Here is a 144,179-nt window from a genome sequence, read left to right on the forward strand (position 1 = left end):
CGTCACCATTTTACGGCGACTGTCTCCCTCTCTATGGCTCTGGCGACCAGAGAGGTCAGAGGACAACTTAGAAAGCTGCGCTGATGTGCCACGGGGAAGGCTTCCTTTGCGCCCTCGGATTGGTCCCACGAACCCACCCTGGGGCCTCCCATTGGTGGCTCGCGCTGTCAGTTGCCCCAAGCTCCGCCCAGGGTTTGTCGAAGGGGAGTTGAAGGGGGCGATGTTTTCTTGGTTCCCGAGTACTCGGAAGCGGCGATTGGCGTTTTATCCTTGGCTCTACTGTGAACCTGCGAGTTCCCCTCTGGGCGTCCCAGCTTATTTTAATTCAGGAGTCCTTGAGGCCATGCGTGCGGGTTACCGGAGCTTCTGGAAGCGGCTCGCTGGGTCCTGGCATTTTCCGGGCCAGGCTGGTTTTCAGAACCCATCAGGGAGACTGTTGGACCAAGGTCTGGCTTTGCCTTCATGTGGCACTCGCCGGGAAGCTCGAATCCCGGTTCCCTGGGGCTTGAGAAGCTGTTGTTTGGTCCGTCGGGGCTAGAGGTGCCGATGACTAAGGAGTTGTATGTCAACCAGAGTTCTACAGTTTTGTGTAAGAGAAAGAGGGCAAATTTGTCTCGCTGTGGGTTTTTTTTTTTTTTTTTTAAATCAGAGAGGGCCCCTGACTAGTCACAATGGTATAGTGGAAGATGTCAAAGAAGGATAAGTCCTCTGTGGGCTCACAGAGTAGTGGTAAGATGAACACGTAGGACATCCTTTACTTCACAGTTTCTCTGTCTTCGTTCTTAGAAGGAGTCTCCTGATTTGGCTGTATGGGGAATTTGGCATCTAGAACCTGTACCTCCACAATTCCAGAAGTGGTAACACTCTGGCTCCTTATGCTCCATTTGTTCCTGTTATCTTAAGACCGACTAGGATGCCTGATTATCTCACTGCTTGCTTTGTTCATGACTTTCCCTACTTGATTTGGACCCAATGGACAACTGTTTCAATGATGTCTTCATTATCCATTTCATGCTATAGGCACAGTGCCTGGAGCCTAAGCTTTAAAAAATATGGAATCTGAAACAAACGAACAGAAATTTGACTTTGAAATATGAAAAGAAAACTATAAGATGAAAGTCGAAATGTTCAGCCATTTCCAAAATATGTCAATGAGTCATATGCTACATTTATATGTGAATTACATAGAATTTCCAAAAGTAAGCACATCTAGGAAGGTCTTAAAATAGTCCTTGCCTGGTTTTCTTCAGCTTCTTGTCCTTCTCCATACCTACGGATTCAGATTCTGCTTTCTTCACTCCAGTATGCTGGAGTAAGTCACAGAAACTGTGCAGACTTGGGTTTGCCATTTATTCTTATTCTGAACTTCACCTCAACTCTCCCTGATGTCTGGAGATGCTTTATTTCATCTCTTATTCATGCTCTGTCATGTCTCCCATGGTAGATGTTCCAAGCTTCTCTTGTTTAAGAAGTGCTTTTGAATGTACCTGTATATTATCTCCTTTAACCTCAACTATATGAGGAAAGTCTCAAATTTGGTGGCAAGCCCAAGGTAGGACAAATGAGACTTGAACGCTTGTCTTATGATGCCATGTTTAAGAGTGTAGCCCCATCACCTGTAGCCTTTTCTTCCCCAGCTTCTTAAGCATTGAATCTCATATAAACTCAGCAGGTATCTGCCTTTAATTGAGTAAGAAAAGCAAGTCACTCACGCTTTGCTAAAAAAAAATCTGTGATTCGTCACAACGCCTCTCAGACTTCTGACTTCTCTTTTTCTGTTCCAAGGTTAACCCCATAAGACTTTTGCTCTTTATTCCAATCTTCTTGCCTTCTCAAAACATTGCTGTCCCACATTTTCAATCAGTCCTTAACTAACACATTCTTCTACGAAATTCTCCCTTGACTAGGCTGCCTTTCAGCTTACTTACCTTTGTGACCCTCACCATTACATTTCTCAAAAGACTAGTCCCGCTTTATGCTTTCACCCATTTTTTCCCTCTCCCTGTTGAGACTTTGCTCTTGTGGATCACAAATGACCAGTCACTGCCTTTTTCTCACTCAAGTCTCTTTAGTATTCACCATTGTTATGTACTTTTTCATCCTTAAAACTTGCTTCCCTTTTGCCTTTTGAAATATTCTACTCTCCTGGCCTTCTGATTTCTTGGACAGCTTCTCACGTTCTCTTTTGTCACAGGTTCTGCTTGCTCCACTTTATTCCTTACCTTTACTTCTTATGCAGATGATCCTCAGATTCACACTTTCAGTACTAACCTCTCTCTTGCGCTTTGGTCATAGCCATTTATTATAAACCTGTGCCCAAATGTGCCCCATCACCTTAGGCCCCACATATCTTAAACTTCAGTGAACTTTGTTCACTAAACTGTGTTCTCTAAATTTTTCTGTTTTATTCTCTCAAGGATATCATTCTCTTGCCTCCAGCATGAAACTTTATAGTGCTCTTGGCTTCCTTTTTCTTTTTCCATATCCAAGCAGGTACCAATTTCTTTCCATCCCTACAGCCTACACCTTACTGTGGAGAACTTTCAGATGATAAGGACTTACTTCGAGGATTAGAATAGTTTCTGAATTATTCCTGGCTTCTGTTTTTTTTCTCTACACAGTTTTTCCAAATTAATTGTAAAAATGTGGCACAAATCAGCATTTCTAAAAGCTTCAGTAGCTCCCAGGCTCCCTCTATAGGATGAAATCTGGATTCCTTAATAGATTCATGAAACTGGCTTTTTAGTTGGACTTAAATATTGCCAAGCACATTTCTTAGTCTTATCCAATTTTCTCTTCAGAATTCTTCCACCTTTATTATTTAAACATACTCTTCACACTACTTTCTTGAAACTTTTCCCTTTGTTTCAGCACTCCAGATTTGAGCTCCAATGGCTATTTTAATGGAGAAGGAAATGGCAACCCACTCCAGTATTCTTGCCTGGAGAATCCCATGGACAGAGGAGCCTGTGGGCTACAGTCCATGGAGTCGCAAAGAGTCGGACATGACTGAGTAACTAAAGAGAGAGAGAGATTTTAAAACAAATTTATTAAAGTATAGTTGATTTACATTATTGCATACAACATAGTGATTCAGTTATATAGACATTGTTTTTCATGTTCTTTTTTCATTCTGACTTATCACAGGATATTGAATATAGTTCCCTGTGCTATACAGTAGAGTCTTGTGATTTGTATGTTCTATATATAATTGCTTGTGTCTGCTAATGCTAAACTTCCAAGCCATCTCTTCCCTCACTCACCCTCCTCCTTGGTAACCACAAATCTATTCTCCATGTCTGTGAGCCTGTTTCTATCTCATAGGTAAATTCATTTGTGTCCTGTTTTAGATTCCATATATAAGTGATATCACGTGGTATTTGTCTTTGCATTTCTGATTTACTTCACTTAGTATGCTAACCTCTAGTTCTATCTATGTTGCCAGAAATGGCATCATTTCATTCTTTTTTATGGCCGAGTAGTATTCCATTGTAGTATGTGCCAGATCTTTTTCATTGTTCATCTGTCAGTGGACATTTAGGTTGTTTCCATGTCTTGGCTGTTGTGAATAGTGCTGCAAATATAAAGGTGCATTTATCTTTTTGAATTACAGTGTTGTCTGGATATATATCCAGAGGTGGGATTACTGAGTCAGATGGCAACTTGCTTATACTTTTTAATTTTTCAGTTGTGCTACATTCTGGTATTAAGTGTTTTTAATTTATTATGTATATATATGTATATATGTGTGTATACACACACACACACACATACATGTATTTTTTGTCTCTTTGTTAAGATGAAAAACCCTTGGCAACCAAATCCGTGCCTACATAGTAGACGTCTAATAAAGACTTGTTATTGATGAGGCAAGTGAATGATCCCAAAGTAGAATGGGAATACTTGCAACCAAGAGTTTTGTGGATCATACAGACCACAAGTGATATAGGATAAGATTATGGGAGAGAATTATTTAAGGAGTCTCCTTTCTTAGGATTAGTTAGTATTTTAGTCCATGGTCGCATACTACTTCATCTTTTTGGGGATCCCGGGAAGCAAATAGTTACAGGGAAGTACAAAAGTCTTGGGATCAGAGGAATAGGACTGAGGAAAGGGCCAGGTCTGTTAAAGTGTCTAAGGAGTTTCACTGCACTCCTGAGGCTTACCAGGTAAAGAATACGCCTGCAATGCAGGAGACAGAAGGGACAAGGATTCAGTCCCTGAGTCAGGAAGGTCTCCTGGAGGAGGAAATGGGAACTCAGTCCAGTATCCTTGCCTGGAAAATCCCATGGACAGAGGAGCCTGGCAGGCTACAGTCCACAGGGTCACAAGAGGCAGACACGACTGAGCGATTAAGCCACTAAACCTGTAGCCCAAGATAGGGAAAGTACCAAAGGCAAGAAGGCGAGGAACAGAGGATGACCCATCGGGAAATCAGGCACATCTGGATTGGACAGTTTGCCTTATTAGCGGCACCAGACATGGGGTGAATGTACAGAAGTGAACCAGAGAGCAATGTCAGGCTTCCCTTTCACCATTATCCCTGTTTCTGTCATTCACCATCCTTCCTCCTTTGAAAAGCAAGGAGAATCCTTTCTTCTAAGATCTGTGCTCTAAAGCCCAGTCTCATCTACTTCCTCCTCTGTCTTTATCCTTTCTTTTCTGATGGGTTTTTCTTCCAACTCATACTGATGTTTAAGTCTCTTCTACCTTACAACCTGTCTTTAGCTCTTGATTTCACTTTCCCTCTTAAAAAGAATAGTCTACATTTGCTTCTGTAATCCTCCTCACATTTTACTCCTGAACATAGTATCATCTGGCTTTTGTTCTCGCCATCCCCTGAAATTGCTTTTGCCACAGTCCCTGAAAACTTCCCCCTTGCTCTGTCCAGTGGATGCGTTTCAGTTATCATCTAACAGAATTTGTTATAGCTTTTGACATTGACAGTTTCCTCTTGAAACTTTCTTCTCCTTGGTTTCTCTAACACTGTGCTTGATTTTTCTTCCTCTTTCAGCCCTTCTAACCACTACTTTTCTTCTCCTTGCAGTGCACTATTTTTTGCACCTGGCTTTTAAACACTACTATTTCCTAGGGTCTTTTAGCAAAACTTTTTTATTTTTTTTAAAAGAGAGCTCCCTTGGTTGTTGTGGGGCTTGGAGGTGATATAGATAAAGCACCAGCCCATTTTATACAGGGGTTCTTTTTGCTGATACCATTCTTGTCTGTATCATAGCTCTGAATCCACTCCTTCCCTGCTTTTCCTGCTTTAGTTCAAATTCCTATCATATTTTTTTTGGATCACTGAGTAGTGTCTCTATTTCCAGTTCATTCACCATAATCCTGTTAGAGATCTTTTTTTTTTTCCCTTGCAGTTTGATCATAATCTTCAGTGACTATTGAATACCTTCATTTATTCATCAAATATGACTTAAGCACCTGGAATATGTTTTCCCCAAATATCTTCATGGCTTGCTCCCCACTAGAATAATAATTTCCATGAAGAGAGGGATTCCTGACTGTGCCAGGATATAGCTTATTGTGTGGAATAAGCTAAAATTCTGTTCTCATGCAAATTATCTTCTAATAGAAAAAGGAGTACATTAAGGCTGTATATTGTCGCCCTGCTTATTTAACTTATATGCAGAGTACATCATGAGAAACGCTGGGCTGGAAGAAACACAAGCTGGAATCAAGATTGCCGAGAGAAATATCAATAACCTCAGATATGCAGATGATACCACCCTTATGGCAGAAAGTGAAGAGGAACTAAAAAGCCTCTTGATGAAAGTGAAAGAGGAGAGTGAAAAAGTTGGCTTAAAGCTCAACATTCAGAAAACGAAGATCATGGCATCTGGTCCCATCACTTCATGGGAAATAGATGGGGAAACAGTGGAAACAGTGTCAGACTTTATTTTTTTGGGTTCCAAAATCACTGCAGATGGTGATTGCAGTCATGAAATTAAAAGACACTTACTCCTTGGAAGGAAAGTTATGACCAACCTAGATAGCATATTGAAAAGCAGAGACATTACTTTGCCAACAAAGGTTCGTCTAGTCAAAGCTATGGTTTTCCCAGTGGTCATGTATGGATGTGAGAGTTGGACTGTAAAGAAAGCTGAGCCCCGAAGTATTGATGCTTTTGAACTGTGGTGTTGGAGAAGACTCCTGAGAGTCCCTTGGACTGCAAGGAGATCCAGCCAGTCCATCCTAAAGGAGATCAGCCCTGGGATTTCTTTGGAAGGAATGATGCTGAAGCTGAAACTCCAGTACTTTGGCCACCTCATGTGAAGAGTTGACTTATTAGAAAAGACTTGGATGCTGGGAGGGATTGGGGGCAGGAGGAGAAGGGGATGGCAGAGGATGAGATGGCTGAATGGCATCACCGACTCGATGGACGTGAGTTTGGGTAAATTCTGGGAGTTGGTGATGGACAGGAGGCCTGGAGTGCTGCGATTCATGGGGTTGCGAAGAGTCGGACACGACTGAGTGACTGAACTGAACTGAACTGAACTGAAGGCTTGACTTCCTCTGCCAGTCTAGCTAACCTCATTTCTTGCACTGCTTCATCCTCATCCTAGCATGCACCCTGAGCTTCAGCCTCTTGTATAGTTGTACAGACTTCTTGCTCTGCATAGGACACCCTGCCCATTCTCTTGTCTAGTTAATTCCTATCCATTCTTCAAAGCTCAGTTTTCAGATATCAGCTTCTCTAGAAATCCTTTCAGCAAGCCTTTATTAGGTGTTCCTCTTTGTGCTTCCCATGGTACTGTGATGACCTTTTTAACATTCTCATTTCAATTTTATACTTGTTTCTTTCTCACTACACCCCACTCCTCCCACACTAAGAACAAGATATAATGTTTTATTTCTGCATTCCTAACACTGGGCAAGTCTCAAACATAGTATGCTTTAATAAATGTACTATGCATGAATTTAATGGCCAAGATTCATGTTTAATTTCTAAGGCACTGATCATAATGGTAGGACAGATGACTGGAGAAATTTCTTGTTTATTGTAGTAGATCACTTCTGCTGTTCAGATTTATTTTCCTCCCAGAGTCTGAGTCTTTAGTGCCATCTAGTGGAAGTAGCTACAATAAAAAGCTACCAGTTCAGTTCAGTCGCTCTGTCGAGTCCCACTCTTTGCGACCCCATGGACTGCAACACGCCAGGCTTCCATGGCCATCACCAACTCCTGGAGCTTGCTCAAACTCATGTCCATCGAGTCAGTGATGCCATCCAACCATCTCATTCTCTGTCGTCCCCTTCTCCTCCCATCTTCAATCATTCCCAGCATCAGGGTCTTTTCTACTGAGTCAATTCTTCACATCAGGTGGCCAAAGTATGGGAGTTTCAGCATCAGCATCAGTCCTTCTAATGAATATTCAGGTCTGATTTCTTTTAGGATGGACTGGTTGGATCTCTGTGCAGTCCAAGGGACTCTCAACAGTCTTCTCCAACACCACAGTTCAAAAGCATCAATTCTTTGGCGCTCAGCTTTCCTTATAGTCCAACTCTCACATCCATACATGACTACTGGAAAAACTATAGCTTTGACTAGATGGACCTTAGTTGTCAAAATAATGTCTTTGCTTTTTAATATGCTGTCTAGGTTGGTCATAACTTTTCTTCCAAGGAGTAAGCGTCTTTTAATTTCGGGGCTGCAGTCACCATCTGCAGTGATTTTGGAGCCCAAAAAAATAAAGTCTTTTACTGTTTCTATTGTTTCCCAATCTATTTGCCATGAATTGATGAGACCAGCGGAGAAGGCAATGGCACCCCACTCCGGTACTCTTGCCTGGAAAATCCCATGGATGGAAGAGCCTGGTAGGCTGCAGTCCATGGGGTCTCGAAGAGTCAGACACGACTGAGCAACTTCACTTTCCCTTTTCACTTTCATGCATTGGAGAAGTAAATGGCAACCCACTCCAGTGTTCTTTCCTGGAGAATCCCAGGGACGGGGGAGCCTGGTGGGCTGCCGTCTCTGGGGTCGCACTGAGTCGGACACGACTGAAGCGACTTAACAGCAGCAGCAGCAGCAAAGTAACACTTAGTGAATATCTGTATTAGACCAGACCTTGTGATTGGCATTTTCAAATGTGTTTTCTCATTTATGTGTTAACCTAAGAAGACGGCTCAGACAGTAAAGCATCTGCCTGCAATGCAGGAGACCCAGGTTCGATCCCTGGGTTGGGAAGATCCTCTGGAGACGGAAATGGCAACCCACTCCAGTACTCTTGCCTGGAAGATCCCATGGATGGAGGAGCCTGGTGGGCTACAATTCATGGGATCGCAGAGAGTCGGACATGACTGAGCGACTTCACTTTAAGAAGACTCAAGTGACTTGCTTAAGGACCCACAGCTGATAAGATGCCAAGCTAAATGCATTCTCGGGAGGTGTATCCTCAGCAAGTGTTAAGTATTCTACACTTACCAAAACATACACACGTATAAAGGTACACATATATAATGCAATTGTATATATAACTATATGTGTCTTATATATTGTATATGTTATATAAAAATGTATAATAAATATATATATCCATGTGTATGTATATATCTGTGGGGTAGATGTTTGTGTTACATATGTACATGTATATATAGATCTTTGTACTGATAAAATAATGTTTTATTAAAAACACATGAACAATTTAAAAGAGTGTGAGTAAATAGTAAATCTCCAATGCCAGGCCTTGAGTCAGAGACAACCAAACATTCTGTAGTTGTTGTAGTCAATTTTTTGTTGTTGTTAAAGATACTCATATATTTTAAAACTTTCCACCAGTGATTTTGAACTTTTTTTTAATCTGGATGACTTTAAATATAAGTTGTGTACAAGTAGAGAGAAAAGTATAGCACATCCCCAAGTATCTGTTACTCAGTTTCACTAGTTTACAGCGTTCTGTCACTCTTGTGTATTCTTAAGGTACTTATCTGGAAAAGCAAAAAGTGAGGGATTTCAAAGAAACATCTGCTTCATTGACTTTGCTAAAGCCTTTGTGTGGATCACAACAAACTATGGAAAACTCTTAAAGAAATGGGAATACCAGACCACCTTATCTGTTTCCTGAGAAACCTGTATGCAGGTCATGAACCAACAGTTAGAACTGGACATGGAACAACAGACTGGTTCAAAATTAGGAAACGAGTACATTAGGGCTGTATATTGTCACCCTGCTTATTTAACTTGTATGCAGAGTACATCATGTGAAATGCCAGGCTGGATGAATCAATCACAAGCTGGAATCAAGATTGCTGGGAGAAATATCAACAATCTCAGATATGCAGATGATACCACTCTAATGGCAGAAAGTGAAGAAGAATTAAAGAGCTTCTTGATGAGGTTGAGAAGAGGAGAGTGAAAAAACTGACTTAGAACTCAACATTCAAAAAACTAACACCATGGCACCTGGTTCCATCACTGTGACAGATTTATTTTTCTTTTCAGGGCTCCAAAATCACTGCAGACAGTGACAGCAGCCATGAAATAAAAAACGCTTGCTCCTTGTAAGAAAAGGTATGACAAAGCTAGACAGCATATTAAAAAGCAGAGATATCACTTTGTCAACAAAGGTCCATATAGTCAAAAGTATGATTTTTCCAGTAGTCATGTATGGATGTCTGAGTTGGACCGTAAAGAAAGCTGAGTGCTGAAGGATTGATGTTTTTGAACTGTGGTGTTGGAGAAGACTCTTGAGAGTAAGGAGATCAAACCAGTTGATCCTAAAGGAAATCAACCCTGAATATTCATTGGAAGGACTGATGCTAAAGCTGAAGCTCCAGTACTTCGGCCACCTGATGCGAAGAGCCCACTCATTGGAAAAGACCCTGATGCTGAATGAGGTGGTCGGATGGCATCACTGACTCAATGGACATGAGTTTGAGCAAGCTCTGGGAGATAGTGAAGAACAGAAAAGCCTGGTGTGTTGCATTTCATGGGACATGATTTAGTGACTGAACAACAACAACTTATTTGAAAAGGTTTAGAAGTAAAGGTGGAAAATTTTGACTTTTTGTGTAAATTTTTTTATTTTAAAAAGGCCATACATAGTTACATACCAATTTTATATATTTATTTTTACATTTCTTCCTTTATTTCAAAGAGGACTCAGATGAGAGTTAGACATTTAGTAATGTTTTTATAACAGTAAATACAATTTACTTGATATGTATGCATTCTGCTTCATGTCATACTCTTTTCTTTGCTGGATTCTGTGAGACTGCAATTTTACTTTGTTATAATTGGTCTACTTTCTGCTTTTTTTAAATCTCCCTTCATTTCGAAGAGCTGTTGAAAATGATAAGCAAATAAATGCCTTTTTTTTTTTTATCATTTCTATGAGTGATAGAACTTGAAAGTGATGAATATGTAAAGGCAGACTCTGATTTAACATAGCGGCTTTTCTAGTTCAAATGACAGCTAACTTTTCTGAGCTAAAGTGTACCCACATCTTGGTAACAGCATTTAGAGCATGAGTAGATTATAACATTTCATGGCATGCAGAGACATCTATACATTATTTCCAGGAATGTTGCTAGGAAATATAAATAAATAATGTTTCTAGTTGCAAGGAAATATAAACAGTCCCCACCGACTGAGGCAAAGCCTAGTTATTTATTTCTATAATGACAGCAAACTATTTTTTTCTTAAGTACTTATTTTCTAGGTAGCATTTAAATCTGCTCTGCATTTTAATTCATTCTTCATTTTTTTGTACAATGTACAGGACCTGAAAGCTTTTTCTCCTGTTATTAATGAGGAGTACACCTAATATTAATGAGGTGTTTTCAGGAACCTCTGGCGTGATAAATACCTTCTGTCTTCAGTGTTCCCATGCCTCTCTTTTAGACAGAATTCCATCAAGAAAAAATCTTCAGAGTGATACCATCTGGAGGGCTGGACTGGGGAGGGGCCTTGCAGGGAAGATGCTCCTGAATATCTGTTTGAGAGGAGCTGAGAGCCAGCAGGCTGGGTAGAAAGAAGATTCAAAGGCTTTTTTGGAAGCTGCATTTACAGAGCAGAACACTTTTTCCTCATTTATGTATCCAGTGTGGCTTGGTGCTGCTGCTACTCCAGACTTACATTGTCCAGTGTGGGAACCACTAGCCGTTAAGTGGCCTTTGAGCACTTGAAATGTGGTTAATAGAAATTAGAAATGGTGTAAATGGAACATGCATGCAGGTTTTCAAAATATTTATTATGGAAAAATGCAAACTGTCTCAGTAATAGTTTATCTTGATTGCATGTTAAAATGATACACGTTTTAAATATAGACTTTTTAAGAGTAACTTTAGATTTACAGCAACATTGAGCAAAAAATACAGAGTTTTTATATATGCATTTCCTGCCCCTGCCCCAGCCAAGTACACACAGCCTCCCTCACCATCAATATCCTGCACTAGGGAATTACCTTTGTTATTACTTGTAAACTATCACTGATACAAATTATCACTCAAAGTCTGTATTTTACATTAGGGTTCACTCTTGGTTTTGTTCATTCTATAGATTTGGACAAATTTATAATGACATATGTCCACCGTTATAGTATCATACAGGAGAGTTTCACTGTGCTGCATTTATTTATCTCTTCTCCCCACACCCGTGGCAGCCTCTCATCTTTTTACTGTCTACGGTCTTGCCCTTTTCCGTACAGTATGTAGTCTTTTCAGATTGTGTCCTTTCACTTAATAATAAGCACTTAAGAATTTTCCATGTCTTCATGGCTTGATAGTTCATTTCTTTTTAGCACTGAAAAGCATTCCAATGTATGAATATACTGCAGTTTGCATGTCTAAAAGTGACAATATTTTAATTAAAATCTATTAAATAAAACCCTTTGTTAAAATTATTTTCAGTTGTTTCTTTTTTACTTTTTAAATGTGGCTTCTAAAAAAATTACATAGACTGTTTAAATTTCTGCTGGATAGAACTACTTTATATCTTGGTAAAACAGTGTTACTGGTAGAGTTAATCTTTAATACAATCTTCTTATTCAAACACCTGTGAAAGTTTTGCTGCCTCTGACAAAGAAGATTCTTCTCTAGTACTTGCCTGGGTTCAGTCCCTCTTGCCCTCAAACTACTTGGGATTGCCATGCTCCTCCCCCAGCCCCTCCCAACAGAGACTTATGTTATTTAATTAATTTCGTCAAAGACCAGATGATAAATGACTAGGTCTTTTACTACCATACTAGGTTTTCTGGGGCATATGAGTATGGGGTCTGTGGCCAAGTGGCTTAAAATAAAAAGCATTTTCTTAGAAGAACTGAAATAAAACATTATGAGTTGGTCAGTACCATCTTTCTAGACTCCACATATATTCGCAGGGCAGCAGTGGAGATGCAGATATGAACAGACTTGGGGCGCGGTGGGAGAGGAGAGGGTGGGGTGACAAGCAGCACTGAAGCACACACACTGCCTTATGCAGAACAGAATTTGCTGTATGACGTGGCAAGTTCAAACCTGGTGTGCTGTGACTGCCTAGAGAGGTGAGAAGCGGGGGGAGGAGGGAGGGGACATATGCATACCTGTGGCTGGTTCATGTTGATGTATGGCAGAAATCAACACAATGTTATAAATTAAATTTAAAACATTAGAAGTTAACTTTTTTGTTTGAACTCTTAGAATTTATATGTGATTCATATAATGTTTCTAAAAACTAATTGAAATAGTTCATAATCTAATTCATTCCTCTTTTGTGTTCTCAGTGATAGTGGCCTGTAAGTGGGCCAAAATTGGTTCTTGGAGTATGACAAAAATCTTACTCTTTAGTGTATAATGCGTATGCTGAGTTGTTTTAGTTGTGTCTTTGTAACCCAGTGGACTGTAGTCTGCCAGGCTCCTCTGTCCATGGAATTCTCCAGGCAAGAATACTGGAGTGGGTTGCCATGCCCTCCTGCAGGGGACCTTCCCAACTCAAGGATCTACTCCAGGTCTCCCACATTGCAGGTGTATTCTTTACTGCTGAGCCACCAGGGAAGCCCCACATGGGGCCCCTACTGAACCATAATTTCTTGTAACATTTTTCTCTTCGGTCTTTCTCATATGTTGCTTCTTCTGCCTGGACATACCATCTGCAGCCCCTCCCCTTCCTTCATACACAGCTTTTGCCTGGATAACTCCCATAAGTCTTTTAAGGTTTAACTTCCTCCAGGAAGTCCTCCCTGACCACCCAGTCCCACTCAAGTCTAGATTGTAATCACAATCCTTTATTGTGATTGTCCTTACTATTGCCCTTGCCGTATATTATTATACCTGTACATTAAACTTACCTGTCTTCATTGCACTGGGAGTTCTTTAGGGCAAAGAATTATGACTTATTTTATTCATCTTTTTGTCCTCTTTGGTTATTATGGGGCCTCACACAGTATTTATTAAATAAAGCAACAAATTTTCTATGAGATATTTGTTTTATATAATTCCATTTAAAAGGAAAAAGAAACAAAAAATAAAGCCTTGATGTTTTATTTAGCTTGCAGCTTTACTGCTGATAACAGTATAATTTCAGATTGACATTTATAAATATTAAGTATAGCTCCCAGGTGCCTGTTATTACCCTTGTAAAACTCTTGGTGAAATGTACCTGACAATCCCAGGAGAAACAGATTGGCTGTTCCTCTTAGCAAGGGGTTGAGGGTGGGTTGGGGAGATACCAATATAGGAAGCAAGGGTATTGTTTTTCAGAAGTTTGGAGGTTGGGGAGAGGTACAGATTCATGAATGATAGTAATCATTTTTCCTTACATTTGTATCATTTTTTTATAGTTTACACTTATTCTTCATCAAAGTCCTGTGAAGTAGATATTATCAACTCCATTTTAAGGATGCTGCTAATAAAAGCCAGAATATGTTATGAAGGTAAGAGAGTCTTTTTTTTTTTTTCCTACACTTTAGGTATTTCCTCCAAATCTGAGGTCCACCAGTTTTAAATCTGTAGCACCTTACCAAATTCTGCACTTTTCTTTTGTATAATAATGTGTAGGTACAACTCAGGATGCAACTTCACTCTTCAGCAGCAGGACCTACTCTCTAATGAATGATGTACTCCACACTGACAATTTCTCAAGTGAAGTGCATGAGTTTAAGTCAGGTCAGTTGCTTTTCTAATATGTCAAATCTTGTTATATGTAATCCTATATATTTACCCAAGACGAAGGCTATGATTGTAGCTGTGTGGACAAAGACTGGAAGGGCATGCACAAACATGGTAATCATTAGGGTGGTGGATTTAGAAGTAATTTTTTCTCTATATAAGTTAAAAATCGTATATAATTTTTAGAGTAAGTACATACCCAAGTTTTTTTCAAATTAATTAAGGAAAGCTAATAGTCATCCACTTTGAATCTTATTAGATACTTAGCTAATTTAACTCAGTCTTTGTCTTTCCACCTCCCATCAAGAAATTTCCCACCCTCTCCTCTCAGTAGCATGATAGTACTCTGTCAGATTCAGAGTCATTGGCTCAAACCACAGCATCGTGCCACATTGATCTATAAAGATTTGTTTCTCTATTTTATGACCTTGTCATTCCTCTTGAGAATCAGGCCTAATGAATTCTTGCTTTTCCCCTCCTGAAGCAAATTACTTTCTTCCAAAGAGGTCAATCTTGAATTTCTGCTATGCCTCAAAGGGGCATGGATCAAAAATTAAAATGAAACTGGGAGCAGGAAAATTAGTTTAGAGGCTGGGTAATTGTTCACTTGAGAGAAGATGCTGAATTAGGAACCATAAGAATGAAGAGGAAGTAGATGGATTATAGAAGCATTTTGACAGACCGATTAATTAGGATGTGTTAGGGATCAAAGAAGACTCTCAGACCTCTAGCTTGGATGACTTATGTAGATACTACAACTCACAAAAATGAGTTTGTTTTGGATATGTTTAAAATGAGATAACTTTGGATGGAGGTGCTCAGTCAGTATTTGGAAACATGTCTGTGTCAGGAGAAGGGGATAAAAACTGGAGATAAAAATTTGAGAATTATCAGATTTCTTTTTTTTTTGTAACTACCAAAAATGCATGTGGTCTTTCAGTTAAAGTGACCCTCTTCCTTTGGTTCAAATTACCATCTGCTCCATAATATATATTTGAGACATTTTTACTATTTTCATACTGTTAATGAAAGAATTCTGGACCATCATTTGCCCAGGGAGCAAATTGAGTACCTGAAACAGAGAGGAAGGTCAAAGGGAAAGAATTGATCATTTAGTGAACTCAGAAACTGTCTGTGCTCTGCATATAACAGACTGTGAGTGGTCTTCAAATGACAAAAGAGAATTTTCATGGCCCTTTCTGGCAGTGTAACTTCAGAGGATTATTTCGGTTTTGTTTTTGTTTTGAATCACAGCTTGGGTCCTAATGTGAATCTGAGCAGAGACCTATAGGCCTCTTCTTTCCACCTGGTAGAGAGCTGGCTCAGTTGGCACACCTATGTGAAAGCTCTTAAACAAAATTGGTCGTGCTTTGTGCTGCCATTTCAACTGACCAATGGTTCAATGGCATGTATATGTACCGTATATGTATATGTGTAAATAAGGCTGAGTGCCAAAGAATTGATGCTTTTGAACTGGAGAAGACTCTTGAGAGTCCCTCTGACAGCACGGAGATCCAACCAATCTTAAAGGAAATCAATCAACCCTGAATATTCATTGGAAGGACTGATGCTGAAGCTGAAGCTCCAGTACTTTGGCCACATTATGCAAAGAGACAGCTCATTGGAAAAGACCCTGATGCTGGGAAAGATTGAGGGCAAGAGGAGAAGGGGACGACAGAGGATGAGATGGTTGGATGGCATCAGCAACTCAATGGACATGAGTTTGAGCAAACTCCGGGAGATAGTGAAGGATGGGGAAGCCTGGTGTGCCACAGTCCACTGGGTCACAAAGAGTTGGGCATGACTTAGTGACTGAACAGCAACAGCATATGTACTGGAGGGTTGCCTGACCTGCTTTACAGTAGCTGGTAGATAGGTTTCCTTAACTGAGCAGGACACATCTCTGGAGGGCCCTGGAAGCCCTTGACAGGAGAATAACCTAGTACAAGTTTCTGAGCTCTGGGGGGCACCCTTTCTAACAAGGCCATTTCCTCAGTTGGGATCTTCCATAGCATCATAGTTCCCTGCTCTTTCTTTTCCTGCAAACATGTAGAGCATTACTGTATAGAAGAGTCACTCTCTACTGTAACGAGAATGGGTGGCTACTCTCTACTTGAACGCATGGCCTGATGAGTCTGGTGCAGCTATACCCAGCCTAAGCATTCCATCCAAACGAGCTCAGAGGATTGCTCTGCTCTTTCATATTTGCTTGGAAGTTTTTTTCCCCAAATAAGCTTTCTTTTTTTAATTTGAAAATTAAAACACATTTTAAAGATTACTTTCAATTTACAGTTATTACAAAATATTGGCTGTATTCCTCATGTTGCACAGTGTATCCTGTGCCTATCTTACACCCAGTTGTTTGTGCCTCCCACTTCCCCACACAGATATTGCCCCTCCCCACCTCCCCTCTGCACTAGTGCCCACCAGTACCCACTGCTTTGTTCATTGTATCTCTACTGCTTTTTTGTTATATCCACTATTTTGTTATTTTTTTAGATTCTGTATATAAGTGATATATAATTATACAGCCTTTCCATCTTTCTTTAAGTTGTCTTTCTCCAGCTTATTTCTCTTCGCATAATGTCCTCTAAGTCCATCCATGCTGTTACAAATGGCAAACTTTCATCCTTTTTTATGACTGAGTAGCATTTTGTTGTGTGCACACACACACACATAAACACACGTATCACATCCTCTTTATCCATTCACCTGTTGATGAACACTTAGATTGCATCTATATCTTGGTTATTACAAATAATGCTGCTATGAACGTTGTGGTGCATGTGTCTGTTCAAATTAGTGTTTTTGTTTTTGGGGTACATGCCTAAGAGCGGAATTGCTAGATCATATGGTATTTCTATTTGTCATTTTTTTGTGAAACTTCTTACTGTTTTCCACAGTGGCTACACCAGTTTACCTTCCCACCAACAGTGTACTAAGGGTTCTCTTTTCTCCACATCCTCATCAACATTTGTTATTTGTGTTCTTTTTGCTGATAGCCATTCTGACAGGTGTGAGGTAATATCTCACTGTAGTTTTAACTTGCAGTTCCCTCATGATTAGTGATGTTGAGCATCTTCTCCTGTGCTTGTGGGTCATCTGCATTTCCCCTTTAGAAAAATGTCTGTTCTTCTAAAATTGAAATGTAGTTGATTTACAATGTTGTGTTGGTTTTTGCTATACAGAAAAGTGATTCAGTTATACATATATACATATTCTTTTTTGTATTTTCCATTATGATTTATTACAGGATATTGAATGTAGTACCTTGTTGTCTGTTGTACAGATAGTAGTTCGTATCTGCTAATCCCAAGCTCCTAATTTGTCCCTCTCCCTTCTCTCCCGTCTCCCCTTTGGCCGCCTTGACTTTGCTTGCTATGCCTGGGAGTCTGCTTTTGTTCCAGTAACCGAGTCCACTTGTGTCACATTCTAGATTCCAGGTGTAAGTGATCTCATACGGCGTTCGTCTTCCCCTTTCTGATTTCACTTAATATGATAATCTCTAGTCTGTCCCCCTTGTGGCAAATTCTTCTGCCCGTTTTTTAACTGGGTTGTTTGTTTTTCTTGACGTTGAGTTGTTGGATATCCATCCCATATTGGTCACATCACTTGTAAATATTTGCTCCCATTCAGTGGGTTGTCTTCATTTTTGTCGATGGTTTCCTTTGATGTGCAAAAGGGTTTTAGTTTAATTACGTACCATTTATTTATTTTTGCTTTTGTTTCCTTTAGCAAAGTGAAAAGTGAAGTCGCTCAGTCCTGTCAGACTCTTTGTAACCCCATGAACTGTAGCCTATCAGGCTCCTCCGTCCATGGAATTTTCCAGGCAAGAGTACTGGAGTGGGGTGCCATTTCCTTCTCCAGGGGATCTTCTGGACCCAGGGAGCTTCCCAACCCAAAAAGATCTTGCTGTGATTTATGTCAAAAAGTGTTCTGCCTCTGTTTTCCTCTAGGCATTTTATAACATCCGGTCTTACACTCAGGTCTTTAATTTGAGTTTATTTTTGTATATGGTGTCAGATATATCCTCTTTTATATTTACATTATGTAGCACTAGGGTTAGTGTCCCTTTTGCATGATTTTGACCAACACACAGATGTTTTACTCTACAAGGACTGCAAAAAGGATTTTAGTGAGAAGGACAGAAAAAAGAAAAAAAGCTGTTTTCTATTTTGAGAGCCCCAGGACAAAAAAGATTGTAATCTACCGCTAGCCCAAAGACAGCCTTAGTACTTGGCAATTTAGTTTAGTCACATGGAGCCAAAACTGCTCCTGTCACTCAGTTCTACTTGTTTGAAGATTGGATCCACACTGGTTTTATTTTTCATCTTTTCATGCTCTCTGGTCTTTTGTGACATTTAAAATAGTAACCTGTGGTTTGAGAAGGCCATTAGTCAATTCAGTTCCTATAACAGCATCCACCTGCTGAGCCATTGTGCTCTAGTCTTCAAGTGTCCTCTGACCTGGTTTGAAGCAGTAGCTATTTGGACAAGGCTTTCTCTTGTGTCCCAACTGTTCAAATATTAAATATCTATTCTTGGTCAAATAAGGGGAAAACAGCTAAGTTGGTCATATCTTTTCCTGTTATGGTTGCTTTGACATTCATTTGCCCTTTCCAACACATATTTAATACTTAATAATAACTAATTTTATTAATTATTTCTTATATGTTAGTGTTATGGACTGAATTGTGTTCTCCTGAATTCCTCTGTTGAGGTCCTAGCCCGCAGTACCTCAGAATGTGACTGTATTTGGAGATAGGGCCTTTAAAGACGTGATTAAGGTTAAGTGGGATAATATGGGTGGACCCTAATCCAATTTGCAGGTGTCCTTATAAGAAGAGGAGCAGACATCAGAGATGTGTGTCCACAGACAAGAGGCCATGTAAGGATGCACTGAAGAGGTGGCCATCTGCAAGCCAAGGAGAGGAGCCTTAAGATGACCCAAACCCACTGACTCTTGGATCTTGGATTTCTAGCACCCACAGCTAAAAGAAAGTAAATTTACTTTCTTGAGCCACTCACAGCCATCTCCAGGGAATAGCTGGGTAAATGTATTTACAAATAACTATTCTTTTTTCCTTTCCTTTATATACTGGTTGACATTGTAGGCCTCAAACGTTATCAAAAATTCAGAAATAGATATAAATATACATATAAGAACATGCAATAGAGTAAAATATTATAAAAATTCAGTGGGGGTAAGGATGAATTAATGAGTAGTTTTGGAGAATCACTTGAAAAAACAATAGTTAACTCCCTTACCTCACAGATTATACTAAAAATTAGCTTCAGATGAAATAAAGATTTAAATGTTAAACATGGAATATTAAAATATAAGGATGATCATTTTTATATCATCTAGGGGTGCTGAAGGCATGTAAGCATAAGTACTAAAAGAAGAAACAAAAATGGAAAACCTGATAGATTTGATTATATATAAGCAGTATGTTTGGTCCTGGCAGAGTGGACAGGACCATCTGTGTTTCCATGCTCAACATTTGTGAACTCAAGGAAATATTTATAACAATTAAACCTATTCTTCAGGTATTTTTGAGGCCCAACAACACAGGACACATAAACCGGTCTCAAGAGACGTTTTGGATCATCTGGTAAAGACTGCACCTCAGCAGGTTACAGCCATCTTCTGAAGTCTTAGAGATCGTCCCCAAGGGACTTTTGGGAGCACATCAAGGTGAAGTTAGAGTGAGTTAGGAGGAGGCTTGAAATTTCACTGCCAGCCCCTTTGTGAATTAGGGAAGGGCTGTGGTGGAAAATGCCCAAGTGTAATTGAGGAAGCACTGAATCTCTTCCAGGGAGAGGGTCCATCTTCCTTACAGATGGCTGCAGATCTTCATGAGCAGTGAAGCTGAAAGCTCCAATGAGTCCTCATAGTTTAATACATATAATAACATGATAGCCAATATTTATATAACATATACAGGCAGATTCTTTACCAGCTGAGCCACAAGGGAAGCCCAAGAATACTGGAGTGGGTAGCCTACTGCTTCCCCAGCAGATCTTCCTGACTCAGGAATTGAACTGGGGTCTCCTGCATTGCAGGCGGATTCTTTACCAACTGAGCTATCAGGGAAGCCCCTCACACACACAATATTAGACTTTTTATAGCACTTTTACAAATGCCCATGCTTTTTCAGAAATAGTATGGTTGTGATGAGAGATTTGAGTTTGAATGCTTTTTCAATCTGTTGTCTGTATAATCTTTGGTAAGTTACTTAACCTCTCAGGACCTGTTTTCTCCTCTGAAAAATGGTGACGGCGCTTGGGTCAAGGTGATACCAATCTTATAAGGACTGAAGAGACAAATACCTAGTATGATGTTTGAGACATAAGAGGCACTCCATTTCTTTCCTTCTCTAAAGATTGTAATTTGTGTCAGGGGATCTCATATTTCTACAATAGTAACGATTATAAAGGTAACATTCTCTTCAAATATAGCTCATGTTACACAGTGATTCTTAATTCCAACAATGAGGGTGGAGGTGGTGACTTATGTATGAGGTGGTGACTTATGTGTTATTAAAAAGCACCCCCATATCCTCAGTGAGAATCCTTGGTCTACTTTGATACCCCGAGGATCTCTTACTACTTTGATATTTTTTGTTTGGTATTTTTACTCAGCATTATTTCAGTGAAGTGAGGATTTGCCTTCATAGGAAGATAATACCTTAAGCAAATGAAAAAGTAGTTGAGAAATTCCTTTTCATGTGTAGCTAGATGCCAGGGAGCATTTTTTTCTTGGCGTGGGGGTGCATGGGGAGTTTTGATGAAAAGAATGGTAAAAAGACAGAGTACTCAGAGCCTAGAGGAGAGGTGATTGGGCTGTATGGGAGAAAATGGATTAAAGGGAAGATTAGTGGAACTGAAGACAATTGCTATTTTTCTCATGGATCCACATTTAGCAGGCTGTGACTTGGCTTCTTCTGGGGCCACCTGCTGGCTGTTAATAGAAACTGCTATCTTTATGCTGTAAACTTGTCACGTTTCCAGTCTCATCTACCCTTGTTATGAGACCTGGCCCCACCACTTGAGTCATATAGGGCTATCTGAGCCAACTCATCAAAGTCATATTAAGTACCATAAGGTCCTGGAATTTTATCTGTGAAAACCTAATAGTTCTTCTCTGCTAAGTCGTTTCAGTCGTGTCCAACTCTGTGCGACCCTGTAGACGGCAGCCCACCAGGTTCCTGCGTTCATGGGATTCTCTAGGCAAGAGTACTGGAGTGGGTTGCCATTGCCTTCTCCAATGCATTAAAGTGATAAGTGAAAGTGAAGTTGCTCCATCATGCTCGACTCTTAGCGACCCCACGGACTGCAGCCCACCAGGCTCCTCCGCCCATGGGATTCTCCAGGCAAGAGTACTGGAGTGGGTTGCCATTGCCTTCTCCATCTTATGATACATAAATAGTTACAAATAAATTTTGGCAGCTGCAAATATGGAAGGCAAAGAGACGGGAAATGGTTACAGTTTGCTGTGACCCACTCACAGGATAGATGAACCGAGTATTACTTTTGTTTAAAGAGTGTGATACGGACCAAGATATCCATAAAGTTCTTATTTGAAGTAGTGTTTAGAATTTTGGGTTCAGTTCAGTTCAGTCGCTCAGTTGTGTCCAACTCTTTGCAGCCCCTGAACTGCACCACCCTGTCCTTGTCCGTCACCAACTCCCGGAGCTTACTCAAACTCATGTCCATTGAGTCGGTGATGCCATCCAACCATCTCATCCTCTGTTGTTCCTTCTCCTCCTACCTGCAATCTTTCCTGTCATCAGGGTCTTTTCAAATGAGGCAGTTCTTCACATCAGGTGGCCAAAGTATTGGAGTTTCAGCTTCAGCATCAGTCCTTCCAATGAATATTCAGGACTTATTTCCTTTAGGATTGACTGGTTTGATCTCCGTGCAGTCCAAGGGACTCTCAAGCATCTTCTCCAACACTGCAGTTCAAAAGCATCAATTCTTTGGCATTCAGCTTTCTTTATAGTCCAACTCTCACATCCATAAATGACTACTGGAAAAACCAAAGCTTTGACTAGATGGACCTTTGTTGGCAAAGTAATGTCTCTGCTTTTTAATATGCTATCTAGAAAATCCCATGGACGGAGGAGCCTGGTAGGCTGCAGTCCATGGGATCGCTAAGAGTCGGACACGACTGAGTGACTTCACTTTCACTTTTCACTTTCATACATTGGAGAAGGAAATGGCAACCCACTCAGTGTTCCTGCCTGGAGAATCCCAGGGATTGGGGAGCCTGGTGGGCTGCCGTCTATGGAGTTGCACAGAGTTGGACATGACTGAAGCAACTTAGCAGCAGCAGCAGGTTGGTCATAACTTTTCTTCCAAGGAGCAAACGTCTTTTAATTTCATGGCTGCAGTCACCATCTTCAGTGATTTTGGAGCCCCCCCAAAATAAAGTCTTTCACTGTTTCCATTGTTTCCCCATCTAATTGCCATGAAATGATGGGGCCAGAGCCATGATCTTAGTTTTTTTTCACGCTCCTCTTTCAGTTTCATCAAGAGGCTCTTTAGTTCTTCTTCACTTTCTGCCATAAGGGTGGTGTCATCTGCATATCTGAGGTTATTGATATTTTTCCCAGCAATCTTGATTCCAGCTTGTGCTTCATCCACCGCAGCATTTCTCAATTTCTCATGATGTACTCTGCATATAAGTTGAAAAAGCAGGGTGACAATATACAGCCTTGATGTACTCCTTTCACTACTTGGAACCAGTCTGTGGTTTCATGTCCAGTTCTAACTGTTGCTTCTTGACCTGCATACAGATTTCTCAGGAGGCAGGTCAGGTGGTCTGGTATTCCCATCTCTTTCAGAATTTTCCACAGTTTGTTATGGTCCACACAGTCAAAGGCTTTGGCATAGTCAATAAAGTAGAAGTAGATGTTTTTCTGGAACTCTCTCGCTTTTTCGATGATCCAGAGGATGTTGGCAATTTGATCTCTGGTTCCTCTGCCTTTTCTAAAACCAGATTGAACATCTGGAAGCTCATGGTTCATGTACTGTTGAAGCCTGGCTTGGAGGATTTTGAGCATTCCTTTGCTAGCGTATGAGATGAGTGCAATTGTGCAGTAGTTTGAGCATTCTTTGGCATTGCCTTTCTTTGGGATTGAAATGAAAACTGACCCTTTCCAGTCCTGTGGCCACTGTTGAGTTTTCCAAATTTGCTGACATATTGAGTGCAGCACTTTCACAACATCATCTTTTAGGATTTGAAATAGCTCAATTGGAACTCGTCACTTCCACTAGCTTTGTTCATAAGGGATCTTAAAATTGAAAATGCTAAGGATACTTCTTAGGCCAGACAGTTAGATTTGAACTGAAGAGATAAGATAATGCTGCAGGTCAAATTATGATTTTGAGAAGAGATAGGCATATCATTATCTGGGGAACCATGCCCTTCATAGACACAGAGGCTCCTCGAGCGACAACTCCAGACCCCCACCCCTTCTAAGTGCTGACTTAACCTCTTTGGCCTCTTTGGCAGGTGCTATCAGTAAATAAGGCTTCCTAGGAGTGTCTCGGAGAAGGCAATGGCACCCCACTCCAGTACTCTTGCCTGGAGAATCCCATGGACAGAGGAGCCTGGAAGGCTGCAGTCCATGGGGTCGCTGAGGGTCAGACACGACTGAGCGACTTCACTTTCACTTTTCACTTTCCTGCATTGGAGAAAGAAATGGCAACCCTCTCCAGTGTTCTTGCCTGGGGAATCCCAGGGACGGGGGAGCCTGGTAGGCTGCTGTCTATGGGGTCATACAGAGTTGGACATGACTGAAGTGACTTAGCAGCAGCAGCAGCAGGAGTGTCTGCTTGATCCATTCCTAAGAGCAAACTTCCAAGGACTACCTAGGCCCCATCCTTATTTTGTCATCATCTTCATAGTGTCCAAGTACTCAGCAATGAAAAACAATAAACAAAACAATGTGTGATTTTGTGTTAAGCTGCATTTGTAGACAGAAGAGAAGAGTGAAATCATAGTGCAGAGGACCACTCAGAGATAGCCTAAATAAAAGTTTTGCTTGAGGGAGGTAGAATTTAAGGAAAGATAAAACAGAGCATTTCTCAGGTTCTGTTTTTGTGACTGTTAGTTTTTACTCATGGCTTGCATACTGAAACTCCTGGATGATTGATGTCAAAAAAGAAATAAGACAAGGTTAGAAGGAGAAAGGCGCTCGGGCATATATTGGGACAGTATGAATTAGAGCAGCCAATTGGCTGTTAGGAGACTTATCAGCTGAAGGGAGATTAGGAATTACAAATTTCATTAATAGAAGCCTTGTTATGCAGTAATGACCCCCTGCATATCCCATCCCCCAATTAACAATGAAGAGATTGTAGTCAGTATACACTTACAACAAATCTGGGTATAGCTGGTAGCCAGTACTTCTCCTCAAAGTTTGACTTGTTCCCTCAAATTGTTATACTTCAGAAATATTCTAGCTTTGGCATCCAGAGTTGAGCTTCCTTAGATGCGGTGTACATCGTGTTCTCGCCTTTGTGCTTCATGTAATATGATGCATCTGTTGTCTAATGCATCTGCACACAACACTGTGTACTCAGAGACAAGGCCAAAGAAACAACATGGGTTGGGAGTGGTTGTGCTTTCACAGTTTTCTCTCTGAGTTTCAAAGTGAAAGTCGCTCAGTCATGTCCGACTCTTTGCGACCCCATGGACTATATAGTCTATAGAATTCTCCAGGCCAGAATACTGGAGTGGGTAGCCTTTCCCTTCTCCAGGGGATCTTCCCAATCCAGGGATCAAACCCAGGTCTCCCGCATTGCAGGCAGATTCTTTACCAGAAGACCTTTGAGAACAAGCTGGGAATGCAGCAGAGGTATTTCAAAGTCCCCTGGGAATTTGCCCTTTGGAAATTAAAATTTTTTTTACTATTTTACTCCTCCACCAACTACTAGTATGATTTTGGGCAAATTATACAGCCTGAGGATAGCTAATTACCCACACTTTACCCTGGGCCTCTGGATCTTCATCTGAAAAGTGGAAGGACTAGGAAAGAGGATTCTGAAGTCCTTCCACCTCCTAAGATTTGAGAATTTAATAATTCCTGAGTAGTAAAAATCAGATTTTTTTTGATCCTAGGGTAATGGGTTTGTGCACTGATATGTATTGTCCCTCAAATGGGAGATTTGCCTCACGCCTAGTGTATGTTCCCAGGTGGAGACTTGGCAGGCTGGTAAAGCCGAATGTAGTTTCCTTAAGAAAACTAGAAACTAGACCAAGCCACCTTGCGCATGTTCATAGGCTCCTATCATTTCCACTCATTCATTTATTCATTCATTCAACAAACATTTATTGAAGGTCTGCTATGTGCTAAGTACTAATATTTAGAACCTGATCTATGGCTTTTTATCCATTTTCCCTGAAACTCATGTTCTTTGACAAAATAGGCAGACAGCAGCATAGGAAATGTATATTTAATCCTTCTCTTGAATGGTCAGAACTCTAAAGTCAAGTTTTCTATAACAAAATGTAATATAAGCACAAATGTAATAGGAGCCAGGGAAGACAGTAGGCACCATGTGAAAAATACAGGGAGGGAGTTAGAAATAAAACATCTTTTCTATCAGGGCTTCAGTTCTCAGGGCCTCATTTCAAAGGTTCATTGCCCTTGCTTTTGGAAGTCTCTGCTTCAAGGAAGTTACATGTTTTTGTTGCCTTAATTTGAATTTTGACGAGGCAGAGTCCTGAGATCTAAATTCAGAGTGAGAGAACTTAGGATGAAATTCAGGCAGCTCTCTCACCGGACTTGGTTTGTAGAGTAGGAAAAAAAGAAAAGGCAAGTGGAAGCTCCAACCAGCTGAGGGTAATCCCATCAGGAATTCCTGGTTGCCTGAAACTGAGTTCTGGCGCTCTCTGCTGAGGCAGCAGCCAGAGAGACAGAAGCTAATGCCTAATTTTAGGAAGCAAACAGGTTTGTTTGCTCCCCTCTTTTCTAGATGCTTTTCTACTCTACATCAGAGTTTCTTAATCTCAGCACCACTGACTTCTGGGGCTGGATAATTCTTTGTTGTAGATGGATAGCCTGTACGTTGCAGGATGTCGAGCAGCGGCCTGGGTTCTGTCCACTAGATGCCAGCAGCACCCCCAAGTTGGGACCACAAAATTGTCTCCAAAATGTCTCCAGGGGTGGCACAGAATCACCTGTTTGAGTCCCACCGCTCTAGATGCTGGTGAAAACTGAGGTGATCACTGTCTGATCAGGATATAAAGAAGAAGCCTCAAAGCTTGTGATGACATAATATCACACATGGTCAAGATGAGAGGTCCTTTCCCTGGACCATTCAAGGATAAGCATCATCTGAGAAGTAAAATAGCATTAGTTTGTTTTAAAAATAAGATGCTGACATAGTTTAGAAAAATCAGTGTCATCCAACTACATTTTTTATGTTAAAATTATGATCATTTTCTACATTTTTTTCTTGGCATTTGTCAGGTGGGAGGAGATGCCAGGGCACTTTTGCATTTTAATGAAAAGTGAATCATTTGACCCATCATTAAAATGTGTGTGTGCATGCTTAGTCACTCAGTCGTGTCCAACTCTTTGCAACCCCATGGACTGTAGCCCTCCAGGTTCCTCTGTCCATGGGATTCTCCAGGCAAGAATACTACAGTGGGTTGCCATTTCCTTCTCCACAGGATCTTCCCAACCCAGGGATCATACCTGGTCTCCTACACTGCAGGCAGATTCTTTACAGTCTGAGCCACCAGGGAAGCCACTAAAATGCAGCCACCTCTAAACTATGAAGTGGCAGCACATTATCAACCTCTAACTGAATCTACTACAGTTTAATTTCTGGATTATAAAACATGGATATAGTGCAATCAGAACTTTCTAGAAACTTCCTCAGAGCAACATCACAGCAATATAGCTTAAGATTCAGAGACAAAAGAGATGCAATATCCCATTATCTCACTCCTTGTGTGGGAATGGGGAGGTCCCTGGGATATGGGGATACACTTGTCCCACATGCATTTTACTTGGTAGTATTAATACACTTCTCTGGTTCAGATGAATTATTTCTCAACTTTTAATATATGTCTTTGAAGATAAATTTATCTTGTTCATATTGAAGTCTTCTGTGGGTTGCTTTTGGCTTCTTTTTGCTTCTTGATCGTATTTGTTCACTCCTGAGTTCTAGATGTGAATTCATTTCCCCCCAGAAATATAAAACTAGGTCATATCTTGTGGTGAAATAGTTCTGCAGATTCCTGGGATTCTGGAAATAATAGCAATAAGATACCATTACAGCCATTCAGCAAACACTTATCAAACACTGAGTCTCCCTTCCACTGTATGAGTATATTTATTGTTCAGAAATGGATTTGTTTTTCTGTATTTTTATGATATTCTATTGAGGCCACATGTGTCATGGGTCACTAGAGGCAAGGAGATGACTTGAGTCTCCCCTTAAGAAAGGGGATCATCCTCACAGCAAACAGGAACTGAGAGAGGAGCTATGGGCAAGCTCCTAGATGGAAGTAGAAAGATGACTTCTATCTGAGTTCTCAAACAAGGAATGTGTGTGACCTAAAGTGTCATGATCAGTTATAATCTGTATCTCAAGTAATGATCTCTTCATTTATTAAAAAAAAAATGATTTAAGGTTATCCCCTATAGTTCTAGAGAGAAAAAAATGAAGCTGTAGCTAACCAGGTGACAGTATATAACTCTTTGCATACTGCATATGAACATATTTTCATGTATGTCTTATTTTATTTAAAAAAAAAGATTGCAAATCACTGCTATAAAGGAATACAAGATAAAGATGAATAGGCTATACTTTATAGGTCAGATTATCTAGTTGTAGTATATTAAAGCTCAATTACAGTGTTATGAGAATCAAGGAAAGAAGAAAGGGTTCCTTCTAATGAGATCCTCAAAGGATAATTTCCTCAGAGGAACCTCCCTCCAGTGACAACCACGGAGTTTGGAAATGATGGAAATTGGTAGGTTTCCTTACAAAAAAATCTCTTCTGTACATTGCACCGTAGTGTTTGGAGAATAAGAGAAAAAATGAAAAGCAGGCCAAGAGATCCCCAGCCAAGATGGTGGAGTAAAAAGGCCCTGAGCTCATCTTTCATGGGCACACCAAATCACAGCCATTTGCAGAACAGCCATTAATGAAAAAGACTGGAATCTACCAGAAAAGATCTACAACTAAAGATGTAAAGAAGGAACTACAATGAACAGGTAGGAGAGGCAGACTCATGATGTACAAGTCCCCTACTCCAAGGTGCGTGACCCACAAACTGGAGGATAATTACCTTGCAGAGGTACTCCCCAAAGAGTGAGAGATCTGAGCTCCACATCAGGCTCCCCAGCCCAGGGGTCCTGCACCAGGAAGATAAGTCTCCAGAACACGTGGCTTTGAAGGCCAGCGGGGCTTACTTTTAGGAGAGCAAAAGAGCTGGGGAAGAAAGACTTCACTGTTAAAGGGTGCACATAAAATCTCACATGCTCTGGAACCCAGGCAGAAGCAGTAATCTGATATGAGCCTGGGTCAGACCTACCTACTGATCCTGGAGAGTCTCCCAGAAAGGTAGGAAGCAACTGCACGTTACCCTGGGAATACAGCTGCTGATGGCAGCCGTTCTGGGGGAGCTTCTGTCATGTGGACACTGACAAACACCAGTGTGAGATTCTGCCTGGAGCTCATTAGCACCAAGACCTGGCCCCACTCAACAGTCTATAAGAGTCACCAGTGCTCGGATGTCTCTGGCCAAGCAACTAACTGGGCAGGGACACAGCTCTGCCCATCAGCATACTGGCTGCCTTAAGACTACCTGAGACCATAGCTGCCTCTGGATGTGGCCTTACCCACCAGAGGGACCAGGACCTAACTCCATCCACCAGTGGGCAGGTACCAGGCCTAGAATCCCCTGGGCCTGGATGCTGCCCTTCAGGAAGCCTGTTCTAGCCTCTGGGCCAGCTTCAGCCACAAGGGGGCAGACACTACATGCAAAAAACCCCACAATCCCAAACCTGCAGACTTAGCCTGCCTACCAGCAAGTCAGACCCTGCCCTGAGAACCAGATGGGCCCCAGCCCTGCCCTCTGGCAGGCCAACACAAACTTTGAGACACCCAGACCCTGGTCCCAACTGTATCAGGAGTGCCCCTTCCCCCTCCCCCAGCAATCCAAGACCAGCTCTGGACCCTGCAACCTGATTCCAGGACATAGCTTTGCCCACCAGTAGTTTGGCACTGACATCCCTGCTGTCACTCACCAGACAACATTACCAGAGTTCCTTGGACCCTGACTCCAGCCATCCATGACCCAACACTACCCCTGGGTCCCCCTGAGGTTCCATAGTCAGCTGCCTCTGTAGCTTGCAGCCTCAACTCATGTGGATGGCCTGGATAGCAATTGGACCAGGGGCCAACCAAGCCTACTAGCCCTCCCACATAGACAGCCTGAAACAACAGCAGGACCCATGCAACCCTCATATAAAGTACTCATATAAAGAGCATATAGTTTGGGTGATGAGAGGGGAGTGTGCTGTTGGGACACCTAAGAGGTCTCCTACAATATAGCACTTCTCCAAGGTGGGAAAATGTAACCAACCTACAAGATACATAAAAATACAAACAACTTAGCAAAATGAGGTTACAGAGCAAGGTGTTCCAGACAAAGGAACAAGATAAAACCTCAGAGAACAACTGAGTGGAGCTAGGCAATCTACCTGGGAAAGAATTCAGGGTTGTGACTGTAAAGATGATCAAAGAAATAGGGAGACAAAGAGCAGGAAGTTAAAAGTTTTTAACAAAGAGAAAATATGTAGAACAACCTAACAGAGATGAAGAATAGAATAGCTGAAATGAAAAATATACCAGAAGGAATCAACATCAGAGCAAATGATGGATGAGTGAACTGGAAGACAGTAGTGGAATCACTGATGCTGAACAGAAAAAAAATGAAATGGGAGTTTAAGAGACCTCTGGGACAACATCAAGTGCACTAATATTCATGTTACAGGGGTCCCAGAAGGAGAAGAGAGAGAGAGAGAGGGACTAAGAACACATTTGAAGACATAATAGCTGAAAACTTCTCTACTCCGGAAAACGAAATAGACATCCAAGTCCAGGAAGTGCAGAGAGTCCCATACAGGAGCCAAAGAGGAACATATGAAGACACATTATCATTAAAATGGCAAAATCTAAACGTAAAAAAAAATTAAAAGCAGCAAGGGGAAAGCAACAAATAACATACTAGCAAACTCCCAGAAGGCTATCAGCTGACTTTTCAGCAGTAACTCTGCAGTTCAGAAGGGAATTGCACAATATGTTTAAAGTGGTGAAAGGGAAAAACCTACAACTAAGAACCTTCTAGCCAGTAAGACTCTCTCATTCAGATTCCATGGAGATATCAGCAACTTCACAGGCAAGCAAAAGTTCAGCACCACCAAACCAGCTTTATAAGAAATGTTAAAGGAACTTCTATAATTTAAAAAGAAAAGGCCAAATCTAGAAACATGAAAATTATGATAGGAAAAAGCTCATAGGTTAAGGCAAACATAAAGGTAGGAAATCATGTCATGCACAAAGCTAGTAGGAAGGCTGAAAGACAAAAGCAGTAAAAATCATCTGTATCTTTAGTAAGCAGCTAAGGGACACATGAAACAATGAGATGTGAAATGTGATATCAAAACTGGTAATCAAGATGGGAGGAGAGCTCAAATGCAGAGTTGTACTTTGAAATTAAGAGATCAGCAACTTAATACAATCATGTGTATATTTTATTGGTATTTAAAAGCCTCATGGTAACCACAAACCAAAAACTTAAGCTAGGTACACAGAAAAGTAATAGGAATCCCAACATAATACTAAAGGTGGTCCTCAAATCACGAGAGGACAAAAGAAGAAGGGGCAAAAAAGCCTTAACAAAAGGAACCCCCAAACAATGAACAAAAAATGACAATAAGAATATACGTATCAATAATTACTTTAAATTTAAATGGACTAAATGCTCCAATCAATAGACATAGAGTGGCTGGATGGATAGACCTGTATGTATGTTGCCTACAAGAGACTCACTTCAGATCTAAAGACATACAGGGACTGAAAGTGAGGGGGGAAAAGATATTCCATGTAAGTTGGAATCAAAAGAAAACTAGGGCAGCAAAACATATCAGATGAGATAAACTTTAAAATAAAGACTGCTATAAGAAGCAAGGACACTATATAATGATCAAGAAATCAATCCAAGATGAAGATATAACGATTGTGAATATATATGCACCTACTGTAGGAGCTCTTAAATACATAAAGCAAATATTGATGGATGTAAAGGGAGAAATCAACAGTAACTCAATAATAGTAGGGGACTTTAAAACCTCACCTACATTAATGGACAGGACATCCAGATAGTATAAAGTCTCCAATTGGTCTAGTATGTCATTTAAGGCTAGTGTTTCCTTACTGATTTTATATATATTCATCTAACATTTCATTTGAAAGCATCAGAATACATATTCTTTTCAAGTACACATAGAACATTCTCCAGGGTAAATCACAGCAAAGCAAGCCTTGGTAAATTTAAAAAAATTGAAGTCATGTAAAAACATCTTTTCCAATCACAATGCTATGAAACTAAAAGTCAACTGTAAGGAAAAAAGACTGCCAAAAAAAAAACAACCCCACCAAAAACCCACCATGTGGAGCCCAAAGAGCATGCTACTAAACAACCAGTGAGTCAATAAAGAAATCAAAGAGGAAATTTTAAAAATGCCTGGAGATAAATGAAAATGAAAACACAATCCAAAAATCTGTGCAAACAAAAATCTATACAACAAAAGCATGTTGTTTATAGCAAAACAAGCTTAATTCAGGAAACATGATCTGACCTGATCACCACAGCAGCCCCAAAAGAAAGGGTTTCCTCTAACTTAATTATTTGCAATTTTTGTAATCTTCGCAATTTTTATAATATCCATGTACTACCTTTATCCACATATACAATATTATATTTTTAATTCAATCACTATTTTTTAAAAATAAATGTAATTTTTTTTTTTTACCATACTCAAAAAAGCAAAGCAGCTAACAGATTTTTGCCTGCCCTTGAGGACTTATCTAGGCAAAGAATATATGTGTCTTAGAGAGTATAAGATATTACAAATTATACAGGCTCACCAAGGAGATGTGAAATAAAAGGACCATTAGGAAATGGGTGAAGGAAGTGTGGACCTGAATTACCATAGAGTAGAGGAGATTTCCAGGAGAAGGCAATGGCACCCCACTCCAGTACTCTTGCCTGGCAAATCCCATGGACGGAGGAGCCTGGTAGGCTGCAGTCCATGTGGTCGAGAAGAGTCGGACATGACTGAGCGACTTCACTTTCACTTTTCACTTTCATGTATTGGAGAAGGAAATGGCAACCCACTCCAGTGTTCTTGCCTGGAGAATCCCAGGGATGGCGGAGCCTGGTGGGCTGCCGTCTATGGGGTTGCGCAGAGTCAGACAGGACTGAAGCGACTTAGCAGCAGCAGCAGCAGCAGAGGAGATTTCCAAGAAGGGAGAGAGAGGGAGCCAGGACAGAGAGCAGTGGTAGATAACTAAGAGAAGGAGGAAATTTAGGAAGAAAAACTTAGAGAATTGTGACTGCAGAGCTGAGGACTTTAACTTTGATGTGACAATGCCCTGAGAGTCACTTTAGGTTGCAGAGTAAAGGAATGCTATAATGAAAATAGCATTTGATTTTTTTTATTCTGGCACCTTGTTTCCTATCACCTGGAAGAGAGGAAGGATAAGTACAAGATTTTAGAACTAGTTGGGGCATAAAATGATGAAGCTGGATTAGGGTAGTCTGAAAGACACGGGCAAATACTGTACAGCTAGGTATCAATTGACCTGAGGACAGATGGGGGACAAAAATAGCTCTAAGGTTGTGAGCCTGGTGCATGGTGGCAGTTCCCAGAGTAATGTGGTTGTGTTGACTGTAACTTCATAAGCTCAGTGGTATGCAAATCTTGCATACAGAAGAATATTTAGAAAGAAATGTCCTACCAATAATTAGAGCCAAAGGACTGAAGGAACAGTGGGAAGTCTCAGCAGGAAGGCTAGTTGGTGAGTGCTTTGTCAAGTCTCTGGTCAACGGGGGCTCTGTTGCGGGGTGGGCACTGCTGGGTGGGGAGAAGCTACTTATGTGATTATGCTCATGTCATGTTTCTTTGTGAAATTCAGAGTAATGAGTCAGGGCCAAATATCTCTTTCGCTTTCAGTAAGATGTTTTCCTTCAAGGATGACTCAATAAATGAAAAGGTGTTTGAATTTATACAAATACTTGAAGTGTATAGAGTTGGTTTTCCTGTAAGTCTGTCTGTGAGGTCTATACTGTTTGTTAACAAGTTCTTACCTTTTACAATAGCAGTGGAAATAGTGCCTACTGCCCCGACATTATTAATGTTTCTCTCTGAGGCTGATGCTGGGGGCTGCTTGATTCTTGTTAGGGACACAAGCACAAACATACACAGAGGATCCCCAACACCATTTGTGATTCATCTCACCTGTCATACGAATGACTTTGCATGTTTCTGTGTAACCAAGGTATGTTATTTTAGCATCAGATAAAAGCAGAGCGGCAAGAGTACCCAGTCGATGGCAGAAGAAGCAGAGACACGCAGGGAAGCCTTTGAGTTCAGCAGCTGTAGGTGACTTCGCCTTTTAATCTCCGAGTCTGTAAAGGAAGAGAAAAAAGTTCAGGATCAAAGAGGAAAAGGTGATGTCTTCTTCACATGGCTGGTTAACAAAGAAAAGTACCCCTAAAACAGAACAAGTTGTTCCTAATATAACTTGTGCCCTAATTTGAGGGGGGGAGGAATTTTGTAACCCATTCTCCACCTTTCTGTAACTGGCTTTAAAGCAGAGCTTTCCCTTTCTTGAGAGATGTTCCATTCTCTCTTCCAGTCCAGTGAGCACTCAGCCAAATGAAAAACGATGCCAATAAACAGATTGCTATTGGTTTCCAAATAAAAAATAGGCTAAACCAACAGCCACTGCCAGTCCTTGGTTTCAGACACATTGTTTTCCCTCTAGACAGTGACCTTTACAGGTTCTGTGTCATTTGCTTTCATCACAGCACTACCAAGTAATGAGAAAATATTGTTCTCATTTTGAAGTAGAGAAAGGCCAAAGTGAAGAATTAAATTATTCTTTACTCTATCTTCTCCCTAGACAGTCCAGTGTCATTTAGTTCATTTCAACTCTGACACTTAATAGCTGTGTGACTTCAGGCAAGTTTAGGCAAGTTAATCTATATGTGTCTCAGTTTCTTCATCTATAAGATAGGGCTAAAATAATAACTTCTTAGGGTTCTTATGAGGATTAATGAGTTAATACGTATAAACACTTAGAATAGAACCTAGCCCCATAGTAAGCACTCAATAAGTATTAGCTATAAAAATAACAGTAACCCCACTCAAGCCTAATAAACATTACTTCCATTAAGTTGATCATTTCTAAATCCACCTCCTTAGCCCCAATTCTGTCCTAAATTCCACATCTGTATTTGTAATTATTACTGTATGTCAGTTTAAAAATGTAATATTCAGCAAATATTTTTGAGTGCCTGTTGTTTGAATTCAAAGGAGTCCAATAAACACCCTCTCCCCCACTGAGCTCTGAACCAGTTAAAGAGTAAGATGAAAAAAGTGAGGCAACTGGAAGACTAAAATCACCTTTATTCCTGATAAAGCTGATAATAAAGAATTATGCTTTGTCTGCAGGGAAGTGGGCTGCGGGCATCTTAAGACCGGGGCCTGCTTTCTCCCGCAAGGGCAAATCCTGCCCCTGAAAACTGATGACTCAGAGGAGCTAATTTCTGTTTAGCTAGAGAGAAAGGAACATAATTCCTTGTGTTATAGAATAACACAAGCAGCTTGGCTCTTGTGTTGAGCTACTTATGCTTCCCTTAATAAACTCACTGATGGGGTGAGTTAATTCCTCCTCCTCTGAGAAAGAGTGAAAGAGGGGAGAAGAGAGAGACTAGAAGGGTTACACTGGTAGTACGGGACTCTTCCCGTGGAAGAAGTCTGTGGCGTAGGGATGAAGCAGCCTCCCCCAGACTTGTCATGTGCTGGGTCATGTGCTAAGCACTGGACGTCTCTGCATTTGTACACAGTGGACACTTTCAACACAGCATCTCTAAAATCTTACCAAACATGTTGGTTTTCCTACATTTTCATTATTGTTGGTTTTGGTAGCATTACTAACCTTCTAAGCAATCTGGGTAGAAATATCAGACCCCTTTCAAGTTATTCCTCCTCTTGTCCTGCACATTTGTGTCACCAAGGCTTGTAGATTATTTTCTTCATTAACCTTTGATTCTTCCCCCTTTCCTTCCCATTGTCACTGCCCAAGTTAAGATCCTTGTAATTTCTCCCCCAGACACTGATACAGGCTTCTGACTTCATGCCTTTCTAGTCTATTAAAGTCATTTTTCCCCCCTTCAAAACCCAGCTTGAACTCTTTCTTGTCTATTGAGCCACTGTACTCTAATAACTCTTTCCCCTAGACACCACACTGATTAACTTCTCTTATGACAACTGTGCTATTCATCTTAGTGTTTCGTAGGACTTACAGATTGCTTTTCATGTGTTTGGCACTCAGTAGATACTTGTTGAATGAATGACCCCAGTTAGCAATAAGAGAACACAGGATATAAACCCCACAGTCTCTTTCATTGTTTAAAAACTTACCCTGCGCACGGTAAAAAGGAGTTATGTTAGTTTATGTTGATTTTTGAGCTATGTCACGCTTCTAAAAGTTGTGTATAGTCCTACTACTGGTATATGGAGCACTTGTTCTAATGTATCCGATAAGCATGCACTGAAAAAGAAACTGCTCACTGAATAAAAGCTGTGCTCAATTTCTATGGTTTGTTCAGTTATTGCCATTTCTATTAGGAGCGTTCGTTATATAGTTTGGAGCATTTAACTGAGGTCTAAACTGAGATACTCTTGTTAACACTCATTGTTTTAAATGCCTAACACTTTATTCTCCCTTCTCTTCTGGGAAGGCCTTTCATCCAAGTACTGTCTCATTGGTCTAAGTACAGGTAGCTGACCAAAGTTGAGCCTTTCTGGGAATGTAGAGTCAGACTGAGGGACTGAGCTTCAGTCTAGTTACTCTCTTGAGTGAAAGAGACTTTTAAAGGTAAGAGCTCTTGGCAACCATATTTTTCCCTGTTGACTAAAACAAAAGAGAGTAAATTAGACAGAATTTACTAGAGAATAAACTAGAAATGAGAGACAAAGAATACCAATGGAATTTAAGTTCTTGGTTCCAGCTGTTCCTAAAGTCATACTGTACTTCCTGACCTTGGTTTCATGAGATATCCTAATACCCTTTTAGCTTAGGCCTGAGTTGATTTTGTTTTGTGTTTTGGCAACTAAAAGTGTTCTAATTGGTACAGTCATCAGTTTGTTCCACAGGATAGTGGAAGAACTCTCTTTTTCTCATGTAGATGATTTTTTAAATTAGATACTGCTATACCAAAGCAATGCTTCTGAGTTAGACAGGGCCTCAGAATCCTAAACACTGCTCTCCAGGCAGTAAGAAGGCATACAAATGAAAACTAATGGTCAGCTTTGCTCTGTAGGCCATAAATACTGTTTTGTATTAGTTTTGTTCTTACATAATATAGTCTCAACTGGAATTGTGATTGGGGTCTCAGGGAAACTTTCTGTGCCCTGGTACATAATATATCTGTTAAAGAAATTAAACTTTAATTTATACTTGATTATAACCACAATAAACTCATACCACAAGTGTGAAGGAGCCCACCTGTCACTTTGATATCCCCTGTGGCTTTGGCAATGTTGTTTTCAATCATACAGGAGTAAGTGTTGTTGATTGTCACGTTGTAGAGTATGGACACAACCTTCATGGTCACATTCTCAGAGTTCAGCTCAAAGCTAGTGTTGGAGACTTCTGAGAAGTTGGCTCCCTGGTCAACTTGGGATGCCCAGACGACTGTGGGCTGGGGAAACCATCGGGGAGCCTCACATCGTAAGCTCTCCGAGCTGGCGTTATAGTCCACATTCACCTCTGGGATGCTGAAGGCTGCAGGTCAAAAGGACAGATGTCAAGGTTGGACGATAAGACAATGTAGCCTTTGAGGTGCTAGGCCTTACAACAAAGACACTGAAGTGACTCAGTACTTTCCCAGTGGGCTATGTATGGCTCATTGTATTATAGATGCAAAAAGTGATTTGCTTATATTATTGCTATATATCACAACATTCTGGTCAATATCACAAACTCCGAGGACCTATGTTCCAGATGTCATTGTTACACAAATAAATTTTTCCACGTAAAAGGAGTTCCAGTGATCATACAAAAAAATTTATTAGCTAGGGAAGTTGGGTGTTTATTTTCCCAGGCACCTGTGAAGCCTCCTGAATTTTATGTATTTTTCGGCCTGGAGGGTAAAGTTAGGGTGGAGAGGGAGAAGGAAGAAACAAAGAGCATTCACCTATCACCCACAGAAATTCCACACACAGGACTTGTCATCATGGAGATTTGAAGTTTGCTTGGGTAGAGATTGCCCTGGTATCCATGAATAAAGACAGGCATTTGTTTTCTTCTAAGATAATTCTCCCTGGGCTGGCAAGTACATTTTGAAATTAAAACTAACTTCCTCATCTATCTAGGCAGAGAGACACTTGTAAAAAATGTTAAGTTGTGCACTTTGGCCAGTAAATGTTTATTATGCCAAAAAGGCAGGATACACATTGTTAATATATTCAGCATCTTCCTTTGCACAGGACTGTGCTAGTGTTGAGTGAGAAGTGAAAGGACAGCTTTGCCATACCCTTAAAGAGCCTGCAGCGTAGCAGGGGAGACCAGACTCGCACACTTGGAACAGGTTAGGAATGAGCTCCCGGGAGATGATGTGGGAACCTGAGTACATGACAGTGACCCACCATTTACTGAGGGTGTGCTCTGGGCTGTTCACCAAATTCTAGACATTACTTCATGTGTTTGTCAAAACAGTCTCAGGTATATCTATTATTGTGACCACTTTAAAAAATAAGTTTTTAATTCTGGAATGATTTTGTTTATCTTTTGGCCACGCACTGCAGCACGTGGAATCTTAATTCCCCAACCAGGGATTGAACCGGTGCCCCCTGCATTGAAAGTGTGGCGTCTAAACCACTGGACTGCCAGGGAAGTACATGGAATAATTTTAGATTTATAGAAAAGTTGCAAGGATAGTACAGAGGGTTCTTGTATACCCCTTACTCAGTTTCTGCTAATATTCCGCTAACATAACCATGACACATTTGTCAAAACTGAGAAACTATTAATATTGTTTATATATTACTATTAACTCCAGACTTCATTTGGATTTTATCAGTTTTTCCACTAAAGTCCATTTCCTATTCCAGGATCCCAATCACAATGTCACATTGCCCTTATTTGTCATGTCTTTTTAGATTCCTCTGGTCTGTGACATGTTCTCAATCTTTCCATGTTTTTCATGACCTTGACAGTTTTGAGGAGTACTCAGTTCAGTTCAGTTCACCCGCTCTGTCGTGTCTGACTCTTTGTGACCCCATGGACTGCAGCCTGCCAAACTTCCCTGTCCATCACCAACTCCTGGAGCTTACTCAAACTCTTGTCCATTGAGTCGGTGATGCCATCCAACCATTTCATCCTCTGTCTTCTCCTTCTCCTCCCTCCTTCAATCTTTCTTGTCATCCGGGTCTTTTCAAATGAGTCAGTTCTTCACATCAGGTGGCCAAAGTATTGGAGTTTCAGCTTCAGCCTCAGTCCTTCCAATGAATATTCAGGACTGATTTCCTTTAGAATGGACTGGTTGGATCTCCTTGCAATCCAAGGGACTCTCAAGCATCTTCTCCAACACCACAGTTCAAAAGCATCACTTCTTCGGCGCTCAGCTTTCTTTATGGTCCAACTCTCACATCCATACATGATTACTGGAAAAACCATAGCTTTGACTAGACGGACCTTTGTTGGCAAAGTAATATCTCTGCTTTTTAATATGCTGTCTATGTTGGTCATAGGTTTTCTTCCAAGTAGCAAGAGTCTTTTAATTTCATGGCTGCAGTCACCATCTGCAGTGATTTTGGAGCCCCCCCCCAAAATAAAGTCTGTCACTGTTTCCATTGTTTCCCCATCTATTTGCCATGAAGTGATATGACCAGATGCCATGGTCTTCATTTTTTGAATGTTGAGTTTTAAGCCAACATTTTCACTCTCTTCTTTCACCTTCTTCAAGAGGCTCTTTAGTTCCTCTTCACTTTCTGCCATTAGCGTGGTGTCATCTGCATGTCTGAGGTTATTGATATTTCTCCTGGCAATCTTGATTCCAGCTTGTTCTTTATCCAGCCCAGCATTTCTCATGATGTACTCTGCATATAAGTTAAATAAGCAGGGTGACAGTATACAGCCTTGATGTACTCCTTTTCCTATTTGGAACCAGTCTGTTGTTCCATGTCCAGTTCTAAATGTTGCTTCTTGACCTGCATACAGATTTCTCAGGAGGCAGGTTAGGTGGTATGGTATTCCCGTCTCTTGAAGAATTTTCCAGTTTGTTATGGTCCACACAGTCAAAGGCTTTGGTGTAGTCATAAAGCAGAAGTAGATGTTTTTCTGGAACTCTCTTGCTTTTTCAATGATCCAACAGATGCTGGCAATTTGATCTCTGATTCCTCTGCCTTTTCTAAATCCAGCTTGAACATCTGGAAGTTCATGGTTCACATACTGTTGAAGCCTGGCTTGGAGAATTTTGAGCATTACTTTGCTAGCATGTGAGATGAGTGCAATTGTGTGATGGTTTGAACATTCTTTGGCATTGCCTTTCTTTGGGATTGGAATGAAAACTGACCTTTTCCAATCCTGTGGCCACTGCTGAGTTTTCCAAATTTGCTGACATATTGAGTGCAGCACTTTCACAGCATCATCATATTTTAGGATTTGGTGGCTCAGAGGTTAAAGCATCTGCCTGCAATGCAGGAGACCTGGGTTCAATCCCTGGGTCGGGAAGATCCCCTGGAAAGGAAATGGCAACCCACTCCAGTATTCTTGCCTGGAGAATCCCATGGACGGAGGAGCCTGGTGGGCTACAGTCCACGGGGTCACAAAGAGTTGGACACAACTGAGTGACTTCTCTAGCTCAACTGGAATTCCATCACCTCCACTAGCTTTGTGGTAATGCTTCCTAAGGCCCACTTGACTTCACATTCCAGGATGTCTGGCTCTAGGTCAGTGATCACACCATCGTGATTATCTGGGTCATGAAGATCTTTTTTGTCCAGTTCTTCTGTGTACTCTTGCCACCGCTTCTTAATATCTTCTGCTTCTGTTAGATCCATACCATTTTGCCCTTTATTGTGCCCATCTTTGCATGAAATGTTCCCTTGGTATTTCTCATTTTCTTGAAGAGATCTCTTCTTTACCATTCTATTGAGGAGTACTAGCTAGATATTTTGTAGGATGTCCTCTATTGGGATTTGTCTGATGATCTCCTCATGATTGGACTGAGATTATGGATTTTGGAGAGGGAAACAATAGAAGTTAAAGCGCCGTTCTCATTATGTCACATCGAAGAGCGCATGCAGTCAGCAAGACTTAATCGCAAGGTGTTACCGTTGGTCACCTGGCTGAGGCTGTGTTTGCTAGGTTTCTTTGGAAGCTGGACTTCACTAACACACCCTAAGTGTGGTGGTTGGGGGAGCAGGGAAGTTCTAAGCCCCACCTCTCAGAAGGGGTGAGATCTAAAAATATTATTTGGGATTCATCTATAAAGAAAATTTGTTTCATCTCACTCATGTAAGAATGGACTTGTGTATTTATTTTATACTTAGTTATAATTTAATACTATGTTGTTTATTCTGTTGCTCAGATCATTCCAGCTTTGCCACTGGAAGTCCTTTCAGTTGGCTCCAGTGTACCTTTGATGTGACTCTCTTAATCCCTATTTTAATACGGAGAAGCTAAGTCTCAGTGAGGGTACCTTGCCCAGGCCACTGTTATGTGCCCAGGTCTGTCTCTAGATCTGTGCTTCAAACCATTACATATACATGTCATGAGAGTTCCAGAAAAGACCTGTGCAGACTAACTTAGGAAGTCTCAGAATACTTTCTATCTTTCAAGGCTCCTATTAAATGTCAAATTCTCGCCATGTGGGCCTTCCCATCCCTTTACTTCCTATGCATTTGGATATGATCTCTGAATCCCCAAATCACTCTGTATTTTCTCTTCAAGCATTTAATACACTTTACCAATTATTATAGATTTTACACATATTTCGTATCTCTGCCCTGACCCTCAACTCTATGAGCTCTACACTATGAGCTCTGGCTCCAGAAGGGAGGACAATTATCTTTGTTTTCTTAATCATCTTTTTGCTCTTACAATATCTGAGTCCCTTGTACATAAATTCAGAAAATGTTAAATTTAGTTGGTAAGGAAGTGTGGATTTCAGGGGAGAAGGATTAGTGAGTTTATACGATAATATTGTTTTGGTCAATTACCTTTGAACTCCTATAATGGTTTCCACTGCTGTGAGTCCCTGGAGGTACTGATTTCAGACTTGGGCTAGAGCCCACTTAGAATAGAAAAGTCTCAGACCAGATTATATATAGTCTTCTCTCACTAGCAAGACTGAAGGCTACCATAGAAGAGAAAGAACAGAGAGCTACTGAGGGAGAAAAATTATTTTGGAAAAATATTTCAGGGGATATATGAGAAAATTCAGAAGAGGCCTGAGTCCTGAACAAAAGATTTTAAGACTTAATATTATAATGGGTTACTTGTGGAGTTGGTGTGGGTCTTAGACAGCAAGGATGGCTGCTCACAGAATTCAGATGGTCTGTGTTGGATATGAGTCACTCGTGAGCTATTCACACTCTCTGGTCTCAAATATCTCCTGGCCCCTTCTTTCCCACTTTTCAAAAGTAACTTACCATAAATGGGTGTTGAATTTTGTCAAAGGCTTTCTCTGCATCTATTGAGATAATCATATGGTTTTTGTTTTTCAATTGGTTAATGTGGTGTATTACATTGATTGATTTGCGGATATTGAAGAATCCTTGCATCCCTGGGATAAAGCCCACTTGGTCATGGTGTATGATCTTTTTAATGTGTTGTTGGATTCTGATTGCTAGAATTTTGTTTAGGATTTTTGCATCTATGTTCATCACTGATATTGGCCTGTAGTTTTCTTTTTTTGTGGGATCTTTGTCAGGTTTTGGTATTAGGGTGATGGTGGCCTCATAGAATGAGTTTGGAAGTTTACCTTCCTCTGCAATTTTCTGGAAGAGTTTGAGCAGGATAGGTGTTAGCTCTTTTCTAAATTTTTGGTAGAATTCAGCTGTGAAGCCGTCTGGACCTGGGCTTTTGTTTGCTGGGAGATTTTTGATTACAGTTTCAATTTCCGTGCTTGTGATGGGTCTGTTAAGGTTTTCTATTTCTTCCTGGTCGAGTTTTGGAAAGTTGTACTTTTCTAAGAATTTGTCCATTTCTTCCTCGTTGTCCATTTTATTGGCATATAATTGTTGATAATAGTCTCTTATGATCCTTTGTATTTCTATGTTGTCTGTTGTGATCTCTCCACTGTCATTTCTAATTTTATTGATTTGATTTTTCTCCCTTTGTTTCTTGATGAGTCTGGCTAATGGTTTGTCAATTTTATTTATCCTTTCAAAGAACCAGCTTTTGGCTTTGTTGATTTTTGCTATGGTCTCTTTTGTTTCTTTTGCATTTATTTCTGCTCTAATTTTTAAGATTTCTTTCCTTCTACTAACCCTGGGGTTCTTCATTTCTTCCTTTTCTAGTTGCTTTAGGTGTAGAGTTAGGTTATTTATTTGACTTTTTTCTTGTTTCTTGAGGTGTGCCTGTATTGCTATGAACTTTCCCCTTAGGACTGCTTTTACTGTGTCCCACAGGTTTTGGGTTGTTGTGTTTTCATTTTCATTCGTTTCTATGCAAATTTTGATTTCTTTTTTGATTTCTTCTGTGATTTGTTGGTTATTCAGCAGCGTGTTGTTCAGCCTCCATATGTTGGAATTTTTAATAGTTTTTCTCCTGTAATTGAGATCTAATCTTACTGCATTGTGGTCAGAAAAGATGCTTGGAATGATTTCTATTTTTTTGAATTTACCAAGGCTAGATTTATGGCCCAGGATGTGATCTATCCTGGAGAAGGTTCCATGTGCGCTTGAGAAAAAGGTGAAATTCATTGTTTTGGGATGAAATTTCCTATAGATATCAATTAGGTCTAACTGGTCTATTGTATCGTTTAAAGTTTGTGTTTCCTTGTTAATTTTCTGTTTAGTTGATCTATCCATAGGTGTGAGTGGGGTATTAAAGTCTCCCACTATTATTGTGTTATTGTTAATTTCTCCTTTCATACTTGTTAGCATTTGTCTTACATACTGTGGTGCTCCCGTGTTGGGTGCATATATATTTATAATTGTTATATCCAGAAAGCAGGAATAGAAGGAACATACCTTAACATAATAAAAGCTATATATGACAAACCTACAGCAAACATTATCCTCAATGGTGAAAAATTGAAAGCATTTCCTCTAAAGTCAGGAACAAGACAAGGGTGCCCACTTTCACCATTACTATTCAACATAGTTTTGGAAGTTTTGGCTACAGCAATCAGAGCAGAAAAAGAAATAAAAGGAATCCAAATTGGAAAAGAAGAAGTAAAACTCTCACTATTTGCAGATGACATGATCCTCTACATAGAAAACCCTAAAGACCCCACCAGAAAATTACTAGAACTAATCAATGATTATAGTAAAGTTGCAGGATATAAAATCAACACACAGAAATCCCTTGCATTCCTATACACTAATAATGAGAAAACAGAAAGAGAAATTAAGGAAACAATTCCATTCACCATTGCAACGAAAAGAATAAAATACTTAGGAATATATCTACCTAAAGAAACTAAAGACCTATATATAGAAAACTATAAAACACTGGTGAAAGAAATCAAAGAGGACACTAATAGATGGAGAAATATACCATGTTCATGGATTGGAAGAATCAATATAGTGAAAATGAGTATACTACCCAAAGCAATTTATAGATTCAATGCAATCCCTATCAAGCTACCAACAGTATTCTTCACAGAGTTAGAACAAATAATTTCACAATTTGTATGGAAATACAAAAAACAAACAAACAAACAAAAAAAAGTAACTTACCTCCAGTTTTATATTCGAGGTTAGCATTCCCCTTGCCCTTAGAAGTGATGATGTAACATTTATAGGTGCCAGCATCCGTGAGTTGTACGTTTTTCAGCCTCAGAGAGGCATTACCAACTATTACTTGATCAGAAAACACTGCTGTCCGGCCTCTGAACATTTCATCCTGGTCTGACAGGACATCTTTGCCTTCTTTGAACTCATGGACCAAGCCCATGACACCTTCCTTCAGCCACTGTATCACGATATCAGCAAGTTTGATGTCAGGTTCAAAAGTGCAACTCAGGATGCCATCTTCCCCGATGTTCCCAGCTGAGGTGAGAGTGGTGACTGTGATGGAGCGTCTTCCTACAATTCAGGAAACAAGGGTCAGTACCAAGGGAAGCTTTGGAACATCTACAGCCAAATCCTTCATCATTAAAAAGCCAAACAGTGACTTCTGTAATAAATTAGAAATATACAAAACAGGAGAGTCATGAAAAAAGAAAACATAATAGAGCATTAAGACAATAGTTTTGATACCTACAGCAGATCTGCCAATAGCTGATTAAAGAAAGCTACACTATAGCTTTCTGAGACCAAGCAACCAAAACCTTGAGACCAAACAAGAGGAGAATGTATTGGACTTGAGTTTTGAAGATGAGGATTCCAATTCTGGTTTGGTCAGTTACGAGCTTTGCAAACTTGGCTACACCTCTGGATTTCAGAAAATTGGAGGTAAGAATATGTGTCTTACCTACCTTAAAGAGCTCTTGTGAGAATCAAAATCAAGTGGATGTGAACTTGATTTGCAAACTGTAATTACCCATATAAGGCAATTGTTATTCTTAGTTAACCAGAAGTGGCATAGAAATGAAATCTCATGTTAACTAAATGTGGCTAATAATTCTGAAGAATGCTAAGCTCTAAAGTGCTGTTACTTTTATCTCCACCTGAATGATAAGGAAACTAAGGCATAGAGAATATAAGTGACTCGATCAAGGTTAGAGTGCTAGCTATGGTATAATGAAGAATGGTACTCAATTGATTTGGGGCTGAAGATAGAAGTCACACCCTTCTCTCCAAACATAGCACAAGTAGAAGTATTAATTCTGGTGAGAGCCATGTCCACTGTCTCTTCTGCAGTTGCCCACTCAGTCTGTAAAGGACTGACCAACTCTTCTTGCTGTACTGGAAGCTGCTGATTGAGGATGTCTCTGGGGTGATTTAATTAACTGAATATTCTTGAGAGCCTCCTGCTGTGATTTGGATGTGAAGCTAAGGAGAAGGATGGGTCTTTGAGCTCAAGAAGAGAGTGGTACAGACCCAGAGAAGTGTGAGGGAGACCATGAGAGGAAAAAATGAAGGCAGTCCCCCATCTTAGTGCGTCTTAGATCCTGAAGGTTTTCAGGTCTAGTTTCTGTGCACCTTCTGAGTATCCTTTAAACAAACACTGATTATAATGGTCTGTACAAACATCTCTTTCTTACAACCAAGAAAGTCCTACATATGATGGGTGCTGAGCACTTCTCAGCTGGACTTCTCAGCTTCCTTACTGGTGTTCCTGCTGCTCATCTTTGCATCCAGGTGGACCTTAAAGAACAATCTGAACATGTCAATATTTTTTTTAATACTGTTTTTTATTTTTTAATTCTGAATTTTTGTTTTGGCTGCACTGGGTCTTCATTGCAGCACATGGGCTTAGTTGCCCTGTGGCATGTAGGATCTTAGTTCCCCAACCAGGACGGAACCCACATCCCCTGTACTGGAAGGCAGGTTCTTAACCACTGGACCACCAAGGAAGTCCCCCATGTCAGTTTTCTAATCACTGACCTTCCATGCCAAGGGCTGTGGAGTAGACTTCAGACTAACAGCATGGCCTTCAAAGTGAAGTACTGCGGGCCACATAGGAAATGCCCATATATATTAGCCCTTATTGCTGCCTTTCCAGCCGTTCTTTCTACTACATTCTATACTGTAGTTTGCATATCAAGCAATTTATTTATTTGCTGCCTTCAATGGAAAAATACATAAGCAAAGGATACTTACTATTTTTCAAAAATTGAAGAGGTTAACATTATGAACATAGGGATATCTTTGGCCTCTTGCGTCTTCCAGCCCATAAGAGGTTGGAAATGTCTCATTAGCTCCTAGGCCTTTATAAACAGATGAAGGTAATGGGTGTGGGACAGAACTGGAGAAGCAAGCTAGATGCATTTATAAAGAACAGAGAGCTACTAATGGAAGAAAAAATATCAGTAAAAAGGAGACGGAGGAAACAAAAACACATGCATAGGCTGAGTTGGAAGGGTGTTTTGGAGGCTTTAGAGTATGGGGGATGAGAGGCTTTGGAGTAACTGCCATGAATGGCCATTCATGTGGGAGATTTGGGGGAAAAATATGAAAGAAGGTAGTATGCAGTTTAACGGTGTAATATGAGTACCCCATCCCCTGCCTTTTCTTTCTTTCCCTTTTGTGCTGCTCTAATAAAATTCTATTTTTATTTTTACAAAGATGTACTTGATTTTTTCTTTCTTTTTTTTTGATTTTTTTTTAATGAAAGAACACACACACACACACACACAAAGAACATAAAAAATTCAATGTAATAACAAATTTGGCACATCTGCTCTTCCTGTACAGAATCCTAGAACAGTGGGGCTCACAAATGGGCTCTAACAGAGGACTTCATCATGAGAAAAGAGTTTGCTCTGCCTTGGCATTTTCTTTTTATTATTTTTATTTATTTGCCTGCGCCAGGCCTTATGGCACATCGGATCTTTAGTTGTGGCATGTGGGATAGAGTTCCCTGACCATGGATCACATCCAGGCCCTCTGCACTGGAAGTATGGAGTCTTAGCCACTCGACCACCAGGGAAGTCCCTTGCTTTCGTATTTTCTTGAACATTGCTTTAAAGATTTAATTTGCTTTTTATTTGTTTTTACTTGACAGATTGATATCCAAGGTATTGCAGGCTAGTACTGGTTATAATTGTACTGTGCATCTTGACACACACACTTGTTCATCTTGCACCTACAGCTTATAGTTCCTTCTTCTCCTTTATCACCAATTGTCCAAATTCTACTTATATTCAAGGCTATTCAGATTGAGGGATTCACATGAAACCCTTTTTGATCTGCCAAAGCAAAGTTAATAGATTCTCTTTGCTCTTCCTGAATGCTTTTCTTTGCCTTTATTGTAGCATCTGTCTCCCTTTGCTTTGTCTCTAGTCTGTCTCTGGCACTAATTCGTAAGCTTTTCAAAGGAAAAACTGTCGTAATCATATTTGTAAGTCCTGTAAATGCTTTGATGGTTACTTTTATGTGTCGACTTGACTGGGTCACACAGTACCCAGCCACTTGGTCAGATATTCTGGGCTTCCCTGGTGGCTCAGATGGTAAAGCATCTGCCTGCAATGCAGGAGACCCAGGTTCAATCCCTGGGTTGGGAAGAACCCCTGGAGAAGGAAATGGCAACCCACTCCAGTACTCTTGCCTGGAAAATTCCACGGATGGAGGAGTCTAGTAGGCTACGGTCCGTGGGGTCGCAAAGAGTCGGACACAACTAAGCAACTTCACTTTCACTTTCTGGGTATGTCTGTGAGGATGTTTCTGGGGGAGATTAGTATTTGAGTCAATAAAGCAGATCACTTTCCTTAATGTGAGTGGGCCTCACCCAATCAATTAAAGATCTCATAGAACAAAAAGGCGGAACAAGAGGGGTCTCATGCTGCCTTTGAGCTGGGACATCAGTCTTTTCCTGCCAGTCAGTTCCTTCAGACTTGAACTGAAACGTTGTGCTTTTTCAGATTTTGAGCCTACCTATTTGTAGGCTAGAACTACACCATCGGCTCTTCTGGGTCTCACACTTTTGGTCTCAGACTTGAACTGAACTATTTGGGTCTCCAGCTTGCTAACCACAGATCTTAGGACTTCTCAAAGTACGCAATCATGTGAGCCAATTCTTTCTAAATATCACTGTCTCTCTCTGCCTTTCTCTCTCCTCTTCCTTATATCCCGTCACACATACATACCCACACCTACCCTAATGGTTCTGTTTCTCTGGAGAACCCTGACTGATAAATTTTGGTACTGAGAAATGGGGGTGCTACTGTAATAAGTACCTAATAAGCATATGGAGGAAGTTTTGAAACTGGGTAATGGGTGGAGGCTGAAAGAGCTTTGAGGTGTGTGCTAGAAATGTGGATGTTAAGGGCCATGTGGTGACGTCTCAGATGGGAAATGAGGAACACATTATTGGAAACTGGAGGAAAAGCAGTCCTTGTTAGAAGGTGGCACAGAACTTGGCCGAACTGTGTTCTAGTGTTTTGTAGAAGGTAAAACTTGTGAGCCATAAAATTGGATACTTAGCTGAGGAGATGTCTAAGCAAATTGTTGAAAGAGCGGCTTGGTTATTCCTGACTGCTTATACTAAAATATGGGAAAGGAGAAAGATGAATTGAAGAAGAAATTGTTAAGCAAAAAGGATCCATAACTGAGATTTAGAAAATTCTCAGCCTATCAATATTGCAAAAAATGAGAAGGCTGTTCTGAAGATAGCACTCAGGGTGTGGGTGAACATCCATTTGATAAGGAGATGATATGTATGACTCATGGATTTTAACAGCCACCACAACAGAAGCCAGGAATAGAAATAGGATTATATATTGCCAGCTTGGTACAGAAAAAACCAAAGGGTATAGAAAAATGAGGCAAAATGAAGGAAGGCTACCAGACTTCTTAGATCCTACAGTAAGACCAGACCACAGCTATTCAGCTCTATGCTTCAACAGGCCAGGGGACCTCTCTTGGAACTACTCAGTGTATGATATTTTGTCATGGAAACCTGAGCAAACTAAGACAAGTGCCTAGTGCTATTTTTACAGAGAAAAATAATGTTTGTTGAGTGAATGAATAAATGAATGAATGAAAATCAGTTGAAATCAAGACACTGTTTGAAATAATGATTCTATCCAAAGTGATTGTAGGAGTAAGGAACATTTGGCAAGATTATCCCATCTTAATTTTGGGGAAATATGAGTCAGTGAAAAATAGAAAAAGCAATGAAAATACACCATGATTCTCAATAAAATCATAAAGCAAATGTAACTATTTTAGAGCAAGGGTAAATTTGATTGTAGTTTATAAAGTCCCATTAAAGTTGAATTGAAAAATTACTTTTTAGAAAAAGTACATGATTAGCACAATTTATGGAGAGAATGAAATGGTAATGACTTATCTTAGTTCAGTAATTATGTTACCAAATTAATTTTAATGTGTTGGCCTTGAGCCCACAGGTGGAGAATTTGTTGAAATATCTCTTAGAAAACTTAATGATTAAAAGTAGGCAGCTGTGGAGTGCCCCAGGGACCCACCTCCAGCTCTAGCTCATTTAAGGTTGCATTAAAGATGTGGCAGATGGAATGAGTGCAGTGTTGATTAAATCCCCCCTCCTTGTAGCAAATCAAGGAGGAATAAAAGCCAGTGAGAATTTTAAAAACCCTGAGGACCTAGGCATTGCTTTTGCACCCAGAAAGCAATCAATAAATACTTGGTAGGTGAATAAACGATGGTTACAAGTGATAAAATGAAATTTAATTTGCAAGCAATACCATACAAATATTGCTTCTCTCAAAAAGAAATCTATTTTCAATTTGGCCAACAAATATTGGCTCAAGGAGCTATGTTCTAGGAACCACAGTCTGGTCTAATGTGACTCTCCAGGTCTCTTAAACACCAGGGGCTCTTGTGTGGCTGGTTGAGGGTAAAAGGACTTTAAGAGACGGTTAGAGTTTTGTATCTACTGATACAAAACTCTGTTAAACAGGCATGGGCTTTAAGAATTCCACTGGTCTCTTAAGATTCTATCGAACATTTTTAAAGTTAGAAGCCCCAACCACTCACTAAAAATGAATTCTCTAGCTCCTGGGGGCTAATTACTACCACAGCTCTGGTCTGCATGCAAAATGAGGATTGTTAGAGGGCAGCAAGTTGAAATTGGAGTCTTTCTGTTTTCACATGGATGGGCAGTATTTAACTGCTATCTGCAGTAGGAGCAGGAATCTCTTGGAAAGTGGGGATATAGGTAACACAAGGCAGGGATTCTTTTTTTTTTTTAATTTACTTTTAATTGGAGGATAACTGCTTTACAATGTTGTGTTGGTTTCTGTCGCACAGCAAGGTGAATCAGCCATTAATTGTTAATCGCTCAGTCATGTCCAACTCTTTTGTGACGCTATGGACTGTAGCCCACCAGGCTCCTCTGTCCATGGCATTCTCCAGCCAAGAATACTGGAGTGGGTAGCCATTCCATTCTCCAGGGGATCTTCCTGTCCCAGGGATTGAACCCAAGACTCCTACACTGCAGGCAGATTCTTTACCATTTGAGCCAACAGGGAAACCCTGAATCAGCCATAAGTATACATATAATCCCGTCCTTCTTGTGCCTGCCACCTGCCCACCCCCACACTCCCAATCCCACCCCTCTAGTTGTCACAGAGCACCAGGATGAGCTCAAAGCAAGGATTCTTTATAGAAACTATGATTCTGGGATGCCCAATACCACTGGATGAAAGCTGGGAAAATGAACTTTCCTTTGAAATGACTTAGTAAATTCTGTGGTTCCCAATAGCATAGACAGCATTCTCAGCATCCACCACAGCCCGCTGTTTGGATGGGCACCATAGCACACGGTGGAAAGGTGGAAACACATAGGCGTAAGCCTGTACTGCTGGCACCTGGGGAAGCACCTGTCAGTGCCGCTCTCACCAGAGAAGAGGGCAGGGTGGAGGAGAACAGTTGCTTTGTGAGAAAACATTAGAAAGGATGCTGGGCCAGGCTTGTGAAAGGAGCAATGTAGGGAAGGAGGTTGGGCTCCAAAAATCACTGCAGATGGTGACTGCAGCCATGAAATTAAAAGATGCTTGCTCCTTGGAAGAGAAGCTATGACAAACCTAGATAGTGTATTAAAAAGCAAAGAGATCACTTTGCCCACAAAGGTCCGTATGGTCAAGACTGTGGTTTTTTTCAGTAGTCATGTATGGCTGTGAGAGCTGGACTGTAAAGAAGGCTGAGTGCTGAAGAATTAATGTTTTTGAATTGTGGTGTTGGAGAAGACTCTTGACAGACTCTTGGACAGCAAGGAGATCAAACAAGTCAATCCTAAAGGAAATCAGTCCTGAACGTTCATTGGAAGGACTGATGCTGAAGCTGAAGCTCCAATACTTTGGCCACCTGATGTGAAGAACTGACTCAGTGGAAGAGACCCTGATGCTGGGAAAGATGGAAGACCAGAGGAGGAGTGGCAGAGGATGAGATGGTTAGATAGCATCACTGACTCAATGGACATGAATCTGAGCAAACTCCAGGAGATAGTGAAGGACAGGGAAGCCCGGCGTGCTGCAGTCCATGGGGTCACAGAGTCAAACATGACTTAGAAACTGAACAATAGGGAAGCAGCAGCAGAGCCTGGCATGTAAGAACAGGCATCAAGCTGTGGGGGATCAAGACCCAGCTCTGCCACTTATTGGATATGGGGCCTGGGCAAATTTTCTAATTTCTCTATTCCATAATGTAAAGTTGGGATGTTAATAATAGTAGCTCCCTCAGAGGGTCCCTGAAAGAACTAAATGATACAGTGTAAGTAAAGGATGGTACCTGACTTGCCACGTGTTGAACCTTAAATCAATGATATTGATGACCATTATTAGTTAGAATCATTTAGAAATATTGCAGATCAGCACACCAGGAGGAAAGAAATATTTTACTAAATGCTTGCAGTGACTCGGTTTAAGCCAGATAACAACCTTGAGATGTAGAAATGATACTGTTCTAGCCATTATATGAATAGGATAAAGAAGCTCTGTGGGGTTAGACGGCTTGCCTAAAGCCCTGTATCTAGCTAGTAGTGGAGCCAGTGTCAAACTCAGTCTTGTCTGAGTTTTTCCTAAGCCTGAAAGTGAAAGTTGTTCAGTGGTGTCCAACTCTTTCTAGTCCATGGAATTCTCTAGGCCAGAATACTGGAGTGGGTAGACGTTCCCGTCTCCAGCAAATCTTCCCGACCCAGGAATCAAACTGGGGTCTCCTGCATTGCAAGTGGATTCTTTACCAGCTGAGCTACCAGGGAAGTTCTAAGTCTGTATTCCTTGTATCACATTTTGCTGATATCCAGGGCCAGATTGAGATATGTGGAGAGCCTACCCACGAAAGCAGTGTCCTTACCTCATGTAAAAATAAAAACAATTAAAAACCTTAAAAGAAGTATGAGAAAGGTCAACATCTATTTAATTTCCCAGATGACTCCAGTGAAAAAAATATGTATCACTTTCTTTCCAAACCACTTCAATGGTTATGTTTTGGTGCCAGAAGCACTTGCCTTACTGTTTTATCCAGTGACCAAAGATGGAGCATCATTAGGAAGGAGTGTCCTGTGACTTTCTGTCCAGGATTCCCTAACTTCAGAGGAATTTCCTGGTGTGGCCAGGAAATTGTTCAAGTTTTAGGAGGTGCTGTATGGATGCATTAATAATAGCAAATTATTAATGGCACTGATAGTATCAATGTAAACAATAATAGCAGCCATTTATTACACATATATGTGTCTGGCACTTTATAAAAACTTTCTCATGTAATTCCCACAATGACTCTCACTATTTTACCAGTGAGGTTCTATAAAATTAAGTTACATCCCAAAGGATACATAATGTTATCCCGGAGATTAGAGCAACTCCAATCTCTAAGTGTTTCTACCACACAGAGCTGTTCAAAGTTACCCAGGGGGTGAGTGACAGTGCAGAGACTAGCAGAGTATAGTCAGGGGTCTTTCCACTGCATCTCCCTCCTTCTTAAAGGGTCATCCATGAAGCCTGCCCTAAAACCAGCCTGATGGAAGCTGCTCAGCCTCTCTTCCCAGCCAACCACCTCAAATGCATTTGGGGTCCATATTTAGAGTTCCCAAGGAGTGGAATGCCTGTGAGAAGGTGACCTATACAGCCTCAGGAAAGTTACAAAGAAATAGATATTTTTTCTGTATTTAGAAATATCTTTATCATCTGTGGTCTCAGGAATAATGCCTGCAAGGTACACCAGAAAACATCCTTCTGTGTTACAGCTCTGCATGAGTATCATGGTATAGCGTGGTGGGTGGGAGTGTGGGTTCTGGAAGCAAATGTCAGGATTTGAAATGCAATTATGTGTTTGTGCCTGGTTGCTAGCTGTGTGCAACTTTACACAAGTTTCTAATCAGGACATCGTAATATTTATCTATTTGTTGTGAGTTGTAAATCGGATAATATATGCAAAGTTATTTGGCACCATGAGGTGAACACAAAAAACATTTGAAAATTATCACCAGCACCACCACCACCACCATCACCATCTACCTAATGCTATTTGCTTAATTTCATTGTCTAGTATATTAATCCAGCTAACATTTTATCTAACTCATTTAAAGTGTGGTAATGTCATGCTCTCAGGTACCGGTTATGGTTCTTTTAATATAGGCAATTGAGAAAAAGCCAACTAAATAGTGTTAAACTAATAAACAGTCCATTTAATCCCAAATAACCAGCTTTTACTTTATGAAGTAGAAAGAAGGCAGAAAACCTTTCATTGGTGGTAGGGTTCTAATATTATTGGTAGCTCATGGCTGAACTGAGTGAACTGTAACTTCTATCTATCTATTTACCCCACCATGCCTCTGTCCACTTGTCTATTCAGAAAACACTTAAAGAGTCTTCTTTGTATTCAAGGAACTGTCGCTACACGTTTGGGATCTGGTTCCCTGACCAGGGATCAAACCCGGCCCCCGCGACATTGGACACTCAGAGTCTTAGCCACTGGACCACCAGGGAAGCCCCTGTTTCTTCGTATAGAATGTACTGTTCTGTGTCTTGCTCTGTTGCTCAACATTATGTTTCTTATTTGAAAACATACGTCTCTCAGTCACCAGGAAATAGAAGTTAAAATCACAGCAGTATTCCACAATATCCAGTGTTTGTGAGGACGTGACGCGCTGGGTCCCTCATACACCTCTGGTTAAGAATAACTTGGTAAATCACTTTGGAAAATGAAATGGCAGTATCTACTAGGATCTATTTATTGGCTTTCTGGACATACTGTTCTGTGAAGTGCTTATTTTAAGATACTAGAAAAAGAATTAAAAGTCAGCAACAACTAGGTCCTACCGTATAGCAAAGGGAATTATATCCAGTCTACTGGTTTAAACCGTAGTGGAAAAAAAAATTTTTTTTAAAAGAATGTACATATGTGTATAACTGAGTCACTTTACTATGCAGCAGAAATTAGTACAACATTATAAATCAACTATACATCAACAATGATTTTTTAAATAAAAAAGAACTTAAATGGATCATCACTTAGAAAAAAAGAATTAAAAGAGCAAAACAAAGCAGGAAGAGGAACATTAATGAAGATAAAAGCTAGACTTAATTAAATTAGGAAATCAGAGAAAGTAAAAATAAAACCAAAACCAAAACCTGGTTCCTTCAAAACTACTATAAAGCCAATTAACACCTTGTAAATCTATTTTAAGATGACAGAGGATTTGGGGAGAAAGAGCACCCAAGATTAGGAATAGGAAGAGATAAGATGAAGAGAAAGCAAATTATAAAAGAATGTTAGAATAAAACAGGCTAGTGAGCTCAGAAACAGATCCAAACACATTTGGATACTTGATTTATGATAAAAATAACACTAATGAGAAGTGGGGGAAGGATAGTGTTTTGACCCATCTTAACCACTGTCTTTGCCCATGCACAAAATTTTTCTAGATGGTTGTAGATATAAATGTGAGAGGTTAAACGTTAAAGCTTCCACAAGATAACCTAGAAGAAAACATTTATGACCTTGAAATAGGTAGACATCTTAAACTGCTTACAAAAAATTCCTGGTATAAAGAAAAAGATAAATTGAACTGTGTAAAAATTAGGAACTTCACTCATTGAAAGACATCATTAAGAGAGTGAAAGAGCAAGCCAGAAAGTAGAAGAGATTTCTCAATACATATAACCAAATTGCACTCAGCATATAATTCCTACATATCAAAAAGAAAAAGATAACCCAATAGAAAAATAGATGAAAGACAAAATACACATTTTTACTGATAAAATGGAGAAAGATGCTAATATCTTCTCTAGGCAAACAGATCTACAAATGAATGAGTTTTATTCATTTAGGCCTTGTGATTACTATTTAGTGGCAGCACGCATATTGGAGGAGAGTGACAGAGAGAAAAGACAGCTGGAACTATAAGAACTAAAGTTATCAATTGACAGCTTTGGCCACAGTCTAAGTTAAAATAAATGTGTTGGCCTGAGTCAGGTGCTTCAAGGGAAATGAAGCAAGTGACTTGCTTCAGAGAGGACAGCTGCTGGTCTAAGTCACTCAACGTCTTAATCTGGCATCCTTAATAGATGCTCCTGAGACGTGGCCTGCACAGAAGAGAGGACTGTTCCTGCAACTGAGACCAGTTGACTGCCTTTGGAAACTCACCATCCGTGCCACAGTGGCGTCTGTTTCCCATGTGGAACAGCAGTTATGACCAGTAAGTATTCTGTTTAAGAACCCTGTGTTAAAGACTTGATATTCTTCAACACTTCAGCGGAAGCCCCACTGCAAAGGAATCATCTACTCAGGTCAACTGTTGATAGAATGGCTCAGCCAAGGCACTTAGCTGTGATCCCAGAATGATATCTTCAGCACTGTCTGGTGAAGAGAACAGTCTGAGAGACATTCCATTTATTTTCTCAGCTACCTGGTGATGAAGATGTTATTTCCTCCACATCCTACATGAGGGAACTGAGGTCTGGGGAGTTAAATGACTAAAGGGCAGAGAACACAGTCAATAAGTAGAAGAACCAGGGCTCTCCTCTGAGGTTTTCTGGGTTCAGACCCTGTGTTCTTGCCATTCTACACATTAAGTGATTAGGGACTTACTGATGAGCAGCGGATGGATTGTGGTAATGCAGGAAATCACATACCTGAAATACCAAAACCGATGATAAATACAATTGCTCCAGCCAGAATAATGATGATGCTAATAATGCTATGGAGAGAGAAAGAAACAGGAAATTACTTCTTTATTCCACTTAACATGCTGCTTTGCAACCTAGGCTCATACCTGCCCTTTGTAGGAGGTATTATATAAAGACTCTCAACTTTTTCTTCAAAATATGTCCTTTCCTAGAAGTAGGTGCCTTAGAAAGGGATCTCAACAATTCCATCCTCGGCCCCCTGGGTGCTGGGATAGATTAAAGGAGTGGCTCTTTTGTCTGATTGTGTGCATCATCTTATTTTCCTATTTCCAGATCAGTGAAGATCAGACACAAAGACTGCTGGGGAAAACCCAATGGCATTTCTGTAATGCCAGGTGGCACTTGAGGGAGACTAGTTCAATCCTTAGCCCACCCTGAGCATTACTGCATCCCTCTTATTACATCATTAATCTATCTCTTTGTCTCCTTCCATAGACTTTAAACTCCACTAAGGACAGCGGTCATATCTTTGCTTTGTACCCACTAGTCCACTTCACTCTGTAGATCCTCACTGAGAGTTTGTTTTATTAAAACAGTAAGAAGTTTACTACAGAGAGCTTAGGAAACACAGATAAACAAAAATAAGACAATAAAGTCACCTGAAACTCCACCATCCAGACATAACAACTGGTAACTTCTTGAAATGTATCTTGTCAGTTTTCAATGAGCAGATTAATAAATGATGTTTAGGAAATAAACAAATAAGGAAATACTGCTTATATTTACTGAGTGCTAGAATTATGTCACAGATATGTTGTTTTAGGCACCATTTTATGGACTATGTCATTTATCCATGTGATAACCTTATGAGGTAAACAAACGTATCTCCATTTTACAGATGAAGACATGACATAGGGATAGTAAGCTTCTTCCCTAAATTCACATGGTTGGTAAGTGGCAGAGCTGGGATTAGACTGTGTCTCCAGAATCTGTACTTGACTACTTCCTACACTGCCTGCCAGGGATGGGGGTTCAAGATAGGGTGTGTCCCTCCTCTCTGCCCAGAGGAACCCATTAGGGGATACTGGCTTGAGCTGCTGAGAGTGACTCAGACAGAACAGAAGGTGCAGGTCAGAGCTGGCGTGGTGGCAAAGCAGTCCCTGGGAAGCTTTCCCAGTGCTGCCTGCTCTGGTGCATAAGTCATCAGGCAGGTGTCCTCCGCCACAGTCTCATTGCTGCCAACTCACACATTCCCTGCACCCACACCGATGTTATGCAATTGGCAGGACAAAAGAGAGGTACAGGGAGGCAAAGAATGACGCTATAGAGAGAAGGGAAGCACAGGGCATTTTTCTTGCTGCCCCGAATAGGCTCATTGAACCCAGCTCCCCTCAGCTCAGGGATGGGCCCACCAGAGAGAAACGATAGACTCACGAGGAACAATTTGAGTAAACAGTTCCCCTAGAGGTTAAGCCCTCATGAGGTATAGCCATAGGGACAACAATTGAATAAGCAAAATCATCACTAGGACTGATAAGGTATCTGCAGTTGATTCCAAGAAGAGACCACATTTGACAACTGCCCCCTTTCTTTACACACCTAGGTGTGGCCTCAAATATTATTGGTCCAAGTGTGTGAGAACAGCTTAACAAACTCATAGCAAGAGGTACTGTCTGGCTTTCTGACTACTGAGCTGGACAGAGCAGACTTGCATTTGTGACCCAGGAATCATTTACCTTGGGTGAATTACTTTGTCTCTCTGAGTTTCTTTATCTTTAAAATGGGAGTATGAGTAATTCCTGCTCCATCTGTTATAAAAATATTATAAGTTGAAGTATGCCCCTCCCTACTCATATTTTGAAGTCCTAACCCCCAGGACCTCAGAATGTGACTTTATTTGGCAATAGTCATTGCAGATGTGATTAGTTAAGATGAAATCATACTGGAGTAGTGCTGTGCTTAGTCGCTAAGTCATGTCCAACCCTTTGCAAACCCATGGACTGTAGTCTGCCAGGCTCCTCTATCCGTGGCGATTCTCCAGGCAAGAATGCTGAAGTGGATTGCCATGCCCTTCTTCAGGGGATCTTCCCAACCCAGGGATCGAAGCCAGGTCTGCCGCATTGCAGGCAGATTCTTTACTGTCTGAGCCACCAGGGAAACCCACAGTGGAGTGGGGTAGGCCCTATTCCGTACGACTGGTGTAATCCCTTCTCCAGTGGATCTTCCTGACCCAGGAATTGAACTGGGGTCTCCTGCATTGCAGGCAGATTCTTTACCAGCTGAGCTACCAGGGAAGCCCCTGGAGTAGGGTGGGCCCTAATTCAACATGACTGGTATCCTTATATAAAGGGGATATTTGGACACAGACACTCACAGGGAAAACAGCATGTGAAGATGAAAGCAGAGATCTGGAAGCCAAGGAACACCAAAGATTGCCAACTAATACCAGAAGCTGGGGGTGAAGCCTGAACAGATTCTTCTCATGGTCCTCGGGAGGAACCACCCAGACCGCTAGTCTCCAAAACAGTGAGACAATATTTTTTTTTCTGTTGTTACCCAGTTTGTGGTATTTTATTATAGCAGACCTAGCTTTGATCTTGTTTTAAGATCAAATGGGCAGTGATTGTTGCATATTCCATACAGGGCTATTCATGTTTCTTTTTTACTGTAAAAACAATTTATCTGTGGCTATTTGCTGCATACTTATTATTAAAAGCTATGACTTAAATCTGGAGAATAACCCAACTTGTAATAACAAAAATATCATAAGTATTTTGGTATATCAAAAAGAGCATGTAGTAGGGTAGGCTTCGTGCTAAGCTTTCAGTGTACATTTTCTCATTTGTTTGAATGAACAAGTCCTGGTCTCCTTAATTTCTCTCATATTCCTCCATTTCTGTCCCCACTGCTCCTGGTCACCACCATGTCTCAGCGGCATCATTGCAACACTCTCCTGACAGCCCTGCTTCTAGACTAAACCTTGCTAACCCATGCTTCACCCTGGCCAGAATCAGTGGTGACTTCAGAATTTTTTATTATGTATTTATTTATGTATTTATTTCTGGCTGCACGGGGTCTTCGCGGCTGCACACAGACTTTTTCTAGTTGCCGCAAGTGGGGGCTACTCTCTAGTTGCAGCGCACAGGCTTCTCATTGCGGTGCCATGGCTTCTCCTGTTGCAGAGCATGAGCTCTAGGCACGCAGGCTTAGTAGCTGTGGTGCTCAGGCTTAGCTGCTCCACAGCACGTTGGATCTTAGTTCTCAGACCAGGGACAGAAGCTGCATTGGCAGGTGGATTCTTAACCACTGGACCACCAGGGAAGTCCCAGAATTTCTATATGAGTGTGGCTTAGGGGGGATGACCTAGTCGAAATGGGGCTGAGGGTGATACTGAGGCAGTATAATGCTGTAATCACGGCACGGCTTCTGGGTCCAGCCTGAACAGGTTCACATCCCAGCACCACTAGGTACTAACTGCGGACCTTGTTTCCATTCCTTCTTGTGAAGACCGAGTTGACACATTTTAAAAGATCACCTAGAACAGCCGCACACAGAAAGCTTTAAGTGGTATTAGCTATTACCATGGAGAAGGCAATGGCACCCCACTCCAGTACTTTTGCCATCTATGGGGTCGCACAGAGTTGGACACGACTGAAGCAACTTAGCAGCAGCAGCAGCAGCAGCTATTACCATTCTTGTTTTCCTTCTGTGGTTATATAATAAGCACAGGTTTATAACTAAGTATACATTTCATTGGTGGTGCCAATGGAAATGCTTGTGAGGACCACCCGTTGCTTAGCTACGGAGCTACTGGTCAGAATGACTACAAAACTAATCATACTAGTCCTGTGCTTAAAACTTCAGGTGCCTTTCCATCTCCCTCATAGTAAAAATCCACTTTGTGATGTAGACAACATGGCCTTCCAAAGGGAGTCTTAACCCTCTCTCTCCAGCCTTGCTGCTTCCCACACTGCCCCTGGCATCCTGCACTCCAGACCACCCTTCCAGCCCGCTGGGCCATCACAGATCTCCCTGCCACAGGCCTGCCCTCTTTAACGAGGGGGGTGGACAGCAGAGACACTGAATAGATACCTGGACACTCACCAGTAGAGAGGGGACAGTGGAGATTGTACATCACAGTCAGAGCAGCTGAGCCCATCTCCCTCACCCCCAGGCCCCCATGCTTCCCCGGCAGTGGAAGCAGAGCCCTGCTGTCTGTCAGCAAGTTCCCTCTCTAAGCAGAAATCACCTTGAGGTTTGGGCTGAGCTGGTATTCCCTTGGGAAACAGCTCACCCTCCAGAGCCTTGGAAAGAGAAGCAGGAACTATCAGAGCAGCCAAATGAAATAATTCCTGCCTGTTGCTTGTTAATTTTTTAAAAAGATGAATAAAATATTTCACATAAGATGTTCTTACATCGCTTTTTGGTTTTTACTTCCTAAGAATCATTTCTAATAACTACGCTACAGGAAATGTTTAATGCAAAACTGTGTCTTCTAACCAACTGCACTGGAATTCACAGTGCACGTTTGTTAGACCCTCCTGACAAAAAAGCCCAGATGACAGCCAGTGTCTTTGGAGGATTTGTTCACTTAATAAACATTAATTAAGTAGTTCCTAAGTGCAGGACATTGTTCTGGGCACTATGCAGGAAGTAGACAGATAAAGTAAACCAAATGCCTGCCCTCAAGAACCTTACAGTAAATTGAGGTAAGACACACAAATAAAACATATACAAATATACGTTGCACACACAGACACATATACATGCCACTGTAATAAGATATAATGTGAGGGTTTCAATGAAGAGAGGAGCAAGTTCTCCCAGGAATTCTAGGAAGGTAGGAAATTATTTTCAGGGCTTCCCTGGCAGCTCAGCTAGTAAAGAATCCACCTGCAATGTGGGACACGTGGATTCGATCCCTGGGTTGAGAGGATCCCCTGGAGAAGGGAAAGGCTACCCATTCTAGTATTCTGCCGTGGAGAATTCCAGGGACTGTATATTCCATGGGGTCGCAAAGAGACACGACTGAGCGACTTTCACTTCACTTCAGGAACTGATTTAAATCTGAGAGAAATAGGGAGAATCAAAGTACATTTTCATGTACAAATTTCAAAGAAAGTAAAGAGAAAGGCTTCATCCAAAAGTATGTTTAGCTAATTCATGCTAATAGATACTCTGTCTCCAAGGCAGAACCAAAAGGAAAAGTTGTCTCTGCTGCACTGCACGGGGTCAGGACCCGAGCATCACACCGGAGGGTTCTGGGCCGGCGGAGGGGAGTTTCAGGGGCTGCAGACCTCAGCCTGCCAGGGGAGGGGCCCGCCTTGCAGACGGGGAATCAGCATAAAACAACCACACAGCCTGAGGAGGGCCTCGCTCACTTCTCTCATGTGCCTTTGCTTCAAGTGCTGGCCCTTTCTGCGGCACTAGAAAAAATGAGGCATTTCTGTTAAGACGTGCTGTGTTCCCAAATAACCTCATGTTCTACAAAATCACACAATGAACGTAATAGGCTTGTGGGGAAAAAAATAGGGCTAAGGGAAGACCATTCAAAACCCATGTGACTCTGTGATCGGTCTCTTAAGAGACACAGTAATTGGTACCTTGGGAGATGACTTGGCAGCCAAACCAGGCAGCTTAGTAGGCCCAGAAGCTGCTTCAGGGAAAATTTTAAATGGACAGAAACCATTGAGTGGAAACTCCAACTTAAGGTGATATGAGGCAGTGAGGTTGTGGTAAAGGTGGGTACAATGGCGGGAAGTGGAACCTGGGGGGTGGAAGGCCGGATGTGGGCCTCTGGGGTGGGAGCCCCAAGTGCATGGGTTCATTTAAAATTAAAAGCAAAACAGAACAGAAAGCCATACTCAGCCCTTTCCCACCGACACTGTCATTCTTCTCTGCTGTTTCAGCTCCTCTCGCCTTGGAAACATTTGCATGTGACTCAATACTACATCTATGTTAAACTGTATCAGTCCTCTCTTTTCTGACCACATGTGAGCTAATTGACTTTATAGATACCTATATTGCAGCAGACAGACTATAGTAATGAGTTACCAAGAAACAAGATTGATGATATCCTAACTCTGCAGTTTCAGAAGTTCCAAATAGGCAATCCTTTTGACCTAACAATCACCCTTCTAAATGGGGTACCACCTCCTTCTGGCTATATGAGACCCTAATAAATTTTATTTGCAATTCCTTGTTGAAAAGAAGCAATGTTTAATCTTCTTTAGCTTATATTTTTATGGAATGTGTTATTAATATGTGCTTCCAAAATTGTATGAAATTCCTAGAAATTTATCAGTTCAAGGTGTTTGCTATCCGTGATACGTCCGGTTATAGTGTAATTAGTCATAATTCCAGTTATTATCTTAAAATGTTACCTCACTGAAACAATCAAATTTCCTTGTCAATTGCATTGAAGTGAACTCTCCTCAGGTCTTTAAAAAAAAAGAAAAGAAAACTGGGATGAGATACCTACCTTTTAAGGACCAACTCTCACTGTATCAGAGATTCGTAAGGATGATTAACCAATAGCTAATGCTTATCGGTCCTGTTCTGTGTGCCAGTGCTGTGCATCCAGAGTCTCGTTCATTCCTTACAGTAATGCCTAGAGGCAAGTGTTGCTATCTTTACCTTTTTACATGTGGGGAGACTGAGGCTTAGCTTAAGTAAATGACCAAACTCTCACAGCTAGAAAGTGGGAGAGTCGGGTCTCAAACCCAGGGAGTCCAGTTTGTGAGCCCATTCTCCTAAGAGCCATACTTGTAGAAAAAGTGCCATATGGCAGGAGGCTGCAAGTTTGGAAGGCCTCCTCAGCCCCACCCATGAATATCGTCTCTAGCTCTATTTCTGAAAACAAGGACTTCCCAAATTTGCTCTGCCGTTATGTAGAGCAGTCATCTGGGAAGGCATCAAATGCTCTTTGTTTTATTCAGACAATAATGCTTTCTCTGTTGTCCAGTTTCTTCCTCCTTCCCAAATACCTAGAAAACTGAGAGGGACTGTATTTCTTATAGATTAGCAGCTTACCTCTACTCGTGCCACTGATAAATGGTTAATACTCTGAAAACTAGGTTAAGTTAGCAAATATGGGATTCATCTGAATAAATTCTACTTTTAAATATTGCAAGCAGAATATTTGCATAAATCAAGTAAATATTTGAATAAATCAAACATATTACTTTGTTTATAAACTAATGAAGCAACTAGGTTTATAAAGGGATGCTGAAATTGAAGACATTTATTACAGCCTATCCAAAAAGGTTCTCTCTCTCTGCTTTTTTTTTTTTTCCCCCAGAAAAGGAGAAAAGGAATTATTTGTGGCCCAGAGGGTAAAGCGTCTGCCTGCAATGCGGGAGACCCGGGTTCGATTCCTGGGTTGAGAAGATCCCCTGGAGAAGGAAATGGCAACCCACTCCAGTACCCTTGCCTGGAAAATCTCATGGACGGAGAAGCTGGTAGGCTACAGTTCATGGGGTCGCAAAGAGTCGGACATGACTGAGCAACTTCACTTTCTTTCACTTTTTTTTTCTATGTGAAGCATTGGGCTTCAAGGTAAAACTATGTACCATTCTCTAGATATCGATTAGTGTAGATTGCTTAGAACTAGGTTGAGAAGCTTAGATTGCTGAGTACTCAAGTTCTTTCTTTCCCTGAAGAATCCAGAGTATGTTTCCCTATCTCTACGTTCCTCTCCTTCACCTCTTCATTTTGGAGAAATCAAGGCCAGTGTGGATCCAGGAAATGAGATCACAGAGTGGATCAGAAAATGAGCAGCAAGAGTGGGGAGTGAAGAGTGAGGAAGAAAATTGGCAAAGAGAAGGAGCTGTTCCTGGGAGCTTGAGGAGAGTATAGAAGAGGGGGCATCCTTTCTGCCCCATACTGCAGAATGGGTATCCCTGCTCTGCCCGTACTGCCTTAATGACAGCAGACAACGTGGCTTTGTGTTGAGGAAAGGGATTTTAGGAAACTGTATGAGAAGCTTGGGTGCTTTTGAGTCAAGTTGAGGAATCCTCTCTTCTTTCAAGCTGCCACTAGGGGTCATAACACAGGATTGTGGGGTCCTCCAAAGCCCGGGCCCCAGGATTACATCGTATCTGGGCCCCGATGCCACAAAACCAGAGAGCCATGACCAGCAAGTGTATTTCAATTTGCACACCAGCTTCTTTTGTATGATTGATGGTGATGGCCTAGGATATCATGTTGGAAAAGACTGCAAGGCTGCCTCCAGACTCAGCAAGAGAGAGGACCACTATTGATAAATGATTTCTAAGTGATCACATGGGCCTTATCCCTGGGTTAGCAGCAACACATGAAAGGGGGCTTTAATTGGCTGATCAGTACCAACTACCTGAGTCTCAGGCTAATTTAATTCAGTTCAGTTCACTTCAGTCATTCAGTCATGTCCAACTCTTTGCAACCCCATGGACTGCAGCATGCCAGGCTTCCCTGTCCATCACCAACTCCTGGAGCTTGCTCAAACTCGTGTCCATCAAGTCGAGGCTAGTTTAATAGCAAATTGAGGCTAACTTAATAACAAATCAAGGCTAATTTAATAGCAAAGTAATGCCAGTCTAATGGCAATGTTAGCTGACTGCATATTTTGGCATAAATATGCCTATATTTTAAGAAGAACACCGATTCATGTGTATATTTAGGACAGTGTTTCTCAAGTTTAGCCTTGCTGACGATTTGAACCAGATAATTCTTGGTTGTGGGGCTGTTCTGTTCATTGTAGGTTGTTTAGCAGCATCCCTGGCCACTAGCCGGGATGCCAGTAGCACCCCTGCCCTTCTTGTGACAACCTAACACCATCTCCAGATGTGTCACCCAGGTTGATAATCATGGGTCCAGGAAAAACAGGGTCAGGGTGGTGATGTGATTAGAAGAGAAGCCTTTTGAAGAATAGTTAGTAGAGAGGACTAACTGTAGTGATGATCATTCCAAAACGAAGTAGGCTGTATGGGCCTGTTCTCCATCACCCGGGAAGCAACAAAGCCAGTAGGTGAAAGTGCTAGAGGTTAGGTTTAGATTGGCCATAGAGAGAAACTTTCCGACAGAACTGTCGCGCTGGCCTGAGCCTGCAGCCCCGCGTCACTGTGTGTGGGTGTGCACCCGGGGTTGAGCAACCGCTTAAGGAGAGAAGAGGGAAGGGAAGAGCTTCTGGCACTAAACGAGGGTTGGAACAATCCCCAAAGTCCCTTTCAAATGTAGTAGTTATATGATTCTGTAATCTGATACTCCTTGGCATTTGCTCTGGCCTTGCCATTGCCAGAGTTCTGTATTCTGTACCTGCCTCCTAAAACCTTTGTTAATCATGTACCAATGATAATTGATACTGAGTGTATGACCTCATTTAATCCCCACAGCAGCCCTCTGAGGGAGGTAATAATTTCTGTGTTTCATAGATGGGGAAACAAAGGCCCACTATCAAGGATCTCATCCAAGGGCTCATCCCTGGGAAATTAGACTCCATCATCCATGGCCTTCATTACTATGCTCTATTTTATATAAATCCAAGTTTTGTAAACCATAGTGTTCAGACCTGTACTGAGGCTCATGTTTTGTACAGTTGTAACTGGTGGAAGGACTACATGGCCAGTTTTACATGGACTGAAAGAGTCTCCCTCTATCTTTTGTCTGAAATCCTGAAAGGAAAACAGGAAGGAGGAGTGTCAGGTGGAAAAATATAGAATGTTCATAACTAGACACCACCTTTCCCCGGACAATGTTGGGTGTGCGGCAAAGCCATTTTATTTTATTCTTAAGCCAGCTCTATTTATAACCGTCCCCCGATTGCCCACAAAGCCCACATTAGCATTTCATCAGCCGGGTACACAAGCAGAGTGAGACAAAAGTCAACACAAGGTTGATTACTAGTCCTTTTCCTAATCATACCTGTATTTCCCGTTCCTCCTTATTCTCACCCCGGAGGAGAAAAACATTTCCAGAAGATTGCTTCAGCAGCATAACTGATCTCATTGTGTTTAACAACAAACACACTTCAAACCTTTTCCAAACCTCCCGTGAAGTGTCTGTGCTGTTAGAGAAGCCCGGTGTCCTCTAAGCGGTCTGTGTGGCCTGCCCTGTAACAGCTTAACTGTGGGTCTCTCAAACCAGCCTTGAGGAGATGCTCACAGCACCCAGGGTGAGGTTTGGCTGCTAACAAGCACTTCGTTTTCATGATAACAGTTGTTTTTTGGGCTGCTCTTCTTTCACCACTGCCTTCTCCCTGGCTTGGCCCACATCACCTCAGCCTGATCATTTCCGGAATGGACGACACTGAGAGAAAGCACTGTGTCATCCTTGCCTCTTATCAATTCCTCACAGAGCCCAGCACTCATGATCTGAGGAAGTCTCGATGGGAACAGGGGCTGGTGTCGTTGAGAATGATGCCATTCATCCTTTGGTGGTGGTGGATTAGTTGCTAAGTCATGTCTATTTGTGACCCTATGGACTGCAGCCCACCAGGCTCCTCTGTCCCTGGGATTTCCCAGGCAAGAATACTGGAGTAGGTTGCCATTTCCTTCTCCAGAGGATCTTCTTGGCCCAGGGATTGAACTCATGTCCTATGTCTCCTGCATTGGCCGGCAAATTCTTTACTACTGAGCCACCAGAGAAACCCATCACCTTTGCCATACCCTAAAGCCACAGCGACCGTTTGGTGTTGTTTTTCTTGACCTGGCTTCAGGATCATTCAGTGTCACTGAAGAAATTCAGATAACTGCTTGGGCTGTATCCTCTCAGAACACCTAACCCTGGGATATTAGTTCACTGTTTATTCATTAAGAAAACCGGAAACAAGTACATCTGTCTTCCTCAGAGCTTTTCTCTAGCCAAGCACATATGTCTGTCCCAGGCAGTCTGAAGTCTCTGCGTCCTGAGATGGGACACAATGTCATATCTGTTGAGTCTGATGCTTCCATCATTCACTTTCTATTTCAGTAACCCTAGAAAATATTCCATAGAAAACCAGGCCACTGTGTCTTGGAAGTCAGTAGGGATATGCTGTCCAGTCTTCCAAAAGTCCTACCAGGACTAAAAATCTGCTGCAGATCCTCACCTGCTAAGACCCAGATTCTCATCTTTTAGACACGGGCACAGTTCTCCAGGTGTGGCCATTGGAAAGGTTTTAAGGACGGAGATGTGGCCATCGGGCTGCCGGGCCCACTCTCTCAGGACCTGGTCGCTCTGTCTGAGCTGCACTCTTCAGCTGCCCTGTTGCTGCTGTGTGCTCTGTAACAAACCTCTCACATCAAGGATGGTTCTGAAACCCAATACAGGGGAGATGCTCCCTGTTCTAGGAACCACAGCCATCCTCAAGTTGAACTCCCCTGTGGACCTGTCTGGTATAGCCATGAAGTTCCCTGGCCTTCCTGGACTCTGCAGCCTGCCTCTGCCCTGGAGCTGGGTTTGAACCCAGATGATTTCAGACTCTGCTCTTGGTCTTCCCCTTCTGGTCCAGCCTGAGTTCTGGTGCCTTGGTCTCAACTTTCTCCTGTAGATTCATGGTTTCTGCATTCCCCTCGTACTACTTGCAATAAGAACCTACTGTGTTCTCCAATACCCGCCCCCAACTCCCATCCCAGACCCTGTGAGCCACCCTAACCCACTGAGACCCAGGATCTGGCACAGACCCGGAGACTGTTACAGGGCTACAAGGAAACACAAGATTTCTTTTAATCTTCTGAGTAAGACTTCTCAGAACACATTCAGATACCGTATTCTAGTAAAAGCTTACAACTGAAATCTCAAGTATTGATTTGAGAATGAAAAGTGAAGCATGCATATAAATTCTGAAAGTTTAAAGTTTGAACACAAATATAAGCTCAAGAAGAGTTTACATAAATTTGTGGATACTTTATCCCATTTCTTGCCCGACTCTGGCCCCTACCTCCATGTTCCATCTATTCTACATTACTTTGGGCCTCTAAATAGGCCAGGCTGTTTCTCATTTCTGTGCTTTGTTCATGCTTTTTTCCAGTTCTTGGAATATGGTAGGCAGTTAATGTTTGTTGAATAAGTGCTCTACCTTAGAAAACATTTCCCTCCGAGTGTCTAGCACATAGTATTTAAAACTTGTTGAAGTAATGGTTAAATTAAATATCAGTGCTGTATTACTAAGGGAAACTAACACATTCTTAACTTTTGAGCATCCAATTACGGCAGAAATCGTTTATCTTCCCTTTTTAAAAGAAAGTATTGGGAGTTTGGGGTTGACATGTACATACTTCCGTATTTAAAATAGATAACCAAAAAATAAATAAATAAAAAAATAGATAACCAACAAGGACCTACTGTATAGCCCAGGGTACTCTGTTTGATATTCTGTAATAACCTAAATGGGAAAAGAATTTGAAAAACAATAGATACACTCGTACACACACACACACAGACACACACACACACACATACACATATGTATAACCGAATCACTTTGCTGTACACCTAAAACTAATACAACATTGCTAATCAATTAAACCCCAATATAATTTCTCTCCATGAATGACTTATGAAATAGAGAAGTCCTTAAAGGAGCTGTGCAGAGGATGAAAATTTAACTTTCTAGCGACAGTGAATACAGATATATTAAAAATAACCATCTTACTTTATAAGTGTTTAAAACGCTGAATAAAACAAAGCAAAACCACATGCATATTATTTTTGAACACTTGCTTTTGCTAGCAAGAAAAAGAAGTGAGATGTACAGAGGCTGAAAATGAAGGAGACATATGAATCCAGGGAGGCAAGAGAGTGCTGAACAGCGGCTGGCTGTGCTTCCCCGTGACCACAAGCTTCTGTCTTAAGAGTCATACAGAACACAGAAACAAAGTTAAGGGACCACACAAGCCAGGGGCCCCAACTGGAGACTCAGGTAGGCGAGGATCCCTACTTCCCCAAAGGACAGTAGCCTCAGTTGGTCTTAATTTTGAGTGAAGAGAAAAAAATTACTCCCCTGAGTCTGGGTATATTATCGTTCAGTCATCATGCAGTTTAGAAGCCTGAATTCACAACACGTCCAGCCCCAAAGAATCCTAAACCAAGAACCAAGTTTAAAGAGTTCCTAGCAGGTAAAGTTTCGATGCTTGATAGAAGTTGAAGGAAATATTTCGGAAGACATATACTCTCCAACAGATGAGTGGATAAAGAAAATATGGCATATATCCACAATGGAGTACTGCTCAATCATAGAAAAGAATGAAAAAATGCCACTTGCAGCAACAGGGATAGACCTGGAGATGATCATACTAAGTGAAGTAAGTCAGACAGGGTAAGACAAATATCCCTTGATACCTATTATATGTGGAATCTAAAATACAACACAAATAAACTTAATTACAAAACAGAGACTCACAAGACACAGAAAACAAACATGGTTATCAGAAAGTGGGGGGGATAAATTAGGAGTTTGGGATTCACTTATACACACTAACATATATGGAGTAGATAACCAACAAAGATCTGTTGTATAGCACTGGAAACTATCCTCAATATCTTGTTATAATCTATAATGGAAAATAATTTTTAAAAGGATATATGCATGTGTGCCAAGTTGCTTCAGTCATGTCCAACTGTTTATGAGCCCGTGGACTGTAGCCTGCCAGGCTCCTCTGTCCATAGGATTCTCTAGGCAAGAATACTGAAGTGGGTTGCCATGCTCTCCTCTGGGGAATCCTCCCCACCCAGGGATCAAACCCATGTCTCCTGCATTGCAGGTAGATTCTTTACCACTGAGCCACTAGGGAAGTCTATATATATATAGACCTGTACAAATTTCAGTTGAACAGATATATATATATATACACACACACACACATATCTGTACAGATAAAATCATTTTCCCACCTCAAAAAAGAAAAAAAAGAAGAAGAGAAAGAAATACACTCTCAACCCAGGCTCCAACAAATTTCTGCAAATGAAAGTCCCCCAAATCAGTTCATAATAAAAAAATTATTAAGTACACAAAGAAAAAACTAACATGAACAAAAGTTGGTAGAAACAAGCCACAGATTGGGAATGAAAAGACTTTGAATATTGAAACTGCTAGATAACAGATTATGAAATAAGCCTTTCAAATTTGTTAAATGGAAGAGGGAAGGCAAGCCCGAGTAAGGAATGAGAGACTAAAAAAGCTGATTAGAAAAATTTGAAAAAGAACCAGACAGATATATAGAAATGAAGAATAAATAATTGAGTTCAAACTTACTGAACAGGTTAAGTAGTAGATTGACTACAACTGGAAGAGAGAAATAGTTAATCCAAAGTAAGAGTGGAAGAAATACACATGGTGTAGTACGGAGAAACAAAGGGAAACATAAAAGAGGGGATGGAGGATCAAGAGGGTAGAGAAGGGGGAGTTCACTTCCCCGCACAAACATATCAAAAATATACTCCCCGTGTGGAACAATTCTCAGAGAAAAGCCGCTGGAAACTGGCACATTTCCTGTACAAACAAAGCTGCAAGATAGATCTCCACGTAACAGTGTAAGACAGGGAAAAAAAAAAGACCTCAGTATGGGACTGGTGCCCCTGAGGGATCTCTAAGGAAGAGAAAATCCCCAGGGGCAGACCCCACCAGGGGAGACCGCTCGCCTGCTGGGAAACCCCCTCAGACAGAGGAGCTGGAGAAACCTAGACTCTAATTGCGTGGAAAGCCCATGCTGGTTTGCTAACAATCAGGGAAGAGAGAGACCTGAGCTAGTGGTCAGGTCAGGGGGTTCCATTTGCTGAAATTTGTTGTGGCCTGGGCTGAGAGTGCATTTCGCTTTCTTCCTTCTTTTTTTCTTTTTTGTGGGAGAACCACCAGGGAGAGAGCCTCCTTGCTGCACTTCCCAATCCGAAGAGAACCTCCTGGTTCGGCTCGCTCCACACCCCAGTCTGGCAGGAGATACAAGCAAAGATCCGGTCTACATGTGCAGAGACAAACCAGGGCACCTGGGGTGTGATGGAACTGAACAGCAGAGATGGGTGTCAGCACACACAGTGGGCAGCGAGTGAGCCAGCCAGACATTGTCAGTGCACGCACCTGGCAGATATCGTGGGCAGTACCACAAGAAAACACAGCAGCTAAATGCTGAATCTTAGGCAGACAAGCCCTGGGAGAGGACTTGACTTAGCTGTGTGGAGACAGCCAGGAGGGCGTGGCCCAGGGGGAGCCATGGAGCCTATTGTCAGCATGCATGGCAGAGGAGGGCCTGGACACAGCAGACATTGGCACCACAGGAATGCACAGTGGCTGGGGACGGAGTCTCAGGCAGATAGGCCCTGGGCAGGAGCAGGCAGTAGTTCATTTCCCAGTGGGATCACTCAGGCTCCACTCACCCTGCACTGCAGCTTGGTGCTGGATCTGGGCGGACACACCCTGGGAGAGGTCTGCCACAGAGGCAGCCCAGGTCCCCAGTGGCAGCGTAGCACCACAGTGCCTGCAGGCACAGCACCTGAGCCCCCAGCCCCATTGCACCACAGCCCAGCACTAGGTTTGGGGTGAGGACAACAGAGAAAGAGAATGACCTTGGGCTGCTTCTGTGTATGGGTTCACTGTGACCGTGCAGGCCTGACTTGCTTCAGTCGTCACTTCCTTCAGGACGAGGCATATACTCAAGGGCAATGGAGCTTGATTGAACTTGGGGCTTCTACTGCAACAACTGGGGAGCAGACCCTGCCTCCCAACAGGGTGGTAACAGTCACGGAGCAGTGAGGGGGCCCTGCCCCTACATCCAGCCAGGCTCTTGGTTGTGACCCCCTACCAAGAGGATTACGGCCAGCACACTGAGGAAAGACATGGCTGGAATGTACACCCAAACCAGGCCTTGAACCAAAGATACTGGATTCACACAGTCTACACAGCGATACTCCCACATAAAAACAACCCTTCAAGGCCACAGTAGGTAACTTTTTCTCCTAAATTCACAGAGACAGAGAAAGTTAAGTAAAATGGAAAAGCAGAGGAACTGCTCTCAATGAAGAGAACAAGAGAAGTCCCCTGAAAGAACAAAGAATGAAACAGAGCTCACCAGTCTATACTAGAACCTCAGTTCAAAAAGGAGGTTATAAAAATGTTGAAGGAATTAAGAAAGATTATCAATAGAAATGCAGATAACTGTGATAAGGAACTAGAAGCCAATCTAGTGTGAGAAAGTCTAGGTGTACCAATCAAAATTAGACAATTCAAATGCCAAGATAAAAATCAATCTAGAAGCAATGAATAGCAGACTAAATGACATAGAAGAAAAAAAATTGAAAAAAAAAAAAGATGTGGTCTGGAAGATAGAATAATGGAAACCAATCAGAACAGCAAACAGAAAGACAAATGAAAGCAACATACACGATCTGTGGGATAATATAGTAATATAAAGCATTCCAGCCTACACATAGTAGGGCTTTCAGAAGGCAAATAAAGAGCAGAGGGGATTGAAAAAGTATTTGAATAAATTATGGCTGAAAAATTCCCAAACCTGTAGAAGGAAACAGATATCCTGGTACAAGAAGCACAGAAAGTCCCAGACAAGATGAACCCAAACAAATGGATGCCAAGACACCATAATTAAAATGGCAAAAATTAAAGAGAGGATTCTAGAGGCCACAAGAGAAAAACAAAGGGTCAGTTACAAAGGAACCCCATTAGGCTATCAGCTGATTTTTCTGCAGAAACTTTGCAGGCCAAAAGGGAGTAGCATGATATATTCAAAGTCATGAAAAGGAAAAGGAAAAACCTGCAACCTAGAATACTCTACCCAGCAAGATAATCATTTAAAATAGGAGACATAGAGACTTTCTCACACAAGCAAAAACTAGAAGAATTCAACAATACTAAATCCACCCCAGAAGAAATATTCAAAGGTCTTCTCTGAAGAGAAAAGAAGCAAAAATCCATAGGAAAAGGAAAAATCATAATAGGAAAGGTAAATATATAGAAATATTGAAGAGCACTTAAATAAACCAGTATATAGATTAAAAAACAACCAAAAATTATCGTAAAAGCAACTATAACTGTAATTATCAGCAAAAGGATAAGTATGAAGATGTAAAATAGGACATCAAAATCACAAAATATGGGCGAGGGGAGTATAAAAAAATGTACCTTTTAGAATGTGTTTGGATTTATGTGACTATCAGTTTAAAGAAAGTAGATATAGTTATGGGTCAACATACTTGAACTCCAGGGTAACCACAAATCAAAAACATTCAATAGATTCACAAAAAACTAAAAGAAAGGAACTCTAGCGTGTTATAATACAAAAGAAAACCATCAAATCAGAAAAGGAAAAACGAAAAGAAGAAAAAACATTAGAGGAACAGATTCATTCCTAGATTTTTCTGCTATTTTCCAAGCAATTTTATAATGTCATCTTTTATGCCGGGATTAGGGGCTGGGAACATGCAGTGAACTACTCATTCCAAAGGCAAAGAAAGAACTGGGTAGAATGGAGAATGCAGAGAGTGAGAAGGCAGGTGTGGGGGATGGGCCCCTCATGCTCCCTCTCCACTTCTGTCTGGGGCTGTGTGTGTCCAGATGCCCTCTATATGGTCACTGATGCCATGGAGCCAAGGGGTACATGAGGCACATCTGAGTAGTCCAGGCTCCAGAACCAGCCCTGTTTCCACAATACCTCAAGGCAGATTCAGAGAGCATAACTATTTTCACATTTGTCTGCCAAGATTTCTGGGCTTCCTTTCAAATCCTTAAAAAAGGATCCTTTTTCTATCCACTTTAACCAATTATGCAGTATTACCCCAGACCCATAATTTAATCATTTTTCCAGGCACTTGAGTAACTGGGGGACAAATCAATAGCATTTGCTCTGAAGTTCCTAAGAAGATACCACGTTCTTTCAGCTCCCTTGCAGGCTACACAGACTCCTTATTCTCTTGTGTATGGCCTCCCTCAATAGAGGCAATGCGTATTAGAAGCTGTCTCCTTGCCCTTATCAACCCTGTACATTTCTGTGTCTGACACTTTTCATATTGTATTAGAATGATCTATTTATACATTTGTGTCTTCTTTAATCTCCTCTCAATGTCTCAAGAACAGGAACTGCACCTTTTTGTTTTTGTGTAATAATAGGATGTTAAATTTAAAGCTTCAACTGAGATTCAAGATACAATAGATGCTGCATACCAAACTGAGACACCACATCACTCTGTAGAGTTTAAAAACGGAATCTTTGACAACCAGTTCCATGATTCTTAGCTACCTCAATCAGATGAAGGACTATAAAAAGGAATCAAAGTGGAAAGAGAAGATTTGTGATGCTATTTCTTAGGAGAAAAAAACGTTTCCCTCTGCTATGAGCACGTACTCTTCCCCCTCCCAACACACAAAGCACAAAGTTGTGGTGTGGTGGGGACACCATGGACTATAGACAAAGTCATACTTAAGAAATTTAATGTAATCTAGAACATAGGGGCTTCCCAGACAGTGCTAGTGGTTAAGAACCTGCCTGCCAATGCAGAAGACATAAGGGGTGTGAGTTTGACCCCTGGATTGGGAAGATCCCCTGGAGAAGGGCATGGCAACTCACTCCAGTATTCTTGCCTGGAGAATCCCAGGGACAGAGGGGCTTAGCGGGCTACAGTCCATGGAGTCACAAAGAGTTGGACATGACTGAAATGACTTAGCACAGCATGTATAGCATAGAACAGGTCAATGAGAGAGAGAGAAAGAAAGAGATAATATGCATTTGAGGTCACCACTCTTTCACAGGGCTTCCCAGGTGACTCAGTGGTAAAGAATCCACCTGCAGTATAGGAGACATGGGTTTGATTCCTGGGTTGGGAAGATCCCCTGGAGAAGGAAATGGCAACTGACTCCAATATTCTTGCCTGGGAAATACCATGGACAGAGGAGCTTGGTGCACTGCAGTCCATGGGGTCTCAAAAGAGCTGGACACAATTTAGTGACTAAACAACAACAAGAACTCTTTTCATAAAATAAGGAATAGATGAGTTTGTCCAACAGGCCAGATACCCTGGAGCCATAATGAGTTCCCATCAATAGGATTACCTGGGAGATGAGCCCTGAGCATTGAGAGTCATGTGTGATGTAGACTTTTGGGGAACAAAGGACTGAGGGGACATCAGCCAGATGATGAAGAGGACAAGTTTTCATCAGAGGCTTCAGAAGTTTCAGCATGTATTTCTCTACTGAATGTACTTTAAAAGGTCAGAGGAAGATAAAAATAAAATCTTGCTTTGATTATAACCTACTGGTCATGTTGGATCAATATATCAGTCACATTTATTCCCCTAAGTGTCAGACATAGTGCCTGACTCATCCTAGACATTTGACAAATGCCAAACTGAGCTGACTGATTTTGGCACATACTCTTCTATGAATCAAAACATGTCCATGAGGCAGCCCAAATGGATGGCAGCCCATATTTTTATTTCAGGGTTATGTCTATTTAAATTACACTTTGGGGAAGATTTTATGGAAACAATTAAAATCACCTTATAAATACAAATATAGATTTAGATATCAGCTCTTATTTATTATACGTAAATATAGTCAAGCTCTAGAGACTCATTGCTATTGCAAATTCTATAAACCCCAAACATCTTGTGGTCTGGTTTTTGACAATGTTACAAAGAATTATGAATCCAATAGAAAAGTTTAACTGAAACCAATGGACATGTAGGAAAGTATCCAAAGGCATTACAGGGAAACTGAATAGAAAAAAACTTCAAAAAAATCCTCTTCCTCAACTTCTGTTCTTATTAGCTCCCCAAACTTTTCCCTTCTCAAAAATGTCACCAGATTTCCTCTGAAATCCACTCCCTTGTCTTTTCTTCCTCGTAGCCTCAAATCCACTCTCAGCTGCACACCCACTCTGCTCTTTCCTTTCTCTTATAGCATTCCCAGACTTCTCTGCATGGTTTACTCCACTGAATTCATAATCATGAGTGGTCGGGTGAGCAGACTTAGCAGAAAACACCAACATTTTCCGGAGGAGTTGTGGGGAGAAAAAAGAGGCTGTGAACTTCATTTTCCTCTAAAAGGGAGACTTGCCAAAGGGCAGCATTAGGAGGAAGAGTACAGCAATGAACTACAATGGAGAAGAATCTGAAATATATATATGAGTGAGTCACTTTGCTGTATGCCAGAAACTAACACATTGTAAATCAACTATACTTCAATAAACAAAAATGGACATCAGAGAAAACCTGGCCTCTCTTGTACTACCTCTGGGACTTTCTCCACCTCACAGGAACTCATCTTTAGCTTGACTCTGAAGTGAAACCTTATAAGAGATGTATTGCTTTGGTTTTTGTTTCTAATTAAAATATATAATATAATATTTTATCTCAGTAGTCATTGATGTGAAAGTATTAGTCTCTCAGTCATGTCCGACTCTTTGTGACCCCATGGACTGTAGCCCACAAGCTCCTCTGTCCATGGAATTATCCAGGCAAGAATACTGGAGTGGGTAGCCATTCCCTTCTCCAGGGGATCTTCCCAACCCAGAGATTGAACCTGGGTCTCCTGCTTTGCAGGCGGATTCTTTATCATCTGAGCTACCAGGCAAGCCCCTTAGTTATTGATACTTGGATGTAAATGAGTGTATTAGTTACTTTACACTACGCTTGGATGGTAAATTAGGAAGAGACTAAGACATAAGAAAGAAAATCTCAATAATGAGGAAAAGTGGAAACATTAGATACAAAATTTGCCATTTTCTTTTTCAAAACGTTGGCAGGGTTAGTTCTGGTCCTGGAAAAAGGCTCATGTAAAAATTATTATTTTGGGGAGTCTAGTTGTCTGGTAGGAGTGTGAATTGGAGCAAACTTTAGGGTAGGTACGGGGCTTCCCTTATGGCTCAGTTGGTAAAGAATCCACCTGCAATGTGGGAGACCTGGGTTCGATCCCTGGGTTGGGAAGATCTGCTGGAGAAGGGAAAGGCTACCCACTCCAGTATTCTGGCCTGGGGAATTCCATGGACTGTATAGTCCATGGGGCTACAAAGAGTCAGACACGACTGAGCAACTTTCACTTCACTTAAGGTAGGGACAGAAGGACAGTTAGGCCATGTGTACCATAATGCTTCAGTGTGCACAGTGAGTCTTAATCCAGCGATTCTACTTCTAGGACTCTACACTAAAGAACCAGCAGAATGCATTTCTAAGGACATTAACTATAGCGGTGATTAAAAGTAGCATAATAGTTGTGGGCAAATAATTGGAAGCACCTACATGTCTGAGAATCGGGAACTGAGTGTGTAAATTAAGGTGCATCCCTAGAGGTGATGCTATGTAGCTGTAAAGAATCACAGTATAAAAGAATGTTTATTTATGTGAGAAATGGTCACAAAATTGGTAAGTAGAAAGTAGCTTCTAAAATAATATGTACTGTATGCTACCATTTATTAAATCTAAATATGGAGAAAAAAGGCTGAAAGGATATGTTAAAGGTGGTTATCTCCAGGTTCAGGATGGTATAGATTTAGGTATTTTTTATTTTGGGCTTTTCTGTATTTTCCAAGTTCTACCCACTGTCCTCATATTACTTTTGTAAAATAAATAAGAAGAACATATTTTAAAAAAGAAAACATTGATCTATTTTCCCTAGGTTTGAACTTTCTTTGAGACAGTGTATGAACAGGCATCTTTCAACGAGATGCTCCCACAAAGTTGTTCACTTACAACAATTTCCTGAATCAGTGGTTTGTACTTATCATAGAGCTCCCACAGGAAAAGCCAGAACCCAGTGAATGCATGCTAGAAGTTACCCATAACTGTTTTTTCTTCCTTTAAATTAGCAGGCATGTTCTTCATAGCTCAATAGGTGATTTATAAGATGAGGTGATGGAGACCAGATTCAGTTTGGGGGGGCCCAGGTGAATAGCACCAGGAGCCCCAGTAAATAGCATTTCCTTTACATTTGGACACCTTTGGAAAATGCTGATGAAAGCCACCATCTTGTGCTTCACTGCTTTACAGTTTTGCCATAAGGGTAGAATCCCTTACATGTATTAAACAAATTATCTCACAGGCCCCACACTTTCTGCGTCAGGTAACTAGCATTTATAAACAGATAACACATTGATAAGAATAAATGGAGTATGTTGGGATCACTCTTAGTGAAAATGCTTATTTGCTGAATCTATAAAAGTTGAGCATTTCATTAATCTAGAACTTTGTCTATGAGAAATGTCAACCTAGAAAAGGAGAAAATAGCCAGATTTATCTTTTTTTAAAGTTTTGATCTTTCTTGCTTTCTTGTGCTTCTTTGAAGCACAAGCTGGAATCAAGATTGCTGGGAGAAATATCAATAACCTCAGATATTCAGATGACACCACCCTTATGGCAGAAAGCGAAGAACTAAAGAGCCTCTTGATGAAAGTGGAAGAGGAGAGTGAAAAAGTTGGCTTAAAACTCAACATTTAGAAAACTAAGATCATGGCATCCGGTCCCATCACTTTGTGGCAAATAGATGGAGAAACAATGGAGACGGTGACAGACTTTATTTTTTGGGGCTCCAAAATCACTGCAGATGGTGACTGCAGCCATGAAATTAAAAGACTCTTGCTCCTTGGAAGAAAAGCCATGACCAACCTAGACAGCATATCAAAAAGCAGAGACATTACTTTGCCCACAAAGGTCTGTCTAGTCAAAGTTACGGTTTTTCCAGTAGTCATGTATGGATGTGGGAGTCATGTATGTGAGAATTGGACTATAAAGAAAGCTGAGTGCTGAAGAATTGCTGCTTTTGAACTGTGGTGTTGGAGAAGATGCTTAAAAGTCCCTTGGACTGCAAGGAGATCCAACCAGTCCATTCTAAAGGAAATCAGTCATGAGTATTCATTGGAAGGACTGATGCTGCAGCTGAAACTCCAATACGTTGGCCACCTGATGCGAAGAACTGACTCATTAGAAAAGACCCTGATGCTGGGAAAGATCGAAGGCAGGAGGAGAAGGAGACGACAGAGGATGAGATGGTTGGATGGCATCACTGACGCGATGGACTTGAATTTGAGTAGGCTCTGGGAGTTGGTGATGGACAGGGAAGCCTGGCATGCTGAAGTCCATGGGGTCGTAAAGAGTCGGACACAGCTGAGTGACTGAACTGACTGACTGACAGTTTTGATCATGTTCAAAAATTTTCAAGATTTTCGTTTTCTCCTACAATTTAAACACAGAAGTTTTAGGAGACCTCTATTATTACTATTAGTTATTGCTTTATTTTTTGGCTGTGCTGGGTCTTTGTTGCTATGCAGGCTTTTCTCTGGTTGAGGTGGACGGGGCTACACTCTGTTGAGGTGCACGAGCTTCTCACTGCAGTGACTTCTCTTATCTCAGAGCCAAGCTCTAGGGCTTGCAGGCTTCAGAAGTTATGGCTCCCAGGCTCTAGAACCCAGGCTCAGTAGTTGTGACACACAGGCTTAGTTGCTCCGCGGTATGTGGGATCTTCCCAGACCAGGGATCAAACCCTTATCTCTTGCATTGGCAGGCAGATTCTTTACCACTGAGCCACCAGGGAAGCCCTCTTTTTCAAATTTATTCTTAATTGGAGTATAACTGCTTTACAATGTTGTGTTGGTGTCTACTGTACAACAGCTTGAATCTTAAAATTCAGTTGCTAAGTCATGTCCAGCTGAGCACACCAGGCTTCTTTGTCCTCCACTATCTCCTGGAGTTTGCTCAACTTCATGTCCATTGAGTTGGTGATGCCATCCCAACCATCTCATCCTCTGCTGCCCCCTTCTCATTTTGCCTTCTATCTTTCCCAGCATCAAGATCTTTTCCAATGAGTCACATCAGGTGACCAAAGTATTGGAGCTTCAGCATCAGTCCTTCCAATATTCATTATTCAGGTTGATTTCCTTTAGGATTGACTGGGTTGATCTCCTTACAGTGCAAAGAACTCTTAAAAATCAGCTGTATGTATACATATATCCCTTCTCCTCCCCCACCCACGCCCACGTCTCCCTCCTCTAGATGGTCACGGAGCTCCCTGTGTGGTATAGCAGCTTCCCACTGCCTATCTATTTTACACATGGTAGTGTGGAAGATCTTTTAAGGGGAAAAATCCTTATAGTGATTCAAAAGAGCCAAGATCTTGATAGCTTTGTAATATCAAAATACTTCTTTCTCATACCAATATTCCTCTCTGCTAACACTTCAGAGTTTTACTTCTAAGGGCTTTTTAAGATAGACAGTGGAAGCCGGCATTTGGGGTTTTGTCACTGAGACTCCTGGGAAGCTGGGCTTCTTGATAAATTGCAGCTACCATAACCTTGGACCTAAGGGGATGTGCACCAGCTTAGCCACCCTGACTGTCTCCACACGCTTAATCTTAGTATCAAAAATAAAATAATTTTTTCTAGACTAGAAAAGGGCACAAACTTTGGAGGCCGATAGATCTAGACTCTACATTTTATTCCCTTTGCGTATATTGTATTAGTTGTGACCATGGATCAGCAGTGAACGTGATGATCCCTGGGAGAAAAGCATCAGTAAGGGGCACCACGGGCCCAGCAGAGCCCAGTCATTAACCAGTGAGTCCCGGACCTCACTGTCTCTCCCTGCCATTTGAAAATCATTCTCAAAAATGATTTGATTTCATCTTCTGGTTTTGCCTATCTCCGAATCATCCTCCCAAACATCCCCGTACACTTTCTCACATCATTCTCAGCCTTGATTTACTCAGCTGCAGGGTGGGAAGACAAACACCCACCTTATTCAGTTGTTGAGAAGATTAAATGTGGCTCATGCTCATCTCTCCAGCTACCACTCTCCCTTCCTCTTCCTCTTCCCACTCCACCTCATAGGTCTTGCCTTTGCCTGGATATTCTCACCACTTCTCTTGCTTGGCTAACTCCCAGTCAGATTAGAAACCACCTCCTCTGGAATAACCCCCTACAATCACCATTACCACGACTGGACTAGAAGTTGATTTTCGAGCTTCCGCAGCTGGCCTGTGGTGGCACTGAGCATGCAGTATTCTGTCTGTCTACCTGTCTCCCCCATTCTATCCTCTAAATGATGGTAAGTCCTCTATTTTGTACATTAGTATAGCTCTAGGATCTATGGTGCCAGCTACAAAGTAGACGACCTATAAAAAAAATTCCACAGTTGACATAACTCCTTGGCTGAGAGATCCAAATTGTCAGGCTATCTCCCTGACATAGACTCTCCGGAAGCTGAAACCAAAGGGGAAATGAGCAATGGGAAATAAAGGACCATTGCTTTTTCACATTTCTGCCTGTTTTAAAGGGTGTATGGGGGCTTCCCTGCTGACTCAGTGCTAAAGAATCTGCCTGCCAATGCAGGAAACACGGGTTCGACCCCTGATCTGAGAAGATCGCACATGCCGAGGAGCAACTAAGCCCATGTGCCACAACTACAGAGCCTGTGCTCTAGAGCCCTGGAGCCGCCGCTGCTGAAGCCCACGTGCCCTAGAGCCTATGCTCCTCAGTGAGAGAAGCCACTGCAGTGAGAAGCCGGCAACTAGAGAGCAGCCCCCGCGCGCCACAACCAGAGAAAAGCCCACGTAGCAACAAATACACGGCACAACCAAAAAATAAATAAATAAACTTTTTTAAAAAAGGCGTATGGGTCTTGGTTTTTTTTAAAAGGTTATCTTCCTCCAACGAGCAAGGCAGTTTCTCCATGAAAGATGTAGACATGTCAGATAATGCAAGAGAGCTACGTGTTGCCTTCAGCGTCACTGTCATGACCATCTTTTGTACCTTATCACCTTTGATCCTCAAGGTGGTTCTGGGAGGCCCATTTATTGTCCTTAATAAAAATGAAGTGACTGGCACAGGACCACACAGGATAAATTTGGAAAGGAAGGTCAAGTCAGGCTCCCCTGATTCTAAATCCATCTTTTCCCATCTACTGTACAGCTGAAGAGAAACAGCATCACTCCGCCCCTTCCATTTTCCTCTGCTCTCAGAGCTCTCACAGCAGACATTATAAAGATTATTTGACTTTGACAGATAGATGACAAATGAGACATGAGGATCTGAAAGATGGTGTGGCCCATTCAACGCTTATCTGTATTTGCTGTTTCAGTCAGCTGAAGTTAAAGGCTTTGTTTTCACTCACATCATGAGAAATCAAATAACCTTGTTCTGTCCTTTCTTGGTAATTGCATGTTTGTAGCAATGCCCTTGAGAGGCCAATAATTTCCTCTGTAAGTATGCTCCCTCTGGGCAGTGCCTTCCACTGTAGGGCACAAAACTGTTAGGGTCCCATTTAATGTCATTTAAATGCCACCACGGGGACTTCCTTGGTGATCCAGTGGCTAAGATTCCTTGCTTCCAATGCAGGGGGCCCAGGTTCAATCCCTGGTCAGGGAACTAGGTCCCAAGTGATCTCACATGCTACAGTGACGATCAAAGATCCCATGTGCTGCAACTAAGACCCAGCACAGCCCAATAAATAAATATTAAAAAATAAATCTCATTGTGCTACAGTTAAGAACTTTAAATATAAACTGTGGGCTCTCACAGGGAAGTGACACCCTACCTTTCAACTCTCACCTCCCGCTTCCCTGGAGTATCAGATAATTCCTATCCACACCTAGCATTCTGCTAGATGACCAGAGGAACCAAAATGCCATCACTCCCCAGAGTCAGTCACACTGGTGTCCAGTGGTAGTGTGTGAATGATGGACAGGTCTATTAGAGGCTCTTCCTGGGAAGAATTCCATACAGTGGGACAGTGCGGGGTGGGTAGGGATTAGAGACCCTGAGGACTTAGTCCTGGCTAAGCCACTGTCTGCCACTTGGATCTACCCCAGCCGACAATTCCAGTCTCTGTCTTGGATATTTGGCTCCGGTGCCTGGAGAACAAGATAGTCAAAGCTGGCCACATGCCCATGTTCTTTATAGAGCACGTGTGAGGCACTCCCCCCAGGGACCATAGCCAGGTCAGAGCCTCCTCCCTGCAAACAGATCAGCTTAACTCACCTCCTAGTTGTAAGCAAATTAGATGATCACTTATGAACTGGGACGATAATAACATCCTAAAAAGATGAACTAATTATTATAATGAGAGAGCCGTCAAAATAATACCCGTGTTTATTTAGTATCTGTCATTTGAAGAATATGGGGTGAGCCATTGCTGTCACTTCATGAATCCTCCCTACATGTTTATTAAGGAGAAAAAAGTAGAGGTCATTCAAGAAGAATCACTGTAGGAGGAGGAGGGCTGAAAATAGGATGATTTTGGATCTCAAAGATGGGTGGGCAGTCCCGGGAAGGAAGATGCCCACCTGCTCTTTCCCTCCTGAGCATTTATTTGCTCAGCCCTCCGTGCTGCCCTGGGCTTCCTCATTTATGTACATTTTTGTGTTCTTTTGCGATTACTCCAGGCCCTAGTTTCCCAAAGCATGTCCTGGTGTATATTAATAAGTATTATTTTTAAAAGGATTATGTTAAGTCAATCACAATCAAATAGATTTCTTTATAGGACTTTTCAGAAGCTCTTACTGTTGGTTATTGTTTGTGTTTTTATTTTTTGGCAGCATGGCAGACACCCGGGCCCCCTGCAGTGGAAGAAGGGAGTCTTAACCACTGGACCACCAGGAAATCCCTCTAAAGCTCTTAACATGCTAATATGCATGGTGGATGCCCCAGAGGAGTATGTGTGTGTGTGTGTGTTAGGTTGAACTATTTGAAATCCCTCTTTCAGAGGTCAAGAACAATTGAAGAGTGGCAATCGCATGTAGCCCAACCTGAGTATTCAGCACTTTCGATCTTGTTTGACTACAGACCTCTTGTGGGGAAATTTTTGCAATATCGTTGTCCTCAGAACTCCCTTTGGGAGCCACTGTTTTAAGTACTTAATGTAGAGAGTGTTAGGTGCTTGAATGGTGCATGTTACTTGGACCCGAGGATGCTCACGTGTAACAGGATAATGGATTGAGCAGAATGGGAAGCAAGCAGATGTGGGAATCCTGCCAGGCTTTGGGGTTGAGTTTCTGGGAAGGTGGCCCAGTATGGCACTCCCCAACCCAATAAACATGCAGAAATGCACATTATTGTATAGAGTCACAACTGCTGCTGTATTAAGGTGTAAGGATTTTTTTTTTAATTGTAAAAGTGCTTTAAAACATTTGGCTTTAGTACATAAAGGCTCAATGGGAGAAGCAGAATGTGAAAGGGTACACACTGTATTACTATGTAAAAATGATTTACTGTTGGGCTTACAAAGGGCAAGAACAAAAAAAGAAAATAGTCATTTATAGTGATAGAACTATGGATGATCTTTTGTTTCCTTTTTTAAATAATTCCTGAAATGTTATTCTACTGTTTCACAGAAGAAAAAAAAAACACCCAAACAAACAAAAATTATACCAGTTACTCCTTAGGCTTTGAGTCAACACCAGAGTGTCTTCTGAGACAGTCCCAACACACCCCCTCTCCATTCTTTCCAGATGGGAAGGTGGTATCAAGGGGAAGATGACCTTCCAGCCAGAACTTTAGTCAGTCATGTCCCAGTGGCTCCATCACTTACCTTAACAGCCCTTCTGCCTCCGCATCCAGACCAAGAATCAGCCCGCCCACACAGATCCCCAAGTCTACAAGCATTGTAATACCCAATGGCTATTTTCTAATGTCTGCCTTTAAATTGTTTTTGACAGGATCCTATTAGCAACACTCTTTATAAATGATGATGAGCTTCCTCAGCAGGGCCCCAAAACCCTGTTGAATCTCCAGGTTTCAGAAATATGGTACGTTTATAGTGAGAAAGGAAAATAGCAGAAAACATTCCTACCATAAGCACACCGTTATTGCTACAGCATGGAGTGCATGGATTTTGTGGGCTAACCGAGAATCTAGCTTGCATTTTTGAGCTGTGTCCATGGGACAATGTCTTTCTAGTCTTGCTTAGGATGCTGCCCTAACAGCCCCTCAGCTACTTTTTGGTAAGAGGGTAAGGCTGTTGCTGCAGGCTTTCCCCACAGCTCAGTGGTAAAGAATTCACCTGTGCTGCAGGAGACATGGGTTTGATCCCTGGATCAGGAAGAGCCTCTGGAGAAGGAAATGGGTAACGCGCTCCAGTATTCTTGCCTGAGAAATCCCATGGACAGAGGAGCCTGGCAGGCTATGTATAGCCCATAGGGTCACAAAGAGTCAGACACAACTGAGTGGCTGGGCACGCACACATGCAGTTGTTGGTGCCAAGGAACTCCTCTGTCCAGGTCTTCAGGCAGTGCCTGGCCTGCGGGGAGACTTTCAGGGCATCCCCAGGGCTTGGCAGGGAACACTTCTAAGTAAGGGACATTCGGAAGTCCTGCTTCCTCTCCCCGTCCCACTCCCAGATCAGCCTTATTCCTAGACTCTAGGCAAGTAGCCATATGCAAGCCCACCCCCAGCATCCTCTGGATGCCATCCTAGAGGATATGGTATGAGTAATTGGCAGGAGGCAGAGCCCCTCCACAGGGAAGTGTTCACAGAGCTGGGCCCATGTGAAAGGTGGCTGTGGCAGGGGCTTCAAACTTGGATAGCTCTTGGTGAATTGCCATGACCATATGTTAAGGTCTTTGGACAAAGACCCCCCAACCTACAGCCATCAGAATAACATCACAACTTTCCCACCAACTGACTTCTCTCTTAGCTGTGAAGAGAATCACCAAGACTTGGATCCTCAACAGAAAAAGTGGAGACAGAGGAAGAGGATAGGATGCTGCTTCCTTGGACAGGTCAACTTCTTGACTGAAATAATTCCTCTTTCACATCTATCCTGCCATGGGGCTTCCTACCAGGACCTGTCTGGAAACCTAACCCCAGGCTTCAAGGCTTCCAGTCCAGGCTCCTCTGGGGTCTGAAAGAAGCTCCCTCCCACAGGGCACTCGGTAGTACACAGCTTAACCTTCCCTCGTCTCATAGGACTTTATCCTGACCCTGAAGTTCTAAAGGGTAATTGTCCCCACAATTTTATATTCGGTTCCTGTACCCCAAGGCTTTTTGACAAAGAGTACAGTCAATCATCAGATGCATAAAATGAGTGAAAGGCTTCCTCCTCATTCCAGAGGTGGGTTCCCTGGAGGCAGAGTGCGGTGATTTTGAGTTGTGAGGGCAGCAGAGGAGAGCAGCTACCACCAGGCCAGGCATAGAGAGGCAGAGGACAACCCTAGGAGGTGGGACCAGTGTCTTGGGGGCAGAGGGAGAGGGTAGTGTCATGGAAAGCACAGAACGAAGTATTTCAAGAAGGAGGTCATGAGACATTGTGTGTTGAATACTGATGTGGAGACAAGATTAGATCAGAGAAGCTGACATTAGATTTGGCAATGTGGAGGTCACTAGAGACATTGACAGTAGCGATGTCTCAGCACAGTGGGGACAAAACCCCAATGGAGTAAGTTGAGAGAATAGTAATAGAACCCATGGTTTACACTCTCTGCCAAGTGCTTTATAGGCATCAACTCAGAAATGTCTCACAGTCTTACAGTGTAGATTCTAACATCATGCCCATTTTACAAGTGAGCACCTCACACCCAGAAAGGATAGAGAACCTGCCCAGGGCCACACAGCTGGAAAATGGTGGAGCTGGGATTGCACCCCAGCCTCCCAGGCCAGGGTCCAGTCTGTACTGGGAGCCACACCCTGACACTGCCTCTATAACACCTGCAAATCATAAGATCACTAACTTTGAGCATCTTTCAACAAATTTGCTCTGAAGGGAAAAGAGAGGGGATGGGAGCTGGAAAGGTCGTAGGGCTGACTCTCAGGACTTTTCTTTTAAGCCAGAAACACTGATGTGCAGGTGGCATGCTGACATGGATACTGGAGGAGCAGAGGAGAAGTGAGGATGCTGGCCAGATGAGAGGAGACAGATCCAGGCAGCAGAGGCCTTGCCCTTTGCTTGGAGCTGGGCTCGTCCTCTGGTACCAGGAGGGGAGGAAGAGAAAAAGGGTGCAGGTGAGTGTGGCAGGCAGCCGTAGAAGTGAAAAGATGGAGGAGTCAGAAGTCTGATGATTCCCATTTTCTTGGTAAACGATAAAGCAAGATCATCATCTGAGACTGGGGACGGAGGGCCGGGTGGAGGAGGCTTGCAGGAGGCCTGAGGGGAGGAGAGAGGTATGAAATGGCCTTTTGGGAGGTGAGGAGAGAGGAGAACGCAATGAAGAGCCAAGACAGGAAGCAAAAAAGAGACAATTCAATACCCTGGCATTTTATGGATGCTCTGTTTCTCCAATCTTTCATGCTTTTTCTTCTATGAAATTTCTCATTCTAAATCTGCAGAGAAAGAAAGAGAGGAAACTGCCGGCCCTTTCTCCCATTACTGCTGTGCTGGGAGTGGTAGGAATACATTTGAAAGTGATGTGATAGTAAATCTGAAACACTCCAGGCACAGGGCTGGGGACTGTGGAAAGCCAGCATAAAGAGAAATATAACCTGGCTTTCTTACCTGCAGCACCCCGCCCCGTCAAGAAACCATACTGACTGTGGAGGGAGAGTGCCCACCCTCGGCAGCCAAGCGCTTTCCCGAATCTCACAGAGCAAGGATAGAGAAGATGGTATCTCAAGTCCACTGAAATCCCAGAAGAATCTGGATGCAGAGGACCCTTAGGCCAAGCTGCTACTTTAGGCCTGGTTATTTCTCTGCCTCCCTCTGAGTCACTTTGCTATTCTGTAAAAACAATAAGAGGGGATCATTGAATAAGGGTGTCTAACACATACAGCACTATCTACTAACTGTGAGCAAGGTGCTGCTCTGAACTCTTTTTATGTATCAACTCATTTAGTCTTCACAACAACTGTGAGGTTGATACTATTATTAACTCCAATTTACTGAGGGAATGAAAACACAGAGAGGCTAGGTAACTTAACGTGGCGTCACTCAGCTAGAGGAAAGCTGGAATGTGAACACAGGTGCAGCTAACTCTAGCACCAACGTTATTTCCCCTTCTTCCTACGTCAAAGGTAATTAGGGGTGAAGCTTTGGTCTCTTAGATCCTTGATGTTTGGGTAGATTGTGGTCAGTTGGGAACTAACAGTTTTTAGCTAGGGTCATGGGGCAATATGGAATCATTGAAAGAGCATCCTTCTACCCATTTTTAACTGCACAACCTTTAGGCAAGTTGCCAGTTTATTTTTATTATCCCAGCAATAAAATGAGGGGGTGTACTGACTTTCTAAATTTTCAGGCTCTGAAAGGATATAATTTTTACCAAGTTTCAACCACTTCTTACTCCTGCACTCGCTCATCTAGAGTAGCCGCCTGGAAGAACACAGACCCGGGGGTGATAAATCACAGGCCCCAGGCTATTATGGGCCCAGCCCCCTCCTCGGCTGGTTGAGAACTCTAGTGCCCTGGTGGTCTCTGGTCTCTGAGGAGTTTTGAGGGTGATGAGCTGAGTTCTTCTAGTGGCAGGAAATGAGGCAGAACTGACTACAAAGATAATTTTCTAATCAAAGTCAGTATAGAGGTCTAGGTAGGAACTTGTTGGTTCTGTCATTGGCTGACCAGGGGGACATTGTGCAGTCATCTTGAGTCAACATTTGTGTCTTTGAAATGGAGATAATTAGGAGTATGGGGTGGTTTAGTTAATTAACCATTATCTGGTGCTTGGTCATAGCTCTGGAGCTCCAGTGGCCCAATGAAGGTTGTGGCTCAATCCCTGAGCAGTGCGTCATGGGAAGACTTAGACACTGTGTGCACACAAGGACCTTCCAGGCTCACCTCGGCCACCTTAATGCTCGATACTGGCAGAGCCAGGCAGTTATTCTAAACCCTGGCCATCCTCAGGTTTGCAGAAGAATTGTCTCAGACTCATAGATAACAGAAGTAGGGTGGGCTTTTTTTTTCAAGACAAGAAGCTGAAAAACTCTGAATATTCCCAGAGTGTTGTTAGAGTGGCCTGTCTTTAAGAAACCCCAGTAGCAACTTATCCAAAGTATGCGAGAATGCATATGTCATAGCCATGTATCAGCACTGTAGGGGGATTTGCAGATAAAGACTAGCAATAGCTCTTAGGATGTGCCAGGCACAGAACTGTCACCTGTCATTCACACAACTCTAAGAGTTAGGTTCTATTATCAGCCCATTTCATAGGTAGGTAAATTGAGGCCCACAGAACTCAAGGTGGCACATAGATTTGAACCCAGGCAGTGTGATCCCAGAGCCTAGAGGGATAGCCGTGGAGCTACACTGCCTCCCTACAGCAAGAGACAAGACAAAGGCCAGGCCCTTGAGAAGCCAACCCCACAGAGGGAAGGAAATGGGCACAGGAACAGACATTTATCAACACGGCCGACCACGAACATATAAGGAACAATTAATTGCAACTGAGAAGGCAATGGCACCCCACTCCAGTACTCTTGCCTGGAAAATCCCATGGATGGAGGAGCCTGGTAGGCTGCAGTCCATGGGGTCTCGAAGAGTCGGACACGACTGTGCGACTTCACTTTCACTTTTCACTTTCATGCATTGGAGAAGGAAATGGCAACCCACTCCAGTGTTCTTGCCTGGAGAATCCCAGGGACGGGGGAGCCTGGTGGGCTGCCATCTATGGGGTCGCACAGAGTTGGACACGACTGAAGCGACTTAGCAGCAGCAGCAGCAGAAAGGCCTGGGAAAGCAAACTCTGGAAGATGGTGAAGGACAGGGAAGCCTGGCGTGCTGCAGTCCATGGGGTTGCAAAGACATGACTGAGCGACTGAACAACAACAAGAAAAGTCCAGGAAGACGTCACAGTGGCAGTGGCACTTGAGCTGAATGCTGAAAGAAAGGGGTAGCCTTGTAGCAGGTAGAGATGGGGCTAGAGCCACACGATCAAGAGAAAACCTACATCTGGTGTGGGCGGGAACACAGGCACCTCCTGTTTAAATCTTCAATGTGCAGTTTATCTCTTCTTCCAACTCTCTATTTAGCTCAAGAGGATGGGCCCTCAGGGCCCCGAAGTCTCAGGTTTTTTAGGTTCAGAGGGTCTGAAACTTGGGCCCCTCTTTTCATATCTTGATGGGTTTCAAGTGTCATCATGGCCTGTGATGACATCCTCCCCAGTCCAAGCCTTGGTAAGATTTTCTCAGTAGGCAAACTTGTTATGTTGCCAAGCACTATTTTGTCTGGCCATCAAAGTCTGGTATGTCTGAGCCAGCCACCAGCTTGAAAACTTGTGGGGAATGGGGAACCAAGCTTTCGGAACAAAGTTCCCTGAGCCTCCTTGTTCTAGCCTCCCTCCTTCTCTGTTTCTTCCACCTTCCTCTGGGAGAAAGACATGTCTTTGACGTGTCCTCCTTCCTTTGACTTGTCTTCATCAATCCCATCGAGGCTGGTGATTTTCCCCAATCTTAGATGCTTCAAAGAACTCCCTTCAGATAGAAGAGACAGAAGGGGATAGATGACGGTTCCAGGGAGAAGGAAGGAAGGAAGACAGGGTGGGAGGAAGAAGAGAAGGAAGGGATGGGGGAGAGGAGGGAAGAAGGGGGAGCAGAGTGACAGTTTGAAATCCATGCTAACTGGGCCTCACTTGGACTTCAGCTTGCGTCTCTGCTTTCTGGAAGGAGAGCAATCAGATGCTACAGCTATTTGATCTTCTCTCTTCACTGCTCATGCTCAATGCACCCACGAAACTAGACTCAAAGGATCCTTGCCTCTTTCTGGTCTCATTTGGACTCAGGAGCTACTTGGCAGTGTGTCCTCCTCATTTTCTGCACAAAGCCACATGAGTTCTGCTAAATGCTGCTGCTGCTGCTAAGTGTAGGCCATATTCTTGTCTGGACTGGATCTCCCCACCAGCACCAGGCCTGTGTGACACCACCACCGCCTTGGGTGCTCCGTGAAACTGCTCTGTTGACATCCACGAGGTCCTCAATCCTGGTCTTTATCCTGCCTCTCTCACCATTTGCTCCCATCTCTTTCTGACTCACCTTCCTCTGCCTTCCCTTAAACACGGGTGTTCTTCAGCTTCCCATGCCCAGCCCCTGGCTCCTATTCTTCTACGGGCTCTCTTTAGAAGACATTCCAGGTGACTACTCCCTGCCTCCTACTTCTGAATCTCACACTGACATCTCCAGCCCTAAATTCTCCCAGTTTCAGCCACAAGGCTTCCGCTGTCCACTGAGCATCACCACCTAGAGGTGAGCTAAGGTTCCCAGGGGAACCTTAAATTCAACACGGGCCAAAGTTAACTAATTCTCATCTCTTGTCTCTGTTTCCCACCTCACTGTACCTAATGCAGGAACATGGGGGGTCATTCCAGGCTTCAACCTTCCCATCCATTCCTATTCTGTACCGTCCTCCATTCATTTACCAAATACCACCAATTTTAAATCCTAAATGTATCTTAACTAGGTTTCCTTTCCCTGGACCTCAGTTACCATTCTCAATTTCAGGTCCTTATCTTCCTTACCTATTTCCCTACCAATCTGTCCTCATATTCATCCTCTACGCTGCCTCTGGAATAACCTGCCTAAGATGAAAACCACCAAGTTTCCCCTGCTAGAGACCTGCGATGGCTCCTCATCACCCACACCAAATTCCCAGCTGAGTCTGCTAGATGAAGGCCCAGCATGACCTGACTCAGCCTCTCCAGCCTCATCTCAGCACTCCCTGCCTCAAACTTCAGGCTCTGATGATGATACAGAGTAGCTTATAGCTTTCCAACACCTCACACTGCTTCATGAGCTTTAGTCTATCATCTTTTCCTATCCTGTCCAGCTCTATCCCCTCTGCCTAGAGGCCCCTTCCCATCCTTCTTCACCTGGATCATGCTAATCAATCCTCAACACTTAGCCCAGCCATCACCTGGCTCAGGAAACCTTCCCCAAATTCTTAAGTTAGGGAAGTGCTCCAGTTTCATTCTGCTGTACTGTCTCATGGCTTATCAACAGAAGGTTGTAATTGTCTGTTTGGGAGTCTTTCTTTCCCATTAACCTAAAATCTTTTCAGTGTTTTAACTGCCCTTGACCTAGTGCCTCATGCAGTGCTTGGCACATAGTAGGTGCTCTGTTAATACTGTCAACTGAATGTAAGCCCTTCAGAGAAGGGATCACTACTTCACCCATGGATTCCTAAGGGGAGTGCATGCGTGCTCAATCGTGTCTGACCCTTTGCAATCCCATGAACTGTAGCCCACCAGGCTCCTCTGTCCATGGAATTTTCCAAGCAAAAATACTGGAGCAGGTTAACATTTCCTACTCCAGGGGATCTTCCTGACCCAGGGATCGAACCCGAACTCCTACATGTCTCCTGCATTGCAGGCAGATTCTTTACTGTTGAGCCTCCAGTGAAGACCCACCATGGGTTGCTGCTGCTGCTGCTGCTAAGTTGCTTCAGTCATGTCCGACTCTGTGCGACCCCATGGACTACAGCCTACCAGGCTCCTCCGTCCATGGGATTTTCCAGGCAAGAGTACTGGAGTGGGGTGCCATTGCCTTCTCTGCCATGGGTTGAACTTATGGTCAATTAACCAGCAACAAAGAGCTAAGAATATACAATGGAGAAAAGACAATCTCTTCAATAAGTGGCCCTGGAAAAACTGTACAGCTGCATGTCAAAGAATGAAATTAGAGCATTCTCTAATACCATACCCAAAAATAAATTGAATTAAAGACCTAAATGTAAGACCAAATACTATACAACTTCTAGAGGAAAATATAGGCAGAACACCTTTTAAAATACATTGCAACAATATTTTTTTAGATCTGTCTCCTAAAGCAAAGGAAATAAAAGCAAAAGTAAACAAATGGGACCTAAATAAATTTAAAAGCTTTTGCATAGCAAAGGAAACCATCAGCAAAATTAAAAGACAGTCTACTGAATTGGAGAAAATATTTGCAAATGATATGATGGATAAGGGATTACTATCTAACATATATAAACAGCTCATACAATTCAACATCAAAAAAACAGGCAATCCAATTGAAAAATAGGCAGAACTAAACAGACATTTCTCCAAAGAAGATATACAGATGGCCAATAGGCACATAAAAAGATGATCAACATCACTAATTATTAGAGAAATGCAAATCAAAACTACAATGAGGTACCACTTCACACTGGTCAGAATGGCCATTTTTAAAAAGTCTACACATAACAAGTGCCAGAGAGGACGTGGAGAAAAAGGGAAACCTCCTACATTGTTGGTGGGAATGTAAATTGGTGAAACCACCATGGAAAACAGTATGGAGGTTCCTCAAGAAACTAAAAATAAAGTAGCTGTATGATCGAGCAATCCCACTCCTAGGCGTATCTGGACAAAACTGTAATTCAAAAAGATACATGCACCCCTGTGTTCGTAGCAGCACTATTGACAATAGCCAAGACATGGGAAGAACAGAAATGTCCATCTATAGATGAACGGATAAAGAAGATGTGGTGTTCAGATACGATGGCGTACTACTCAGCAATAGCAAAGAATGACGCTTTTGCCATATGCAGCAACAAGGACAGATTTATAGGACATTATGCTAAGCGAAATAAGTCAGACAGAGAAAAACAAATACTGTATGATACCACTTATGTGTGGAATCTAAAAAATACAATGAACTAGTGAATAAAATGAAGAGTCAGACTCACAGATCTAGAGAACAAACTAGGGGTTACCAATAGGGAGAGGGTACAGAGAAGGGGAAATAGAGGGATCGGATCCTAAGAGGTGCAAACTGTCATGTACAAAATGAATAAACCACAAGGGTATATTGTACCACACGGAGAATATATGCAATATTTTATAGTAACTATAAATTGAGTGTGAGTGTGTGTGTGTGTGTATAAGTTGCTCAGTCATGTCTGATTCTTTGCAACCCCATGGACTGTAGCCCACCAGGCTCCTCTGTCCATGGGATTCTCCAGGCAAGAATATTGGAGTGGGTTGCCATTCTTTTCTCCCGGGGATCTTCCTGACTCAGGATCTGAACTGGGATCTCCCACATTGTGGGCAGAGTCTTTACCATTTGAGCTACCAGGAAAGCTCATATATAATCTTTAAAAATTGTGAGTCACCATATTGTGCATCTGTAACATGTAATATTGTACATGGATTATACTTTACTTTAAAAAAGCTGAAACAAAATGTTCCTTGGGTGAGGTCTGCTCCCACTGACGACTGTGAAGGGAAAGGGGGAAGAGAATTCTGACCACAGAGCTTCTAAATGTCCCATGGAGGTCAGGCCCAGTAGAACCTGCACGCCAGCATTCCATCCCCCTGCATCCTGAGCATGAGTTTTGAAGGTAGTAAGCTCTCTGGTAATTATTTAAGGAAATAATCCACTGGGTCCACAGAGGATGGCAGATCCTCTCATGAACTCTCCCATACCACCAATCTCAGTAAAGGTGTGAGTATGAATTAAGGAAATTATGGCAAAGAAAGAGGGCAGAGCCCTCCAGACCCCTGCTCCCCACCCAGCCTGCCATCGACCCTCTTCCCAGGGACCTGTTTGCACAGATTCAGCCACCCCGCTGGCTCCTCACTGCTTCTGCAACTGAAGAGCACAAAGAACTGCCAAGGCATGCTGGGGTCAACAAGAGGAGCCTCTGTGGATTCCAGTGGGTCTCTGAAGGGTGGGATCTGCATTTTGAACACCCACCTCCTGCTAATCCTCCTGAAAAACCAGTCAGGCTGGTTGTAATGTATTATTAGAAAGCCCACACATCCTTCCTGGGAACAACAGACCCACTTGTTGCATGAGGAGTGTTTCAGTGGAAGCTAGGAAGGGGGGGGTGGGAGGGAGAGGTAGGAAGGGGGGCACTGGGCAGGGAGTGGAGTCAAGCGTGACACTGGGGACAGAACTTGGGTTTCGGAGTCGGGTAGGGTGGATTCCAACTCGGCCCTGCCCCTCCCAGGCTCTGTGGCCTTGAGAACGTGACTTAACCCCTCTGAGGTGATCATGAACCCTCACAGGCTGTGGTGAGGATTACAGGAGGCCACGGTGAGGCACCTCGCCCAGGGCACAGAGAAAGAAGGTACTGGCAAAACGCTAGGTCCTCTGACGTAGGTGCTTCTTGGGACATCCTCACTGGGGGCAGAAAAGTCCAAATGGAAGGGAGCAGGGTGTCCTCGCAGACACAGGAAGGGGAACACGGCCCAACAGCCATGCGGCCACCCTGAGCGCCCCCAGGCCCTAACTCAGGACTGGCGGCTTCAGGGGGACACCTGTGAGGGAGTTTTCTAGGCTGTCTCTAAGAAGTAACATTCTCTCAGTCTTTTCAGAAACTTCACTGTTAATCTGAAGTTAAAACTTCCTCCCTCCCTCTCTGCTTTTCCTTTCACTGGAAAAGACACAAACAACCCCTAGAACCAACATCCACCAGTCCTCTTAAACATCGTCACAAGTTGTGACCAAAGGTGAATCACCAACCGTTTCAGGAAAACTCTTCCTTCACTTTCCATCTCTTTCCTTCTGGAAAGGTAAGCAACGGCCTGACGGATAAACAGGCAACTAAAGGGAGCTCTGTGAGAGGAGCAGGAGGTAAGAGATGGGGCTTCCTTCATCTCCGGGCAGCTGGGCTCATTCTATCAATCCTCCTCCTCCATCCTCTCAGCTCTGCTGATGGACCTGCCCAACTGCAGTTTCCAGGGTCACAAGCTCCTCTTGCTGCTGTTGCTTTATGTCCTTCCCCTGTCCCATCCCAGGCCCTAGGGTGGGCTGACTCTGGCCTTTCACAAAGGTTTGTTTTCTCAGCAGCAGCAGCACGGGTCTCCTCTCCAAGGAGCCCCCAGGAAAACTAGGGACCCCACCCTGGAGCCAGAGTGGAGGAAGGATGTTGGTGTGAATAACTCAGCAGTACTGAGAAGTCACACTCACAGAAAAGTCAAAGCATGCTCACCTCCTTCATCCTGGGGGCTTATAGAGGGTCCCCCCCTGCACCCCAGCCATCATCAGTCATAGATTCCCTCCCACCCCAACAAGCAGCCCCATGCCATCCTACTTAGCGCCCCCACAAGAGCCTTACTGTCCCAGCCTGGCACCACACTCCTTGGTCTAGAGCCGTCAGGTGCCAGCCCTCCCTCCATGGCAGAAAACCAATCTGACCCTGAATAGGGGCTTTGAGTGGCCCGGGTGTGATGTTAAATCCAATTCTCTTAAGCTCTTATCTGGCCAGGCTCATGCCAGCCCAATGCTGGATCAGATAAGGGTACCGGTGGGGACCTATGGGATGGCCCAGCAGTCTTCAGCAGCCCTGGAAGACCTCACCCCGGTTCTCTGCACCTGTAAAGAGAGAGGAGAGCACTACCTCCAGAAGATGACCTGCCCCAGGGAAGCCATGGCGGGGGAAGGGTCCCTTCCTGCAGGGCGCTGGAAGCTGGGGTGAGTGGAGCTGCCACTGCCCTCCTAGTGCCGTGACTCACAGCCAGCTGGGGTGCGCTGGCCTTAAATAGTGGGTTCAGCCGGGAGTGGTCGGTGCTGCCTTGCACAGCTCAGGTATGAGGAAGCAGCGCTGCTCTGCAGAAGTGCCTGCAGGCAAGAGGCTGCTCATCCCAGCCAGGGAGGTCTGGCGCACACAGAGCCACCTTGCCAAGCCTTGACCCAGGGGAGAGAGTGGGAAGGAAAGGCTTCCCAGGCCCCCTGCTTCACATACATCTCTTCTGACTCTGCAGAGGGAGCGCTCCGGGGGGAGAGTGCGTCTCCACCCAAGAACAGATAGGAGTGGCTCAGAGTGGCAGGTCTGTACCAGGAAGCGGGAGGCTGGGAGCTCCTCCTGTGTGGCTGATGCTCAGACAGAGGCTGGGTCATCCCTGGTGGGATCTTTCATGGAGGGGGTTCATGCCGAGGGATCTCAGAACGCTGTGAGCGCAGATGACAAAGTGAGAGTCTGTCACTCGAGATGGAGTTCACCTTGGGGCCCCTGACACTGCGCTGCTGGGTGAGCAGATCCCTCAGTTAAATGGTGAGAGGTCCTGCCTCACCCCTGAAACAACTAGTTTGAGACGCCAAAACGACAGGGAATTTACGCTCTCTAGACATTATTGTTGGGTGAGTGATAGTCGCTTAGTTGCGTTGGACTCTTTGTGACCCCATGGACTGTAGCCCACTAGGCTCCTCTGTCCATGTGTTTCTCCAGGCAAGAATACTGGAGTGGGTTGCCATTTCCTTCTCCAGTTGCTGTCGGGTGAGTGGGTTAGAAAATCTGGTCTCTTGAGAGACCCACTCCATGGAACAAAATAGAAAGCCCAAAGATAAATCCACATACCTATGGACACCTTATCTTTGACAAAGGAGGCAAGAATATACAATGGAGAAAAGACAATCTCTTTAACAAGTGGTGCTTGGAAAACTGGTCAACCACTTGTAAAAGAATGAAATTAGAACACTTTCTAACATCATACACAAAAATAAACTCAAAATGGATTAAAGATCTAAATGTAAGGCCAGAAACTATAAAACTCCTAGAGGAGAACATAGGCAAAACACTCTCCGACAGACATCACAGCAGGATCTTCTATGACCCACCTCCCAGAATATTGGAAATAAAAGCAAAAATAAACAAATGGGACCTAATTAAAATTAAAAGCTTCTGCATAACAAAAGAAACTATAAGCAAGATGAAAAGGCAGCCTTCAGAATGGGAGAAAATAACAGCAAATGAAGCAACTGACAATTAATCTCAAAAATATACAAGCAACTCCTGCAGCTCAATTCCAGAAAAATAAATGACCCAATCAAAAAAATGGGCCAAAGAACTAAAAAGACATTTCTCCAAAGAAGACATATAGATGGCTAATAAACACACGAAAAGATGCTCAACATCTCTCATTTTCAGAGAAATGCAAATCAAAACCACAGTGAGGTACCATTTCACGCCAGTCAGAATGGCTACGATCCAAAAGTCTACAAGCTATAAATGCTGGAGAGGGTGTGGGGAAATGTAACCCTCTTACACTGGTGGTGGGAATACAAACTAGTACAGCTACTATGGAGAACAGTGTGGAGATTCCTTAAAAAACTGGAAATAGAACTGCCATATGACCCAGCAATCCCACTGCTGGGCATACACACTGAGGAAACCAGGAGGGAAAGAGACACGTGTACCCCAGTGTTCATCACAGCACTGTTTATAATAGCCAGGACATGGAAGCAACCTAAATGTCCATCAGTAGATGAATGGATAAGAAAGCTGTGGTACATATACACAATGGAGTATTACTCAGCCATTAAAAAGAATACATTTGAATCAGTTCTAATGAGGTGGATGAAACTGGAGCCTGTTATACAGAGTGAAGTAAGCCAGAAAGGAAAACACCAATACAGTATACTAACGCATATATATGGAATTTAGAAAGATGGTAATGATAACCCTGCATGCAAGTCAGCAAAAGAGACACAGATGTATAGAACAGTCTTTTGGACTCTGTGGGAGAGGGTGAGGGTGGGATGATTTGGGAGAATGGCATTGAAACATGTATATTATCATATGTGAAATGAATCACCAGTCCAGGTTCGATACATGATACAGGATGCTCAGGGCTGGTGCACTGGGATGACCCAGAGGGATGGGATGGGGAGAGGGAGGTGGGAGAGAGGGTCAGGATGGGGAACACATGCACACTCGTGGCAGATTCATGTCAATGTATGGCAAAACCAATACAATATTGTAAAGTAGTTAGCCTCCAATTAAAATAAATAAATTTATATTAAAAAAAAATCTGGTCTCTGACCTTTCATCCAGCACTCAGATTTCCAACAAGACAGAAATCTAGGGCCCAAAGCTCACTCTCTCTGTATTGCTTCCTGCACCCGCTCCATCCCCTCCGGAGGGGCACCCTGGATAGGAAGCATCCACGGACTGGCTGGTTCACCAACTACAGGTTGGCTGACTGTGTTTATTTTGGGCTAAAGATGCCCCAGGACTTCAGCAGAATGAGTCCAGGGTAGGTGCAGAATTTGCTGGAGTAAGCACGGAACACAGCTGGGAAAGGAAGAAAGAACCCGGTGGCGGAGAGAAGACAGCAGAGGAGAGGGGCAGTTTAACAGTGAGAAGAGCTTCGTTTTCATTTCTTACATATTTTTTCTCTCTAGCCTTTTTTAAAAAATTGGAGTATAGTTGATTTACATTGTTGTGTTAATTTCTGGTGTATAGCGAGGTGATTCAGTTATATATATATATATATATTTTTTTCACTATAGGTTGTTACAAGATATTAAATAGTTTCCTGTGCTATCTAGTGTTGGGCTTCCCCGGTGGCTCAGTGGGAAAGAATCCACCTGCCAAGCAAGAGATGTGGGTTCAATCCCTGGGTTGGGGAGATCCCCTGGAGGAGGAAATGGCAACCCACTCCAGTATGCTTGCCCGGAGAATCCCATGGACAGAGGAGCCTGGCGGTATACAGTTCACGGGGTCGAAAAGAATCAGACACATTTTAGCAACTGAATAGCAGCAGCAGCTATATAGTAGGGCCTTGTTGGTTATTTGTTTTACATATAGTGGTGTATATCTGTTCATCCCAAATTCCTAATTTATCCTTCCCCTCTCCCCTCTTTTGTAACCATAGGTTTGTATTTTTTACGTCTGTATTTGTTTTGTAAATAAAGTCATTTGTATCATTTTTTAAAAAAAGATTCCACAAATCAGTGATATCATATGATATTAATAGTTGTCTTTCTCAGTCTGACTTACTTCACTTAGTATGATAATCTCTAGGTCCGTCCATGTTGCTGCAAATGGCATTATTCCATTCTTTTTATATCTGAGTAGTATTCAGAGGATACCGGTGCCCGCATCTTCCTTATCCATTCCTCTGTCAATGGACATTTAAGTTGCTTCCGTGTCTTGGCTATTGTGATTAGTGCTGCTATGAACATGGAGGTGCATGTATGTTTTTGAATCAGAGTTTTCTCCGGATATATGCCCAGTGCGGTTGCTGGATCGTATGGTAGTTCTATTTTTAGTTTTGTAAGGAACCTCCATACTGTTTTCCATGGTGGCTACACCAATTTACATTCGCACCAACAGGGTAGGAGAGTTATGGGAAGATCTTTCGAATCATCCCTCATGTGACTTTGGGAAAATTCCTTTAACTTTCTCCAAGGCACCTCTTCCTGGGCTAGGGTGTGGAGTATCTCAGGGGGTCCACATGCCTTCCCTTTCTCTGGAGTAAGTAAAGGGGTGATGCCAGGAACTTATGAGGTACCCATGCTAACTGGATCCTTTCTGGGTCCGGGGAAGATAAAGGAAGTGGAGCAGCAGTTTCAATAATTCCTATACATCTGACCCTCCCCAAACATATAAGGTTTCTTTCTTTTTGGAAACTTTTAATTTTGTATTGGAGTATAGCTGGTTAACAATGTTGTGATAGCTTCTGGTGGACACCAAAGAGTCTCAGCCATACATATATAAATGTATCCATTCTCCCCTCAAACTCCCCTCCATCCAGGCTGCCAGGTAACATTGAGCAGAGTCCCCTGTGCTATACAGCAGGTCCTTATTGGTTATCTGTTTTATACTGTGTACATGTCCATCTTGCTTCTTTTAGCTTGCTCTGGTCGCCATCACAAAGTACCACAGACTGGATGGTTTAAATAATGGAAATGCCATTTGCCCACAGCTCTGAGGCCCAAGCCCAAGACTCTGGTTCCAGCAGGGTCTTGGGAAGTCTGTCTCCTTGGCTTAATGATGGCTGTCTTTCCCCTGTGTCCTCACATGGTCCTTCTTCTGAATGTCTCTGCATCTCTCCCCAAGGCCAACCGGGGGGAAACATAAAACAGACTTCCTGTTTGCTTCACACACCTGCTTTACCTTTTGTCCTAATCCTAAATTGTTCTTCTGTCTTATAAGCACAGCAGTCACATAGGATTAAGCCCACTCTAATAGCTGATAACTTAATCACCTCTTTAAAGACTCTCCATCTCATGGCTTCTCTGGTGGCCCAATGATTGAGACTCCGAGCTTCCACTGCATTGGGTGTGGGAGCGATCCCTGTTTGGGGAACTAAGATCCTCCACACTGCACAGCCCGACCAAAAAAGAAAAAAAAAAATCCAAAACAAACAAAAAACCCATCTTCAAATACAATCACAATCTGAGGTACTGAAGGTACGGACTTCGACATATGAAAATATTCAGGGGAGGACACATTTCAGCCCATAAACTCCTTCATGCCTTCCAAATCCACCCCCTTCTCTCTAGCCCTATTAGTATCTCTTAAATTTGATCCCTCATCACTTCCCACTTGAAGTGGATTACCAAACAGCCTCCCGTTTCATTGTCCCTTCCTGACTCTGCCCCTGTAAGTGCCAATCTACCTACTTCCACTGGAGTGACTTTTCTAAAATGCATATCTGATCAGACCACGTTCTGGATTGAAATGATCTATGGTTCCTCAGCGTCCATGGTCTGGCCTCTACCAACTTCTCCAGATTCTGCTCTCACACCCCTGCTCTCGATCTGTGTACCAGGGATGCTGAGCTGCTTTGGGTTCCCCCAGATGCCGCACTCTCAAGCTGCCCCAAACTGGCTTTGTAACATACTGCTGTGTCTGCCTTTTCCTTGTCTGTGATCAACTCTATAGGAAACTACTCTTGATCACTTCTACCCGGCAGGTGCTTCCATGAGAACCTCATACCTACTTTTGAGTTCCTAAATTATGACTGGAGACTTCTCTGACTCCTTCACTAGACACTCCTTAAGAATACAAAGGCATCTTGTTCGTATTTTATTTATGCATTTATTTGGCTGCCGTCAGTCTTCGTTGCTGGTTGCTGGTCACGGGTTTTCACTTTTTGCGGTACAAGGGCTTCTCATTGTGGTGGCTTCTCTTGTTGCGAATCACGGATTCCAGGACTCACGGGCTTCAGTAGTTGTGGCACATGGTGTCCAGAGCGTGGGCTCAGTAACTGTTGGCTCACAGGCTTAGTTGCTCCGTGGCATGTGGGATCTTCCCAGACCAGAGATGGAACCCATGTCCCCTGCATTGGCAGGTGGATTCTTAACCCCTGGGCCATCGGGAAGTCCCCCTTGTTCATTTTTATATTTCACACCAGCATAAGGCATACACAGAGTAAGGGGTGTTACATGTTTATTGAGTAAATGTACGTTTTTCTCTCATAGCACACAATGACAGTGCTATTTCCTGTTTAAGCATCTATCACATCACTAGTCTGTGAGCAACTAGGGGATAAAAACAAGGCCTCATTCATCTTTGTGTCACAGGTCCTAGCACCACACCAGACACTTAAAGAGGACTTGGTAATATTTGATGGATAGGTGAGCAGGGATCAAATCGGGTGTGATTCATCAAACACTTTCTAGAGGAGATGTTTTGTGAGCTGGATTGATGCTGTTGAAAGCAAGAGAGAATGAGTTGCCTTTGAGATAGAAGAATAGTTTAAGATCAGGACAAAAGGCAAAGACAATCTGTTTTCTCCTTGTCAATTTTGAGTAGACAAAAATCAAGACTAACAATGTATCTAGAACTGAAAGATCTTCTGAATTTTTAAAAATTATTTAAGCAGTCTAGTCACTTGGAGCTCTATTTTCTCATTGAATCACTGTACATTTCCCTGTGCACCAGTTTAAAGTTTCCTCCACAGCCTATCCTGGCTAATAGGGAAGTGCCCACTTAACCTGTGTCACAAGAGGCCATGAGCTCACATGATCCTGATCGTAACCCTGTGGGGTGAGTTTTGCCAATGGGAAACTGAATCTTAGAGATTAAGGGATTTGTTCAAGGTCAATAATGTGAGCTTTCCCAGGCCTGCTTGCCTGTGTATATAGAAGGGATCACAGAAATGAATACAATAAAACTTCCACTGCCTCTTGAACTCTACCATCTAATCTCTGGCAGACTACAGGTTTTTACCTCTGAGAGTTTCAGAACATGTTACAGAGGTCCTCAGAAAGGCAAACCGTGGAAGAGTCTTACACTGAAGGCACCAAGGACTCATGCCTTCATATATCTAAACCTCTGTGCAGTCCCCTCCCACACTGACCCTGGGCCGGACTCTGGGATGTCAGCAAATGTGAGGCAGGCAGAGGCCTGAAGGGTGTGTGTGTCTTCAGACTTGCCCTCTCTGGTTGCTGAAGGCTTTCCTGCTGCCTTGTGATAAAGCCTCTGGCACAGAGATGAGCCATCCCAGTTGAGAGCTCCAGTCAACCAGCCTCTAGCTGAACTGCCTGCTGGCTACAGCCCATGAGTGACCTTAAGGGAATACAAGAATCGCCCAGCTGAGCCCAGCCCAAATTGCTGACCTGCATAATCACCAACAAATAAAATGTTGCCTTAAGTCATTATTTCTGGAGTGGTTTGTTTCATAAGCAAAAGATACACTGTTTTTTCATTTTATTCTGCTCCATCTCTCCCTCTGATGGGCTCTGCCTCTGAAGTCACTTCTGGAGACATCTCATCACTCCCGCTTCTGCTGAGTCAACCTTAATATCTACATCCAAAGTGTTGTCTGGCTCCCACATTACAACGGTGTTCCATGGAGCACCCAGCAAGCTCTGGCATATTACACACACACACATGTGCGCGCACACACACACCCCTCAGAGATTAACCTTTAAAAAATTTTTTTTTGTTGCTTTTTTTTGGTGTTGAATCTGCCTTCAGGAAGGAAATACTTGCTGCAAGCAACCACTACACCCACATCTCTGGACCTTTTCATCAATATTTCAGGACTTTTCTTACACACTAGTACCCTCTAAAACTTGCTCTGAGAAATACTTTGTGTTTTTCAGGGCTGTGGAAGCTTACTCTACTCTGCTAGAGGCAGAGATCTCATGATACTTAGCAGAGCTGAGAAGGGCAGACTTTGTGGTCTTAATATAGCAAACTTCAAAAAGGCTTATTGAAAGGAATGCTGACATCTAGTAAAATATTAAGGAGCTATCATATCGTTTGAGACCCTGACTTTCTCTTGCTGGTTGCTGGTGCTCTCTCACCAGCGAAGTGCTGGCTACTCCATCACCAGACAGGCTACGGACCCACATTTAGGTAGACGCCAGGCTTACTCTCTGTCCCCCCCTCCCTTATCCTTGGTGAAGCCCTCAGTCATGGATTCCTGGCAGTCCAGCCCTGAAGTTCACCCGTTTACAAGTTGGTGTGACTCTTGCTGTCATCACAGAGTCACCATGTACTGGAACCCGAGTGAATTCCCTGGTCAGCTGTCTCCAAATTCACTGCCACTTCCCACCTCACATCCAAGGAAGACATTGCTAGTTGACCATGGGCTTCTTTTCTGTTAACCCATGACACCAGAAATGCTTCAAATTAGCATCTAGGCAGCCCTTACCAAGCTCTGGGATATGTTCCCTGTATTCCTTTGCTAGCTGCCATGAAAAAGTACCATTAACTGGGTGACTTAAACAGCAGACATTTATTTTCTTACCGTCCCAGAGGCTGGAAGTCTGACATCAAGGTGATGACAGAATTGGTTCCTTTGGAGGCCTGGGAGCGAAGGATCTGTTCCCGGTCCCCTCCTTCACTAGTAGATGGCTGGCTTTTTCCTGTGTATCCATATTGGAACAGGAGGGGAGGGGGCAGGGCGCAACTTTTGAAAGGATGACAATAGCCCAAGGACACAACATAAACTGATTAGAATCAAATGGGTCCAAGATGGCAGACAAGTCAACTTTGACTAGATCTTGATCCTCAGTATACGCTCATTGTAACACATCAGCAAGCTGAATGACACACCCAGAGGCGCCTTGACAGTTCCAAGGTTGGCCATCAAAGACCAAAAACTGGGTGGTGGCCCAATTCCTGGAAATCTCTGCCCCTTCCTCGAAATATTTGGAATAATCCTCCCACTCATCAGCCAATGAAACAGCCCATAAAAGCAAACCACGCCACATTTTGAGATCCTTCTCACCTTCTGAGATGGCCCACAGTCCGTCTGTGGAAGTGTTTCTCTCTAAATAAATCCACTCTTACCTATCATTTTGTCTCTCACTGAGTGTTTTCTGTGATGTGACATTAAGAACCAGAGCATCATTAGGTCCTAAAGCCAGGTCTGTGATCTCAGTTGGAAGACTGTGGGTTTTAGCCAGGATGGAGTCCCAAGACATGGGTTCAAGTCTCAATTTGAGGTAAATTGTTTCAATATCATCTTCCCTCTGTATCCCAGTTTCCCCTTTATATAAGGATATGAGTCATATTAGGACTCATCCTAATAAACTCATTTTAATTTGATTACCTCTGTAAGACCCTATCTCAAAAAAGGTAACATTCTGAGGTACTGGGGTGGGGTTCATACTGCAGTATATCTTTTTAAGGTGACACCATTCAACTTACACCAGTTTCCTATGAGAGGCTCACTGCTCCTCTCTTTATATCCTCTGCTGCTCCAGACTACAACACATCCCTTGCTCTGAACAGGGTACAAGATCTGAGGGAGAAAGGTCAGGTGTGAGGGTCATTTGCTTCTGTCATGCCTAATCCCAGGCCAGTGATGGTGTTCCTGACCTAGCTGGTAAGATGCGGTCACCAGCAGCTTCAGGCTCTGTATGAGTCCTTTCCCAGAGCTGCAAGTTAACAGAAACGACAGTTGTGAAAGACTGAAATGTTCTTGGTTATTTGTTGTCCCTCCTCAGGGGAGGGTTATACTTTACTGTTCCGTTGGCATCAGGATTGGCTGTGTGACTCATTTTAGCCCGTGAAAAGCAAATGTTATTTCTGAGAGGAAGCTGTAAGAGGCACTGCGTATGTGGTCTTGGTCTCTCTTCTGTACAAGATGGGCAGTGTCCTAGGTGGAGGGTGGGCCATCACCTTGGGTCCCAGAGTAAAGTTGATGGGGAGCAGAGCTTACCCCAGACCATGATGGACATGCGGCATGAGCACATAATAAATCTTTCTTGTTAAAAGCCACTAAAATTTAGGAGTTGTTTGTTACTGAGTATAACTGCTTACCATGACAATAGAGAAAGATTATGTTTTACTTAAGAATATAAATGTGGAGTGAACAAAAGGATAAAGTCCAAGTGGATAAAAGCTTAAATGTAATCAGTGAAGCCATAAAAGTATGAGAAGATAGTAAGAATTACCATTATAACCTCAGAGTGGAAGAACGGCTTCCTACTTATAACTTAAAATCTACAAGCTATGACAGAAAAGATTGACAAATTACATTACTATAAAAATAAAACACTACATAGGAAAGTAAACAGTAGTAACACCAAGGAAAAGAACCAAAATCCCAAACAAATCCCGTAAATGCTGTAGATTGTTTTAAAAAATGGCCAAAAATTTCTTCTCTTTATTTACACCCTCAGGTGTTCCCTTCCTACCCTGAATCCAGCCTTACTTGCTTTGGCCACTGAGGCAGTAACAAGCGTGACACAAGTAGAGGCTTAAAAACACTTGGGCTTTGGTATGTACTTGTTGTCTTGCTGTTTTTGGAACCTGTGAGCATCATGAGAAGAACACCAGACTAGCCTACTGGATGACGAGTGACCTTCTGTTGACAGCCAGCCAACCACAGGCCCGTGAATGAGGACATCAACCACTGGCTGACTTTAAAGCGTACGTGAGCCCAGCTGACACCTTGCGGAACAGAGATAGACAGCCGGGGTCCAGCCCCGGCTGATCCAGGGAGTTCAAAGCGGGGACGGCGTCGGCGAGGGTCAGGATACGATAGCTTCAATTAGATACTAATTAAAGATATAAAGAGTAATAGAATAAGGATAGCTCAGTAGGAAAATTCAGTGGAGAAAAGAGGCTGCGTAGCTTGGTTTACGCGGGAGACCAATAAAACTTCAAGACAAGAAGTTTGCACCACTTACGTAGGCCACAGGCGCCCTTCCGTTCGCCCGAAGGAGAGGAGACACTGAGGCCTCCCCAGTCGGATCTTAGAAGCCCAGGCATAATTAGTAAGCATGGTGGGTTCTGCGCTCCAGATGGAGACTCAACCAGAGTTTGAGAGGGAGAAAGACATGGGGAGACCAGTATTTCGAGGAACTGATCCCAATTCTTTATTTTCCAGAGTCTGTTTTTATACACTGAGATGTTATACAAAAGTCACGCGGGGACAGCAGTCCTGACTTTTATTAAAGTCAGGTGCTTCACACAAATGTATACAGAGGTCTTAGGGGTGTTACATCATCTTCTGGCCAGGGGGGCCTGCTGACAATTTACGACCCTCTCCTTGTGACAGCGGTCAGTCAACACTTATTTCTCCAGGGGTGATTATTCTTAAAACAGACGCCACCCAAATAAAGTTACATTCCTATAGGGTGATGGTATAGTGGGTTTTAGTTAAGGAAAGAATTTACTTAGCCTAAGGTCTAACATGATTAATATCAAAGGTTAATACTTATTTCTTCTATATATTCGTTAATGTGTGTAAGGGCAGGGGATGTGGAGACTTAGCAACAAACATTGGCTCAACAAATGAAAAACCCTTCACCAATACAATTTCTAATCAGCCCATTATACTTATACTAATAGTTTTCTAACTTTTCTAAGGAACCTGTTTTTAGAAGGTTTAAAGCATCTCGTGCCTCTCACGGTTGGGAGGCTGTGAGTGATCACATGTGGCTGGACAAGCCTGTCAGGCAGGCCAGAGAACCTTCAGAGGAGTTTGTAGGTTAAAACACTCTTGTCACGCCCAGGAGTTTTTATTAACTGGAGCTCTAAATTAACTCCTTCTCCGAAAGAGGTGGTGGGGGACAGCCCCCCGTAAAGTCAGAGGTGTAGATGAGCACAAAGTAGTAAAGTAGGCAGGGTATGGTTATGGGGGTAGATGCTCGAGGATTTCCAGGGGGACTCCTGAGGCTCGATCCCGCCTTTGCGTATGTTGAGCCTCCTTCCTCATGACCTTTGCCACGGGCGGAGTACCTCACTCTGGCCCCCAACAATAGACTCTTAGCTAAGCCCAGACTGTAGCATCGCAATGGCTGTTGTGATGAGCTGATAAGTTTGGGGATGGTTTCTAACACACACATACATGCAAATAACGGATGCAGTAATCCATATGAAAAGGCAAACAACCGATGAAGAAAGAAAAAAGTTATTTGCAACTCATATCACAAGGGTTTATATTTCTAAGATTAAATTTTCCTTGTATAAAGTTCTTATTATAAAATATAGAAGACCAACAACCCAATGGAAAAATGAGCAAAGGCTGTGAACATACAGTTCACAGTAAGGGAAATACAAAGAACTTTTTGAAAATATGCTCAGTCTCCTTCATAATAAGATAAATTCAAATTAAAACTACACTGAGATGCTATTTTCACCTATCAGATTGGTAACAGTACCAGGGTTTCACAACACACTGCCCTGGCACTTGTATACTGCAAGTGGGTGTGTAATCTGATGGAGGGCAACTTAACAATAGCTATGAACATGACATTGCCCAAGTTTGATCCAGTAATGTGCTTCTAAGAATTTATTGTATGAAAATTTATCATATGAAAACACAGAGTGGTGTATGTACAAGGTTATTCACTGCAGTATTGTTTGTCATAGCAAAGGACTGGCAACAACCTCAGTGTCAGTCAGTAGGAGACTAGTTGAATGACTTACAGCACATCCAGGTAATGAAATACTGGCTGCCAAAGAAAATAAGGAAGCTGGTATGTGCTGATGTGAAAAAATCCCTAGATGCACTTTAAAAGATAAAGCAAGATGCAGAAGCACATATACATGCATTTGGATTTGCTTCTATACGTGTAGAGACTCAGACAAGGATGCATGGTGATTGGCTGAAGTATGAGCAGTTACTTGTGGGATGTGGTAGGACATGATGGATAGTGGATGGGTGAGAAGGAGACTTGTCATCACATAGCTTCTTGTAGTTTTTAAGTTTTGAAACTTACTATACATTCAACAATTTAAATAATCAAATTAAATGCTTAGTAAAGGATGTAGGTATGGACGTGTTAAACTGAACACGGAATGCAAAGCTGAAGCTCAGGGAGGTGCCCCAGCTAGCAGATGGTGGCAGAGCCAGTGTCTGAGCATGGGTCTATCTGACTTTAAAGTTAAGAACTTGGGAAAGTCCAGGCTTCTGTAAACTTCCATTTTCCCAGCTGTAAAATGGGACCCCAGTGACACCAGCCCTGCCTACACACAGAGCAAAGGGGAGGCCCACCCTGATAAGCCTGTGTAGATGAAGGTACTTTGCAAACCACAGATGGCTCTAACCACAGACACTCATCAATATCCACGTGCTTGATGAGATACAGCTTTTTATTCTGGTCTAACTATTGCCAAAACTCAGTTTACGTATATCATCATTTCATCTGATCTTCATAACAAACCTGGAGATGAAGTATTTTATTCCCATTTCAGAGATGAAGTTATTGAGACTCAAGTTTATTAATTTAGCTGGCATGTGACACAAGTGGGACTTGAGTCTGTTTGACACTGAAGTGGTTGCCTCTCAATTATTGTGTGGGTGTGTGTGTGGGTGTGGGTGTGTGTGTGTACAGAGAGTAGAGGGAAATTGTCCTACCCCAGACTCAGAAATGGGCTGTTCACTGTCTGATGGGCACAGCTGGGATTCATTCCCATTTTTAGATTTGCTTGGGCAATTCCCCAACTGGGCAGCCTCATTTTCTTCTCTTTCCCTGCCCAAATGTTGCCCATCCTTCAAGACCCAATCAAACCCATCCTTCCTTTTGAATACAGTCATGGCCCTATCTCTTAGCAGTAACCTTTGCTTTCTCTAAATTCTCAGTTCTATTAATGTCTTGATTTTCAGTCTTATACACTTGGAATAGTTATTTTTTGTGTGTATATGTCTTATTTTCCTTTAATAATGTTTCATTCCTTATGGCTGGAGACTGTCTTATTCATCTTTGTAAATGAGATAAAGTATGTAAAAGGCCTAGCTCAGGGCTTGAAAAGTGAAAGTATTAGTCACTCAGTCGTGTCTAATTCTTTGCAACCCCATGGATTGTTGCTGGCCAGGTTCCTCTGTCCATGGGATTCTCCAGGCAAAAATACTAGAGTGAGCAGTTTTTCCCTTCTCCAGGGGATCTTCCTAATCCAGGGATCAAACCCGGTCTCCTGCATCGCAGGCAGATTCTTTACTGTCTGAGCCATGAAGGAAGCCCAGCTCAGAGTTTGCTGCATAGCAAATGCTCAACAAAAGTGATTCTCTGGGCCTCCCTCACAACATCTGACACAGTGCCTGTGCCTGGCATCTGCTCAACAAATGATTGCTGAATGACAATGTAGCCATCTTGAGGGACCAGGAGACACACGAAAGAGGAAAATCTTACTGAGAGAAGGCAAATGTCATGGAAGAGTCTGGAGTTAGATGGATTCAGACGTGCTGGCGCAATGTAATCAGTTCCAGAGCTCGTGGCCTGACCGGAAAGCCCAGTTCCCTACTCTGCTCTGACCTTCCGTATCAAGCCATGTACCCAACCCCCAAGGTGCACTCTTAGCACAGATGCCTGAGGCCACGTGGACTTGACCCAAATAACTGATAGCAGGTGTGGCCCAGTGAGTGTGGGCAGATCCCCATGAATCCAGGTTCACAAACATATTGAAGGTGACCAACTGTGTGTCAAAGATTCTCAGGCATGGTGTCTACTAACTTAACCTTCCCATCAAGCCTTGAGTTTAGAATAATCATCCCCACTTTACAGGTGAGAAAACTTGGCATTAATTCGATAGTGATCAATGTACAAAGACACATACACTATCACCACCACCACCACCACCACCACCACCATGACTCATCTTGGTTAAATCTGAATAATAGGAAGTGATTGAACTGAGTACTTTTATAGCCAAGAGGACAGTGATGAAAATAGATACCCAGTACATGAGAAACTAGTTACTGGCCTGGTTAACCCACCACTAAATGAATAAGAGGGGAGGATGGAAACTTGAGGGATGGATGATTGACATCTTAAACTCCAGCCTTCAAAATGTGACCCATAAGGAGAGGCTGATCTAAGATTTTTAGATGAACAAAAACATTTTTACTAATTATCTCACATTCATGCCAGTAGGCCACTAGTGTCTAACAAGCTCTATCCCACACCCATAACAGGTATCTAACTGTTTCTGCCTGGATTAGCCCCGCCTGGCATTTATCCATTAAAATAATAATTGAAACAATTTGATAAAATATAATTTTTACCAGAATTTCATCTTGAAAGAGGATGTTATTAGAATCCTGACAAATAGGATAATAAAGATCAACAAAGTGTTTATGTGAACTTGGTCCCTGCTGAAACTTTTAGTCCAAGCATGGATTATTTGAAATCTGATAATTATAAATAAAAGATTCACATGGCCCACACCCAGGAATTTGTGGTCGTGAGGCTTGCTACTGAGAAAAACTAAGCATTAGTTAAAGCTGCCACATGGGAATAAATAATATTTATTTTTAGAGTTTTGGGGCTTCTCTCTCTTATTTTCTCTACCTGCTTCTAAGTTTCTGAGGCCTGGGATCAGACTTTGTATAACTTCATACATGGGCTTATTTGTATCTTCCAGGTCTAATTTCTAAGCAAGTCATTGCCCATCAAGTTGCTGATTCCAAGGAGTCAAACACGGCAGTAATCACTGTTGACAGTCAGTCTTCATCTTGGTCCCTTGTTTGGTCATGAGGTATCCCACACATTCCAAGCTAAAGCCAGAGGTTGCCACCAAACAATCAAAGGGATCTAGTGCCTTAAGAAATAGTGGATCCATTTATAGTGGAAGGCGGGAGAGGGAGAGGCTCATTTCTAAAGCAGATCAGGAAGGCACTATTCAGGGTAACTAGCTTAGGCAAACAGAAATTGGTTCACTGGCAGGAAAACACAAAGCCACGCTGGATCCTCAAGCTGAAACCATGGTTTCAAGTGATTATTTTTGAAATCACTTCCTTAAAGGATTTTCTATTCTCTATCCCAGCCAAGGGCCAGGGCCTTGTAAATCATTCTCTTACCCCCACAATAAAGCCCATGGTTTGTTCCTCGTCTTGCCACTCTTGAGCTACAGGAAACCAGACTCCAAGCTGACTCACTGTGTCACTCCTTTGTGGACGGGTACAATTAGGTGGGAGCTGCCACTTGACCCAGCAACTGGGTTGGCCAGTGGCTCCTGCTGCTGTTCATTTAAGAAGGAGGGAGGCAGGCATCCTTTAAGGAGCCCTGGCCAAAGATCTGCTGCTGCTGCTGCTAAGTTGCTTCAGTCGTGTCCGACTCTGTGTGACCCTAGAGACGACAGCCCACCAGGCACCTCCGTCCCTGGGATTCTCCAGGCAAGAACACTGGAGTGGGTTGCCATTTCCTTCTCCAATGCTTGAAAGTGAAAAGTGAAAGGGAAGTCGTTCAGTCGTGTCTGACTCTTAGTGACCCCATGGACTGCAGCCTACCAGGCTCCTCTGTCCATGGGATTTTTCAGGCAAAAGTACTGGAGTGGGGTGCCATTGCCTTGTAGACAGTCCTTTAAAGGGGTCTGGGGGCCATGTGCATATTGTTGGGCTTCACCTGACACTGATCTGCTGTGTCACTTTGACAAAGTCCTATCACCTTTCTGGGCTCAAGTTCTTCAACTGTAAGGTTACATCAGTGATGATCTTTACATGTGTTTATTTGAGTCTACATTTTTTATTTGTTTATTTATTTTTGGCTGTGCTGGGTCTTTGTTGCTCCACGGGCTTTTCTCTAGTTGTGGTAAGTGGACTGTACTGTCTAGGTGCAGTGCGCGGGCTTCTCGTTGCGGGGGCTTCTCTTGCTGTGGAGCAGGTTCTCTAGGGCTCGTGGTCTCAGCAGTTGTGGTTTCCAGCTCTAGAGCACAGGCTCAATAGTTGTGGCGCACGGACTTAATTGATTTGCAGCATGTGGCATCTTCCGAGATCAGGGATCAAATCCGTGTCTCCTGGATTGGCAGGCGATCTTTTACCACTGAGCCACCAGGGAAGCCCGAGTCTAACTTTTTTAAACCAGAGAGTCAGCTACCACTGCATTGGCTTCTCTTCAAAAGACATGGTCTTTTCTGTAGCTGTTAGATTCTGTTTCCTAAATACAAGGGACAGTTTTATAGTGTGCCTGATGGGATTTACTGGCTCATTACAGTTTTAAAAATAGAACAGGTCACATAAAATTGTACAAATTATCTCCCTGAGGCTGGTAGAATTGGTAGCGAAGAGGCAGCATTTTCCTCTTTCAGGATTGAACTTGAATGTGCATGTGATGTTGGCATTGGAGGGATTTGTGTGCAGTAAAGCCTCCAAGTATTGGAGGAGAGAGAGGGGAGATGCCATGGCACAGGATTTCCTGCATCTGAGCTCTTGGTCTATCACCTCTTAGCCTGCTGGCTGTCTTCCCTCCGATCATGCTCAGCAACACCTTATCCACCTTCCAAGACTTCAAAAGCCTCCCCCACGTTGCCTTCCTCAATCCTTCCCCTCTCTCCCCTCCTCTCTTCTCTTCATAAGCACGACCTTGTTATAATACACTGCTTTGTACTATGGATGTTCGTGCCTATGTTTCACTCTCTCTCTCCCGGGCAGGGTCACACTGTAACCATTGGGGCGCATCACAGAGCGCCTGCACGTGGTCCTGCCCACAGGAGGCAACCGGAGTGCTGTGGGTGTGGAGATTCACTGACCTGGTTCCCAATTCCTCCCTCTTTTGCACGTCATGAACCCTCACCCATTTCCTGTGTTCTTGGATCTCAAAAAGTTCATCTGTCAACCACTTTATTGACTGCTGTGGTGGGCACCATGATGGGCCACCTAGATCTCTCTGGAAATGAAGGATTATCTCCCCAGGTCCCAGGAGTGCTGCTGGCAGTAAGCACTCAGTCATTACCCCATGATACCCTGCAAAGCTAAAGACAGCCTTCCTCCAAGGTCATGGCCACTTTCTCAAGCAAGCCCCACGAATGACTGGATTATAAAAACCCAGGTGTTTGGTACAACTCTGAAGGGCCATCCCAGCTTCAGAGCTTCGGGATTAACCAAGTCCTTTATTAAGACTGTATCATCACCCAACTTCTCCCTGTGCCCAGTTCTTTTTCCTTCCCTTCCTTTTTACAGAGCCCTCCTAATGGAAGTCACGCACACTAACCCAGTCTCAGAGTCTGCTTCCAGGGAACCTAACTGCAACAAGTGCCTGCCCAGCACCAGACATATTTCACTGGGGGTTAGAGTAGTGAACACGCAAGTGCCCGCCCCCTGGAACATTCCTTCTACTGGGAGGAGACAGAAAATAAACAAATGCCCATAGGGTAAGTTCAAGTGGACAGAATAAGGAAGTTGGGAAGTGATTCAGGAAGTAGAGGAGGAATGCTATTCTTAATGATTAGCTGAGAAGGCTTCACTGATGAGTAACAGCCTGAATAAAATAAGGAAGAGTGACGGGGAGGTATTTTGGGAAAGAGTATTGTAGGCAGTTGGAATAGCTACTTCAAAGGTATCAGGCCCAAGGACTAGTGAGCATGATGGTAGCGGATGAGGACTCAGAGAGTCAGATCATGGAGGGCTTTGTAATCCATCACAAGGATTTTGGATTTTATCTGGCATGAGAATGGGAAGCCATTAAGATTTTGGTTAGAGTCACATAGAATTGCTATGAGCTGACCTTAAAGCATCACTCCGGATGCAGTGAAAAGAATAGATTGGCCGGGGGTGGAGGAGGAGATGGGGATGGACGGGGAGGGGGAGGTTGTTGATGCAAAAAAAAGAAGCAGGAAGACCAGTCAGAAGACTACTGCATCAGTCTAGGAGAGAGTCGATGGTGGTTTGGGCAGTTGTGGTAATGGAGATGGTACCAGGGTGTTAACTAGGTGGGGAGTAGTACAGGGATGGGGTGGGGGAAGATCATAGAGGATGACTTACATTATTGTAGACATTCTAGCTTCTTTATCATGTAATATGTTCACAGGTATTTATTATAGTATATTAAACAATAAATAAATGGAAAAGAAGGCCAATCATTGACCAAAAACAAACAAACAAAAATGAATATGGCATCAACAAAAGATTATAATTAATTCACTTCTATACATCTGAAATTTAAAGGAAGAAACAGAGAGATGCTTATTCAAAATCCAAGAGGAGATGTTGGATAAGTCTTAAATTCAGAGCCTGGATATAAATTTGAGACTCATCAGTATCTAGACTAGGAAGTAAAGTATGGGAATAAATGTGATGGAAAAGATGTCTGAGGGCAGAAACGGGAACATTACAACATTAAGAAGTTGGAGAGCTGAGTAGAAACCAGCAAATGTGACTGAGAAAGAGAGGTCAGTGAGGAAAAAAGGAGAGGTTATCCCCTGGGTCAAATGACTGCTTGAAAGGTCAAGTAAATGAGGTCTAGGAATTGGACTTGCCAAAATGGAGGTCACTGATGATCTCAAAGTTTTAGTAGGGTCCTAGAGATGAAAGCACAATTGGAGTGAGATCAGGAGAGACTAAGAGGCTCAAAAGTGAAAACAGCAATCATATAAATAATGCTCTAGTGGAATTTTCTATAAAAGGTGTGCAGAGGAATGAGATGGTAGCTGGAGGGCTGCATAGTCAAGAGAGGGATAGTTTAAGATGAGGGTTATTATTCATTCTTCAGTGAATATTTATTGAGCACCTACTAATTGTCAGGCACAATATTATACCTTGGGAAAAACCCCTTAGCAGATGCTCTGAGAGCCCAAGGCCACCTAAAGGCAGCTCTGCTTGACAGTTCTAAGTAGGCTGCCAGCATCCAAGCACACAGCAGAACACCTCTTTACTTTCTGCATCAGGGTTTTCTCCTAAATCAATCTGTATCCTGATGGGAATTATCCAGTTGAGAGGAAAAACTGATGATGCAGGAAAGAGTCGACTGCAGGAACAAACTTGAGTAGGCAGAAGAGAGTGGGATGCAGTGTACAGTTGGGAGAGTCAGACTTAGAGAGGAGCTGGGACAAACTGTCCTTTGTGATAAGTGGGAAGGGAAAAATATGGGTAAGTTTGCAAGGGGGTGGTTGACTTAGGTGTGGGAGTATGTGCATGTTCTTCTCAGATTAATTGCATTTTCTCAGTGAAGTAAGTAGCAAGGCCAATAGCTGAGTATTGAGGTCTGAGGATTTGGGGGTTTGAGGTTTGAGGAAAGAAGAAAAAATATAAAACACTTGTCCATAACATTGTCCTACACATGCTCTGTGTCAGGCAGTATTCAAGGCTCTTGGCATATGGCAGTAAACTGAACAGAGATCCCTGCCCATGCAGATTTCACATGCCAGTGAATTTACTAAAGAAATGTATTCAGTTTTCCAGGCAGCACTTAGGACCCACTTGAGATTAAGACTCAAGTCTATACATGAAAGTGGTCACATGATTTAGCAATGATCAGTTGCTTGAGGGCATTTTTGAATGTTCATTATAGAGGAAGAGTTTTTCTTCATTATAGAGGATAAATTTTTCTTATCCTCTTAGATTCAGTACCTGAAGCCAGAAAGTTGAAGGACAAAAGACAGAGTAACAGGGAAAATTTTCTTTTGCATGTACATGAGGGCTTCACAGAAAATAAGGGAAAACCCAAAGATGAAGTTAGACCCAGGTGCCTACATAGCACCTTAACAAAGGGTAATAATTTGTGGACTCTTGAGACCCCTTGGACTGCAAGGAGATCCAACAAGTCAGTCCTAAAGGAAATCAGTCCTGAATATTCATTGGAAGGACTGATGCTGAAGCTAAAACTCCAATCCTTTGGCCACCTGATGCGTGGAGCCAACTCACTGGAAAGACCCTGATGCCGGGAAAGATTGAAGATAGGAGAAGGGGACGACAGAGGATGAGGTGGTTGGATGGCATCATCGACTCAATGGACATGAGTTTGAACAAGCTCTGGGAGATTGTGACGGGCAGGGAAGCCTGATGTGCTGCAGTCCATGGGGTCGCAAAGAGTTGGACATGATCGAGCAACTGAACAACAATGAATTGTGGAGAAGTGACTAGACAAAGGAAAAGGGGTGTTTGGGCTTCTAGGAAGCTATGGGAAGGTGACTAGGAAAAGTATGGTAGTAAAGGTTATTGAGTCAGGCTTGTTATGCAGACAGTCAGTGCTGTCTCCAGCGATAAGAGTCATCTCTGGCAATTAAAATTTTTCTCCTCTTTCTGGTGCTGGAGAGGGAGAAATCTTTATAAATGTAAATTTGTTACCCTTCCAAGGGGAAATTTATGCCCTGTTTTCAGGCAGAAATGGGAGGGCAGAGTTTCTCCTGTATATGCTATTTCTTAATTGCCTTCAGCTCAAAATAACCTGTAAGCCAAAGTGGTATGTTTGGGGGTGGCTTATTATGATCCCCTTCATCAGCTAAGGAAGTTCTGATTTCCAACAGAGCAGTGCTGGAAAATATGAAGCAGAAATAAAAAAATTAAACATAAAAACTCACACTTTTTAATGTCTGCCTAAAACTATAGAAAAGTCAACTTTATTTACGAATCCGCCTCCTACTCCCACACTGCTTTATATCCCCATTGCCACTGCTCTAGTTTAAGCTCTCAGTTCTCTGCTGGACTATTTCAATAGCCTATTAACTTATTTCTCTTTTCCATTATTTTCTTTCTTTACACCAGCCTATAAAACCTCGTTAGATTACTTTTCCATAAATATAACTGTCAGTGTGTCTGTCACTCTCCCTCTCAGAAGCCTAGAAGGAGCCATTTATGGCTTCTCATTCCCTACTGGATAAAGTCTAAACTTATTTTTATTTTCCATGCTCTTTTCAATCTGAGTTCCAAAATATCCTTGCCACTCGAGTATCCCGTATTCCCTTACCTGAATATACTGCTCCATTTAGACTATTGATATTTTATTAAAAGGCCCTTAACCATTGCATGCTCCTGACATGTGTCATGCTTGTCACTTGAAATATACAACCTCGTAATGTATTTCTCCACACTCTTAAGTAGCATCTCTCCCTGCCCCCTAACACTGACCCCCTGCCCTATCTAATACTGCCAATTGTTTACATTACCCCTTTAGCTCTTGCTGCTGCTAAGTTGCTTCAGTCATGCCCAACTCTGTGCAACCCCATGGACTGCAGCCAACCAGGCTTCTCTGTCCGTGGGATTCTCCAGGCAAGAACACTGGAATGGGTTGCCATTTCCTTCTCCAATCCTTTAGCTCTTACATGTATGAAATTGATGTTTATCGTTTACATGTCTGTTTCTTACCTCCTCAGTTAGATTATAAGCTCCTTGTGAGTGGAAGCCATGCCTTATGCTGCTCTGTCTGATCCTTGGTGCTTTTGCACTCAGCAAGTCAACACTTCTTCAGCATTTAATTTTGTATGCTGACTCAGAGACAAAAAGCATTCCATCAGGGAGCCTTCATGCGGCACATCTGATTGGTGGTTCCAATTACAGGAAGCTCACACGAAAAGCCACCTCCCATTTGTTTTCACTCCATTAGGAAATGCTTTGTGTTAATTCAACGTTTTATCCTATGACCCATTAAGTAAAGCTACTTTGAAAGCAATTTAATTAAAACCCTGGGATTTTGCAAGATTGCCAAAAATTCAGCCTCTCTAGGCAGAGCTATGGCTTATCAAAGGCGGCATTTTCCGATATCAGCATAGCGGTAGAGAAGCCCAACAACTCAGGCTTGTTTAAAGATGAAGTTCTGAGAAGTTTCTTCTACCTTGATTGAAGTCACTTGGCTGGTAGGGAGATTTTGCAGGGATTTTGCAGATGTAGGTTAACTGTCAAAAAGCCTCAACATAAATAACACAGCCTCCTCTTCCCCACACATATACACACATACCCCCTCTTTATATGTCTATATGAATGTAATAGCAACCTGGGTGTGCCAGCACAGCCCCAGCAATTACAGTTAAAAACAGCAATTACCACTTTGTAGCATCTAAAGTTCTCCATTCCCCAAATGAAAAGTCACCCTGCTTGAAACTCTTTTCTGCACTGAGAACTGTCATTTTCCCAGCAAAGATTTATTGAGAGCTTGTAAATTTACCAAAGGTAAATGGAGTTGCAGTAAACCATACAGAGAAAAATAAGACTTGGGTTCTTCCCTCAAAGAGTTTATAATCCACTAAACAGAAGACGGGTAATATTAGCACAAGGTAGCTAAACTCAAGTTCAGGTGCCAGGAGACATGTGCATATCAGAAACAGTGGCAATACACGGAAAAACAGAAAGCGCGAATGGGAGGAGAAAGGAAAGTCGAGAAAGACATCAGAAAGGATGTCTTAAAAGATGCTCAATTGATTGACATTTCCTCAATAAGTTAAACATAAAGGGCTTCCCTGGTGGTGCAGTGGTTAGAAGTCTGCCTGCCAATGCAGGGGACAAGAGTCTGATCCCTGGTCAGGGAGGATCCTACATGCCGCTGAGCAACTAAGCCTGAGCCTCAACTACTAAGGCTGTGTGAGGCAATCACTGAAGCCCCTGTGTCTAGAGCCCGTGCTCCGCAGCAAGGGAAGCCACGGCAATGAGAAGCTTGTGCAACTGCAGTGAAGATTAGCCCCTGCTCGCCACAACTAGAGAAAGCCCACGTGCAGCAACAAAGACCTACTGAAGCCAAAATAAATAAATAAAATTAAAATATTACCATATAACTCAACAACCCTCCCAACATACATACTGAAAACAGGCACAAAAAGGTCTTATACACAAATATTGATAGCAGCCTTATTCGCAATAGCCAAAAGATAGAAACAAGTCAAATATCCATCAATGGATTAATGGATAAACAAAATACAATCTATCCATACAACTGAATATTATTCATCCACAGCATGAAATGATGTGCTGATACGTGCTACAACATGGCTGAGCCTGGAAAACATTATGCTAAGTGAATGAGGCGAGGCTCAAAGGCCACAGACTGCGTGAAATGAAAAGTGTATATGAAAAGTCTAGAAGAAGTATATGAGAGTGTATATGAAAAGTGTAGAATAAGTAAATCCATAGAGACAGAGCAGATTAGTGGTTGCCAGGGAAGGGGAGGGGGCAGGCAGAAATGGGAAGAAACTGCTTCATGGAATTCCTTGGGCATGATAAAAGTATTCTGGAAATAGTGTGAATGGACAAAATGTCACTGAATTGTACACTTAGACGGTTAAAATGGTAAATTTTGTTATATAGGCGTTTGCTGCGATAATACCAATTGAAATGCACACACTTAGTTGATCCAAGGACGTGGAAAAACCTGTAGGAAGAGGGAATGTCACGCACAGATGCAAGTGGATCTGAAACCGCCTGGTGGTGACTTCAGGAGTTTAGGTGTGACTGGTGCTGGTCACTGTGACACCAGAGGAGCCCCTACATACTTCCAACCCCCACCAAGTGCCCCGACACACTTTGAAATCCCACCAAGAGTTTTTTTTCCCACTCCTTACATGAGTTTGAGTGAACTCCGGGAGTTGGTGATGGACAGGGAGGCCTGACGTGCTGTGGTTCATGGGGTTGCAAAGAGTTGGACACGACTGAGCATCTGAACTGAACTGAACTTACGTTCTTAGCTATTCTCTAGCATCAAGTCTTTCAATAATTCAGTCAAGAAATATCTGTTATGAGCTTACCACGTGCCATCATGGTTTGAGGCATTAGCAATGCTGATGCCCCTGCGGTTTCCTTTCCCTGAGCTTTCACCATATGACATCAGCTTCATGTCATGTATCCAGGTGTTCCTTCCACCAAAACACAAACAAAAAACTCCAAAAGCTAGAAATTACCCTCATATTGCATAGCTAATGCGTTGGCAAGTTATGTCATTTTTCCTTTCAGAATACAGGTTTGCCCCCATCTCTCCACTTCTACCATCCGTGTCCCAGCTGCCTCAGCGTCTATCTGAGACCATCTCAGTGCCTCCAGCTCAATCCCCATAGCCACACTCCACGGCCAAAGCAGGCAAAGTGACTTCCAAAAAGTAAATCACATCATGACACTCTCCTACTTAAGGCCTCCAAGGAGGTCCTCCCACACCTTAGAGTTAACTCCCAAATCCAGCAGGGTCTTATTCTGTGACCTGACTACTGCTTTCTCCTTTGCCCTCAGCTCTTACTACTTGCCCCCTTCCTCACTCTGCTCCAGCACCCTGGCCCTGCAGCCATCTAGCCCTGTAGTCATTCCCTGAACACGCAGGGTGGCTGCCTCACTCATCATCTTTGCCCATCTTGTTTCCATGCCAGCAACACTCATCTCCTTTGGCCACGTCCTCTTCTCAGACCTCGACTCCTGTCATTTTCTGAAAGCCTGTCCTTATGATTCAGTGCGGAAGTGCTGCCCCTACTCTCCTTCCACCTCCTTTCCCTCTCCCCGCAAACCCCACCATTCTCAAGCCCTTACTCTGCTTTATTTTCTCTATGGCACTGTTTAAAACCATTTTATTTTTGTGTATGTCTATTGTATGCATTATTTTACATTAGAATAGTAAGCTCCCAGAAGGTGACTTTAATCTCAGGTCTTGGAGAAGCAGAGGGGAAAAGGGAGGAACTCCAGGTCTCAGATTCTCTTCCTCATTTTCCAAAAAACCAGATCAGCCCCTTTTGGGGCTTTGCACACCCTCTTGGTGACCTCTGTTTCCATAGAGCTGTTTCTTGAGGTGTGGTCAGTGCCCCAGTGCATCCAAATCCTCTGGGATGCTGCTTAAACATGCAGATTCCTAGGACCAAACCTAAATCTCACTGAATCTTTATGTCCACAAGGCAGAGCCTGAAACCTGTGTTGATATTTAAGCTTTCCAGGTAACTCTCTCGCTTGATAAGCTTGAAAACCACTCTTTTGTAATTTCAGTAATTGCCTTTCCTGATTTTCAAATCTGTGTTTCTACTTCTTGTTTCTAAAGGATCCCTAAAGTTTGTTGATTCTGTTTCCTTGCATATGTGCATGAGTGCTAAGTCGCTTCAGTCATGCCTACCAGGCTCCTCTGTCCATGGGTTTCTCTAGACAAGAATATTGGAGTGGGTTGTCATGCCCTCCTCCAGGGGATCTTCCTGACCCAGGGATCGAACCTGCATCTCTTACATCTCTGGTATTGGCCGGGGGGTGGGGGGAGCGGGGAGGGGGGTTCTTTACCACTAGCGCCACCTGGAAAGCCCTGATTCCTTCAGTTCAGTTCAGTTCAGTCACTCAGTCGTGTCCGACTCTTTGCAACCCCATGAATCGCAGCACGCCAGGCCTCCCTGTCCATCACCAACTCCCGGAGTTCACTCAGACTCATGTCCATCGAGTCAGTGATGCCATCCAGCCATCTCATCCTCTGTCGTCCCCTTCTCCTCCTGCCCCCAATCTCTCCCAGCATCAGAGTCTTTTCCAATGAGTCAACTCTTTGCATGAGGTGGCCAAAGTACTGGAGTTTCAGCTTTAGCATCATTCCTTCCAAAGAAATCCCAGGGCTGATCTCCTTCAGAATGGACTGGTTGGATCTCCTTGCAGTCTAAGGGACTCTCAAGAGTCTTCTCCAACACCACAGTTCAAAACCATCAACTCTTCAGTGCTCAGCTTTCTTCACAGTCCAACTCTCACATCCATACATGACCACAGGAAAAACCATAGCCTTGACTAGACGGACCTTTGTTCCTTAGCATCTCTTAAATCTGTGTGCCCTGTATACACCCGTTGATTTCGTTCAAGCATCTTGACTTTATTTGAATCACTACAATCATCACTGGACTCGTATATGTTTGCCTTCTAAACCACTCAGCTAAACCATGCCACTTCCCCTTCCAAAAACCACAAATGGTTTTCCGTTCACCCCCTGGTGGGCTCTCTGCCCATCACTTTTTAGATTCTTCTTTAAGAAGGACCAGTTTCTGCACCAATTTCTCTAGGAAACTTCTCTTGTCTCAGCTGAAATGTTTTTTCCTCCTTTTATGTTGCCCAAAGAACTCTGCTATTAACGTTTCTTTATGGTACTTACTCATTTTGTCTTGAGTAGAATTATTTATCTGTTTTATTTCCTGTAATTCATGCGTTCTATGAGTGCAGGAAATGTGAATTATTCATCTTCAATCCAGAGGACAGAATGCTCAATAAATGTTTGTAGTATGAATGACTGAACTCCTGTTTAGTTCAAAATACACTTTGTCATTCTGTGGTTTTTTTTCTTCCTGTAGTTAAAAAGAAACCCACAACATAGTAATTCAAAAAATTTGGATCATTCATTTCTGCCATAAGAAAAATACTGACAGTCAGGTACTGACATCTATTTGTGATAATAATCATAATAGATTAGATGTTATAATGAAATTCAAAAACAAATTTATCATCATCAAGGAACATAAAATCATTTACTAATTGTAACACAGAGCAAAAAACCCTTGAGTTCTCAATCATGGTCACAAAACAGAATTGTAAATTAAATGCAAAGACAGGCAGTCTGTTGAGTATTCAATTTGTAAAGTAATTTAAACATAAGAATGGTGAGAGTTGATATTCAGAACTCCACCCTTCAAGGTAATTTTCCCTTGTTCCCCAGCTTGGAATCCTTTTGCCTTCTAAGAGAAGGCAGATGTACAGCTTGGATGGACTGTGGGTGTCTGAAGACCACTGCCCACATTTGTCCCCATTGCTGCAAGTCTCTTGTGCTGCTAGGCTGAGGGAGACAGGTCCACGACATTGTAGCAGAGAACCCAAAATGGGCTTTTTTCCCCAAGAAAATGATGTTATAGATGAGGTTACCTATGTAAAAATAAACTTTTTAATGTTCTCTCATATTTTAGGTTGGGATCTAGCCTGGTAACCTAACCATATAACTTTAATGGTTTGGGCAAATACACATTAAATTCTTATCAACAGACCAACTTTTGAAACACCTTCTTTCGCATTTTTAGCAGTTAGAAAAAATTCTCTTCTTTCCTCATTTAGTCCTGTTGACCTTGCCAAATGTCCTTAGGTCCTTGCCTCTCGTGACTTGTCCTGGGGTATGGAAGATAGCACAAATGGACATAACATTTGCTGAATCACACTTTAAACCCCCTGCAAGAGGCATTACTTACAAAGAAAGAAAAAATACTACAAAAATGAAACTGTACAGACAATGAGACATTGAGGATAATTTTGAAATGTTCTTTCTGAGATTTATTGCTATTATACTCTATTCATTTGTGCAAAGAACAATTTATTTCTCACACAGCTCACCCCAAACCTATGCTGCTGTTCTCGTCTGTCTGCCCAGAAGTCATAAACTCACAAGGTTGGAGGAGCTCTTGGAGACCATCTTATCCAATGCCCGCATTTGGCCTGCAAACACAATGATGTTGCTTCCGTTTTATCTTTATCATAAATTCTATAGGCCACAATGTTCTGAATGCTTTCTATGCATTCCAAACATAGCCTACTGGGTTTCGTATTGAACCAGCTCTGATTAAAAAAATTGCAGGGAAAATTAATACATGGTGAGTCTTTGGATAATACAAGTCAGAAAATAATTCCAGAATCAATTCTGTAAACGGAATCCTGGAAATAAAAAACCACAGACTCAAAATTTTAGATTAAGACTCTGTGAGGGAGTGAAAGTCACTCAGTCATGTCCAACTCTTTGTGACCCCATGGACTGAAGTCCATGGATTTCTTCAGGCCAGAATACTGGAGTGGGAAGCCTTTCCCTTTTCTAGGGGATCTTCCCAACCCAGGGATCAAACCCAGGTCTCCTGCATTGCAGGCAGATTCTTTACCAGCTGAGCCACCAGGGAAGCCCGAGACTCTGTAGGCAGGAACAATTGACAGGAGAAGCACCTAACAGCAATGGCCTAACTCCCAGCCTTCTTGGCCCTTTGGAGATAAGCTGTTTCTATCATCTAACTTTCTGGAAAGTAGCTTAGTAATTTAATCAAGTAGCTAGAGGCCTTTTTATAAGATCTTTTTTTTTTGTTCAGGGATCTCTTTGTCCAAAACCTTCTCTCCCACCCCACCCCCACAATTGGGAATTTCTTACGGCACAGGAAAGCTTAGAGCAGGAACACCAGGTAACACAAGAGAGTTTTCTTCTGGGGTCTCTTGTGATACAGGAGGTTTTTTTTAAAAAATTAGTTTATTTTAATTGGAGGATAGTTACTTTACAATATTGTGGTGGTTTTTGCCATACATCAACATGAATCAGCCACAGGTATACATGTGTCCCCGCATCCTGAACACCCCTCCCACTTCCCTCCCCACCATATCCCTCTGAGTTGTCCCAGAGCACCAGCTTTGGGTGCCCTGCTTCATGCATCAAACTTGCACTGGCCACCTATTTTACATATAGATGTAAATATGTAAAAATTGTAATATATATGCTTCAATGTTCTTCTTCCAAATCATCCCACCCTTGCCTTCTCCCACTGAGTCCAAAAGTCTATTCCTTACATCTGCGTCTCCTTTGCCACCCTGCCTGTTGGATCATCGTTACCATCTTTCTAAATTCCCCATATATACGTCAATGTACAATATTTGCCTATTATACAAAGTGAAGTCAGAAAGAGAAAGACAGATACAGGAGGGTTATGGTACTCCCAGAGAGGGTGAGTGGGGTCTTCTTTAGGTAGTAGAGAAGATCAGGAAATAGAGCAAGATGACACAAAGGCAAATATGCTATACATGGATGCAGGCAGAAAACTATTGAAAACCAGAATGAGAAAATAGCCTCTGACTCAAACTCAAATTGACTCTGTCAGCCAGGTTAGATCCACCTTTATCTGAATTCTCTATTGAGAGTCCTTGCAATATTTTGTTTTTAAAAAGAGTTGTATTAAGGAGTGTTCAAAAAGACTTGATAACCATTGGTTGAATTTGATTCCCTCCATTTAAATCAATTAAAAGACATTAAGTGAGCACCTGCTACATTTTGTGAATTATGCTGGTTTCTGGCTTTATAAGGATAAATAAGACACACTTCCTGCTCTTCAGAGGTTTTATCATCTTGTGGGAAAGACAGACTCATCAGTCACCACAGCAGCGATGATAAGAGCTATGGGAACACATACAGAAATGAAGGAGCAATTAATTCAGCCTGAGAGAGTCAAAAAAGCTATAAAAAGATAACATCCAAATTGGACTTGGAATACGTTAGACGTTTGTCAGGTGGATACACAGGACAGGCACACTCAGGGCAAGTGTGGGCATCTGGAAAGAGAGGACTAGATCCCGACTGAATTCGTTTTCTCTTGCTTTCCTTTCCTCCTGTACATACATTCCTCATTTGTACTTGATTTATTTTTCCCCCTCATCTCTGCTTTATTTTAAAACTACTTTGTTGAGATAGCATCAACATAAAATGAACTGTGCCGATTTGTAGTGTATGATTTGGAAAGTTTTGAAACACGTACCATCCATGGACGCATCACCACAACCAAGATAGGGACAATATCTGTCACCCCCAATTTTCCCTACACCCCTTTGTCATTGCCCTCTCCCACCGCACTCTGCCGCACCTCGCCCTCTTCTTCTGACAATGACTGATCTGACTTCTGACATTCTAGGTTAGTTTGCGTCTCAAGAGTTTTGTGAAATGGAATCATATGGTCGATACTTATTTCTGTCTGGCTTCTTTCACCCAGGCTGATTCATGCTGTTGTGTGTATCTGCAGTTCATTCCTTTGTGCTCCCGAGTAGTTTTCCATCACCTCTGCCTTTTCCTCTGGGTTGGTGTATTCTTTCAGCGCTGTCTGGCTATCTCATGCAGAAGGAAGTCTGGCTCACGGAACTCACAAGGTTTACCTTTTATGGCTGCCTGGCTGATTCTCGTTCTGGCCCCAAGTTCAGAAATTTCGGAGAAGGGCTCTGACTGCCCTATCTTGGGCCAGATACTCACCTCTGAGCCAAAGGACTGTGGGTGGAGAGGCATAAAGAACATGGCAAAGCTATGAGAATCTTCTGGATGTGTTTGACTCCAGTCTTCAGCCCACATGGGAAGATACTTCTGACCTCCTTCCTTGCCCTACTTTGCAGATTCTCACTGAAATTGTAAAGTGCCTTATACTAGGATCCATTCCAAATGAATCAAAGAAAAGAAGTAAAACATAAATCCGAAAAGGAAAGCTCCTCTATAAATTCAGAGTAGAAAAGACCTTCTAACTATGATATAAAAACTAGAAGGCATAAAGTAAAAGAGTTAAAAATTAAGTTCCATAAAAATAAAAATCATTGCTTGGCAAAATCTCCTTGAGCAAAGTAAAAAGACAAATGGCGAAATGGAAGCAAATTGTTTATAACTCATTACACAAAGTTAAATGTCTTTAATATTTTAAGAGCTTCTATGAGTCAATAAGAAAAAAACAATATCTAGAGAAAAGTTGGGAAAAGAATATAAAGAAATGGTTCACAGATAAATACAAACAACTTTTAAATATATGAATAGTCAACCTTTCTTATATTAAGAGCAACATAAATTAAAAATACAATATCATAATATCATATCATTTTCACTATCAAGTTAGTAAAAACAAAAAACAAACAAACAAAAAAACTCCCTAGCAGGACTTGCCAGGGAGAAAACAAAGAACCAGATGAGATTCTTGGGGTGCCACTGCCTCCAGCCAAGGCTTCTTACACGCTCCCTGAGGACAATGTCAACTATCCACCACCCCCTTGCAATCACCAAGCCCAGAACCAGAGCATCCTCTCCCTTCCCACCAGCCAACAAGAAACAAGAGCAGTGAAAGCACCAAGTTTTGTTGCTATAAAAAAACCACCCTAAGTATCAAAATTACAATGTATCAATATATGATTTTGGCAAGGAAGAGGAAAATGAGCATTCTACTCTACTGTTTCTGTCATTCAGGTGCCAGTTGATGCCGCTCCCGTTGCTGCTGTTGCTCAGTCACTCAGTTGTGTCCTACTCTTTGTGACCCCATGGACTGCCAGGCTTCCCTGTCTTTCACTATCTCCCAGAGTTTGCTTAAACTCATTCCCATTGAATTGGCGATGACATCCAACCATCTAATCCTCTGTTACCCCCTTCTCCTCCTGTCTTTGCCATTCCCATAGGTGGGCAATTTAGTAATAAACATCAAAATTGGTTTTTCACTGGAGTAGTGTTTGCTATGGTCTTCCCAGCTGGCTCAATGGTAAAGAATCTGCCGGCCAATGCAGGAGATGGGAATTCGGTCTCTGGGTAGGGAATATCCCCTGGAGAAGGGAATGGCAACGTACTCCAGTATTCCTGCCTGGGAAATCCCATGGACAGAGGAGCCTGACAGGTTACAGTCCATGGGGTCAGGAAAAGAGTAAGACATGACTAAATAACCAAACAATAGCTGCTTGTTATGATAAGAAATTGATAACAACTTAAATGTCTTCCATAAGAGGTTGGCTTAACCTATTATGATATATCCATTCAACAGAATACTGTGTAGTTATAAAATGAGAATGAGGGCACTTCTTATGAATTAAAAAATTCCCAAGATGGATTACAATATTAAAAAAGTAAGATGCAGAATAAAATGCATATCACACTCTCATTCCTGTATTTTCTTGCATACATTTAAAAAATCTCTGGAAGAATTCACAGGAAATATTAACATGGCTACCAGTTTGGGAAAGTGAAGTGGAACTGTAGAAGACAGGGACAGAAAATAGCTTATATAAATAAATAAATTAATTTAATTTTGAATCATATAAATGTGTTACCTATACTTAAAAGAATAAGTAATTTTTGAAAAATTCTATTACTTGTCTTAAGTTGAACCAAGCCATTTTCTTCTAAGCTTTTTGGTTTTAGGAAAGTTTACCTTTCAGACTTGCCTTAGTTTAGCAAACCAGGATGCTTAGGTTTCAGTTCAGTTCTGTTGTTCAGTCATGTCCAACTCTTTGCAACCCCATGGACTGCAACATGCCAGGCCTCCCTGTCCATCACCAACTCCCAGAGTTCACTCAAACTCATCTCCATTGAGTCGGTGATGCCATCCAACCATCTCATCCTATGTCGTCCCCTTCTCCTCTTGCCTTCAATTTTTCCCAGCATCAGGGTCTTTTCAAGTGAGTCAGTTCTTCACATTAGGTGACCAAAATATTGGAGTTTTAGCATGAGCATCAGTCTTTCCAATGATTATTCAGGACTGATTTCTTTAGGATGGACTGGTTGGATCTCCTTGCAATCCAAGGGACTCTCAAGAGTCTTCTCCAACACCACAGCTCAAAAGCAGCAATTCTTTGGCATTCACCTTCTTTATGGTCCAACTCTCACATCCATACATGACTACTGGAAAAACTTTAGCTTTGACTACTTGGACCTTTGTTGGCAAAGTTGTGTGTCTGCTTTTTAATATGCTGTTTAGGCTGGTCATAGCTTTTCTTCCAAGGAGCAAGCGTCTTTTCATTTCATGGCTGCAGTCACCATCTGCAGTGATTTTGGAGCCCACAAAAATAAAGTCTGTCACTGTTTCCATTGTTTCCCCATCTATTTGCCACGAAGTGATGGGACCAGATGCCATAATCTTAGTTTTCTGAATGTTGAGCTTTAAGCCAACTTTTTCACTCTCCTCTTTCACTTTCATCAAGAGGCTCTTTAGTTCTTCTTCACTTTCTGCCATAAGGGTGGTGTCATCTGCATATCTGAGGTTATTGGTATTTCTCCTGGCAATCTTGATTCCAGCTTGTGCTTCATCCAGCCTGGCATTTCTCATGATGTACCATGCATATAAGTTAAATAAGCAGGGTGACAGTATACAGCCTTGGTGTACTCCTTTTCCAATTTGGAACCAGTCTGTTGTTCTATGTCCAGTTCTAACTGTTGCTTCCTGACCTGCATACAGATTTCTCAGGAGGCAGGTCAGGTGGTCTGGTATTCCCATCTCTTGAAGAATTTTCCACAGTTTATTGTGATCCACACAGTCAAAGGCTTTGGCATTGTCAATAAAGCAGAAGCAGATGTTTTTCTGGAACTTTCTTGCTTTTTCGATGACCTAGCGGATGTTGGCAATTTGATCTCTGGTTCCTCTATCTTTTCTAAATCCAGCTTGAACATCTGGAATTTCTTGGTTCACATACTGTTGAAGCCTGGCTTGGAGAATTTTGAGCATTACTTTACTAGTGTGTGAGATGAGTGCAATTGTGTGGTAGTTTGAGCATTCTTTGGCATTGTCTTTCTTTGGGATTGGAAAGAAAACTATGTATTTGTGTGAATTGTGGAATGAAAATATGTGTATTTGTGTGATCTAGATATGTAGGTGTCAGGAATTTAAAGCACAATCATAACACTAAACCTAAACCTAAAGATCACACAAATACACATATTCACGTATACAATGGGGTACACACTATACATAGACATTCTTGGACACTCCTCTGGGACAGCATAAGATCTATGCAGAAGATGGAGCACGCACACAACTCCAAAACAGCTGAGTGAGTGTGCATGTCTATGGAGGGAGAATAGAGAGTCTGGGGAAGTGCAATTTGGGAGGTTACCAGAGGGGGGAAAAGAAAGTGAACAGGAGGCAGGTGAGGGATCAGATCAATAGGAATAAAAGCCAGTCCCTTCCTGTCTCTTGCTGACAATTGCTATAGGCTCTTCAAGGAGACAACAGGATTTCCCAGGTGGCGCTACAGGTAAAGAACTCGCCTGGCAATGCAGGAGACATAAAAGAAGCGGGTTCCATCACTGGGTCAGGAAGATCCCCTGAGGGAGGAAATGGCAACCCACTCCAGTATTCTTGCCTGGAGAATTCCATGGGCAGAGGAGCCTGGTGGGCTATAGTCCATGGGGTAGCAAAGAGTCAAACACGAATGAAGTGACTTAGGACATACGCAAGAAGACAACAGTCTCTTACTCAGCAGATCTCAGAGCTGAGTCACACCCTTCTGGTAACATCTCAGGGTTGATCCAAGAGGTCCTGGCTGACCCCACCCCTATGAGTCCATGTTCTGCATTCTCAACTTAAGACACACTTCGCAGAGCTCTGAGTACAGCCAAGAGCCTCTGGAGACATCTGGAGCCTATCCTCGTCTCCCAGGCTTTATTCCTGATAAGCAGAGATAAGACCAGAAGGGAAGGTTTACTTCCGTGTCCCCACTTAGGGAGGTGAAATGATCATCACTGTGTCACCATACCAGATTCAAGCAGAGCCCTCCCTCCAGACCTTCCTTGCTAGCTTTTCACCTTCTGGGACTAGAATCTTCAGTCCTGGCTTAGGTGCAGGTATTTCTCCTTCAGTTCAGTTCAGTCGCTCAGTAGTGTCTGACTCTTTGCAACCCTGTGAATTGCAGCATGCCAGGCCTCCCTGTACATCACCAACTCCTGGAGTTTACCCAAACTCATGTCCATCGAGTCAGTGATGCCATCCAGCCAATCTCATCCTCTGTCGTCCCCTTCTCCTCCTGCCCTCAATCTCTCCCAGCATCAGGGTCTTTTCCAATGAGTCAACTCTTCGAATGAGGTGGCCAAAGTATTGGAGTTTCAGCTTTAGCATCAGTCATTCCAATGAACACCCAGGACTGATCTCCTTTAGAATGGACTGGTCTCCTTTAGAATGGACTGGTTGGATCTCCTTGCAGTCCAAGGGACTCTCAAGAGTCTTCTCCAACACCACAGTTCAAAAGCATCAATTCTTCAGTGCTCAGCTGTCTTCACAGTCCAATTCTCACATCCACACATGACCACTGGAAAAACCATAGCCTTGACTAGACGGACCTTTGTTGACAAAGTAATGTCTCTGCTTTTTAATATGCTATATAGGTTGGTCATAACTTTCCTTCCAAGGAGTAAGCGTCTTTTAATTTCATGGCTGCAGTCACCATCTGCAGTGATTTTGGAGCCCAGAAAAATAAAGTCTGACACTGTTTCCATTTTCCCCATCTATTTCCCATGAAGTGATGGGACCAGATGCCATGATCTTCGTTTTCTGAATGTTGAGCTTTAAGCAAATTTTTCACTCTCCTCTTTCACTTTCATCAAGAGGCTTTTTGGTTCCTCTTCACTTTCTGCCATAAGGGTGGTGTCATCTGCATATCTGAGGTTATTGATATTTCTCCCGGCAATCTTGATTCCAGCTTGTGCTTCTTCCAGCCCAGCGTTTCTCATGATGTACTCTGCATATAAGTTAAATAAGCAGAGTGACAATATACAGCCTTGACATACTCCTTTTCCTATTTGGAACCAGTCTGTTGTTCTATGTCCAGTTCTAACTGTTGCTTCCTGACCTGCATATAGGTTTCTCAAGAGGCAGGTCAGATGGTCTGGTATTCCCATCTCTTGAAGAATTTTCCACAGTCTATTGTGATCCACACAGTCAAAGGCTTTGGCATAGTCAATAAAGCAGAAATAGATGTTTTTCTGGAACTCTCTTGCTTTTTCGATGACCTAGCAGGTGTTGGCAATTTGATCTCTGGTTTCTCTGCCTTTTCTAAAACCAGCTTGAACATCTGGAAGTTCACGGTTCACATATTGCTGAAGCCTGGCTTGGAGAATTTTGAGCATTACTTTACTAGCATGTGAGATGAGTGCAATTGTGTGGTAGTTTGAGCATTCTTTGGCATTGCCTTTCTTTGGGATTAGAATGAAACCTGACCTTTTCCAGTCCTGTGGCCACTGCTGAGTTTTCCAAATTTGCTGGTATATTGAGTGCGGCACTTTCACAGCATCATCTTTCAGGATTTGAAATAGCTCCACTGGAATTCCATCACCTCCACTAGCTTTGTTCGTAGTGATGCTTTCTAAGGCCCACTTGACTTCACATTCCAGGATGTCTGGCTCTAGGTGAGTGATCACATCATCATGATTATCTGGGTCGTGAAGATCTTTTTTGTACAGTTCTGTGTGTTCTTGCCATCTCTTCTTAATATTTTTTGCTTCTGTTAGGTCCATACCATTTCTGTCCTTTATCGAGCCCATCTTTGCATGAAATGTTCCCTTGGTATCTCTAATTTTCTTGAAGAGATCTCTGGTCTTTCCCATTCTATTGTTTTCCTCTATTTCTTTGCATTGATCGCTGAAGAAGGCTTTCTTATCTCTTCTTGCTATTCTTCAGAACTCTGCATTCAGATGCTTATATCTTTCCTTTTCTCCTTTGCTTTTCGCTTCTCTTCTTTTCACAGCTATTTGTAAGGCCTCCCCAGACAGCCATTTTGCTTTTTTGCATTTCTTTTCCTTGGGGATGGTCTTGATCCCTGTCTCCTGTACAATGTCACGAACCTCCGTCCATAGTTCATCAGGCACTCTGTCTGTCAGATCTAGTCCCTTAAATCTATTTGTCACTTCCACTGTATAATCATAAGGGATTTGATTTAGGTCATACCTGAATGGTCTAGTGGTTTTCCCTACTTTCTTCAATTTCAGTCTGAATTTGGCAATAAGGAGTTCATGATCTGAGCCACAGTCAGCTCCCGGTCTTGTTTTTGCTGACTGTATAGAGCTTCTTCATCTTTGGCTGCAAAGAATGTAATCAGTCTGATTTTGGTGTTGACCATCTGGTGATATCCATGTGTAGAGTCTTCTCTTGTGTTGTTGGAAGAGTGTTTGTTATGACCAGTGAGTTCTCTTGGCAAAACTCTATTAGCCTTTGTCCTGCTTCATTCCGTACTCCAAGGCCAAGTTTACCTGTTACTCCAGGTGTTTCTTGACTTCCTACTTTTGCATTCCAGTCCCCTATAATGAAAAGGACATCTTTTTTGGGTGTTAGTTCTAAAAGGTCTTGTAGGTCTTCACAGAACGGTTCAACTTCAGCTTCTTCAGCGTTACTGGTTGGGGCATAGGCTTGGATTACTGTGATATTGAATGGTTTGCCTTGGAAACGAACAGAGATCATTCTGTCGTTTTTGAGATTGCATCCAAGTACTGCATTTCGGACTCTTTGGTTGACCATGATGGCTACTCCATTTCTTCTGAGGGATTCCTGCCCACAGTAGTAGATATAATGGTCATCTGAGTTAAATTTACCCATTCCAGTCCATTTTAGTTCACTGATTCCTAGAATGTCGACATTCACTTTTGCCATCTCCTGTTTGACCAATTCCAATTTGCCTTGATTCATGGACCTGACATTCCAGGTTCCTATGCAATGTTGCTCTTTACAGCATCGGACCTTGCTTCCATCACCAGTCACATCCACAACTGGGTATTGTTTTTGCTTTGGCTCCATCCCTTCATTCTTTCTGGAGTTATTTCTCCACTGATCTCCAGTAGCATATTGGGCACCTACCGACCTGGGGAGTTCATCTTTCAGTGTCCTATCTTTTTGCCTTTTCATACTGTTCATGGGGTTCTCAAGGCAAGAATACTGAAGTGGTTTGCCATTCCCTTCTCCAGTGGACCACATTCTCAGACCTCTCCAGCATGACCTGCCCATCTTGGGTGGCCCCACAGGGCATGGCTTAGTTTCACTGAGTTAGACAAAGCTGTGGTCTGTGTGATTAGATTGACTAGTTTTCTGTGATTATGGTTTCAGTGTGTCTGCCCTCTGATGCCCTCTCACAACACCTACCGTTTTACTTGGGTTTCTCTTACCTTGGACATGGGATATCTCTTTATGGCTGCTCTAGCAAAGCTCAGCCACTGCTCCTCTTAGTCATCTCCAATTCATTTTCTGAAACATCTCCCTTACGTCACCACTGGAGAATGTTCTCAGCCAGGTGCTGGGCTTGTACGGAGTGTGATCGAAGTCCTGCTGTGGATGTTTATGTGTGTGTTAGTCGTTCAGTCATGTCTGATTCTTTGCAACCCCACGAACTGTAGCCTACCAGCCTTCTCAGTCCATGGAATTCTCCAGGCAAGAATACTGGAGTGGATTGCCATTCCCTTCTCCAGAGAATTTTTCTGATCCGGGGATCAAACCCTGGTCTCCTGCATCACAGGCAGATTCTTTACCATTTGAGCTACAGGGAAGTCAATGTGGTGGATGTTTGCAGTCAACCTAACCTGGAAAACTCTAATGTACAGAGTCATAGGTCCCTCAGAACAGAGCTATTAGGAGGAGAAATGGGACGATAAATAATTGCTGACATTTATTGAGCACTTAGTATGTGCTGAAAACAATGTACATTCTTTAATCTTCACAACTACCTTATGCATCTGCCGTACTGTTATCCCATTTTACACATAAAGAAACTAAGGCTTAGAGGTTAACTGGTTTGCTAATGTTTGCAAGATTGGTGGGAAGGGAGCCAGTATTTGAACTCAGGTCTGTATGAGCCCAGAGGTTTGACTCTTAAGGACAGTGCTTCATCTGGGAACATTCATATGAAACACTTGGTAAATTACGGTCCTGTACACATTACTCCTTGTTGTTACTATGGAGCATGATAATAGCTAGCAGTTATTGAGGATTTATGGATTGCCACATATTTTACATATACCATCTCATTTAATCTTAACAATGCATTTGAATATATCACCATCCACATAAAGCTTCCTGGTCCACGATTACATAGCTGATGAGTTTTGAACACTGGCAGTCTGACACCGAGGCCTCCCCTACACGGTGCTGTCTTCCCAGAGACTAAGATATTCATGAAAAATAGTCAATGAATTGTCAGTATTCTGATTGGAAACAATCTGAGAATTGTGGCATCCTTTTAACTTCCTGGTGGCTCAGCTAGTAAAGAGCCCCGCCTGCCAATGCAGGAGATGCAGAGATAGAGGTTCAGTCCCTCAGTTGGGAAGATCCCCTGGAGAAGGGAACAACAATGCACTGCAGTATTCTTGCCTGGAGAATCCCATGGACAGAGGAGCCTGGCGGGCTACAGTCCATGGGGGAACAGTCCATGGGGTCGCAAAGAGTAGAACACAACTGAGCAACTAATACCTTTTCACTTTTCAGAACTGCAGTGCTTGCACAGATCTACTCTGAGGAAGACCAAACTGCAAGGGGCACAGATTCTGTCCTAGTACTTCTCTAACTCCGCCACAGTTCTGTCTCAGTTAAGGAGTGCTCTGGGCCCTTTCTATAAGACTGGGGAAGATCAATAGCCAGCAGGAGGCTAACTTAAGCTCTCCTCTCCTTCCCCCAGGTCATTAGTCCCATTAAGCACGTTGATACGTCTTTTTTTTCTGTGGGTTCTTCCTCTGATGCGCCATGGAAGAGTGATTTATCTGCACACAAACCTTCAACTCAACTGGGCACAGATAAACCAATCTCCACTCTGCCAGGAAGCCACATTCAATTGTCCTGGGGAAGTAATTTTGATTTGTTCCCCATGTACTGCCAATATTCAGTTCCCACACGTATACAAATCTCATATATCCACAAAATTACTCCTGAGTAATCTTTATGATGAGAGAGGTAATGGAGAGTAGAGAGGGAGAAAGGGAGAGAGAGCTTTTCCTTGACGTCAAATTTACAAACGTCTTCTCCTTATTCTAGAGTCAGAGTGCTGACACCATGTGCACATCTCTCAGACTCTATTTTAAGCTTCTGGAAGACTGAGACTATTTTGTGTCCACCTGTATTTAGTAACAGGCTTTGCAAAGAGTATGTGCTCATAACTGCTGAATGAATGTTATTTGCAGGTCCAGAAAACTATTTCAATCAAGGAGTGTCTATTACTTTCCTTAGAGCTTTCTCTATACCATCAAAATTTATCCTGGTCAGACAGTGTCGATAACCTTTCCTATGTAAAACTTGTGCTAGATGCCAGGCACTCTGAGAAGCAGAGGATAAAAATGGAATGAAATCTAATTCCTCTACTCCAAGAACTCATAGTCTATGCTTTAGCCTTTTTCCCTGAGTGGAGATGTGGGGGTTCCTATTAGTCCCTTAAGTACATAGAGATGCTTCTGGAGTACAGAATTCTTTCCTACCTTTCCAGATCCCCAGATGTAAGCACAAGCTGCAAAACCAGGCTGCTTAGACAGGAAAAGCCAGGCGGTCATGCTTGTGCTCGCAACGCCCCTGTTATTGTTCTGGGTGGAAGACAGAAAACCGAGGAACAGAGAAATGGCAGATGAAGCCTTTTAATTTGCTAGCAATTAATTCTTTCACTTACTTTAAATTAAAACAATCAGCCTTTCCCAGTCACTCATCAGCAACTGTTAACATCAGTGTCTTCTCAGCTTTTGGAAGGCTCTGAGTATAAATAGCCCATTACCTTGCAATGAAAGATAAATTGTAGGACTTGATTAAGCAGAATGCTCTGGGAATGAACTTTACTGGTTCATTGATTCTTCTACTTATCAGAGACTTAGCCAAAATACATTTAAAAAAAATTTAACATTCATTCATTACATCCATTAATCAACATAACACAGAGTGATTAAGAATAATCTCTGGAGCCAGGCCCCCTGGATTCAATGCCAGCTCTGCCACTTGGTTACCTTGGACAGCTTGCTTACTCTCTCTGTGCTTCCGTCTCTTTATATGTAAGATGGAGATGATAAAGTACTTACTGCATAGCATATTTATGAAAATTAGATATATTAATATATATAAAATCTAAAGGATGGTGCTTGCTGCTGCTGCTGCTGCTAAGTTGCTTCAGTCGTGTCCGACTCTGTGCGGCCCCAGAGACAGCAGCCCACCAGGCTCCCCCGTCCCTGGGATTCTCCAGGCAAGAACACTGGAGTGGGTTGCCATTTCCTTCTCCAATGCATGAAAGTGAAAAGTGAAAGGGAAGTCGCTCAGTCGTGTCCGACTCTTCGCGACCCCATGGACTGCAGCCTACCAGGCTCCTCCGTCCATGGGATTTTCCAGGCAAGAGTACTGGAGTGGGGTGCCATTGCCTTCTCCAAAAGAATGGTGCTTACTGTATTGTAAATGCTACATAATCTATATAATAATAATAATAATTGTTATTATTACTGTCATTGTCATTAATCACTCCCATATTCTCTCCATGAATGGGCAATGAGCAGGATAAGTATGTTCTCTGCCTCACAGGGAAATTCTACTACTATAAAAACAAATACCATAAATTATAGAGTAAAATATGAAAACCTACCCTCGTCTCCCTGATCTACTCTCCAGAGATAACCATTATTAATAATTTCATGTGTGTCCTTCCAGTCTGTTTTTCTAGGCATATGAAAATATATACATAAACAACAGTAGTTCATTTTTATTTAAAAACAATTGTTTTGCTAACACACACATCATGCACATTTTTTTCAGGTCAGTCCATAGAAAACTATCTCCTTTGAAGTGACTGCCTTTGTTTTCTTTATTAGATAAATTATACTTTTAAATTTAAGTGTCTTCCTATTGATGCACACCAGAATCAATGCGTTATGCAAGTAGCCTTGCATATTTGTGGAATATTTTTAAGCATAATAGATGGACCTTATAGCCCATTTCCCCGTGATATGAAAGCAGGAATAAAGCAAGGTTGGAAGGACAGCCTCAGAGCCATTATGACAAATTCCCATCCCATCTCCCACTGGGCTGTGGCTGCCACCATGAGAGAAGAGCCAATTGGATTGACACTCTAGCACAAGCTTAGAAAATTGGTTTTTTGAATGAATCTCTCCATAACAGCTTATTTGGTTGCAGTTTTCTTCTTTCTAAAGATGTGGTAGAAGCATTCTCATTAATAGAGAGCTGTGATTCACCAAGTTTCAGGTAATTAAGGCTTTCCTCTCAGAATCTCATTCACAGCCCTTTTCTCTCCTAGGCCACTCTTCTGAAGGCATTGTGACCTGGCCAAAACAATAAACAAAAAAAACCAAGCCCATGACAGTATGACTTTCATTCTCCTTCAGATATTTAGAGCACCTGAATGATGAAAGAAGGAACAAGTAAGCACAGAAAGAGGGAGGAAGAGTTCAAAGAAACAACAGCCAGATGGGGACCATGATGTGTTTAAACTGAAAAGAGAGAAACCTCATGCTGTAACTATTCACAGATGATGACAAATTGGCTAAATGCCTTTGTGGTCTCTGTTAAGCTAACGACACGCTGAAAACAGACCCTGCATATGTGGGTCAGCTTATAGGCTTAACTTCCCCGCAGAGAGACCCAAAATACAGAGGCTCAAAAAGGCAGAAGTTGAATTCTTCTTGTTGGGAGGTTCACAGGTGGCTGGATGTAGAGCAGACACACAGCACTGTTGCCCAAGGTGCTGTAGACATACAGGCACTGGGCAGCCCTCCCATCCTCGGAGGCAGCTCCCCTCTTTGGTTTAAGGTGGCCACTGCAGTTGCCGTTCTTTTCCACACAGTAGGAAAGGGAGCGTGGAGCACAAACCCTTTTCTCTATAAAGAATATAGTCCTGATGCTGCTCACATCACTCCCACTCACATTCCAGTAGCAGGAAAGTAGTCATATGTCTCTCCTAGCTTCAAGGGAGGCTGGGGAATGTGGTTGCTTCCTGGATGACCTTTTGCTCAGATAAATCTTGGTATTTTATTATGAAGAAAGAGGAAGAAGGAGGAGAAGAAGAAGAAAGAGAAAGAGAGAAGAATAAATTTTGGAGTTTTTGCAGAATTTGGAACTGGAAGGTAGACATGAGAGCATGGAGTGTGTGCTAAGTAGCTTCAGTCATGTCTGACTCCTTGTGACCCCATGGCCGTAGTCCATCAGGCTCTTCTGTCCATGGGATTTTCCAGGTGAGAATACTGGAGAGGGTTGCCATACCTTCATCCAGGGGATCTTCCCGACCCAGGGGTCAAACCCATGTCTCTTATGTCTCCTCTGCATCAAACCCATCTCTCTTATGTCTCCTGCATTGGCAGGTGGGTTCTTTACCACTAGTCAGGCCTGGAAAATCCCTTAGATCACGGCACCAAGGTGTAAAACCAGTCAGACAAGAATTGATGATGAGTGTCTTCTAGTTTAAACACCCTTTGGGGTCATCTGCCAGGGATCTTCGGACTAGATCAGGTCCCCTGCTTTACCCTGTGACACCACAGTGGGCTTTTCCTGTCAAAGCTCTGATCACACCTGCAATTGATTATTTGTCTAATGACCATCTTCTCTGCTAGAGTGGAAACTCCATGAGGACAGAAGCCACATCTGTCTTATTTGATGCTGTATCTGCAGTGCTATCATAGGGCTTGGTACTAGTGGGGCCCAATAAATGTTTATTGAATGAAGGGGTAACAAAGAGAGACCTAGACTCTTCTCTCAAGACAGTCACAACCCAACTGGATAAGTGGGGATACAGACACGCATGCAGTTACTGCATTGGGCAAGCCCTATAATAGTAGAATTCAGAAACTGACATGAGAATACAAAGAAAATAGCCTCCAAATGAGAATATGGCAGCTGTTGTTGAATGCCACAGAGCTGAAATCCAGGTTCCACTCCTCAACCAAGCAATGGAGAAATCAGATTGCATCCAATGGGACTGCCAACCTTGACGTGTGACTAGAGTTTATGCTTCAGATAAATGGTTTACTGCCTCAGCCCCCCAACCACACTAAGTACACATTCTTTAAAGACTCAACTGTGACCATCACATTTCTATGGCAATTTCTCTGATTCCCCCTACACTACCCTACCCTGTTCAGACAGCCCCGATTCCTTCCTCCCTGTGTCCCCTATTGTTCCCTACACTTAAGTCTGTCACAGCACCTGCAACCCTTCAGAGCGCTTACAGTTCAGATGTCTCTCAGACTCCCCTCAGTGAAAGCTCCCTGAGGTCAGGGGCTGTGCTTATATATCCATATTTCTTAGCATATCACATAGGGTCTGGTGTTCAGAAGACATTCAGCATCCTGAATGATGGAAGTCAGTCCATGGCTTGGAACATACTTCCAGAGCAAGGAACCTGTACTCATTAAAATACTTACTGATATGTCCCTGGTGGTCCAGTGGTTAAGACACTGCACTTTCAATGCAGGGGGCCCAGGTTCGACCCTTGGTCAGGAAACTAAGATCCCACATCCTCAGCTAAGTACTCATGCTACAACTATTGAGCCTGCATGCTGCAATGAAGACTCGGTGCAGCCAAAATAATAATTAGAAAATACTGCATTTGCAGTCATTTCTTTATAGGTGAGTAGGATCGTGGCTGGAGAGGGCAATGGCACCCCACTCCAGTACTCTTGCCTGGAAAATCCCATGGACAGGGGAGCCTGGTGAGCTGCAGTCCATGGGGTCGCTGAGGGTCAGACACGACTGAGCGACTTCACTTTCACTGCTCGCTTTCATGCATTGGAGAAGGAAATGGCAACCCACTCCAGTGTTCTTGCCTGGAGAATCCCAGGGACAGGGGAGCCTGGTGGGCTGCCGTCTCTGGGGTCGCACAGAGTTGGACACGACTGAAGCGAATTAGCAGCAGCAGCAGCAGCAGGATCATGGCAGGTAGCTGTGGGCCCTGACTCTTGGTTAGAGGAAGGGAATCTTAATTGGGAGCAGTGGGACTTTCTGATGATTTTCAGTGTCTCAGCATCATTGGCTCAGGGACAATGAGTGGGAAATGACACAAGTACCAAAGGTTCAGGAGATGCTGATGCAGCAACAAAGCAGGTGCCAGCTGAGGTTCAAGTGGCTTCAGGGGCTGGTTTGTGCAAGCACCACTGCTGAAGATTTCTTGGATATACCAGGGCATAGTCCTTGATGGGCTACCTGGACCAAATCCCATCCTTTCAGAACACTTGGATGTGTATTGTGTCTTAGCGCTATGTTTAGGGATGTGGTCCCAAATGCTTCCGAGTCCTCACTTTGTTTTAACTTCCTTCCTTTTGGGGAGGTCAGACCAGTGAGTGACTCACTCAGAGACTACTGGGTGCTGAACATAAGCTGTTCTCTGCAGAGTCAGCTGGCAGTTCTCAGGGAAGTCACAGTCAAAGAGAGCCAAAACAAGGTAATGCCAAACAAACCAAGAACCACCAGGGCCTGCTATGTTGTAGGACTGATCTACTTGTTCAAAGTGCTTTCATATAATAATTTTATTTGATCTTGACAGAAATTCTCTCAGACCAGCAGAGAGGGTACAGGCACAGAAAGCCAAGGAGAGTTGCTCATCCAAGGTCACTCAACAAGGTAGAATAAAGTGGGGGGAAGCCAACACTCTCCAAGTAAAAGACAACAGATGGAGGAAAGCTACAGAAAGATCAATTTTCTCTCAATTCAAAGGGAAGGTTCTAACAGGCAGAGCTGTGCTCTGGAGGTGAGGGGGAGCTGCCTCCAAGGTGCCCAGGTGTTGGTGGGCTGGCAGCCTGGAAAGCTCTGGAGAGATAGAGGGCAGGAGTGGAGGATTCTTGTATATGATAACCCTTAGGTTTGTTTCATCCCTGGCATTTCTGATGTTGGGGGAAATGGCATCAGTTGGTCCAAAAGGACTCTGAAGCTTATAAACAAACAACCAGCCCTTAGCTTACCCTTCAGGTCCCAAGTCCAGGAATGAGACTGTGACCTGCTCTTTTGCTTTCCACCTGTGTGCTGCCCTCTGGGCCTCCCCTGGTACCCCAGCTGCACCTGCACCCCCCACACCCCATCTGCAGCCCCAACGCTCAGTGTAGGCTAATCTCACCTGAAATTACCATGTGCTGCTGCAAAAGCACCGAGCACACTCTCTGGAGACCCTGTGTCACTAGGAACAGCCTGGCCAGTTGACCCTGGGCTCACGGCTGCCCCGCTGAGTTGTGGCTACCTCGTCCACGCTAGTGCCAAGCCCTCAGCTTGGACTATGCAATTAGAAATTCACCCTTAGCACCAAGGGGAAGACTAGAACTTGAGCAAGTTCTTTCTCTATATATGAATGGACTTTGCACAGTCTCAGGTTTCCAAGGGGATATAGTAAAAACACAAGCCAGCTTCAATATGGCCTCATCAGTACTGACCCTCACTGGAGCAAAAAAGGATAGGACTCCTGGCCAGAAAAGAAAGCTGAGGTTACAGGTTTTCAGTCTGCATACACAAATACTTTGAACACAGCATTGACTTCTATCCTATTCTATCTTATCTTACCCTCTTTTCTCCTCTCCTCTCCCATTCGATAGCTAATCTGTTTTACTACAAGCAAATTGCATCAGTTTTATGACCAAGACTTACCAGCTTTAACTACCTTGGGGGATACTTGAGACATCAAAGAAAGCCTTGCTACAAAATAGAACTTACCTGGAGGGCTCTAGGCTCTAATGAAAGAGGATGATCCCCTTAATTAATAGTTAACTTCTTCCCTATAGAGTCCTTGACTGGACTCACATCTCACAGATACTCTTTCCATCCTTCGGTCTGGCATATGCTCTTTTCTTTTTCTAAACACTTTCCTTTCTAATCCCCCACACTCATCTTCTTTCACCTGACTAATTTCTCCTCACTCCTCAGGTCTCCGTTTAGAGCCTACTTCCCTTGGGAAGCTCTTATTCCTCTTCAAGAATGAATTAAATGTCTTTCTTATATCTTTCCAATGCAGTAACCACATTCAATTGAGCAGTTATGAACCATAGGACCCTAAGGAAGACCACTGACATCAGAGATATGTTGCATAGTGTACAACCTGAACAAGTATCTATGGCTGCCTTGCTCCCATAGTTCTCTGTACTTCCTGTTAGAGTAGCAGCTACCTTGAATGGTGCGTGCCTGTTTTCTCATGCTGTTTCTTAAGGAAAAGGATCTTTTCTTGAGCACTGTCATGTTCCTAGGGCCTCAATAAATGTTTGTTAAATTAACTTACAAATATCTTTTAAAAATTCAATACCACACATACCTCTGACTGTATATTATAACTGCTTTCTGTTTGCTTTTTACTTTCTTCTACTTCTTTCTCTGTATTCTTCTACCTATCAGTCAAACTCTTGCGTCCAGGCCCTGTCAATACCTGCTATTCCATCAGAGCAGGGAAAGCCTTTCACAGTTGGAGTTTCCTTGGGCTGCTGTAACAAGCTACCACAAACCAGATAGCTTCAATAATAGAAATGTACAGTTTCATAGTTGGGGAGGCTGGAAGTTCAAAATCAAGGTGTTGGCAGGGCTTCACTACCTGTAAAACATGCAGGCAAGAATACTTCTTATAGCTTCTGCTTTTCCCTGGCATTTTGGCATTCTTTGGCTTATAGATGGATCACTGCCATCCCTGCTACCTTTGTTACATGGCCATCTCCTCCCTCTGCATCTGTGTCTTCATATGGCCGTCTTCTTACTAGTACACTATCATTGAATTAGGGCTCATGCTAATGACTTCATCTTAACTTGATAGAATCTACAAAGTCCCTATTCCTGAATAAGGCCACATTCACAGGTACTAGAGATTAAAGCTTCCATATATCTTTGGGGAGGGACACAATTCAACATGTACCCATAGTATAGACAGTGTTTTTTCACACGTTAGCATGCATCAAAATGACGTAGCA

The 144,179-nt window shown here is 42.6% G+C and overlaps 1 protein-coding gene, 1 long non-coding RNA gene and 1 other non-coding gene across 13 annotated transcripts; 2 read left to right on the plus strand and 1 right to left on the minus strand.

Annotated features, from left to right (window-relative positions):
* The first annotated feature begins 13,722 nt into the window (after positions 1-13,722).
* On the plus strand, positions 13,723-84,290 carry LOC147376160 (uncharacterized). Of its 5 annotated transcripts, none has more exons than XR_015160799.1 (5): positions 13,723-13,859; positions 13,984-14,091; positions 18,923-19,144; positions 55,744-55,874; positions 83,780-84,290. It is a non-coding gene; the product is annotated as an uncharacterized LOC147376160 (long non-coding RNA). The 5 variants fall into 5 exon arrangements; XR_015160796.1 differs by lacking the exon at positions 83,780-84,290 and adding an exon at positions 81,576-81,854; XR_015160798.1 differs by lacking the exon at positions 83,780-84,290 and adding an exon at positions 76,160-76,604.
* On the minus strand, positions 25,544-96,570 carry VTCN1 (V-set domain containing T cell activation inhibitor 1). 7 transcript variants are annotated; one of them, XM_086392087.1, is made up of 6 exons: positions 96,442-96,570; positions 56,311-56,375; positions 44,333-44,680; positions 36,927-37,205; positions 33,650-33,819; positions 25,544-26,443 (listed from the first exon to the last, which is right to left on the minus strand). In XM_086392087.1, exons 1-5 carry the CDS (start codon positions 96,471-96,473, stop codon positions 33,695-33,697), a joined length of 849 nt encoding a protein of 282 aa, XP_086248213.1. In that variant the 5' UTR covers positions 96,474-96,570; the 3' UTR covers positions 25,544-26,443; positions 33,650-33,694. The 7 variants fall into 7 exon arrangements, with proteins under 7 accessions (XP_086248213.1, XP_086248212.1, XP_086248214.1 ...); XM_086392086.1 differs by having other exon boundaries at positions 25,544-27,362; XM_086392088.1 differs by lacking the exon at positions 56,311-56,375 and having other exon boundaries at positions 25,544-27,362; positions 96,442-96,550.
* Positions 96,571-140,679: 44,109 nt separating this feature from the next.
* TRNAE-UUC (transfer RNA glutamic acid (anticodon UUC)) lies at positions 140,680-140,752 on the plus strand. Its single transcript has one exon. It is a non-coding gene; the product is annotated as a tRNA-Glu (tRNA).
* The last annotated feature ends 3,427 nt before the right edge of the window (positions 140,753-144,179 follow it).

Source organism: Bos grunniens, chromosome 3 (genome assembly GCF_055505025.1).
Source record: "Bos grunniens cultivar Pamir isolate PY7600 chromosome 3, Bosgru_T2T1.0, whole genome shotgun sequence".
In the NCBI taxonomy this organism is placed as follows: Eukaryota; Metazoa; Chordata; class Mammalia; order Artiodactyla; family Bovidae; genus Bos; species Bos grunniens.

Bases quoted from the DNA above. Each gene is read 5' to 3' on its own strand.
- VTCN1 (XM_086392087.1), bottom strand. From the start codon at position 96,473: ATGGCTTCCCTGGGGCAGGTCATCTTCTGGAG. The intron at 44,681-56,310 runs GTATGTGATTTC...CCTGAATTGTAG, and splicing joins CATCGGTTTTGGTATTTCAG to GAAGACGCTCCATCACAGTC. The intron at 37,206-44,332 runs GTAAGTTACTTT...TTTGACCTGCAG, and splicing joins CCTCGAATATAAAACTGGAG to CCTTCAGCATCCCAGAGGTG.